Source organism: Liolophura sinensis, chromosome 6 (genome assembly GCF_032854445.1).
Source record: "Liolophura sinensis isolate JHLJ2023 chromosome 6, CUHK_Ljap_v2, whole genome shotgun sequence".
Lineage (NCBI taxonomy): Eukaryota > Metazoa > Mollusca > Polyplacophora > Chitonida > Chitonidae > Liolophura > Liolophura sinensis.
In genome coordinates this window covers 33,562,173-33,706,351 of record NC_088300.1, presented here as the reverse complement: position 1 = coordinate 33,706,351, position 144,179 = coordinate 33,562,173, and the positions used below count along the sequence as shown (strand labels likewise).

Sequence of the window (144,179 nt, the reverse complement as noted above, 5' to 3'; positions counted from 1 at the left end):
GGATATCAGCCTGTTGACGTAACAGATCACTTTGACATTAGTCTGTAAAGTTCTAATACTTCGACAGCCTGTCTCCTACTTTCACTAACACGTCGTGAGATGTTGACAGAAGCTGTTGACAGTGTAGAGTACATCCGTACGACTGGCATCGACAAGATCGGATATCAGCCTGTTGACGTAACAGATCACTTTGACATTAGTCTGTAAAGTTCTAATACTTCGACAGCCTGTCTCCTACTTTCACTAACACGTCGTGAGATGTTGACAGAAGCTGTTGACAGTGTAGAATACATCCGTACGACTGGCATCGACAAGATCGGATATCAGCCTGTTGACGTAACAGATCACTTTGACATTAGTCTGTAAAGTTCTAATACTTCGACAGCCTGTCTCCTACTTTCACTAACACGTCGTGAGATGTTGACAGAAGCTGTTGACAGTGTAGAGTACATCCGTACGACTGGCATCGACACGATCGGATATCAGCCTGTTGACGTAACAGATCACTTTGACATTAGTCTGTAAAGTTCTAATACTTCGACAGCCTGTCTCCTACTTTCACTAACACGTCGTGAGATGTTGACAGAAGCTGTTGACAGTGTAGAATACATCCGTACGACTGGCATCGACAAGATCGGATATCAGCCTGTTGACGTAACAGATCACTTTGACATTAGTCTGTAAAGTTCTAATACTTCGACAGCCTGTCTCCTACTTTCACTAACACGTCGTGAGATGTTGACAGAAGCTGTTGACAGTGTAGAATACATCCGTACGACTGGCATCGACAAGATCGGATATCAGCCTGTTGACGTAACAGATCACTTTGACATTAGTCTGTAAAGTTCTAATACTTCGACAGCCTGTCTCCTACTTTCACTAACACGTCGTGAGATGTTGACAGAAGCTGTTGACAGTGTAGAATACATCCGTACGACTGGCATCGACACGATCGGATATCAGCCTGTTGACGTAACAGATCACTTTGACATTAGTCTGTAAAGTTCTAATACTTCGACAGCCTGTCTCCTACTTTCACTAACACGTCGTGAGATGTTGACAGAAGGTGTTGACAGTGTAGAGTACATCCGTACGACTGGCATCGACACGATCGGATATCAGCCTGTTGACGTAACAGATCACTTTGACATTAGTCTGTAAAGTTCTAATACTTCGACAGCCTGTCTCCTACTTTCACTAACACGTCGTGAGATGTTGACAGAAGCTGTTGACAGTGTAGAGTACATCCGTACGACTGGCATCGACAAGATCGGATATCAGCCTGTTGACGTAACAGATCACTTTGACATTAGTCTGTAAAGTTCTAATACTTCGACAGCCTGTCTCCTACTTTCACTAACACGTCGTGAGATGTTGACAGAAGCTGTTGACAGTGTAGAATACATCCGTACGACTGGCATCGACAAGATCGGATATCAGCCTGTTGACGTAACAGACCACTTTGACATTAGTCTGTAAAGGACCTACTGTGCAGACATAATGTCAATGTATTCTGGATAAGTGGGAATAGCTTGTAAATACACGTTGCAAAGCAGAAAAAAGATTTGTGTTGACAAAATGCGAGCAATTTGTCACAACATAACATAGGTTAAATGTGAATGTAATCTGATTAAAACTAACATTTTCTATGTGAACTCAGAATACCGTTCTTTTATTCTGATCAGATAGTTTGTCATTGTGTTCCTCTCCTGTTTGATCTTTCAATGAATAAAAAAGTTTTGTTTGGATTCGATGCGGCGCTTTTTAACTTTGCAAGCCGTACTGATGTACGTCCTCGCTTCATCTGATTTCGCCGAAGATTAATGATGTACTACGCACCCCCCGCCACAGTTGCCTAGAAAAGAAAGAATCCTTCTGAATCCATGAATATCAGATAACTGTTTGAATAATAAATTCAAGTGAGATTTACACTGTGATATATCTGCTTTCATTGATGAGGCCAGGTTCATGAATGATACACAGATGGAGGATGAAAGATATGTTGCCATAAGTGGGCGAGCCAATAATGTTATGCTGTTCTGTGAAAAAACTGATTTTTCCCCTTCACCTAAATCAGTCGCTAATTAGCGTGCATGCTAAAGTAATCTTCCGGCATCCCCAACTTATTGGAGGTACTGGAGCTATGAAGGCTGGTAAACGATATTTATTGCCTATGGTTTCGTGACATGCATTTTAGATCTATTTATGTAAATAATATATTGTTACTGTACCATTATTTTTGGTATTTTTACTATAAGCCGTCATGTATATTGTTGCCTTGTACGAAGTCACGGTGAAGTCGATGGTAGGTCCTTTACACAGGATTATTGCGACCTTCACTGCAAACCAATTTTCAACAGATAACCTGTTAAATTTATAAGGCTTTCGGAGGAATAGTGGATTTTAAACCAGCAGCAGAGACCTATAACATGCTGTCTGTATTGGAAATCACCACTCAGTCCCAAACAAAAAGAACAGATCTTCCATCACTATGGAATCTGGGTTTGTCGTTAATAGATATACATGTCAACAGTAAGATTTGTCCCTGTCCCAGAAAATTTCAGAAAAGCTGATTAATTTGCTCCTATTTATGTCAGCATGCCAAAGTAAGCTTTAAGACCTGAACACGAGATTTTTTTAAAATGTTGTCAACACATTGCCGTGCAGCTAACTGTACAACTGCTGAAAATACATAAGGGGCGAGTTTTGACATTATTGTCTCCTTTTCTCATGAATATAACAACAATGGCTTCTCTATTTTGGGAGGTTATTTACACGATCAAAATATGCACCTGTACATATGTGTATTAGAATAAAATAAGTTATAAATGCTGAGGGTACCAAGTCGTTGCTTTAAAAACCATTATACCAATATTTTTGCATAAATCGACTTATTCTCATTGAAAAAATCCAACAACACACTGTTCTCTTTTATCAAGTGGAAAATATTATTGCAATTTTACAAACACCTTACAATGTTCAAGCGAGGAGGACAAAACAAACATACTTATGTTTAAGGTGAGACTGAGTAGAAAAGGGCGGCATCGAAGTATGCCCACCCAACATAGTGAACTATGTATTCTAAGATGTCATTTGCTATTTTATAATTAACCGCAGGATGGGAACTATTTCTGTCTCTTTTAATCTCTTTAAATATCAAAGGTTTAAGGAATTCTGATGCTTTGGAGTTAACCAAACATGCATTGTGGTCAAAGGTATTGATGTGCTAACCGGAGAGCCCGCAGTATAACAAACACGGCGAAATGATAGGTCACTAACAAATTGCACGCCTTATAGCTACAGTTATTACAGTTGGCGATGTATTCCAATCTGCTACTTCAACGCTCAAGGCATTAGACAAAATTAACAGTAGTAAGATAGACACATTTAAAACGCAAATATTCCGACTCTACGTATTAACTATAAAGCACATGCGACTTATGTAGTTAACAATTGCTTTGTTCTCCAAAAGGGAATCTGTATAAATATAGACGCTAGACCTTCAAAAGTCTGGTATGACCGGAAGACTGGTTTCATCATGCGCAGGTATCTCTTGAGCAAATGACATCATTTTTTAAATGTCTATACGTATACGGAAAATAGCAGTACTGTTACAGAAAATCATAATATTGTTAGCTATTCCACATGGATGGTAACATCTTGCTCATCATTCTTCTGGATATGATTCATGTCCCTGGCGTGATCAATGAACGCAAATATATCACAGTGTAAATCTCACTTGACTTTATTCTTAAAGCAGTTATCTGGTATTCATGGATTTAATCGGAATTTTTCCTTCATGGGCAACTGTGACCGGGGGATGAATGGCACAACATTCATCATCGATGAGATCACCAGAATACGGCTGAACGAGTTAAAAATTGTTGATGGATTCAAAGAAAGGAAAGTTTGCTTTATTGAGGCAAGAAAAGACACGGAAATGTCTAAATAGAGATTTCTTGATCCAGACAATAAAAAAAGTCTCGAAATTCACTCGTGTGCTAGTAACCACAACAAGAATTCTTGAGTCTGAGACACTTGATGCAAAGATTCGGCTTGTTTAACTTTGGGCAACAAAAAATCCAGAAACAAATGAGCCGGGCACAAGATTCCGCTCATCTGCGGGCAATCTGGATCCTCTGATGTCTTTGTCGTCTATACATCAACCAAACGTAGCAAATGGTAGTTGTGACACAACTTTTTGGGGTCACATGACCTTGAACGTACCATGTGACCGTCTTTCGCCGCTGAAATCTTCAAAAATGGACATCGAATGTTGCTCTTTTGAGGGTAAAAGATATTACGGATCATTTGACACCGGGATCTGAAAACCCGATTTTGGACAACAAATGTTGTCTTTGTGCGCTAGGCTTAAGCGAGATGTGCACTTCTCGGAAAGCCTGTTGTAGAAAAAAGTAGTGGGATTATATGGTGTTGGACCTTCGTTTCTGCTAAAACTGATTTTACTGTTTTTCCTTTTCTTTCGGTGTATGAAGACTACATTATTATAGTATAAGACCTGGCAACGACCAGCTATCCTCTAGACCAACACACTCACGTTTCCGAAAATACCACCCACTAGACAAAGAAATGTTCAACGATACTTGCTTTGATATCATGCTTTCTACAATTTGAAGATAGACGGCATTAGATTACCCTCGGCCTGTAATGTTTTAGGAGTTTTTAATAAACTGTGCCAATAATCTATTTATTTGTTCTATTTACCTGATTGGTATTTTACACCGTGTACATGAATACTTCACTTATTCGACGGCGGCCAGCATTATGGTTGGAGAAAACCGGGCACTCTCACGACCATCCGCGGATGGCTTTCAGACCCATTTCCCAATAATAAGCTAACATGTATATAGGTTAGCAAATATGCGGCGGAAAGAATTCAATCAGACTTGGAACTCAATTAAACAAATGTTCACCAGTTTAGCATGAGTAATCTTTTTTTTTATTTTTTACGTTTTTCTTTAATATCGGACTACTTTTACCACGGTTGTAGAAACGGTGGAAAAGACAAGGAAGACGGAATAATTTAGAATAGCTAAGCGTTTAATCTTAATCTAGAAAGTATGAGCGAGTAATTTATCTTACAGTGTCACCGATTAAACGTCTACCACGGAGAGAAGATAAGGCTGTACTTTGTTATAAGAAAAGGATTGAGGTTTTGGCCGCTTTGCTCAGTAGTAATTTTTTCTTTACCCAGTTTGCAAATCACTGCTTTCGAGCTGATCCATAACCTTAGAAGGCATTTCAAAACACACACAGTGGATGTTCGTTAGTGTATATGGTGCATTGTAGCGAGACATTGTAGCGAAATCTGGAAGCTGATGGTGGGATCACGGAAGATTTCATGACACGGACCCAGGGAGGGATTCTCGAGAGCAGGCTGAAGTAAACGGGAAGCATTGACAACTCACACTGAGGTTTTTTTACACTAAAACATCTGGAAACTGGTTCATTTGATGACTTAGAGCTTGTTGACGTTTTGAAACTTATTTAAATCAAAGTACACTTATATATGGCAGACCTGGTCCGTTAACCCATAGGTTACATAATCACATAGCCTTTCCTTACTTTTGGGGAAGTATCTTTGTCAACTTCGTCACCAAACATATAAATATATAAATGACTATCCTAACTTTTTCCCTATACGACATACCAAAAGGCCGACCTGCCGTGTCTACGTTTTAATGTTTAATCGTCGATATTGAAATTATAGCATTTTGTCTAGAGATGTAGGTAGTGAAACTGCGCAAAAACTTTAAATGTAACCTAAACATACAAAAGCATTTTGACTAGGTGCAAAGTAAAAGTGCAGAAATTTATAGTATACCATCAACCTATAATGTCTGTGCGCTAGAACAATCCAATTCTTCTTCTAGACCTCTCATTCCTAGGCAAATCTCCATTGGAGCGAGTAACACAAAATGCTCCCTGTGCAACCCATGAAACTGCATCACTGGAAGGCCTAGCCAACTGGGTTACCTGCCATGGTATTCTGACTCTTAATTACCAACATAAGTACATTTAATGTCACTGCCTTTGAATGACTTAAGTTTTAAGCCCGTTGGTTACCTCTACCCATAAACCTTTCCATTGGAGCAGTATCGAATAAATAAAAGAATATATTAATCAATTGCAATATGTCAAATTTGACGCCAACTTTGACATCATTTAAAGTTCGCCGAACTAGTTTTGCACTGGACATTTTGCATCTAACTCAAGACTCTTTTACGTATGGTTATTTCACAGGAGTTTAATGTTCAGCAGTATTTCAGTGTCATTACGCCAGTGTCTCAGTAGAACATCATGTTGAAGACAGCTCCTGGTCTAACTAAAGCGACCCGGTGCTGCCTTCTGGTTTTTGCCGAGTGTCAAGTGCAGTAGTACGAATGTTACCGAGTTTCAGTTTCGATGAATGCATCCCAACAACAGGATGAACCGGACACATTTGGGGAAGACATAAACTTACATGGCTCCGTGGCTCAGTTCGTTGGCGTGCTAGCGCAGCGTAATGAACCAGTAGTCTCTCACCAATGCGGTCGCTGTGAGTTCAAGTCCAGCCCATGCTGGCTTTCTCTTCGGCCGTACGTAGGAAGGTCAACCAGCAACTTGCGGATGGTCATGGGTTTTCCCCGGGCTCTGCCCGGTTTCCTCCCACCATAATGCGGGCCGCCGTCATATAAGTGAAATATTCCTGAATGCAGGTGTAAAAACACCAAATCAAATAAACAGAACTCGGCAAAACTTAATACCGGTAACAAAAATACTAAGAAAAGAAACTACTGAGGCTCATTTACAAAGTAAAACTTAAATAAAATATCCAGCCATGAGCTAACATGCGTCCAGTGATCCAATGACAGTGCATCATTGTTCCATTGCATCAAAATATATGTACATGCATGCAGTGGTGGTAGCGTTTTACGCTAAAGACAATATTTTAAAGTTTTTTCGAGTAATTTTTTAACATTGGTAAAATTCTGATAAACAGAGATGGCCCAGATAAACGAAACTTAGGCGTCCATTTCATACACATACATTAGTAGCCTAGTGGGGAAAGGGCCACAAGAGCAAATTGTAATATTAAAATAGCTATTGTCCGACTGTTCTAAACATGTCAGCAGAAAACCATTGGTTCTAGCAATAAAATAACCTCTACGATTGAGATAATCTCCACAGCAAACAGTAACAGATCACAAGTTGTTCACGCTACGGAAGCAGATGTCTAGCTCTTATTATGTACATAAACCTGATTCAGTTCGACAGCATGTCTCCTGCTGTCACTAACACGCCGTGAGATGTTGACAAAAGCTGTTGACAATGTCGTGTTCATCCGCATAACTGGCATTGACAGGAAGCGGTGCTGTTTGTTGATTATCCAAATCAGATATCAGCCTGTTGACATTACAGATCACCTGAACATAGTCTGTATTGGACCTTCTGTGCAGACATTAATTTCAGTGTATTCTGGATAAGTGGGGAAAGTTTCTAAACACATGTAGCAAAGTAGACAAAGAAAGGTGTTGATGAAATGCATACACTGTGCTACACATAACTTACGTGTAGGTTTAATGTTAATGTTATCAAAGCAGCATTTTCTGTGCTGTTTTGAACTCACAATACCTTTCTATTTTTCGACCAGATAGTTTGTCACTGCCTGTCTCACATGTTTCATTATTGAATCAGTAAAAGCAGAGTTACGTTTTGGAATACATACTACATTTTTTGACTTTCCAAGCTATCCAAGCTGATGTGCGCCATCGCTTCTCCTGATTTCGCCGAAAATTAATGATGTGCTACGCAGCCCCCGCCACAGCTAAGTAGAAAGAAAATATCCGTCTGAATGCATAAATTTCAGATGGCTGCTTTGATAACAAAGTCAAGTTTTACTCTTTGATATATATTCCTTCACTGATCACGGGAGCCACATGAATCATATACAAGTGAGGGATGAGCTAAATTTTGCCATCAATTTAGACTAGTCAATAATATTATGCTATCGTGTTATAAAACCTATATTTCTGTACATGCCTCCAGAAAAAATCAAGATTTAAGTCAGTCATTGAAAATAAAGATACATACACATGCGCGATAATCAAAACTTCCGGTTACCATTTGATTATTTGGCTGCTATATTCGCCAGCAAGCCGAAGTAAGCTTTAAGACTGAAACTTTATTTTTAGTGTTGTCAACACATAGTAATGCAGCTAATCGGGTACAACTGCTGCAAATACCCAAGGGGCGATTTTTGAGATTTTTGCATTATTGTTTGATTTTTTTTTCTCATGAACTGTTTCTGAATTGGGGAGGTTATTTACATAATTCTGCAATCAAACTATGCACCTGTACAAATGTGCATTAAAAGGAAGTATTCTGAGATATTAATGTGACATTTGGACAGTCAAAAGTTTGGATGGGTCACGTAATGTTTATCCTAGAGCTTGTACTAATGCCGAGCACAATAATGTTAGTTCTTAACTATAAAATGCTCTTCACAGCAGTGAAGGTTAGATCATTGTCAGATAAGTACATGCTGCAAGTTCAACAGTTAAAAAGCCTACGCTTATTTTAAAACAGTTTGTATTAAGTGTACATTAGACGGCCTCACATAAGTGCTCGTTTGCAGTCAAGGAGAAGAAATTGTCAGAATACACAGCTAAATTTACGTATCTGTATTGTGGGGTATGTATTGTTTAAAACACCACGCACCATTATCTGTTAACAGAAAAACATTGCTCTTGTCCCCAAAACTCGCTGTGCATAGCAAACCCCTTCACATGTGATTTGTTCCACGCAGTGTTTCCCAGAAGACAGCTGAGAAATCTATTGTAACAATGACATTTCAAAATGTCAAAACCCTGCAAATCATTTTAAAGCTTTCTCACTGATTGCCATATTCACACCAAGCATTCTTACTGACGTACGGCGCCTACTTTCTCTAAATAAGATTTTAATTGCGATATAAATACTGAGATACCGGACTCGTTGCCTTAAAAATTATATGGATGGAAACGACTTTTACCTCTTTTAATCTCTTTAAATATCAAAGGTCACAGAAATTCTGATGATTTGGAGTTAACCAAACATGCATTGTGGTCAAAGGTATTGATGTGCTAACCGGAGATCTCGTAGTATAACAAACACGTCGCGATGGCAGGTCAGTAACAAACTGCATTCCTTAAAGCTGCAATCATTATAGTTGGCGATGTACTCCAGTCTGCTACTTCAATGCTCAAAACGTGAGGCAAAATTAACAGTAGTAAAATAGACACATTTGAAACGCAAATATCCCGAATATACATAGTTTAACTATAACGCACATGCGACTAACGCAGTTAACAATTGCTTTGTTCTCCTAAAAAGATGTATACTAGACCTTCAAAAGTCTGGTATGACCGGAAGACTGGTTTAATCATGCGCATGTATCTTCATCTTGAACAAATGCCATTATTTTTTAAATGCCTATACCTATACGGCAAATAGCAGTTCTGTTACAGAAAAGCATAATATTGTTGGCTAGTCCAAACTGATGGCAACATCTTGCCTCTCCTTCGCCTGTTAATGTTTCATGTGCCTGACGTGATCAATGAACGCAAATATACCACAGTGTAAATCTCACCTGACTTTATTCTTAAAGCAGTTATCTGATATTCATGGATTTAATCGGATTGTTTCCTGAAGCAAAGATTCAGCTTCTTTGTGCAACAAAAAATTCATAAACAAATGAGACGGGCGCAGGATTTAGCTCCTCTGCGGGTAATCTGGATCCTCTGAGATCTGTGTCGTCTATACATCAACCAATCAACGTCTATGAAAATGTCATGCGAGTACGTAAAAAATGGAAGTTATGACACAACCTTTTGGGGTCACATGATTTTGAACGTACCATATGACTGTCTTTCGCCGAGCAAATCTTCAAAAATGGACATCAAATGTTGCTCGTTTGCGGAGTAACCTATATCCCTAATCATTTGACACCGGGATCTGAAAATCCGATTTTCGACAACAAATGTTGTCTTTGTGACCTAGGCTTAAGCCAGATGTGCACCTCTCAGAAAGCCTGTTGTAGAAAAAACGCAGTGGGATTATATGGTGCTGCAATTTGGTTCTAAGAAACATTTAACACTCAGAATTACAAAGAAATGTTAAATGGTACTTTCCATTCTTTATCCTTTCTTAACAGCACAAACAAAGGCGTATTGATATTTAAAGTCTCACGCTCAGCAATGTGGTGCGCATAACGTTTACCAAATTTACACGCAGCAGAAAATCCAGATATGTGTCTAGATATCAAGCAAACAGAGTTAAGCATTTGCTACGATGGTTTCTACATTTCGAAGGAAGACATACCCTTGGTGTGTTATGGTTCAGGAGTTTTTAATAACCTCTGCAAATAATCTATTTATTTGATTTATTTGATTGGTGTTTTACGCCATGCTCACATGTATTTCACTTATAAGACGGCGACCAGCATTATGGTGGGAGAAAACCGGGCATACTCCGGGCATAGCCCTAGGGAAACCCAAGATCATCCGGAGATTGCTGTCAGACCTATCTGCTAGTAATAAGCTAATATATATATATAGGTTAGCAAATATCCGGCACAAAGAACTCAAACCGACTTGGAACTCAATTAAACAGATATTCACAAATTCAGCAAGGGAAATCTTGTATTTTTTACATTTTTCTTCCATATTGGACTACCACGGTTTCCACAGTTGTAGATACGGTTGAATAAAAAAAAAAGACTGGGCACATTGAATAATTTAGAACAGCTAGGCGTTTAATCTTAATCTACAAAGTATCAGCGAGTAATTTATCTTACTGTGTCACCAATTAAACGCCTACCACGGAGAGAAGATAAGGTTGTACTATGTAAGGGAAGGATGGAGATTTAAGCCGCTTTGCTCAGGCGTATTTTTTTCCTTTTCCAGATTCCAAATCAACGTTTTCCTAGCTGATCCAGAACCTCAGAGTGCTTGGGAAAAAAGGCACAATGGTGGTTCGTTAGTGTAAATGGTCTCCAAAAGTGAGACGCCGGAGCCAAATTTGACGGTGGGATCACGGAAGATTTCGTGACATGGATTCTGGGAGGGGTGCGACCTTCCCGATACCAGACTGAGGAAAAAACCCTGACCACATACACTAAAAAGAGCCAAACACTGTAGGAACTTCTTTGATAGTTCGAGGTGAAATCAGAACATTCTGTCACTTTGGTAACCAGCAGAGATCTGCGTACGAACGCTGGGCAAAATTATTGTGAATAGATGCAAGACAAAAGTGCAGAATTTATATTACATCACCAACATATAATGTCTGTGCTGTAGAGTTATTCAATTAGTTATTTCTGAGATCTTGCATGAGGACGAACGTCTGGGACCAAGCAATACACATTCCGCATGTGTAACCTATGACACTGCCCCACTGGAACGTCACGCCAACTGGATGCCCTGCCACAATATTCTGACAACTTCGGTGATATCACGTCGGTGTTTCCACAGCCAAAATATTTTTGGTTCTGCCTGACAGAAACATTAAGTCAAACACAGGGTGTAGTCCAATTTTATCAGCGTTTTTGCTAAGTGCAAAGCACAGTAGGACATGTGTTATCGATTTTCAAGTTCCAGGTATGTTGTCGCAGATATGTGAGAATTGTACACATTCAGGGAAGACACAAACGAGCATCTTCTTAAATGTAAAAGTCTTACAGGACATAGATGGTGAAGGGGCAGTGGAAAGTGCATTTATTTATGACGTCACGCATTAACTAAACTGTATTCAAATTTGCTTTTATGCTACCCCAGCACATAGTGACCTTTTGCGGGAGTTGACTTGTGGCTAAATGGTGAGTACATAAGGGTCGAGATGGTTAGCACGCAAGCGCAGCGCAATGACCCAGGAGCCTCTCACTAATGCGGTCTCTGTGAGTTCAAGCCCGGCTCATGCTGGCATCCTCTCCGGCCGAATGTGGAAAGGTGTAACAGTAACCTGCGGATAGTCGTGGGGTTCCCCGGGCTCTGCCCGGTTTCCACCCACCATAATGCTGGCCGCCGTCGTATAAGTGAAATATTCTTGAGTACGACGTAAAACACCAATTTTAAATAAATAAATAAATATCAATAGAGCAATCTCGAATAGGTTTGGCGGGTAGGGATTTTCAGTCGTTGTAAGTTTACCTAGTTTCATTGTGTTATAACATATTACGTGTTTATTTATTTATTTGATTGGTGTTTTATGCCGTACTCAAGAATATTTCACTTATACGACGTCGACCAGCATTATGGTGGGAGGAAACCGGGCACAGCCCGGGGGAAACCCACGACCATCCGTAGGTTGCTGACCGACCTTCCCACGTACGGCCGAAGAGAAAGCCATCATGGGCTGGACTTGAATTCACAGCGACCGCATTGGTGAGAGGCTCCTGGGTCATTACTCTGCGCTAGCGCGCTAACCAACTGAGCCACGTAGGCCCCATATTAGTAGTTGGGAGCCGGCCACAGTTGCAACTTGTAATACATGTATAATGATATCATTCCTTGGTTACATCAGATGTAAAACATTTGAACATAATAACTAAACACGTAAGCAGAAAACTGTCGGGTCCGACTATAAAATAAGCTTGGCGGTTGAGATAAACTCTACATCAAACAGTAACAGATTACAAGTTATTTATACCACGGTAGCAGTGTACCTCTTTTGTACAGAAATCCTACCAGTTCAACAGCCTGTCTCCTGCTGTCACTAACACTCCATGAGATGTTGACAAAAGCTGTTGACAATGTAGTGTAAACGCGCACGATTGGCATCGACAGGAAGCGATACTGTTTGTAGCTTGTCAGGATCAGACATCAGCCTGTTGACATAAGAGATCACGTGGACATGTGCATTGTGTAGCGAACCTATAGGGTACCGACATATTTTCAGTGTATTCCGGATGAATCGAAACAGTTTGTTCATAAACGTTACAGAACAAAAGCACGTTGGTGTTGGTAATGTTTGCAACGCATGACACATAACGTAGAATATACTGATGGAAGGAAAGTAGTTTTCTCCAACCAGTCACCAAAACCCCATATACATGGAGAGCAGGAGAATCTACAAGTTCCATATCCAAGGACCAGTTTGATGCCGATTAACAGCCTTGCTTGTGGTTTACTTATAGCACACGTGGGTCCTGTAAAATGTGCTCTAGTTCTTTATTTTGACGTTAGGTTCGTCTTGTATGGAGTCTTGAGATGAAGTTTTACGGAGACTGAAACCACCAAAAAATGCAGTATGCTGGTCTATTGCTTTTATGTGACACATGTACATAACATTTTACAATAGCCAAACCCTTATCATACAGTTCATCAAGTGCAACTGCACTAGACAACAACACTCATTGGGTAGGAAAAATGTACTAATGACGCTATATAAAGCTTACGAAACTCAGTTCCCTGTAACACAGTATTAAACCAAACATAGTACAAGTTATATGATAATTGGACATCTTCGAAGACACTTCTAAAACACATCTAAAACATATACTAATTTAAACTCCATTGTTACTCAACGTTGAATGGTGGAAATGTACTAAATGAGAGAGGTCCTAAATGGGCTACAGTTTATACATGCACGTACAACTAAGGCAGATTCGATCAAGCGGGTCCAAATGGCTTAGCAAGCCAGGTCGGGAATCACCTTATGAATTATTTGATCGTTACAATGCCCCCCCCCCACCCCCCCCCCCCCCCCCCCTACATGAGGCTCCTTAAACATAAGGTACACGTATGACCTAACATATACGCTATTGTTATTGAGGTATCACATGCAGGTCCTAAATGTATACTGCCTAATTCAGTTCTGGGTATCCCCATTGAAGTGCCACGAGTCTAAAGTAGCCAGATATTCTTAGAAGCCTTAAACGACTTCTTAAAATAGGCCGGTGTGTGACTGACACACGTTCACGCAGACCACGTGTGTTGTTGGTGCTAAAGTACATGTATCACGTCATGTAAGGAATTCCCCCCACCCCCCCTTCCCCGTCTTCCCAGCTTAGACAAAGTGACCTTTTAACAGTGCTGGTGCAACAGTGGAAAGAGAGGAGCATACAAAGACAGAGCAAGAGAGGTATAAGTGTCTCTCAACGGGGATATCAAGCCCTTGTAAGTTGACACAGACTGCTGGCGTAATATAGCTGTTAGCTATTGGAGATGTCTAGCCCATTGTCTGACACGGCCATGAATTGTTAAGTAGTGTTCAGTCCTGTTGACTACTGACCAAAAGTGGCAAAATGCCATTGACAGCAGTGATGTCAGTGTCTTCAGTATTAGACGCCGAGGCGTTTCTGCAACAGTTGGTATAGCGGTCCGAACTGGACACCAAATATGATATCAATCACTTGACAATGTGTAAACGGCTTTGAAAGCACTATATTTATTTAATAAAATTTCGTTTTTCTAATTCACCCAAAAATTCAAGTCTTTCCTTTCGCACAATTTTGATAAGGCGTTATCATAATTTTATTCATTTTACACCTGTCTCAGTATAGCTTAATTAGCTTACACTGAACTATCCTTGACGTTCCATCGATATTGCGATGTGTCTTTTGGAAAATAAAGGTTATTTTATAAATTTTTTACGTGCAAATGAAAACCTGTCATTTCTCATTCCACGATTTTTCCTGCTTTTAACATAACTTAGAAGAGGTAAGTATCTCCACGACGCGGTTTATCAGCTTGATTTTATTCTCTGCTCTCGTCCTCCTGGTTCCTGATATTTACCGCTGGTGTTCACAGGCCTTTTTATGCGGCGTTACATACAGTGAAGAAAGTGTTCCCTTTACTCCAACGAATTTCTGTCTTCCACAAACCCGTGAATCTCACTGTGGTCGTATACTGTATTAGTGAAATATTTGGGGTGAAATACGAATCTATCAGTGAATCCATTCATCAATCGGGATTTAGAAGCAAAGAACAGGTATTGATCCATATTGAACGGAATCTTTGACCCAACATTTATGACTAAATACCTCGTGCACTGCATAATCGATACTCTGTACAACGCATGTGCAACTCCACATTCGCTTGATTTTCATCGCTGCCATCACTAGACAAACTTGACCCTTGCAGCATGTGCGACGCATGCGAACTTGGTTTTGGCTTGGCCTCGCCACTGGTGTCATCTCGCCGACCCCAAATCGTCAGTCTCCGATAAAATTGTTTCAGACTTTCGTTAGAATCATGTTGACTATACGGTAAAGATAAGGAGAATGCATGAGTGTCAAATATAAACAAAGGCTGAGACAGAATACTGAGACAGGATGACAGCACCTCCTGCCTCATAATCTACCAGAGATTCCCATTTCAGATTTCTGTACAAAAGTTTGCTAGAGATGGCGGTAAAGCGAACGTAGAGTAGGGCGCATGCCTGGTAAGGACTATAAGCATAAGCATGTTTCAGTTTTTTCTAAAACTGTTACACTTGTTCTTGTTAACCTTTGACTGGGTCTTGCTTTGTAATTTAAGTCACCCAGAACAGAATACAACAGTAGTTTGCCAGTGAGTATGTGGAAAACTACGGACACAATTCGTCGCGAAAGATAAACTGGAAAAGAAAATGCAGTACTCTTTTCTTTATTTCGGTGACATTCGGAAATGTCTCTTTATCGTCCGACGGTATTTCCCTTCAGGGAATCTCAGATTTGAGTTCAGAGTTGGCAGAGGTTTTATCAACTCCGTGATCGTGAGTGCTGTTGCCTTATTTGCGTATTTAGCAAAGCTGCGCTTCTTCAAATGTCAGGTAAAAGAGCATTTGAATTCGCTGTGGGTAAACACACATATAGGCGATCAATCTCCGACTACGCACTGCTGCATAACTTACATGTCAGAAAAGTTCGTACAAATCCACCGTAATATTTATAAGCTGGTAATCATCAATTTATTTCACATTAAAGAAAGTGTGATAAAACCCGGTTGTCCTAAAAGCTCGTCATTCATTTCTTTCTTGGATGGGGGCCGAATCAAAAATGTCATTTTTTTATCGCTGGGCATTCTACCGTAAATCTGAATTTTAGCCAGATGATTTAAGGAAACTATGCAAATGTTAATCTCCACTAAGTATGCCACAAAATGACAGCTTCATTTACTGATCGTACATGTGTATATGAAGACGTGTTTTCGTCATTATTATTATTATTCAACTGCGACGAACAGCTATGAAGAAAGACGGTGCTGTTTTTAATTCTCGTTGTTAGTGTTGACGCCGATGTTGTTCAGGGTAGTATGGTATTGCGTTTTTTCTTATCAAGGGGGTGCATTTTTGTAATGCGCATGCTTCGGAGATAGTGAAGGCACAATAGACTTTGAATTAGTACTTAGACTCAAAACACAGAATTTCCTTTCAATTTTCCTACTGGGTGTTTCACACTCCTGTTTGGATAGATGAAGCTTTACAAGCTTTCAGTGCTTAGCTATCAGTTCATTTATTTAGTGTCAATTTATCGCAAACCGCAGTGGCATATTTATGAAATAGTTCAAGTTGCCATAGAAAACGCGATATATGGTGCTATATGACGAGATCAGTGCATGTGTATATATGTATGTATGCGTGGGGTTTTACTTCGTCCTCAACAATTTTTGAATCATATAGCGTCGAGGAGCCATTAAGTGTGTAAACACACATACTGTGTCTTCTTGGGGCAGGATTAGTCAATGCCGCCAAAGTGCTACCGCCATGGAAGTGTCTACCGAAGACAGCCACACATTCACTTTATACTGACACCGGGCCAACCAGTCTTGGTCTGAGTGCAGAGTGCCACGCAAGAACTCGTGCTTGATTCCATGCCAGACCCACCGATCTTGAGACGGGCGCTCTAATCATTAGGCCACCAAAGCGGTTAATTATTCCCGTGTGGCTTTTATAACCACCGTACATCTTGATTGTGACATACATGTACATTCAGTGCAGCGACTTCCGCGCGTAAACACTTATCCGGGTGTGGAGTTCCATACCTTTGCATCTGACATATATATTCACCTCGACTAATCCATTATGTAGCATGGCGTCATTCCCTGTCAGTTGACGCAGCCTTACAGTGATTTTGCGGAACACACCACGCAAATCTAATATATACAGTATGAATCATAAGTCATTAAAATTCCGCCAACTTGTAGGGCACAGAATCGTGCATGGCGTGGAAACATAAGCAAGCAGTTGTTTCTGATAGCCCTAAACGGGTTCAGAGGACGGAACGGAATGGAAGGCATTGATCAATCTAAGCAATGTATGCATATCTCTCCTTCAACAACCAACCGAAAAGTGCACTAAAATCTGACCACTGTACTGAAAGTGCATGTTCAAAACTTCCTTTTAAATTATAGAACTTTTTGATGTATAAGCAACTCTATTAAAATTAGACCTCATTGAACTTGTTGAAGGAGCAAGAAGTGTAAAGCACATGCTGAAGTTTATTTCACACAAGGTTTGAACTTTGTCATAGGAACAGTCATGAAGTAAACCCAGAATTTATGCATTGTTACAGCGTCAAAGTAGAAATAAAGACATATAGTACATTATACCTGAAAAGTACGCATTCCATTGTTCTCAGCGTAGGTAAACCTCTTACATACATGCCAATACAGCAAATGATCTACCCACACGGCACAGATTCCTAAGTTGTATGGCGTCTCTTGGACACATTCCAATTCTCCTGCTCAGCGTACCACACGTATTTCAATATTTGATTGTTCGCTTGTTTCATGTTTTCGCTGTACTGACGAACATTTCAGTAACATGACTGAGTTTATGAACAGCAACTAAGTGGTAGAGCAAGAGAGTTAAACCATCGCACATAATGGTGTAACAGAAAAAGTAAAAAGTATGATTGTGCGATCGCATTGGTCAAAGGCAGGTTGACTTTTGAAAATATGATTTGCTTCGGAGTTTTAACGTGTTCGTCGTTAGAATATTATGTCATTTAGTCGTTTGTTAATTTCCTCTTCTGTTAATTGCCTCTTCCCTTAACCCTCTATCTCAAATTAGATTATTACACGGCTTCCATTGATAATCATTTTTCTTAAAGCGAGCCTCAGTGGCTCAGTTGGTAAGCGCGCTAGCTCAGCGTAATGACACAGGAGCTTCTCACCAATGCAGTCGATGGGAGTTCAGCTCATGCTTCCTTTCTCTCTGGCCGTAAGTGGGAAGGTGTGACAGCAACCTGCAGATGATCGTGGGTTTCCACCGGGGTTTACACGGTTTCCTCCCACCATAATGCAGACTGCCGTCGTATAAGTGAAATATTCCTGAGTACGGCGTCAAACACCAATCAAGTAAACAAATTTTTTATTAAAACAATATCAACATAACCTCTCGGACTAACACCTTCACATTGACCCAATAAGATATCCTTCCTTTACAAGAAAACCAAAAATTCACCTGAACTGGAACATTGTTTTAAAAATCCTGCACTAAATCTTTATAATGATTTGAATTTATTGTGACCGTTACTTTCCGAGGATTTGTTTTAACACCCCTCATTGACCAGCTCAATGGTCAAGTTTAAATAACTACGTGTGGAATTCAAAAATATAGTAAATATAATACAAAAATACAGTATTTAAAAACGTTGACATAGATATGCATTCGGTTTATTTCTCTCATATTGTTTATTTCTCTTTTCAAATCAAAAAAAAATCCGATGAAATCTGTTTTTTTTCCAAAATTGTGTTATTTAAAGTAGTTTTCAAAACATAAATATGCTCCAAACTGAACTACAATTAGAAATAGATTCGTCGGTGTAAATGTTCACAAGGTGCATTAAAGGATGAACGGGCGATTCACTAAGGTAATGTTGACACCTCGAACATTCTCGGGTATGTGTCATTGTAAAATACTTTTAAAGAAAAACTCACTAAATAAAATTCTTACAAAGAAAACAGCAAAATTGACCTGATGAATATACAAGAGCCAGTCCCAAGCGAATAAGAAAGATCTTGAGCCATCGCACGGCTTAGCACTTTTAGTGAGGTATTCCCGTTGTCCACAGCAACGCTGTTCATCTTAAAGCATCTCTGTCTTATCAGGACCGGTGCAAGCTCGAGGCTTCCTAAAATTAAGGCTCGATGGTATGGCCAGACACGATGCTTGATATTGAGAGTGCCGTAATAGGTTGGTGATGAATTACCCTCGGAAAATTAGGTTTGGTGACAGTTGGTGCGAAAATTAACAACAAACATGCAGTCCTTATTACCACGGGCTCTATCTGAAATTGGTTGCGGACATGGAAGCGATTGATCTCGTATCGAGTTCGGCCGGCCACAGCTGAGGAAGATTCGATTGACTCCAGTGGTGTCGGGCCATGTCTGCCGGTCTCTAACGACATTGCTTACCCTAAACCTGGACCGGTTCGACCAGCAGAGCCAAGAGAATCGCGAAACTACATCTGCCTTACGAAAAGGGCGATCAATCAATTTAAATAAATACTTAGTTTTCATAGATAATTGTTACGGGTTAATCAAGCCCGGTCAGCTTGGCGCTGAACTGAACAGCCTAGTTCGACCTTGTCAGACCACGGGACTCTCTACGAACGATGATCCCATGCCCCTTGAACCAGGCAGGGCAAGCATTTGAGAATAATAAGTTTATTGCTAAACAATTGCATCGGTGTAATCATGGTACAGCATATGAAAACCGGCTTTGTTAAAATCATTACAAACGTACTACACGGTAGAAAAATATCGAATGATGAGTATATAAGTACCCATAACTCTACTGGATTACTTGACACTACAAATAAAGCCAAATTAATCACCCTGTCTTTTGGACTACATATACATTTATATTAAGAAATTAAAGCAGTTGGAATATTTAAAAATGTTTCCTCACAGAATTAAACATATTTTTCCTTCTGTTACATTCCTATTAATGTATGTACACTTATTTAAAATATCTAGTGTTGAAATATGTTTTCAATGCAATTTCGAGGTAGATGAACTTTTTCCTCTTTATGTGTTAAGTAGAGTGTGTTCTATTCCATAAATGCCCTCGAGCCTTTCTGAGTGTTATACTGCATTACATCGGCTGATATTTTAACAAGAACAATAGAAAAAACAGCTGCTTGCAGCCTTGTAATTGCTATGACGAATCAAATTCTACTTTTGCCTAATGGAAGGGTTGAAACCAAACAATATGGATCGATATGAAGTGTTGTGGTTTACCATCTGAACAAACTATGAGCCAAGTAACAACTGTATTGGGCATTTTACACATGCCACTGCATTTTAACGACTCTTTTAAACCGGAAGGCATTATTTTTCAAATTGGTATCCTAGCGCTAAGAATATCTTAAGAACACTCGAAAGAACCGTATTATCTAACAGAGATCCTTCGCGAACTTTTGTGCTTAATCTGAGCCCGATCTTTCGTGATTTATCCAAGACGCCATGCCACAAGATTTGAATGTCACTTCTTCGTCACCCTTATATCATGCAATTTCCCCCTTTCGCCTTAAGTCCGTAAAAATTGTTTGCAAAAGTCCACCCAAAAGCTTCGAAGTAGAATTCCAATTGTCTCATTTGTGGTCAGGAAGGTATTTTTTGTGGCTAAGGCCTCAAATCAGTTGAGCCAAGACGTTCGGGTGTGAAATCTTTGTCCTTCCTCGTGTAGCCGGCGAGCAGCAAATAGGGGATATCCAGAAAGCCTTTTGTCAGTACGACCGTGAACAAGATGGATTGCCAATTAGTTCCGTTCAGCCAACCCCGTCTTTGTACATTAGCTTCTTCTGAGCATCGTTCTAGGACACGTCACGAGGTAAATGGAAAACTATTAGCCATTTGCCGCGTTATATCATTATAATTAGCTCGAAGCGCACATGTGGTCGCCTATGATTCTTATGTAAAGGATTACTGGATTTCCTCGTTAAAAAAAGACCCATGGCGCATAGGGAAGAATAAATAAGCGGTGATTCTTTCTGGAGAGTTTTGATTGATTGTATCAAATGGCTGTCATTGGGAAACGAATTTAATGAATACTTCCATGTAATGATGGGTGGCTGCAAAAAAAAAAAATAAATAAAAATCCAAAAACAGTTTGCTATAAAATGTCAGCGGAGTTTGTTGGAATCCGGAAAAACTAATGTCCTTGTACACTTGCATAACCGGATTATTAGCCACTGGGAAACTTTCTGCGCGGTGATTAATGTCACCATACTCTCCGGGTTCGGAATGCCACTCGTAATTGATAGAGGATTTAATATGGGAAATTGACATCGATTTAAAGGCTTTAATGATTAGAATCCAACAGAATTGGGCAATTTTTGATGAAAAAGTAGACAAAGTTATCTAATTTGACATAACTTAGAAAAGAGATTCTCTGCAATGCGATAGCTGTTATTATCGATATAAGAACATCAAGCGGGTTGTCTGATCGATGTCATTTGGTACTTGCTTTCAGGTAAAGACTAAATAATGTATTGATCATAAAAACAAATACTGGCATTTTGTTCATAATTATAATTATAGGCCAACAAAATGATACCAACAAACGCGCAAACAAACAGAGTAAGAAAACGAGAATATTTATATCTGTCAAAGGTAACGTCAAAATGACATGAACATATATTTATATATACACATGTACAACGATGGTTAAAATTAATTAGGATACAATCCACCTTTTGAACAATTTGAACAGTGAGTCGCGTACATTACTGACTAGATGTGTTTACGAAGCACACAGGGGAATTCCATGTAGACTCCATAGACGTTCGAGTACAACCTCATATTCACCATAATTCTGTCTCACATTCATTTGTACTAAACATTGAATTGTCTTTTAAAACAATGGACGAATATATGATCATTGTGGGAGACAATGTACATGGGTCGTTGAATGATAAATATCACATCACTTCATAATATTTGTGAACGTATACGTATATCCCTTATAATCTCGAGGAATTTTTTAATATATACAGATTGTTTAAATAAATGGACAAAAATGACACTTCTCCCGTTTGTTCATCAACTCGCACTCTTTCTTTTGGATGTCCCTAGTTATGTGACCTAGAAATGACTTGTTTCTTTGGGCAATGCTCTGCACGCTAAGTTAAACTCCTGACCAGAGTTAAGAATTCGGCATGCTCTTCAAATGGCTCTGTAAAGCTTGTGCTAATTAAGGATGTGATGTGAAAACAAAAACTAGACACACGGAGTGTTATCATACAGCTGAGAACAGGGTCATTATACGCCTGTCCGGAAATGCAGGACATTTCTTCTTGGTTGGAAACTGGATATGCTTTGCCTAAGAAAAACTTTTCTAAAAATCTGTTTTACATGAGCACTCTTAGCGGACCGAAGCTGTTCGAATAGCTCAGGCTACAAAGGGAGATAATACCACCAAATGATAAACAGAAGGCATAACGACATGGCAGTTGCAGAGGCTGCACCAGTAGAAACAGATAACGTCTTCATTGTGTCAAACATAAATACCAAAATTGTGGCAGGTGACAGTAGGTTACAGACCAAAATTAAGCGAAAATGCTCATTGATGCAGAAACAAGTAATTCAAATATACCTCGACAGTTTGATGTTCTTGTCATGTTAAGGCGGATTTCTTTTTGATTAAAAAAAACGTTTGTCCTGACTAGATCGAGTGGTTTGTCCAGAATAGATCAAGTGGTTGTTGTTTAGCTGTTCATTCATTTAAGTCGCCGTTCTCACAAATAAGATAAGATCTTAGGGAAATCGAATCGATAGAGTATGGGCAAGTCTTAAACAAGCCCGGCATTAATTTTACAGCATTGTAAGATGACCGCTTTCAGCCATGGACATTAGGAGAGGCGAGGGTTATCTTTCTTAATATAGCTGTCTTAATGCATAATCTAATGAGAATCAGTGAATATTTATTTTCCTTCTGCCTAGTGATAAACGGAAGATATTAGTTTCTGATCTGTTTAGAACGACAACAGCTGTATCGATATGATTGCAAAGATGAGCCGTTTTTCAGAGGAGAATAATTTGGACCAGACGACTTTTATAAGATGATATCCGTTGACTCCTTCCCTTAATGGTGATTCCTGATAGCTGAAACTCGCTGCAAAGACTAGGACAAATATAGCCTGAAGCCTGACTCACCTTAACACGACTTTGTCCATTAGGACTACACTTTTGACCTTTACCAAAACAACCGTCAGGTGCAAGGTTCATTTACACGTACACCCGAACATCTTGGTGGGCCGCCTGTGTTTTGTCTAAATAAGGAGTCTGGTCTGTATAGTCAGACAGGCTTATGATCAGCTCATTCAAGAAGATGTAGATAGAGCGATAAGATTTTGGCAGCCCTTCTTTCTCAGAAGCACCAAGACATAAATGCAAGGAGCCAGACCGAGGAAAAAAATCAGAAACCCTTCCGTTCATTACAAAACCCCAATAAGGACTGCCGGGTTAGCCTTTTCCTCGATTGTCCCAAAGGTGGTATAATCCCGGCAAGTAAATTAAGCTTCTATGTAAAGCGCTCCTTAAGTCGGTACGTCTCCCGACCGGCGGAAATTCCAGGGCGATGTTCCAAAGAACCCACCGTCATGGTCTGTGGTTCTACGCAGACCTCTGACATACCCCAAGGGCCCCCCTCTAACAGACCTGCACAAGCACTCAACTTCAGAAGATAAGAGAGTGAGAAATTCTGAACCGCTTAAATATTTCCGCAAAGGACTGTGTTTAGAAATGGTATTGCTCCATTGAGGCCTGTTTGTACGCTTTTAGTTGATTACTTCGTCTGATAGTGTTACATAACAATTATGGGCAAGCGTCATTTCCTCTCTGTTTAGTGTAAATGCTATTGATTTTTTGAACGGTGGAATCGTGGGAAAAGATTTTTTGCGTTGATCCCAAACTAAAATGAGCAGAAATTTGAAAAGATAGCAAATTAGGGACAACGGTAAATACCCGGTTTGACTTACACAAACGGTAAGGTTTAGGGGCAGGGTTGGATGTAGGGTACACAAAGAGGAAGGCTTGGAGAAAGGCTACAAAATTGTTAGACCTTACAATACTAAGGTCAGATACATATTGCACAAGCACTGACATTAATGAACTGGAAACACTAAAGAAGGAATTGTAACAATCTCCCGAGTGCGATTGGTAAAATATAGTAAGAAGGAATGTCCGTCAGCTCGTCATAAGCGCATTTAGGTGATGAAAAGCGAATTTCATCTTAAAATTTAATAATTTTACACTCATATGAAGGAATAATTATTTCAGTTGGTGGAACAGTCTTTTAACACAATCTCTCCCGGCACAGTACTATCTGTTTGCATATTGCATACCTCTCGCACGTCGACTATTCTGTCCATCCACATTGTGCATAGATGAGGCGTCCACTACATGCGAATACTGCTTGGGTTCCGAACCGTCAAATGACGTCATTATTATTTTACTAGGAACTCCCGCATCGTTTATAGTCGTTTCTTTCACTTTTTGTTTTAATTGAATATTGTCTATATCTGTTTTGGAAAGTAAGTTTATTGTTTCGAATTCCGATTTGCAATCTTTGACATCTCCTTTGGCCCGGAACTTGATATCGTCTCCCTGCTTGCCTGATGGTTTGTACATCTTTTTTATCTTGTGTCTTTGAAAGTATATTCCAACGAAAATCAATACATTGAGCAACAGCAGAGAGCAGCCAATAGAAATGGTTATGCTTAAAGGCATTGCGTTCGTCTTATCAGAGAACAAGCTAAACGCCGACCTGGATTTGTTCAAACCAGCCACAGAATTATCTGTTGTTTGAGACAGGGAATCTTCGGCAGCCCTGCCACCTTCCACTGTGGCGCCTTTCGGTCTGTCATTTAAAATGGCAGACAGGGTCGCGTTGGTAACGGCCGGTTCCGTTGTTATCGGCATGGTAACCGTGAATGGTAAGATGTCCTCCAGATTCACCAGTCTGTTCGGTTCGTCAAACGTGGACAGGTTGTTGGTGTTCCTCAAGCCATCGTTGTCCGTGTTGGATCCGTCTGGGCGGTGCAGATTGGGAATCAGCTCCAACCACAGCGCGATCTTTCTGCCGCGGTAATGATGCGATACTTTGGGCCTTTTTCCTGTTGGTTAATGAAAAACGAAACAAAATAGGTCATTTGAGGCATTTAGCGAAGAAACAGCATCAGTCAGATGCTGAGCTACTGGTCAATATCCCAGGAATCGGCAGGGTAATTTATATGCAGACTACCCCACGATAGCCGGCGACTGAATGTCATTTAAAAAAGCCATTTCCTTGATTTTATTTTTGCCATCACCAAGCCCTTCCGCTCCGGTGAAGACTCCGTAGTCAGCGACCTGAGAAAAGATGATTCAGCCACCCTTATAGCGGCCTTCTAAATGTTTTTCTGCATATTTGGATTGAATAAATCCTCGATATTTTGGACAGGTAATCGATTTATGCCAGTTGAAGACCGACCCCATTTCCCTGGAGGTAATAAAGCGTGGGTAAATGTGTATATACGATGGAATTACCACCGGTTTTGTGTTATTATTAATAGCTCAGGCTAGTAACATCAGACAGCCTCCTTGTTTTAATAGCGGGACGGTCGTTTGATTATCCGCATTCAAAGATCAAACGTTTTCTTCATCCATACCTTCAAACACGATTTAATTCGAAAAGTGGGATATAATTTCCAGCAATAGTTGTTTTAAGCTTGGGAAGTACTTAATCACAACGATCAAAGTTTACAACATCCTTTAAAATTGAACAACACGAGCAAGTTTCGCTTGCCCAGTGACATAAACGGTATTTTTGTCAGGACAGGCAAAGATGATTTAAACTATTGCATCATTCAAACTATTTCCATCAAATCCAAGTTCTTATCTGTCTGGTGTACACGTCTGGCCATTTAAAAGGCGACTTTTGACCGAAAGTGGCAGCACTCGAATGGCGATGCGATAGATTTTTTTATAAATGTGGACATAACCGAAAGCCAATAAGTAATGAAAGTTATCGGATCGCCCAAGCGACGCTGTTCACCAAATATATGTATCTAATCAGGGGACATAACCCCTTCCAACACTTACCAAAATTAGTTTGGACCGGCTGCGAAATTAAAGCGGACTCACACTGATTTCATGCCGAATTTGAAACATGGTGAATAATCAAACAGAATCAAGATACTTTCTCCCTATATAATATCACAACTATAAGAAATGGCATATCTACCAATATGTATAAACTAGGTTTACAAGAATTATTAACTTTCTTTGTCCGAATCTCATCTTCCAATGTCCTTCTGGCTTTTCCTAGTGACAATAAATTAAGGATATTCATAGTGGTAAAGTGATTGTGCTAAGTCACAAGTGAACTTCACGGTTGTCTGGAGTCGTCTTTATGAAACCAAAACCATAGCCTGGATATTAAATCAGATCAACTTCCGATACATTCAGACGACGCCACTGCCATTGTTCTTGTGCCATTGTGTCAACTTTGTGCTGGTCTAATGGGCATTAGCTCAATGCCATTAGTTCACCATTGTACTTATCTGATGAAATTCCTTACCGCGCTGTTGGTTAGTGTATGGATTTATTAGTTATTCTACAATCAAGCTAAAACCAAGCTGCCGAGTAAATAATTAAGATTCTATTCGCTAAGAATGAAAATCTCTACTGTATTACCAGGTTTTAAACTGTAAATGCGGATCTTCAATCATGGAACTATGGAAAATTCATCAAATTCTTCCTCAGCTCGCATAGGTAAGTGTTCAACATTCACAACAGTACAAAATTGGTTGCTTTCCGCGCTTGTCTCGCGCCCAATTCGAAGAGACACTTCGCCCAGTAAAAACGATCGCAACTAACACCAAGAATTACTGACGACACGAATTTTCTTACCGTGACGTCACAGGTGTCATGTTTGAGGTGGAAATTAAATATTTCGAAGATATGGTCCATACTTAAGTGCAGTGTACGACAAGGTGTGAGGGACAGCCAGGATTTATTTGGCTAACGTGACGTAACCGAATCAGATTCTCCGCTCAGGAAAGGAACATTGTTCAGTCCTCTGGAGACGATCGATGCGATGCTATGTCGGCTTCATCAGTCGACGTATATAGTGGTATGCCCACAAGTAATCGTATTAGCCATTGCTAAAAGGTCCGCCATCGCTTGATGCACATGGCGTAGGGAGGCAGTTATCTCCTCGCTAGTCTCTCATAAATCCATGAGATATGCGCTCTGGGATCTACTGAAGTCTTGTACTTCGTCAGGAAATTATTCTCCTAGGACATTAAGTCATGCATTTTTGTTTTTCAATAAAATGTTAGGGTAGTGGGATTGGTCATTCGTTGTTTCTCAGCCCTACAGTTCTACACCATTCCATCTGTAAGTTACGCGGTTATGTGCAAGCTGCATGTTTGTGGTAAGATGGTCTGTACATGTACAGGGACTTGTGCATGAGTAACTCTGTTTTTGAACGTGTGTATTGTTTTGGAATTTTGTTGGTTTTGGTTGTCATTGTCATTAACAATTTCTTCAACAGACGATAATATGGGGTGCATTTGTCATCCTGACAATTATGCTCTGGAACAACTTATCTATTTGCGTACGCCAGGAATCTTTCTGTCCAAGACGATCTCAAGTTTAAAGAAATGTGGTCAGAATCACAAAGAATCTTCGTCTAAAGTCAGACTTAGTCTCAACTTCCTTGTAGCTGTTGGAGTTAAGTTTAAGACTTGCATTATTATTTTACTACTAAATACGAGATTGCGAATGGAGCATTAACGTATAAGATCAGATCTTATTACCACTAGATAAGAATAAGTATTGAAGTGACATAAACGCAACAGTAACGTCACTCACAATATCACACACTATTAGACATTACTGCCCACAAATATACGCTACAAAGTAATTTATTGATTTATTTATTAGATTGGTGTTTTACGCCGTACTCAAGAATGCTTCACTTACATGACGGCGGCCAGCATTAAGGTGGAAAGAAACCGGGCAGAGCCCTGTTGAAACAATTAGCCATCTGCAGGTTGGTCACACAGCATTGCCCGTTGTGGCTGCAACCGTATATCACGATAATAAGTGGATACCGTGTGATGACTACAAGGTGCCGTGTAGCAACTGTATGTTCCTGACCCCACACTACCACAATATAATGAGCTTTCATGTTGTGTGCAGCCAGTTAAAAATACCTGACGGCATTCTGTCTTGTTACATTTGAGACTGAGTGGCCTTCATAACGATGAAGCGCCTGATATGTAGAACCTTAAAATGCACCCTGGAGAAATCAACAACTGCATACTTTCACCGATTAACGGTTTAAAATTTTTAAGATGAACCATAGTAATATACATATAATATTATGTTAATGAGGATAAATCACATGACAGGTAGGACTTTTAGAAGGTGCCTTCACAGAACATTCCAAAACTTAGCCGTAACGTTTTTAAGATGACAGAACTTTTTGCTGAAGTTCACGAAACTCACCTATGTGTAAGTAATGCTGTGTGCTCGTCTCGAACTTTGGCCAATCGAGACTGACAAAGCGGTTCTTAACTGTTCCCCCGTGGACAGAGCTCTGCGAAGCGGGTAGATTCGGGTCCCTGAAAGAGAGAGACGGGATTAGTGTTGAGAGATGGTATCGCTCAGAACACAAAGGCATTTCCACAGGAAGAAATGAATTGGTTGTAAGCGTATTACGATACCAAGACATAAAGATGACAAGCCGAAGACTGGTTAAGTGGGCTCCGGGTGTAAAACTAGACATTCGTGTCACGTATTTAAAGTGTAACGGTCTACATGCAAAAGACGCCTGTTTGGACATTTATGGATATTGTTTTGTGATATCACACCGCCGTGTCAATAATAATCAGATGTTGGGTCGCTGGGCTGAAGAAGTGGGAATATTTCCTTGCCGACATTGTTTGATGGAAAATCAATTGCAATTTGGGAAATCAGCGCAGTTACCGAAAAAAATATCATCAGTACTAGAAATTTTACTAGTTTTTTACACGTATTCCTTCACCCTACTGTTGCAGTTGTTACTGAAGCATTTGGTCGCACAGGTTTCACTAGCAGTTCGTATGAAACATTTTTTTAATGAGAAGACAATATAGATAACGTCTCAAAATCAACCCGTTGTCTAACACCATGAGTCAAGGTGTACTGCAAGAACTCAACTATGATATTCCTACACTGACTGACATTGCTGTTGTGGATGAATTCTTGTCTCAGATACTAATAAGGTATCTGTTAAACAGGTGATTTCTGTATATCTGATCATACGAAGATTCGAAGACAAGCTGTGGGAGCTGGTAGTGTCTACGGAAATAGTTCATTCATGTTAACACGGTCAGGAAACAAAACGAGACGGGTAGCGGTCTGAAGAGTCGCCGGGTCAGTCAGTTCTCGGTTGGTTTGCTTATAAACATTCTACCTTGGACATGGGTCATTCGCAGAACTAGATGTCTGCGCGTAAGGCAATATCGGCTTTTTGTTTTCATATCATCACTGTTGCAATTTTGCGTTTCCTTTTGTGTATCTTTATACGAGGCCAATCATTTTAATTCCTGCATCAAACGGGTGTAATCAGAGGTACCAGATGACCTTTCGCGAGTGTAAGTTATTCTGACCCAAGTTCCATGTGTAGTCTTCAAATGATACACAACTGAACGAGTTCTTATATTAAATCACAGTAGGCCTCATTTCAGCAGTTCACACAGTTTAGCAACCAAATGTGCAATGATATGCAATCTTTGGGTTCAATTTCAGCTCATGCTGGCTTCCTCTCAGGTCGTACGTGGGAAGGTCTTGTAGCAACCTGCGGATGGCACTATGGTGGGTTTCCACCCGTCATAATGCTGGCCGCAGTGGAACAGAGGAAAAATTATTGAGTGCAGCTTGAAACACCAAGCAATTAAAGCAATCAATCAATCAATACTGGAATGTCGCCAGAAATGTAACATGACAATAAACTGTTACGCTCTCTGTCCTCGCCCTGTATGATCCGTCCCGCTAATGAGCACTGATATGCATCCAATATCTCTATATCTGGCTTATTCACGGAACACAAAGACCTACATGTGCTTTATAACTATTGGTTTAATATTCACTGCACAAAATGGATACAGCATGCCGAATTGTCATAAATCTATCATTGTACTTATTAACAGAATGGTTATCGCCAAAATGATTTGAAGATAATTTGATTGCTTTAGCTTCTTTTTCTACCTCGTTTTAGCAGTAATCCAGTGTCACACTTCTTTGATAAAAGCGTATAGGACTGACATGTCAACAACTATCGAGATTGGGTTATAACTTAAAATTGACAAAAACTACTTCATAAGTTCCAATTTGCACTGACATGTTTAAACAGAAATGCGTAATTTATGTCATAACTCTTTACTGATTACAGCTGCGTGGTCAACTTCAAATCCAACTAAGGTTCAAATGAATTCGGTTTCCCATTTAATGACAACCTTTCGGTTCAAATTAACAATGATAAATTGGACAGAGATCACATTTCCTGATGGCACAAAAGCACTTTCATCATTTGCTTTCACCATATCCTTATGCGTCACAGTGCATCCTGATCTTCTTCATTTTTTCTCTTGAGCAACTTTTTATTTTCATTGCCATAATCGCTTCCTTCATTACACTACTTGTAAACCCTAAAACATCAAAATGAGGAGAGAAAAAGCAAACTCGCACACAATAAGCTCTCTATGCTTGGCGTCCTGCTTGTTCCACGGATGTACCCACTAGGCGACTGGCAGTCCGGAGCCCGTTGACCATTGGGGGCCCCATGAACCTTACCGTCTAGATATCGTTACGCAATTACCCGTTAACTTTCCAATGCCTTAACCATATAATGCGTCATGTTTATTTTGCCATTAACGTCAACTGTGAAGTGTAGGGAAGGAGCTGTCCCCGCTGTCTGTCATGACATCTCCTTTCACCGAGAAAGTCTCTAATTGACCCGAGCGCGTAATTCTTCACGTCAAAATGACGGATCAATGAGCTTCAATGGAACAGTTAAAGGGAGCTCCATTTTTATTACTGATCCTAGTTACTGTGGCAGAAATCCAAATTCAATTTGAAGAGGCTGTACCTCAGGCCAGCGGGTTATCCCCGGCCAATTTGTCCGGGCGTGTTGCTCTAATGCCTGTCTTTAGCACCACTCCTAGGGGATGAAGAGACCTGCTTCTCAAAAGGTACCTCAAAAAGGGGAAAAAAAGAAAAGGATACTGTTTCGTTGAGTTTCATTGCCAGGTGACGACGTGTGGCATTAAGTAAACTTTACAGTACTACAGTTCCATCTACTGAAATATTATTTCCTCAACTCCGCGAGAAGTTTGTTTACGTAACAGCACTCGATTCTGTTGCCTATCGAGCCGCAAATACTTGGCTTGTTTCGGTACTGGACGGACGGACATGCCGTCTAACCGCGAATCAAATCTACATTCGATGGAGTAAAACTTGAAGAAAATCAGAAGAAACATATAATATATTCTGGACATTTAGTTTTTAAAAAAACATGGCAACAAATATCTGTAAGCTTGTATTTAGAAATCACTCATGACATCGCTATTCAGTTTTTTGGATGAGGGCTGGTGAAGGTTGTAATTTTAAAACACAACATTGTTGAGTAAACTGAATTTAATTAAACTAAAATTAAATGAATAAAAATATATTGTGGATGCAAGAACACAAATGATACAAATTACAATTTGTCATGAATAAACAAAAATTATAACTAAATGCATGTTCATTGTATTTACGCGAATTGTTAATGAACATTATACCCTGATTCGGGGTTCTCCCTGGCCGAGAGCATGGTTAGTGTCCTGGCGCGGCACATCAACCCAGGAGCCTCTAACCAATGCGATCGCCGTGAGGTAGTCAAGCTCATGCTGGCTTCCTTTTTCAGTCGTATCAGAGAGGGTCTGTCAACAACCTGCGGATTATGATCGTGGGTTTGCCCCAATCTCGGCCCGTTACCTCAACTATAATGCTGGCCACCGTCGTGTAAGTAAAATACTTTTGAGTATAGTGTAAAACACATATCAAACGAATCATTAAAGAAATAAATATGTATTTATATGATTCACTACTGAGTTTTAGAGCAAAAAAAAAAAAGAGTATACGAGGGAGGGAGTCTTCTACCCCATTAGGTAGATTTGTTTGTTGTTTATTTTTTTCGGCATGAATGTAGCATTGTAGGAGTCATATTATATACGAGAATGTCTCCGCAGATGTAATAGGCTGGTTTGCAGATATGTTTAAGTGCTGCCTCACTGGAATGTAACCCCAAAGCCAATATGCACGACGTTTCCACCCATATCTCATACCGGGAGTAATAATGTATGTTTCTTCACTCGTGGCGAACGGAACATGAAACTAGAAACAGCAAGCAATCTACACCTATGGAATATCACACATTTTATATTTGTCACTTGGTTATGCTCAAAGTTTGCAGTCGTGAAGATGTTAACACACACACAGAATATGTCAACGGTCCACTGGTTCCACACAATGATGATCTATTGCAAGTGGAACTATTACTTACCTTAACATGCAAGAAATAGGTCAACATGGGAATACTGGTGATGTCGCCCATCTCCTATCGCGGGAAACCCGAAAGTGAAGGGAAATTTACGAGCAATTTCCGGTCACTTATCGATGTCTAATGGCGTTTGCTGATTTTCATTTACCGTCGATCAGTCCTATGCATCAATTCCAAAGAAATTAGAAGCGCCCCGTTTTCATTAAAAAGCAGAATTCTACCAAGTGCCAGCAAAGGTCACATTTCGCTGACTTGCCACATGCTACAATTGCGAATCACCGGATCACCAGATGCCACTTACGGCAAATTGGGTACTTTTCTTTAGCAAAGCATGGTATCCGGTTTAATAAATATCAAGTGCAACGATCTTTAGGTTATTATGATTTCAACTTACTTCTAGTTCACATTTTTGATACTTACATGTGCTACATGTAAGCGTGCAATCGAGCCCAGGACAGGAAAATTCATGAGATATTAATTCTAAAGTTATAGAATCTAAAGTTATAATCTAAAAGGTTTGAATTGCTTTTTTTTCTGACAAACTGATTATATATTATTTCGGAAACGCTTTATTAAAATCCACGGATCCTGTCAACCCAGGCCATTGCCATATAACAACCAAGGAAATGTGTAACCAACATTGTCACTTACGAAGTATATCCACCTTTTCTTGGTTGTAACTATGGCATATGAATTTTCTGTGCCTCGGAAAAAGCTTAATCGCCTGTCTTCAACACCTGCGTCAACTCTTGAAGGTTATGCTTTCAGGCGTCTAACTAAGACTGGGTATTTGTGAAAAGATGACAAAACCTTTCTCCGAATGTGTCAGCTGAGGTGACGATCTGTTCTATAAATGTACAAGTAATACTGAGCAAATTGTTTTCATGGAAATTTACCATTCCAATTTACTCTCTGATCGTCATACAAGATTAATAAAAACCCAAGTAAATAAGGCATTGGTTTCGGTTAAGCAGGATGTGTAAATTAAAAAACACGGTATCCTATTCAGTAGAAATGCATAAAGCTTAGAAGGACCCCAGGTCACTGTCCTGCGAATCATGACATTCCCCTGAAGGTAGGTCTACAATACAGTAAACGTTTGCCTGTATTATATTCGTGAAGTTATAAATATTTTACTGCGTGCCGATCTTCAGATACTTCAAAGCAGACGTCTGGTTGAAGCCAGGCCCAGTGCTGTTGTAACACGAGTCTGGTTCAAGACCTTTTTGACAAAGATTCTAGGTAAGTCCTTTGTGCGGCATACGGACGTCTAGACCGCCATCTCCCATATTTCGACGTGGACAATCTAGCTGTATATGGTCTTGGAAATCACTGTGTACGAAATCTGGTCGGTGTCTAGGTACAGGTTAAAGGGTCGGTCATAGGAATATTAAGTGATCCAGTGTTAAAGCGGGTCAACGAGAGCCATACCATTCAATATGTACGGGCTTTGGCTGCCATGCACCCTTTCTCTGGCGTATATTTTACGACCGCAGAGAAATAAGGGAAAGACTTATTATGAGGTAACCCTATATGACCCCAGTGTCGAGCTGAGATTTACCTAAACTAGTCATTGTCCTGTGAGAAAAAGAGTTCAAAGAGATTCAGAACAAAGCACAAAAAGCCAAATTTATGACAAGCCATGAGGAGAGTAAATATTTCACCAACGTTATAACGTTGACATAGTCTGGGGAAAATATCTTTTAAGGTTATGAATATTACCCGAATGAATAAGGTGAAAAAATATAAAAGAGATAATTTAAACATGAAAACTAAGTGAGGTGAAACTGCATTTAACCGTTTATTCTGCTTTTGCTCCCGCTATTGCTGTCTCCTTCAGTCCAAGAGAAAGAGGCGTGTATTAGTTAAAACGACCACGTAAATGTTCTATTACTTTGCTGGAGTTGTGCTTGGGTTTGCGCCAAGAGGCAATCAAATGTACCTAATTCTATTTGAAGCCTCCCATTTCCTCCTCCCCTTCCGCCAACCGTGTCATATAGCAGTTGCCCTGCGAGAGAGAATTCTAAATACCGACAGAATGGATTGGTTTCATCGAATTGGTATAAAAAAAATTAGTCATGCGCATGGTCAGTTAATCATAATACAACATATCACGATTTGGATATTTCAAGGAGTAGTCCAGCAAATCTGAAGAAGATTCTACTCGCCTTTTTCTTCTCTGACAAGACAAGCGGAGGTTGTCAGGCATCCGAGGGAAGGGAAAAAGAACACGCCTCGAGCCCCGGCTTAATCTTTAATTTTGCTCAAAGCATTAACTTGCCGAAATTCCACCATCTGTCCGCTCTAAGTTGGCTTTAGATCGATACAGTTCAATTCCGACGGTAGCCAGCAAAATCTCAGTAATGACCTTGGTCTGCGATTGGAAGATAAACCAATTAGACATACACTGGCATGATTAGCGGCCTGTCAACAAATTCTGCGGTCTCGATCCGTTGCGAGACTTTCCTACGCCGAGATGTGGGAGTGAGCAATGGCCATGGGATTCCGATGCCTTTGTAAGACAGAAACGCCGGGGTCTTCTCCGACAAGAGAGTTTGCACTTCGGATACACCCTGCGTTTGGCCTTTCTGTGGCGATACAATAACCAAAATTACTCCCGGATTCTGCATTCGGATTGCATTTTAAGATGCTCTCCAAGGAAGCTAGCCCACCGTATTGCATCGCATGGACTCGAATATTTAACACAATATCGGCATCACATATTGTGATGTAGAATGACATGTCTGGTTGCCTCCCCCCTGACGTCAGGTGGCGCGAATAGCTTCACATTCGGGGACAGACACAGGATAAATCCTCTACATCAGATCTAGTGTTGGGACTTTATCACTGGCGTCGGTTCATTGGTTCCGATATAGCATTCTACTGTTCTACTAGTGACTCCACAGTGGTGATGTACACCGTAACGTAAAACCTCAGAGTTGTCACGTCACAACAACCCTCCCGTGTGTCATAGTTTCTTGCAAAGCTTCCCAAACTCCAAACGTTTTACTATATGTGTATTCCGTGAATCATGATGTTTCTGCCGTAACTGTAAGAATACACTGAGGAACCAGATTGACAAGTAGATGTGCATATGAATTTGAAATAAATTTCAGCCTCGTCTAGCTGTATGATCTTCATGATTTTCTTTCGAACCAAGTTCTGTTTTGTATGTATGTGTGTATGCTTGGGGCTTAACGTTGCACTTTGATCTGTTTTTTTATGTTTTTTTGCCACATTTATAACTCAACGGAACATGTCCGAGGCAATTTAGTAACTAAAGGAAAACATTAATAATAACAACAACAACGACAAGATACTCACCCCGTTCTGGCAAAGTTAGTCCAGTACGTCATCACTGCTTCACTAAGCATGCGCTCCGATTTACTAAACTCGGACTGAAAGGGAGATAATCCGTCCACAAGTGGCGCTCCGAACACGTATGGTAATTCCTCCCCATGAATGCTGCCAGACCAGTGTGGTATGTTCTCTGCCCTGGACGAGTAACTAAAACTATAGAAATAAGTGTCACTTTTCTTGGAGTGGTACTCGCCAAGTTTCATTAATGGCGCCACATACAGGCCGTCGCTCAGTAGTTCGAGTGTGTTGTCTCTTCTTGACCTGCGCTCCAGTGAGCTCTCCCAATCGGTGTAGTCGTGGTCTAGAATTTCAAATAACCTCTGCTTTTGGTAGGAGAATAAGTTGTGTACAAACGTTCGCATGATCTGTTGTTTTCTGCTCTCAGACATTTTGCCTTCCACGTCGCTTTCTTTCAAGTAGCGGATTGCTTCGTGCTTAGTCACGCCAAAGAGTAAGCTGATAGGCGACTCGTACATTGGATCCGTGAGCAAGTTATCCACTGGTCGGGGAAGAGCGCCGCTTCTCTCGTTTACAGACGGTCCAAAGCACGTGTGGTACTTGGGAGGGGTGGGGACGGAATTCAACAATTCCCAGAGGGTTTTATTTCTAAGGCACATAATCAAAGAAGTAGTGTTGTCCAGCGTGTCTGGACATCCGACGTTAGCGGCCAAATCTAGCGTACATTTCACCGGGTCTGTCGATATTGCCCATGGACTAAGAGCCGAACCACTTTGGACAATAGCTCTTTGGAAAAGACCGCCGTCTGAAATTTTAAAAAGGAAATGTTTTCAATATTAGATATAAAACAGGACATATAACCATGACTGAATTAAATTGAACAGATTTAGTTGAATTATGGGCAGCAAATATAGGAAATGAAACACCCGGCAATGCCGTTGTAAAAACTATTCCCTAATCTCCAAACTGTTATATTTGTTTTTGGAGATTGCGATGTTAGGCCAGAATTACTTTGCCGTATTAATTCATCAAGCACTGAATTTTTTCCTGGTTTTGCAAAGAAATCGTGAATACGAGATCCAGCACAGTCTGTATTGATTCTCCGTGCATAATGGTTTCTCTTTGACCCGCTTGTAGTTTTATTAATAATGTATATAGCCCAAACGTTGCAATCCCCATAGATCCGCATCCAGTTATCATAACAAGCTACGCTGGACAGTAACCAGGGTTGCCTTGTCCCTTGGGTCCGGCTTAACCTCTAAGCTTCTGTCAGTTACACTGGGTATTCCCAATGGGAATGCGCCTTAGTATACATTTAATTAAATAGGCTTTATTTGTCGGTGTTGATGGTATGGCCCTCATAACAAGGCATGCAGTCTGTATAATGTCTCTTGACTCTCTGAAAATTAAAAAAATTAGTATTTAAATAACTGTCACATGAAGGACATACCAGACACTTTGAACATGGTGAAGAATACTGTAATTTCCCATTCTGATTGCACTGCCAAAATTATATATAACAATCATGATGGGGATTCATATAAGCATCGTTACGTGGCTGCCAATAACAGGTGTGACCCTCTTTTGGAAAACTATGTATACAGGGAACGGTGTTATTTAATGGAGTCTCACTTCGCTGGTTATGATCAATTCGAATTAAGCCGACAAAGAGCGTGCGCGAAATAAACCATCATATTTCCGGTAATTTATGGAAATTATAGTAGTAAATAGAAACGGTGGATATGGTTGTGGGGGGTAGACAGTATATAAAATCAATTCGGAGATACCGCGGAGAATTGGTCCCTCTAAGGTAGTTATTCGAGATTTATTACGTGTAACTTTCACAAGGTACGTTTTTAAGGAGGCTGTGTAGTGTAATACGACTAAGAGATTCCGTATCATTCGTGTCTGTCTCCGTACAAAAAAAGAAATGGAATAATCCCTCCATGCCATTCCACAAGCACTATCAGTGTGCATCGATGAATCCATTCCCCAGTATCAACACTTTAGAAAGATTACATGCATACTATCGCCTCTCGTCAAAGTCAAGTTTTCCGCATATGGATTTTTGACACCGACTCAGCTTACCGAGAACGTGTCAACAGCATTTTCCTAAGCCTTCCGATGCGGATTTATGAGAAAATAAGCTGAAAACGAGCCGAGTGTTCGTCGATCTTTGAGAGAGATCTACTCGTCTGAAGAATTACATTAGTATTCAAATCGAAACCCATTTTCAGCAGCTCTGGTTTGCAGAAGGTTGATGTGGGAACCGGAGAGAGCTTGCGGAGTTCGACGTTTGAACGTTTTACACAGACATCTCGGCAAACCCTATTGATCAGCAAGGAAGAACTCGAAACTGTTAAGGGAGAGTTTCGGGAGTATTCGCCAAAGTTCCATCTGCTTATTCCACAACATCGGAGCCAGCCAATGAACTGATATTGACGAAGTGCCATGACGATAAAAAAAAAGTGCGTGAAAGCTTTCGTCTGACCCGTCCAAACCATTTGGTCATTGGCTCAGCGAGATACCTTAAGCATTCATTATTCCAAAACAACCGGGTGGAACAGGTCGACGGTAGTCCTTATAAATAACTCTCTGGTGTCAAGAGTGGCCAATGGAGTTGTTTATTTAATATGGTTCAATCATTGATAACTAGAGTAGTTCTGCTGGCACGAAATTTAGAGAGGTTTTTGGCACGTCCAGGACAAACCAGTGGTATCCGCTTGTTAGTAGGAGTATATATGCTGAAGTAACAACTTCAGACAAAGTCTCATACATTTTGCCGTTGACGTTTCAGCATATCTGAAACATAACCTTGATAATAACACCGAAAGCCCTTTCCGGCCTAAGGTTATTTGGACCTAATGACTGTTGCGCATTCCTGTACCTGTGATGAAGTTTTATAAGCAGACTCATAACCTGCGGATGGTCGTTGATTCCCCCGGGCTTTGCCCATTTTCCTCCCACCATAATGCTGGCCACCGTGGTATAAGTGAAATATTCTTGAGTACGGTGTAAAACACCAATCAAATAAATAAATAAATAAATCATAACGTACGTGTATTGCTCTCGCGTAGCAATAGAGCAACGGTCATTTTCAGCTTGGAACCTACTTCATTATGAATGATTTCTTGTCAGCTGCCACTCATCCAATCAACTAGTGGAGTGTCCTTTATTAATATTGATATATAATTTAACTCCTAAAGTTCTTTTTAGGAAAACTATGAGGTTAAAGAAAAGTTGTCAAAACACTGTTCTTCGAAAACTGGATAGGTAGTAAATCAGACAAAATTTCAAATCACTGTTTAACCTGTTAAGCATATTAATCAATGTGCAAAGTGCCTTTAGAAAACACATATTTCACTGATATAACTATCATCACAGAAGATAAAACCAGTTGTGATTCCACTCCTGCGCTGGAGGCATTGAATAACGGTAAACCACAAATGCATAGTATGTAAAGTCACATGTAGGTTTACATGCTATCTTTGTGTCGCCATGTTCGATGACCTGACAGCCTTTATAGATGTATGGATAAAGTATAGCATGGTGCTGGTGGAACTGTAATTAGCATTGTTAATATGGAGATGGTAGTCCCTGGATTTGAGCTAATTTAGATAATGCGAAAAATGTGTCCTTGTATAGGAGCGTGTCTTGTCAAGGGTTGGGAAAGCAGGGCTAGGGATGATAAGTAGGAATAACCCCCCTGCATTACATGCCCTTATATGGTGGAATCAGCGATAACACACACGTAGGGTCGATGTCAAGTTTAGCTGGCGGATATTGTGTTACGGACTGCCACCTGTTAGGGACAGGCTCTATATGAACATGTAATACTCGCTGAGTCAAACTCTCTTTGGGAGGTTAACATGTAGGCTCTACAAGAAAGGCTCAATAAAAGGCCTGGTCGCACAAGACTATAAATAGTAGCAGACGTTACCGATATAAGTGGGTATTAGGCAGGTGTTTTCCAAGACACCAAAGAGACGAATCGAATGAGACGGTAAGCCGAGAAGTTAACCATCGTCACCAAACCATTCCCGCCGACTATAAAGAATGCCGAAGTAAAGCCATCCATCTTTCAAACATCAATCTTTCTTCTTGCCACATAAGAAACATCCATAAGGTTATGGAGGCTGGACATGATACGTCAAAGACTGAAATTGAAGTATGTGAAATTACTGCGCACCAGTCTAAAATTATCTGGTGTGAAGGCTATCAATTAAACATCGGATAACTGACGTGTTACTGCAGCTTACTTGAGTACATAGCTCTGCAAGAAGGAGAAATATCAAAAGAAAAGGGAAAAAAAAAAGCAAACAAAAAAAAACAAAAACAAAAAAGAATAAAAAGGAAATAAACACACAGACCAACTTTAAGACCAACAGACATTTCTGACATTAAGGACATCAAACATCAAACATTTCAGTCTATGACCAGCGATGCTTAGTCCACACTTCATTAAATGAGAGAAAAAAAACAAAAATAATTGCACGAATGTCTGGTGCGTCAGATGTGCTGACGGTGGACGAAGATCTGTAGGGATGTGTTTGACGTGTATGGTGATCACTTGTCTGAAGGCCATTAAAGCTATAGGTTTCAAGTTTATATCATTCTCTCGAGCAGGCGACAAGTGGTGTGTCATCATGTATCATTTGAAAAGCCATTCATTAAATGACGAGTTCAAAATTTTTGTCGGTCAGTCAACTAGATATAATTGCTCTATCGTGGCAAATAACACAATATGCCATTATGGCGTTATTTTCCAACCAGTAAGTAGTACCTTTTAAAGCTAACAATTCAAAAAAAATTTAATCATTTAAACTTGAAGAGTATAAAACACCTTCCAGGGAAGCAACTTATTTTTAATTTCTGGTTAAACAACGTAAAACCAGCATTTCTTGAACAAATGAAATGGTACAGGACAACAATGTTTTCAACTCCCCTGAATTCGACTGCTAAATGCCTCACATTAGTTGAACAGATTTGTGGTAAACTGATGAGACGTGTCGAAAAATGCAATTGAAACCTTTTTTTTTTGACTGATTGATAACATCCAAAAAGAACAGAATACTAAATTGGCTTGGAACTGTAGCGCCTGAACAGAAAAACATCTTCAAGCCTTCAAGGGTGCATCTTCAGTTTGTCTCCATTCGTTTTGTTTCTTACTCGGTCAAAATATGGCTCACGATGAAACATATAAACAGTAAAACGGCTACATCTCAGCTTTTGGGGGAATTCTTTTTGGTTTGTATTAATCGAAATGTGGTTCATGGTGAAAAATATAGGCACAGTAAAATGGCTATATGTTACGAAATTAAGAAATTAGTGGAGAAAAATTCACCTAAATAAAGGCAACTCTTTTTCACGACGAGGAATAGACTTAGGATGAATGTTACAACACAGCTCGATAAAATCTAATGTGTGACATTTGCTATCGTTCTGGAAAACATTCTGATGTAATTACCCACTTCATTACCTACTAATCCAAGTTAAATGCCTGTTTACAAGAGTGTAAATAGACGAACCATCGATTGTTTTAGGACCAGTACCATTGTCTGCTGCCGTGGTACAATTGGCTCTGTAGCTCGCTTAAATTCTACAACAGACAGTATTCCCCCAAGAGGAAATGCACTTGTCCTACCCTTCTGTTCTGTAAATTGTCTACGGTGATAGACGAGATAACAACGGCAAGCAAGTACAAGCCTCTTGCGACATCTTAATGTACAGAATTATGGAGTATTTTCGTTCCAGTGTCGACTAAAGATTGGAATTGGAAAGACATTGTCTCTACTCTTTTTTGCAACAAACCACCGAGCATGTAATAACGGTGATGGACTTGGAACCCTTGTGTTGAAAACGATTCTATATTAATACACGGGTCGTGATTTACACCGACGGCTAATCCATTTTTTCTATGCAGCGAAACACAAAAAGAAATGACTGCAAAAATGGTTATATTGGAGAACCCAGATCCTTGGAACTGTCACCGGCAGAAAACGGCACTTTGTACGTAAATTGCATTTCGAACAATTACCAACTGTCACACATGTTCTACTCTAACCCGTTAACGTGTCTCTTTTTGAGCTAGAAAGGGTTGGGTGTTTTGTGCCTAAAACTGTTTTTATACGAGGCAATCACGGAGTATATGGTCGTTTGGCGAGCGCGGGCAGACTATTAATCTCTAATCATATTCTAGAAATCAGTTTTGACGATATCTTCGGCCACAAATCACTGGGGCAAAAGGGTGCTGAAACGCAATCCTATCAAATCAGATCGTCGCTTGCGAAGAGGGAGCGCTTTATGGTCTGTGTAAATCTCTGGGTAGCCATTGATATGATAAATACAGGATATAAATTCCATTCTGCTCTACGGTTTTTACACCCCTAATATCTTCCTTAACTGTACTCATTAGGCCTTGGGCTTCTTATGTTGTCACGTGCGTAATCCTCCATAGTAAATCGGATAGGAAACGGTCAATTTGGAAGGAAATTGATTCAAGAAGAATTCAGAGGGGATTCTCGTTTTGTCTTTGTCTAACTCAGTCATCTCACTCTCGACTTTGATGATAAAAGAACGAAATAATCAGCCTTGCTCCAACGTTGTAAAAAAGCAAACAGGAACACGCGAGATAGGCGCCATGAGCATTAAGCTTCCGATGACGGCAAAGGACAGTGCACTTAAAATCTAACGGAACCTGTGGAGAACCATAAATAAAGATTAAGGACAAACAACGACTGCGGTGTAAACACGTCCGTCTATGTGTCAACATTTCCATATGACCTGGACGTGTAGTCATCCTGAAGAGGAAGATTTTCTTACTACGCGTACACGAATGTATAGTGTAGTCTATACCTTTCTCTGACATTTTGTGTTGTAGCCTCTTTAAGCGGGTAGTCGCTCACGATATATATATATATATATATATATATATATATATATATATATATATATATATATATATATATATATATATATATATATATATATATATATATATATATATATTCCAAAAATAATTTGGAAGATAGTTGAGCATTGCGGTATCATTCATCTCTCTCATTTCAAAGCAAACATCATTGTAATGTTGGCAACAAAATATTGAAATCGAAGTTTATACAGATTATGTCCCTCAGATGAAGAAGTTGTTATCATGCAAAGTACAGGACAATTTAGAAAAGAGTTCAAAATGACAGTAGAGGCAGATGTCACCACCTGGCGGAAAACGCTACAACTGTTTCCCGGGCATCACATGCTTCTTTCGCTTGAGTAACTGTATAGAAGGGATGTTAAATGGAATTGCATCAGTTTTTAATGAAATAATGGGTGCAATGGCGGCAGAACTAGAGTAGAATCGCTGGCGTGTACGACATCATTTCTTGGAGGAAAGCATTGTTATTGGTTATTCCAACAATAGCAAGTTGACACAATTCTATCCCTTGCCAATTTAAGATAGACGACACTTTGACATCCACTCAAGTCAAAGTGCGGCATGCACAAGTGTTGTGAGAGGGAGTGCTTCAGTGATAGTTTGGCAGTGGAAATATCAGGGTTGCTGCTCTATTTAGTTACGCGGATGTTCACTTGTTAAATTGAGCACAACTTCTCCGTCTCAGTCATCTCATGCGTGCAGACTGGGTCACTCCTAGTCTCACTCCATCACCAAAACCTTTAGACGTCGTACTTTAGGCAAGATCTCCACACTACATGTTTTATTTGGATATTTTGAGCTCTCTTTGGTGGAGTGCCAATTCCAAACGCAATACTTTTCTTTGTCCGGTACCTCACGGCCATAACATGTTGTGTGTGATCTTACAAGACATGATTTATTGCATGCTCTCCAAGAATTAAAGATGCGTCGCCCAAAGAGATGTTTCTCTCGCTTGGTCTAAATTTAGAATGGCTTCTATCTCGGACGCAGGAGGAAACCCCAGGCTAGATTAGCCCTGTGAAATTATTTCCAGTTGACCTCTTGAGTTCACGATTGACCAGTCAAGCAGGTTCTCTCTCGGACAAAGTGAACAAGTCCGCAAGCGTTTCCTAGAAAATATGCTCGCTTATTGTGCGAGTGCGGCTTTCGTGGCGCCTTTCCTAAAGTGCTCGGTTCCTTTTCACCAGGCGAAGAACTTATGCCATAAGGGATCTATTATAAGACATATCCAAGTGAATCTCGGACAATCAGTGACACGTTAAGACATATCCAAGTGAATCTCGGACAATCAGTGACACGTTAAGACATATCCAAGTGAATCTCGGACAATCAGTGACACGTTAAAACATATCCAAGTGAATCTCGGACAATCAGTGACACGTTAAGACATATCCAAGTGAATCTCGGACAATCAATGACACGTTAAGACATATCCAAGTGAATCTCGGACAATCAGTGACACGTTAATATATATCCAAACTATTGTAAAGCCATGCAAATAGCAAAATCATTCTGTCCTTATCTTTTTCTTTTTTGGAGGGAAGGGATAAATGTGGCTTTGGTTGGCTTATGCAACTTAAATAAGCTTTTCAACTCTTGGACAATGGCATTGCAGGTTCGAATCCAGCTCGAGCGGGATCAGGTGCGCCCTTAAGGCAAGGATTTCGGCAGAGCCCGGCGAATCTTGGTAGTTTATGCCGGTCATACTTATTCCTCTAACCGTTAACCCGACCGTACGTGGTATAATTGCGTAAGTCTTGAGTACGGCACTAGAGAGTAAACAAATCAGGAAATGTCTAATTCTTGAGTACGGCATTAGAGAGTAATCAGGTCAGGAAATGTGTAATTCTTAAGTATGGAATTAGAGAGTAATCAGATCAGGAAAAATGTAGTTTTTGAGCACGGCATTAGAGAGTAATCAGATCAGCAAATGTGTAATTCCGGAGTATGGAATTAGAGAGTAATCAGATCAGGAAAAGTGTAATTTTGGAGTATGGAATAAGAGAGTAATCAGATCAGGAAGTGTAGTTTTTGAGCACGGCATTGGTACTCAGATCAAAAATGTGTAATTTCTGAGAATGGCATTAGAGAAATCTGGTATTAAATTATGAAACAACATCAAATGTAAAATAGGAAAGCCACATTCATTTATATACCATATATCATAGTGACACATCTATTCCTTATTTGTTTCGAAGACTAGAACATGTCACTATGGTCCACATCATAAGAGACACGTACCTCCACAACATTCTCTCGCATGGTGAAGTTTTTCGCAAGATATCACATATTTTTCATTATTCGTGTCTTACTTTTTGTCATACTGGCAAGGCCTTAAGGTTTTATGTTTGGTACTTCCCATGATAGACCTGTTCTTGTAATCGTAAAATTTCATTTATGTCCCTAATCGACCTATTCTACTGCTTAACATACGCAACAAAGCGTTACTTTCCAATATTGCAACTCACATGACATCCAGTTATACTCTATACAGAAAAAGAAGTCCATCGGTACATGCTAAAGTCATAGGCGGCTGTTCGCTTGAAGCGTTTGGAAGCAACGTGATCATAATATCTCCTTATTCGTTTAAGATAGCGGGTCTTTCTTTCTTCCAGGGAAACACTTCAACAATTATTACAGTTCTGATCTCGTCACCCAGCAGATAAATAATCTCATTTTTAATGGTGTGGCTTGAAACTACATTTGTCATACATCAAATCGTCATCAACTTTTCTGTTACCCCTGCTTAAAGTATTCATTTACTTTGCTTACTTGGTATCCCCCTGGAGCAAATGTATTTAATGCAATATCTGGAACCGTTTTCAGTGTATTTTATCATATTTACCAGCTGTGTGGGGAGAAGATGGCTTACCTCTGCCCATTGGAGACAGAAGAAGGTCGCTGACAAGAGCCGCACCGTATCCATGCCCAAATAGGGTAATCTTGTTCGGATGACCACCAAAGCTCTCAATATTCTGCCTGAGCCAATGAAGAGCTGCCGTAAGATCAAGCAGAGCGTAGTTACCCGGAGCGACGCCACTTCCTACGCTGAGAAAACCTGGAATAACATGACAGTTGTATAATGAGAAACGGTAAGGTCTTTGTGATATGAAAAAAGGGAAAAAATGTATTGTTTAGACTATATTTTAAAAACTCAGCCACCAGTACTGAATGCAGTTTATATTCATGAAAAATAAGAAGAAAAGCCCACATAGCACAGTACATTCCTCCGAAGATTATATTGTTAAGTATGGTATTTAGCGCCAGCATTCAGTCAAATCTATTTTGTTGATGTGTTTGTTATGGACAGTTATGTAAACCTACTGAAACGTTAACTATGGCATGAACAAGTAAAGAAGACCGAAGCTTTTTCTAAACCTTTTCAACGATATGATGCTCGCAAATTATTTTCTTGCAGGATCCGCCAACAAAGCCGTTAAAATCAAACAGAGTTGCACTTCCGCATTGTGATACATGTAGTAAACATTTACGTGAACCTAAGCAAGTTCTTTCTATTTCGTTTGGCGGTAGGCATTGAGAGCAGAGTTTCAATAAACCATGACACTTAAGTTTCATATCTTGTGTTGCTGACATGTAAAGATGTTAGTAAGGAAAGCTTGTACGAAGACTCCAGGTATACAGCTTAACCTTGATCGCAAATATATATTCCACAATATGGCATAAATGACCTTGAAATCAACTCAACGACCCGTAAAACATAGAATCTTAATAACGGAATTTTTGATTTCAGGTAAGGCATGTTAAGCAGGTGCAATGTTTTCAACATCCACCTTATAGAGGTATAATACGGGGTTACACTGTATGACTTTTCCCAATGGCCTGTGATAAGAAGATTTGATCTAAGGTCAGATCCGGCACAATGTTATAAAGGACAAGCGCTTTTCAATACAAAGAAGTTGTGCTCTACGTTTGTGATACGACAGAAAGCCATGCTAAAGACCATCGGGATTTTGTTATTAACGTTACTGGATTTCATACAACAAACACAGAAAGATTTTAAGTGAGTTTGCAGGGTAAGCTGTGCGCTGCGTTAAATGTAACTGTTCGGGTAAAAAATGCCACCGAAAATATAATTTGTCTTTTCACATTACATACGGATGTACATGCACAGTGAATTTGTAGATTCCCCGGCTTTCATTGGTTGTGGGGTCTTGATGACAATAAGCCGTCGACGACGCAGTCTAACGCTAAATTCCACCAATGTGGTGTGCATATGTGTCGGTCACGTGTTAGAAAGTGTGTCAGTTACTTATGTTTGACGCCATACTCGAGGTTTCCTCACATTTATGATGGCGCTTAGTTTTATAAGTGGACGAAACCGGGGAGCCTAAGATCAGCATCCTCATAGAGTTTTATAATACTTGTGCGCATTGGGAAGTCGTTTTATCGTCACCTTGGCTGTTGAATACAGCGGCTTAAGAATGTCCACCTCTATCTTGTCAAACTCTATAGTGATAAGAAATGCAAACCATAGCTAAAACCTCAGGTCTTCTGACGTAAGTGTCCTCGATCACTGCTGTAACATTAAAGTGTTAATGGACCGGCAAAGGTGATTCTATCTTTCACCTCGCTTTCATCAAGATTGACAGTCCAAGACTCCAAGACGATCCACACCACTGCTTTCCTGGTAGAACAGACTAACCGAAAATGCTAGCTATTTGCTACCAGTACTTAATGGCTCATAGCCTATTACCTAAAATTATTCCAGGAGGACAATTTCCGAATGATTGGCCAGTTTTCTTTTTTGTTTTCTTTGTCCTTGCTAAGATATTGAGGGCCTTCCTGTAACTAGGGCAAAGTTATATTATTTATATGGACTGCTCTTTCGGGAAATCAACGTAAAAAAGAAGTTCCAGGAACATGACTTTGGTTTTAGAACAATTATAGCTTTGTGTTAAAAATATAAACTTGATCAAAGATTAAGTTTTGGGGATCAAAAAATCTGGGGCACGTGTAGGCGAGGAAGATATCTTATTGGAACTGTCTTTGACAGTGGAATGTTAGAGCATTTCAGGAGTTTTTTCAAAGATACGATTACCTAATTTTAACGGATATAACACTACAACAGTAGAATGGTGCTACAATTTTCCTTTTTGAGCCGACTGGGCTTTATTTATCCCATGAAGCAAACTACGAGAATTGCACGACTTTCGAAATGCACTATACATGAAAATTCTCTACAGAAAATGAATAAATTAAGAGCATCGTTTGTATAAATGCATGTATCGTGTAATGTTAGGTTTCAAACAGATGTACTCTAATATTAGTTCATAGTGGGCTGTCAAAAAGAACTATTCTGTTCATCAGCATGACATTTTGATTTCGTTTGTTATTAGGATGAACGATTATGGCTTAACACCATCGTTTGAGTTATAAGAGAACACAGGCTATAAACACAATGTCGTGGGTTAAAAATATAATTATATATATTTTTATATCAACAGACCGACTATATCATCCTTTGTGAATAGAAACGCCGTAGTAATTTGGCAGTGCATTGTTTCGCGTTTCTAATTATGAATGCTCATACCGTATATTTATTCATATATTTATTTGATTGGTGTTTAACGCCGTACCCAAGAATGTTTCACTTATACGACGGCGACTAGCATTATAGTGGGAGGGAACCGGGCGAAGCCGTGACGAAACCCACGGCCACCCGCAGGTTGCTGACAAACCTTCCCACTTAAGGCCGGAGAGGAAGCCAGCATGACCATACTGTATATTATTGGGTTTTGTTATCATGCTAGGACCATGGGCTGTCATGGATAAAGAATCGTTAATTTTTTTCTCTTAAGGTTAACAAATCTTGAATTTCCTATATTCTTAATTCTTGCAGATTTTGGGTTGGACGGTGTTAAAAGAAATTTTACAAATGGGCATAGAAATAGCGTGTTCTATGGTAAGGCATCAGTAAGGTTTTTTATATGTTGAGTAACTTTAGATATTTATTTACGATGCTCTGTTCTTCTGACTAAACCGGCACCAACGTCTTTTTCGTGAGGAAATCCTCGTTATAGGAAGCAAAATCGTACTCCCAAAGAGCAAAAACAATACAATATTGATGAATTCATCAAGTAATCAGTGTGATACGGTGTGAAAGAGTAAATTAATCCGACTAGTTGAGGGGACATACTCTATCAGTGTAGATTTTCGATGGCTGATCCTGGAATAGCATTAATCATGTCTGTAGTAACCAGCGGGTTGTGATACTCTGTCAGTACTGTAAACGTCTCAACACGCAAACACTGCCATCTGGCTTGTCACCCGTTTGCATGTTCGAACCGTTAACCCATGGCCCGATAGCGGACAGCAAGGCCATCCATACGTGAATTTCTTGCACGACCTTTGTCCAAGCACACCTCTTCAGGCCGAATATATGCGGGATAGACTATATGATGAACGGGAAGCTCTCGCTAAATCAGTAGCGATAAATACACTTATGATGACCGAATTTATCATGAAGAATAGTCTATTCTGCTGGTGAACAATAGGCTAGGGGCTGTATGTTTTATTCATCGCTGTGGCCAGCTGTTTAGGTTTGTCCCGCTTCAGACAGAATGACCCGAGGGCCCGCGACAAAAACCACCGTGAACTGAATTTATTCACAAGATTTTCTGGTCAGTGGTTAAGGCTAAGCCTGCTGTTCCTCATCTGTCGACATGGGACGTCAAGAAGAAGCAATTGGTAAGGCAGCCCTTGAAGCCGTAAATTCCTACATGCCAGCCAGACGGACAGTCTCTAGGTGACAAGAACAATAAGGCTTCATCAACAAACAACACTCAGGATGACATAGATAGATCTTGAACTGATAGACCACAGGATAAATCAGATAACGACATTAATCAGTCTCGTGACGGTTACCAGAACACAAATTCCAATCACAGAAATATCGGATTCACTTTTCTTAAAGACTCGTGATTTAAGTGATCGATGTGTTCTTCCAATACATGTATTTCTATCGCCGAGAAGAAAGACACCTTTAATTCTACGATACCTTAGTATCTGGCATCAACCTTTGTACATTTTAGCCTTCAGAACAATGATTTTTTTAAAACGGCACTACGAGCCAGACACATTTCAAATCTAAATATAAACTGACAGTTCGATTTAATTACACGGCTAGACGTTTTTTAGTTACGAGCCTTCATAACAGTTGGTGAATAGTTTTTCCTTAAATGCGGCGCAGACTCAAGTTTGGCTGGGTGTATTAACTTTGACGTGAACATTGATCATACACAAATAACGCTTACGTCGAAGAAATGGCGTCACAACCAGCGCATCAAAACCTGCCCAAATGACCTCTGGCATTCCTAACAATAAACCCTTTATCCAGTAATGGAGCGAGTTTAGGCAGTAAGAGCCGCTGTCATGGGATTATTCCCCTGTGGAACAAAACACAGCTTGTAAAATCAATATCATTCAGGGCGTGTTAAGGACAAGGCGATTCTCTCAGCGCGGACCATGCCCATGCTAAAAAGCTTTGGTCGTCCGGGTAATCTGCCAAGTCGACGTTGGCAAAATATGCGACCACTTATCTCAGTCAAAGATACTAAAGTTTTTACTGCGGCCAAAAGCCAAGTAATGCGGCTCAGTTATGTGGAAAAATTTCACCATTACCTAATTTCTATAAGAGATGGATACGTATTCATCCCTACACAATTCGAAAAAAACACCATGGTGCGTGGACGTAGACAATGTATAGCTTAGCACCGTTCTTGGCAGCTGCAAATTAAAATGTGATTTTGTTGAAACCACTTTACTCTGTGTTTTATTTTATGTACATGTTTTCCCTCCTTTTCCACATGAAATACATCAACAATCGTCTGGCATAAGTGAAATTAAAAAAGAAAAAAGCAACCAGTACCACAGCTTTTACCAAATAACCGGGTGTCCCTCGTGAGATTTAACAGAAACCCGTTACCTTAAAAGCGCGCATTTTGACAATTCATTTCTCCTAGACTTTCGGTTAACGTTCTATGACAAGATTGTTGCCAAAGTTTAAACCATTTTCTTGCAACGAAATATCAAATATTCATCTATTCCTCTCCTTTATAATTATTATCTAAGACACTGAGTACTTGCACTTATTAACAAAAGCATCGTACTCAAAGCTTTCCATGCAGGAGCGATCAATAAAAGGACAAAGACATTGTCATTTTGACAATCTTGGATAGACGCGTGAAAAAGCAAGGGATTTTCCAGAGCTGCATTGGTCCAGTTCGAGATTAAAATTTGCCTCCAGGCATGTGTTCATCTTTATTGTGTTGATTGATGATTACATTCGTCTAGCAATAGAAGTCGTTCAAACATCAGTGTAAAGAAACGCATATCTACTTTTTTCAGCAGAAATTGAAAATCCTCGTATCTTAGCTATTTATACACCTTTAGTACCCGTTTCATGTTTTCGTCTGCCCTTATCCGATTTTAATGTTCTTATTTGCAACGATTCATCTGTCTTTATATTTCCGTGATTATTTTTCCGTCATACCCAAGAATATTTCTCTCATAAGTTGGCTTTATTATACGGGAGAGAAAACCGGGATGGTTTTGCGTTAAAACCAGAGTATTTGCTTGGCCTCCTATCTGACAAAGTTCCTGAATGTAATGTCACAAGCGAGTGAGAACGAGTGTTGTACGAATATAAACTGAAGCAACAGTTTTTTGATTAAATTCTAAGAAACAAACAATGGCTGTTCCCGAAGACATTGAATAAGTGTATTTGCAAAATGTGTTCTTAATGACTTGCGGAATGAAAAACAAAAACACGTTTTTTTCATTAAGATGCCAGATATTCATTTGTCATAGAACTGTGGGTGTCGTGACGAGCATTCTGTGGCTCTTAATTGGCTCACAAAATAATTCTGCATGAATGATGAATATACCTGTTGAACACGCGTGTTAGAATGAAAAACTTACTCGAATTGTGCCAGTGCAATTTAGTTAGAATCATTAGAATTGGTTAGAATTCCGGATCATAAAAGTGATGGGTTTATTTAATAATACTCACCTAGGACGCCAAGTCGGTAGTTTAGGGTTACAACAATAACGTTCCCATAACTAGCCAAGACGCTTCCATCGTAGGCATTTCCGGTTCCACTTTCAAAAGACTCTCCTTGAATGAAAACCATCACAGCCATGTCCTTGTTGGAACTGGTTTGATTTGTGTCTGAAAAAGTAAAACATATGAATGTCCTGTATTTTTAACTTCGCATAGCAAATTTCCGGAAGGTATATTAACGGAGTTTCTGGTGTGATAAGACATTTTATGAGAGAGAATTCATAATATAGTTTTCATATTTCACCACAGTGTCACGTAGCATAATTTAATTTTATGACATCACTCATGGTCACTGGAAGAGAGGAGGCGGTGGCACTGAGTATGGAAGTACCATGCATACCCAGTTGAACTCGTTTCACCGCCTGACGTGAAGCCACGGAACAGAGAGCGGACGCATGCCCACATAGTGATCAGTCACATTGGTGATCAGTGGGGAAAGCCTTTTTATTTACGTCGAACCATTCGGCAACAGTGATAACCCCGCCGACGTCAAATATCGGTAATAAGGCTTGTCGCCGGTTATACGTTTCATAATATTATCTTCCTGATGGAGACTTTGGCCTGGTCCCACTCTTAACTTCAAACAACTCGAGGTTCCAACGGCCCAACCTATTATACGGCCGTTCAAAGCCCCGTACATATTCACCTGACATTTTGCTGACGAGCCCTACAGTCGTTGTCGCCAGGTGGAACAATCTGTCGGGAACGCGACGCACGTTGAAAGCCCTCGTGTACAAGAGTCAGTACCTAACAACATATAATTCCCATAATGTTTCGACTAGACTCAACGGCGACGAGTCAATTTAGAACAAGGACATCGATTGTTACAGGGGACAATTTTTTCAAAGCCAAATACCTTTCTCATTACAGGCATCAAAGGAAGTTTAACAATGGTTGTATTGTTGATTCTGAGGGTAATGGACAAAGTTTTTTTTAAAATACGCTTTAATTAGCGTAATGGCTTAGAGAAGGCTACTAATCTGCCCTGTCAATAATAAATAGACACACACTCATTCAAACATCGTGATGACATATCATGTATAAACACACTGATATATTTGTACAATGTACCACGTATACAGCCCATGGAGACAACATGTTTCTTCGTTCCATGTGTCTTAATGTCGCAAACAGTTATATTTGAAAAAGTATGCGATTGGTGTTTTACCATGCACTCAGGAATATTTCACTAATACCACGGAGGCCAACATTATGGTCTGAGAAAAGAGGACAAGGCCCTGAGAAACCTACGTTATTCTGCAGGTTGCTGCAGACATTCCGACTGACGAGTCGACTTCAGAGGAATAGACTTTCTTCAGTACAGCAGAGGACTGGACAAACTCACAAGGACCACATTGGCGGGATAACGAAAGTCATCGTAATCATATAACTCACCTGTTTGATGTGTCATCAGTGATGCAGAGATTTGTTATACAGGAAGATCAAAATCTCTACTGTTGCCACGATGGTGCAAGTTATCTCAAGCGATTTTCATGTAAGATTTTCATGCACCCGAACAGCGCTTTGGGAATGATGTCCATATAGCTTATTGTCTGCGATGCTTGCAAGGATAGTGGAAGCCGGGCAAAACTCCGTGCCTAAGGCTGGGATTAAACACACATTGTGATCGACAGGCAAACATTTCATTTATCCACCACCAACAAACACGGGAATAACGTGTTCTTTTGATCCTGTAACCTAATACATCCTTGATTCACAAGCTAATATACGTCCTTAATCAGCAGGGAAACATCCCATAAACTTGTTGAACTATCCTGTGGCAACTTGGAGGCAATACTGTGCATTTCTTACGATATTCTCAAATAACCAATGCATCAGCTTTTAATGGGGACGGAGTGTACGTTTTCTAAGCTGAATGACATGGCAATATTTAATTGATCAAGTACTTAATATTTCCAAATCACATCCTCTGGATATATTCTTCCAAGAAGTTTTTTCTCTGTGGGTAGAATTCTGTACATAAACCTGAGGGACTTTCAATACTGACAATTCGCCTATTCAGCAGACTTTTATACTGAAGTCAATGCGCATGGTGGATCAAATCTGTTGTACTTTGCTAAGAACTATAATCAGATATATGGCTGAGGAAATGAACCAAATGCAGATTACAGCCAACTTATTCGCTTGGAAATGCTACTCACTAAATAGTAAGGAAGTATTTATTTATTTGATTGTTACTTTACGCCGTTCTCAGGAACATTTCACTTATACGACGGCGGGCATCCGCAGGTTGCAGGCAAACCTTCCCACATACGATCAGAGTGGAAGCCAGCATCAAGTGGACTTGAACACACAGCAATCGCATTGGTGAGAGGCTTCTATGTCATGGAGGAAGTAATGAAGTCGGCGATACAGGGCGCTCAAGGATACATTTAACTAATAATGTTACGACAATAATGGGAAAATTTACTTTTATTTCACCTTGAAATCGGCCGTATAAAATTGACGGTATTTGCGAATGGTGGTGTAGAGGTTGAGAAGTTGGAACTTTTGAGTTGGCGGCGTTTATGTCTCGAATTTTTTGAAAGGCTTACAGATACCCGTATCCACTTACTATGCCAGTTACCTTACCTTAAAATATTAGTGCGTACTCCATGGTTTAGTTACGAATGACAAAAATGCGCTGACTAATATTGTTGCTTATATATAAGAGAATGCTATTGGAGGAACTGTCATTTCGTCATTAAAACAATGAGAGATGAGACAGGAATAACAATCTTAGAATCAATGCTAACAATATATTATTAAAGCTCTGGACATTTACTCTTGGTTGGAATTACTTTAGAAAAATGAATGCAAATGAAAATTGTCACGTTTATGATATCACCCGCTTAAAGCCAGTGGGAGAACGTGCTAAGCGTGGTAACCAGCCATTAAAAAACAACACCAATAAAGTTCCCAGTGAGCAGAAAAGAATGAAAGAAAATCCCTTTATGATTCCAAGAGAGAAGAGTCACGATAACGCGTCCTATTTACAGTATTCACATCCTTTGAGATTTGCTGGAATGGAAAACTCTGCCAGTAAATCATCAGTAACGTCAATCGTTCACACGATGCGTGTTTCAGTTTTATTATGCAATGACACAGATTTATTTCGCCTGCAAAGGTGTATGTAATGACAAAGATAATTAATAGTAGATGCAGCTGTTTGCCTTCGTTGCATTCTGGTTGGAGATGTTTAGGGGGTATTTAAGATGGTATAAATACTGAACGCAATGCACAGAAGGCGATTCGATAGCAAGTCACTTGTGCAAATCGCCGTTAAACGATAAACACATCAAACGGCTGAAAATCTGGCGTTCAGTCGAATAGACTGAGAGCCATTTAGATGTGTTCGAGTCTATATCAAATTAACGGGAATAATGGCGGGGCAAATATTGACCCCTGTCTCAACCCAGCAAACCGGAAATGGTTCTGGCAAGGGGAACTAATAGACATAGGGGGAGGACGGCATTTGGCGCGAAGTGTAAACACCACGAACTTTTTGTAATAGATTGTAAGAGGGAAATTCCACGAAACCCTCCAAGAAGCCATGGCAAGGAAATGAACCATCTATCGCTCGTGCTATTTACCAAGCGATGTCGGAACTACGAAATGAACGCAGCCTAAATCCACACCATCAAAATATGAGGTGAGCGGGGAAAAGAGCTGAGGAGCAGGTTAAACATGTTTTCTCTGCCCACCAAAACTTAATTGCTTCTGGCTGTGCGGATCTTCATACGTGTGAAACGGACAAATTTTACCCCGGTCTACCCGTTGTCCGTAATCAAGAGTCCAGCGATAAATCCTAGTTAAGCGCGTCTCGTGAAATTTTTACGTGCCTGATTAAAGACGTTTGGATGCCACAACGTCCTGAGACGCTTGACTTCTACATTCCGGTCGCAACTAGAAACTGCTATTGCGGCCAAATTGCTTTTCCATGTCGCCTGTTAGCACCGATATAGTTCGTGTGCGGACATATTCACGGCTGACATTGATTTTGGCAGGCTTTTCACACATTCCTGCTTATGGCACTGGCTATTGTAAGATGACTTTGTTCCTTCATTTTCTCGTTCTCTGGACATTCAATTTCTTTAACCACGGGAAATAGAACGCGAACAAAGAATAGCACGAATTGCCAGGGCTCCGAATCGAATTATATCGTCAATATTTTAGGATTTATATTAAGCAGCGAGAGTAAATATTACTAATGAAGCTATAGAAATGCGTACAGGGAAGTTAATTTCGGTCCTCCATAACCGTCTGCGGAACGACCCAATTTCACCGTTTTATTTTTAGTCCTAAATGTAATATAGCAAGGGGAGTTAATTAAGAGGTGCAGAACTTTTTCTTTCCATGGACTACCGGGCACTTTTAGATTTGTAGACTGACACATTTGAATGAGGTGGACTAGGCATCCAGCTTTCACGGTACCGTACAGATTATGTAAATGGCAACGATTACGTCGTATTTACTTCTATGGGATCACCAGAGGGATCAAGCCGGTCGTAAAAAAGCATCTCTCAAGGAGGGTTCGGGACAAATGAAATGTCCGCACGGCATCAAAGCCTACGGTACACGTACCTCGGCAGCTAAGCTATTTACCACTTAGCACGTTGGATTTTCACCACATAAATCAGCATTCAGTACGACTAGTAGCCTCTCTGGCATGACCCCATTATACATCCAAATTCGGTATAAATCCTGCGTGTCCAGGCTATGGATTTGACGCTCTCTTCAGTCTGGTATGGAAAGTGCTGTTGTATCTGTACTTGAGTGTTAAATGGAAATAATTATACGTTTCACAAGAACCGGTTCTTCCGCTTACAACGCCAGAAAAGCTCAGTAACATGAAACACGCTAAACTTAGATGAGCTAAGAGATGAAGATGATAGGTGTGATGATGTTTATATCATCAACGTGTATATGACATTTATTATTCGCCTGTGTGGTGGCTGAGCCACGAGTTGGAATCAGTATTTGTGGAAGATAGTTTTATTACAGCGAACTGATAAGACATTGCACGTCTCGACGAGGTATACGGTAATCCATCATGCATGTAATTCGACGCTGTAACAAACGCATTTATTGACGAGAAGCAAAACGTCTCACGTGACGTGTGGTTTATAGCCTATTCCACTCTGGAAGAAGACACACTCAATAGGGCTCACGCACATTTGACAAATCGAAAGGTCTTAAGGGTATGCATTCCGGAAGACGACAGCTGCCTCCTTGGATAGTAATAGAGTTAAGTGTCCCGTTTAGCCCTTGCCGGTCACGATGTATCTATAGGCAGACTAGATGAACGACCAGTGGTCGACAAAACTGCACCCAAATGACAAGCACTTGGTTATAATGGTGCGTTTTTCCAGCACGTATATGAACTTTATTGATATTTATAAGTATGTCGTTGCTGCTGGCCTTTTCGGCTTATGAGCCAAGTATTGGCAAAACATAAACTCATAGAATGAACTGTACCTGATGGCCCTGGACGAAGCATTCATATCGCGTACTACACTTGTTTATTTAAACTCCAAGACCGATGCGAGAGCGTGACAAGGAGAAAATGATTACGACCGTAATTGATCAGGGTAATTAACCATTCATCCTCAGTGTTCACATTGCAGGGATAGAAGAAACAGCAATACCGGTGTAGACTTATCTGGTTCCATCTTAGAGAGACACTCTGTTATCAACCCCCATGTTACTGTTGTCAAAAACAAAAATATCCATACCTGCTCTTATGTGACAATTCTTCAATCCCCGTGTACAATAATACATGCACAGGAGAACAGTGATTAGTCCCAGTGATACACGTACAGAGATTACTGATCTGCCTACAGGCAGACAACAAATGAACTTCGAAATAACAAACCCGGCGCATATAAAGCTGCAGGAAACATCAAAGTAAAGATGAACATCTTGAATTCTTTAGAAAAAATCAACACCAAAGGACCCCATAAAACGTGATCTATATTAAAGACTGTTCCAGTGCCAATTGTTCAGCCATACTTGACAGGATGGGAGTGATTGGAAATTCTGCCTTTGCCATGCTACCATATATGCGCAATGATTACCCATTTGGTATAAGGTAACTTCAGTGGGTTTGTGTGTGTTTTATCGTTTGCCGAAAGAAACACACATAAACATAAAACATTACTAACAAAATTTTAATATACTATTCTGTCGAGACCTTGACCAATATGTCTATACACAAAATGCTTGTGACACTTATATAGTAAGCCCGTATGTGGGAAGGTCTGCCAGCAAGATGGCCTGGGGTTTCTCAAGGCTCTGTCCAGTTTCTTCTCATTATAATGCCGGTCGCCGTCGTATAAGTGAAATATGCTTGAGTACTACGTGAAACACCAATGAAATAAATGAATAAATCGTATTGTAAACGACATCCTCTACCATTTTATCGCCGAAGTTGTCAGTTTATTGAAACAAACCCATGTGTGCTATGTTACTCGATGCGAATACGTATATCCAGATTCTAACTCATTCGTGACCGATCCTTCTGATACCAATCAAATAATAGCGTGCGTCCGAAGTCCCACAATGCCAACTTTGTCAAAAAATGTCAACGAAAGAACATCCTAAAGGGTAACGGCAAAACAGAAGAACATGGAGCTGAGGCGCTGTATTTTGGTCACCTGCGATATCACACTTCGCCTCAGTGCTTTGTGATATTGTGTATCATTTAGGATTATGGCCTCACTATTCGATGTGGGACTAAATGTATGTATGTATACACCATATGGCCAATACATTGCCCCGCACCGCTCCCCATGTCGGTGTTCGGCGCGGTTAAGCTGTATAGAGACTGAGAGTCTTTTCAATCGAAACAATGGCCGGTAATAAACCGTTGCGTTGAAGCTAGAGTCGTATAGGTACCTCTATACCATCAGATCAATATAGAAATCTAAAGGCATTCGACCGGACCTTGGCAATCGAGGAATGCCCAAGACGTGATTGCGACAAAGATTAAGGCAGTTCGACTTTGATTAACAATATGCACTTAGACTCCAAAAGCTTAGACTGGGGTGAATATGGGAGGCTTCCATGGCTTTGTATAGGCAGCCTACAAAGAGGCTTCTATTCAGTAACTTCCCGAGCGAGGATGAGAAGTTCGAAACTTGGGCAAGCGGGAATCGGCGTCAATCAGTGATCATTAACGGCCTAACAATTCCCATCGGTGTTTGGAATCAGACGAGACCAGGACTGGGACCCAGTATTCTTAATTAAAAGGCACAACGACAAATTATTGCCGGCGGTTTGGGTCCTTTTCACCGCAGTGTAGTGTGCGAATTTTAAAGCCTTGCTACCATCACCATTTAGTAGATCTCGCGTGGTTTGCCAGACACGTTAATGAGGTGCCAGCCATAGGGTAGACTCAGAGGGGAGCATGTTTCTGGCGTTTTCAACCTAATTACGCGATAAACAAAATTCTCTTCAAAGTTCTCTAACATCACAGTCGCCCTCTGTGTGCCTCAAAGAAAGGTGTTCAGGACCATTTGACTACAAGCGCTTGTGATCTTTTATATGCAGAATAATGCTTCGAATTTCATACAATTCGAAAGGTAAACGTGAAGTTACTTCGAGCATAATAGCTCTATTCATTCCATGTCTGTGGTATGCAGTTTGTTTTCTAGGGAATCAACATTTACATTGCGGCTTCCCACTGTTTGGTTTACCTTTATACGCCCAATTTATTTCCCCAAAAATGCCCGCACTGATGGTGGCACTATAAGGCGTTAAACTTCAGGGAAGCCGTCAAAAATTTCTCAGAATATGCCGAAATCACTACATGTGAATGAACCGAGCACCAAGGTGTTCCTACACTGATGACTAGACACGTATTTAGATCTCTTACTATATCTGAGACATGGGTTGAGCTTCTTTTATAATGGCACGGAATGGTGACGATGATAATAATATTAATAACAAGTACAAGGCATAAATATGAAGAGATATTTCTTTAAGAGTAATTACGCCTGACATAATTTCTGATCCAAAATCTCCAAAATAAGCATATACTGTTTCAGTCTTGACAACATGGACGTGCAAAATGTGAGAGTGTAGGACAAATCGCGAATTCGCTCAGAAAATGAACTTATTTGCGACGAATGAAGACTATACACAAAGGAAGCTTAATGTATGGTGTCTACTGCATATCAAACAAAAATGGAGATGTGGAGAGAAATCTATAGGTAGTGACATGTATGTAAGACCCCCACGAGTACTCTCTCAACACGTATATATTACAGCGGTAGAGATACTGAGAATCAGTTACTTGACTACAATATTGAGAATCAGTTACTTGATTGCAATACTGAGAATCAGTTACTTGATTGCAATACCGAGAATCAGTTACTTGATTGCGAGAGTCTAGTGTTATTTGTCAGAGTGTAGAATAAAGGCAAAGTGAGTGTACATGTGTGAGTAGAGTACTTGTTATATGCCTCCAGTTATTTGCCACACGCGGCCAGCATTACTTGCAGAATGGCGCACATGTGGTTGTACTGTATATGGAGTACTTTCTTGACCGCCAAAGCGCCGTGTAAATATGTATCTATGTAACAGCCACACAGTTAACCAACATGTGGTGAATTAAGAAGGTCGACCACCTGGGTGTACTTAGACCGCACTCATTAAGCAAACACATGTAGAACTACTGAAGAGACGGCTACCGACTCTCGCTTATTGATGTGCTCCAGACAATCTTATACTCATCAACACACACGACCCTCCTAAATATATCAAAACCCGAGAAGGGTTTATAAAGAAGAAAAGAAGAAAAAATAAGACTTGGTTGAAATGATTTTCCTTCCTCTCAAATCGATCCTACATTGACTCATTAGTCGAGCAAGTGGAAATAGATCGAGTTAACGAGCTTTCCGTTGACGATTAAGCAAATAGTTACGCTTTTTCTACCCAATGCGTTCCGGCTAGTATCAGCCTTTGACACGGAAGCACTTTGTCCAGAGTCTATGTTTTTAGATTGTCATCAGTCATCTCAGAAAAAAAATCACTCTTTATCCAACCATATTGTTGACTTGTGCTGCAACATTAAATCAGCCCGTACGCCAAAACTACGTTTGAACGAGGACTCCTTTTTCTTCCCCTCGATTCCGTGATGCTAACATGCTTATGTAGAGTGGTTCATAATTGATTTCCTCCCGCCAAAGCCATAAATATTTTAACTGTTTACGAGAACAAATTCACTTTCAAACAACTGACAGGGCCGAGAGAGCTACCGCCTTACACAAAAGCATTCTTCTTTGCTGTAACAAGCTTAAAAGTGTCAACGCTGTGCCGTGAAGGAACACTGTATGAAGGAGAGAAAGCGTGCCATTAAGAACTTACGGAAAGCCTCAGACACATATCAGCCTACATAGACCTTAGGCCAACGCGCGGCCCTTCTGAGTATGCGGTCTATACGTGAGTAAAATATACGTAAGTGATAATGGTCTCTCTTTCTCTTTTCAAATGGACGTGAAATGAAGTAAAAGGAAGACCGATGGTCCTGCTTAATGGCACATTACTTTTTCGCTTTGGACTAATTTCTGGGCGTGTGTTTCCAAAGACATATTTCTTTAGATATACTTATTTATTAAAGGGACCTTTAACGCCACGCCCCGGAGTTCTCCACGCGTACATATTTCGTCCTATCTAGCCTACAAACTGGCAGTTTTACTAGTGTTTCTCTTGTGGACAAACTGTGGGGACTATCGCTGCAAAGTTAGTCGTATTTACTAATTGGGAAGATGACTCGACTCGGTCCCTATGGTGTCGTTGGGAGGACCCAAAGCATTTGGGGTTTTTTTTTTTGGTTGAGTAAACAAGGCGAAAGAAACCAACTTATGGTGTTTTAAGACGGTGATCACTCGTATCTACGGCGATTGATGGGTGCAGGACCCAGTTCCCTTGGGGTCGTTCCTACATTAGGCTAATTACATTTGTTATTTGAAATAACGGTAGTTTGCGGTAACGAGAATTGTCCCAGATAGTTGATACCTGTGTAGCCGGGCTTAGCCGTAATTGCCCTAGAACTGCGTGCCTATGGGCGATAGGTCTTATCAAGCTGCCACGCGGACGTACATTGACGGCTTAGAGAAGACAGGATAATTATTGGAGGACTTTCTATTAGTGACCTTACTAATTCCTTTTCATAAGCAGTGACCAACTGCATCTTTCACAGACTTGCTATTAATTATACCCCGGCACTCTTCCCAAGCCGTTAAGACGAAGGCAATGTATCCCGACCCGGGAAAGGGATAAATACAAGATGGAGAGAGTCAAACGTCATGCGATAAACTCGTATGTTGTATAGCAGGCAATGGTCAGTTAACGACTTGGAAAAACGGAACAGCTAGGCCTGACCGGAAGTCGTTAGTCAGTGATGAGAGGTCCGCCACGGGTAAATGGGGCGGCAAAATGAAGGCAGAGAAAATCGACCGTGGATGGAAATCAGCAAGGCTGCCATTTGGTTTACGCTTCCCTTCTCGTCGAGCATCGGTCTTAACGTAAATCTAAATAATTCATGAAAAACTCAGCCCGTTTCGTGTTCTCTGATGTGAATCTATTGTCATAGTTTGTTTGCACGTCTCAACATTTTGGCGTGAAAGTCTGGCAGACGTTAAAAAAACTACAGCATCAATGTTTGCACATTCTTCAATTATTTGTGCTTTGGAAATACGTGGTTCCATTAACGTAAGAGGCAGTAAAGGCGTTATACAGTTTCGGTATGCAAGCAGCTTTCGCAAATCCATCACTTTAGATACATGTAAGTGCACAACTGCCACCGGAAAAAAATGTCATTAAACGGGCGTTGGACATTTTAAATCTTTGCTTTCCTCACCAAATGGAAGCCATCATAGGAATTTTGCTTACTATAAGCCATGACTTATTCTTTTATTCATCTTGCAACGCAGTATACTTAAAGTTATGGGACCTGCCACACTGAGAGGTGGAACAGGAGACGGAGGATAAAGATGAAAGGGGTGATATGGAAATATTTCCCTGACACGACTGCGCATTTTTTCACGCGTTGTTACCGATCCACTCTACGTTACCGTCTCTGCCAATGCGTCGTGAAGACAAAGTGACGTATACAATGCGACAGAACTATGCGTTGTTGCGGTATACACCGATACTTTGGCATCCAGAGCATTTGCATCTCATAGGCGGTATAGCTTTCTGTGCGTAACTGTTCTTGTGCAATATGGCACGTCCGGTCACAGCCCCTACAGGAAAAAGCGTTATCCGATTTCCCAATCTTTGTTGGAATGCCCAGTACCAAACAACGCTCTTTGAAGGCTGACAACGGTTATGTGGGAGTGAGTAGGGAGGAACATAAAAGTTTCTTTCTTTTTAGTACATTTTTCAAGACTTTTTTTTACCTTGAAATGACCCACAGTGAACACCGCTGTGATAGGCAATCCGCATTACTAAACGCTGGCGGGCGGGATCGTTTTCGGCGCGGTAGTGCCACGGCTCGTTGATCCCATGTTACTGGTTTACGTTCCCCGAAATTACCAGCTGTTTCCGTGACTCTTGCTTACAGGTTATCCATCTCAACGATATGGTCCTCGTAGAATAACAGACGAAGGCCGCCCTGCCTTATTCCATATCGCCTTACAGCGGTAAATGACAAGGAATATCGCTGTCTTCACGGTGCTTGTAAACCCCTTGTTTTTCTTGGCTCCGTGTCCCGTCAATTACATCAGATGATCGATGGTTTTCTCGTGCGCCTGTATATCAATCCTGATGCCCCATACATACGTGCCACCATCGCGCGACTCGCGCACGCCATAACAACACAGACACCATCTGCTATACTACTTATAAGGTGCAGAAACTATACACTGGTCAATTTAAATAACACAATTTCAACAATTCTACAATGCTATTTCAGAAGAAGACAGCGATACATCATATAAATCAAAACATATGTATCGCTCGGTTTACGAAAACACGTGGGCGTTGTCACGAATTCGTTCTCTTGAGAAAGGTTACGTGTTATGCAACTAGATTGTAATATTTCCTAAAGCACTATTAGATATATAAATAGTTTTGAAGATTCTTGGATATTATACTCGTATTTAATACAGTGTTGCTGAACTGTACAAGGCTGACGAAACTTCTTGTTGCAAATAATTATACAGAAGCCATTTGGTGTGGCACACTTCAAAACTTTTAACAAGCAACGAAATTAAACATTTAGGACTTTTTTTCTTTACAATCTAACGTTGCACTTGAAAAGGCAATTAGGAAAACATGTTACTGCTAGTTAATTGCTCCCCAAAAAAGTAATCTGCTCCGTATGGGAATGCTCCTATTTCGCCCCTATTTTTCCAGTTAACGTATTACGATTGTCACGGTAGAGTTTTGAAGACAAGAAACCCTTTCCAATTAATCTCTAAAAAAACCCAAGATGACATCTTTCCAATGAAAATTTGCTTAATGTGTTTACTTTTTCTTAGTTTCTAAAATGAGATTTTAGGACGTTCTTTTTGTTTTCTTTGACAGGGCATTAGATTATGCCAAAAACGGATGCAGCTTTGACATCGAAGGAAGCACAAAGTCTCTTCCAACAGGCATTACTTCCGACGCTTTGCACCGTAGTGTGCATGACATGGCTAAACAGTAGCAGCATGGAGTATGATATATCTATGTTTTGTAATGGGGTTGTTTTGGAAGACGTGTCTTGAAACTGTCAGCCCACTGTTTTGCATTTGCTGCTGAAGTCTGACAAATTTATTTGAAAAGAATGGCGGGCATGACACCTTGATTCCCACACTTCAAGTGACGTTCCTAGCTTCCTGTCACAATTTTTTCTCTTTTCCATGAGATTTTTTCCTTCCTGTTCATCAAATTGGCCACATTCTTTCGCTACTCGTCTGACTCGTTAGCCGTGACTAATGGACAGGTGTGGTTACATTCTTCGTGCAAAGTTGATTAAGCATCACAACTGTTCACTCGCATTTGGTGTCGTTTTTTTAAAGTTACTTTAAGGGAAATATGGTGGTAGTCTTCTATTCTAGTTATTTCCCCCCACTAATTCTTCTGAAGAAGTGCCAAACTCCTACCATCCAACAAAAGGTCTTTAATGATGTTTAATACAAAAATATGTAAAAGTAGCTGAGACACATGCAAACCTATCATGAATTTCATCATCTTTTTCTGCGTGAAATGTTTTAATAAAGGCTGCTTATAAATAATCTTATTTGCTATTATATATTGTGCACGTCAAAAATGACATCAGTCGTAAGCAAAATACAGGATTGTCTTTACAGATGGCCCTATTCTGAACTTATTCTACAGATCTCACTGCATTAGATGGACACATAACAAATCGTACAATCGTTCGGTTACACAGTTTCCTAACATGTAATTTTCCTTGTTTAAAGCTTAAGATTTTTTTTTTTTGATTGGTGTTTTACGCCGTTTCACTTATACGACGGCGGCCAGCATTATGGTGGGTGGAAACCGGGCAAAGCCCGGGGGAAACCCAGGACCATCCGCAGGTTGCTGGCAGACCCTTAAGATTTTTCAATTGGGCATGTAGCATTGCTGCGGTCATATCAAGAACGGGTCTCCTTAACATCGGGCCCACCCGGATGGCTGCTTTATAGTGTCCCCTGACTGGAACTACATGCTTTGTTGCAACACAGATACAGCGTAGTTGTATCTGTCGTAATGTTCAACGCCATGTATACAGAAATACCAAGATTGTTGATTTGAAAGTTTTGAAGCTGACCAGACTCGCGATTACACGAGTTTTCAGCAGGATATCTGGTTTTACAGATAAAACTGTATCTTTGAAGTATGTCACAGTTGTTCAACGGGTTTAACGGCTTGCTCTCAAACTTGCTTATCACATAGATTATTTTTAAGGCCAGAGACAATACCACGCTTCGTTTATTTTCACTTTATTATTCTGAAGAGGATTAAGATTAAACTCATCAACAATACTATACATCTCTTCGTTCTGTAGGTAATGTAGCCTTCGAGTGTATAGGCCTACTAACAGGTTCAAAAACAAATAATTATCTCAATGCGGGTTCATGAGCGAAAAAAGGTATAGAATTTCATCGGGCGTCTCGTGCAATTTTAATTAATTTTTTTTAGTTAAGTCGAAGGCTGAGAGCATATTAAGCGAAAGTATACTTCTTTCGTTTACGGAAGTTACTGGTCAGAATTTGTAGGCGTTAATTCTCGTTAAGAGTGGAAGGATATCTACCGATGTATGTATGGCAAGAGAGGTATGTTCGCATTTGATTTTGAGTGCATTTTAGTTTAGTTTGGTGTCACAAACTATTTGAGGAGACGTCCTCAATACTTTAGAATGTGTGTTACTTCACGAGTCTTTCCCTGTAGGTCGATAAGATGATAACATACAGAAAAAGTGGGGTTTCTTTTCATACGATGCTAGTGACAATTTCTACAATCAATTTGAGGCTTTTACACTTTTTAAATAAAAGTCTTGTCTTAGATTTAATAGAGTAATACAGATGTAAAGCGTAAGATCTTGACGCAAAAATGATATATACTTTCACTGTTGAAGCGTTGGCCTATTCTCGTTTACGGTCATGGACCATAAAACTACATTTACATGTACTAGCACAACAAAAATGATGCGATTTATCTGCTTTTTATTTACGGTATAAAATATCGTTTGTGCAAATGACATAGCCTGCGTAGAAGTGTTAATAGTACAGCTTTGAATACAGGCTCTTCAGAACCGCCTATATATATATATATATATATATATATATATATATATATATATATATATATATATATAGCACTTAAAGGCACTTGAACACAAAGCAAAACGGTGTCCTCAGCAAGCTGATGATGAATGAGGATTGCTAGTTCATCTTATATTCCCATCCCCCTTCAGTTTGCTTATCCGCACAGCAAATACATATACAAGTCAACCAAGCCCCTGGGGATTATCCTTACGCAGGCGTACCTCATTATATAGTTACAGCTGAAATACCACGTACAAAATAATTATCCCACCAAGTGACCCTTGAAAACAGGATGCGCTCTCGCTGCAGCGAACAACTCGACTTAGTTAAATAAATTCAGCAGTTGTTTATATTTTGCAGTCTAAATATATATCCGGCATTTGACACTCAGTTACGCGGTTAACACTCAGCCCAGCTGCTCCCGCTCCTAGGGGTTATTTATTAAGCCTCAGCTGGCGAATGCCACATCAGGATGCCTTTCCCTTGTTCGGAACAAGAACAACTAAGTGAATTATGCATGTGCTGATGGGGGCTAGTCGTAATGGCTGCTCAACGTAACGGGCAGTAGGTGCTGTTTTGCGCAACGACAGATGCCATATGTATATACGATTGGCGCTGAACGAAATTCTACTTCTCACTTTCTATGCGCTCCTACAGCAGTACATAAGTCTATTCACTTTAACGTGTCCCCTACTGGTGATTTAACAGTTGTTGATCCCTTTCGCTCAAATTTATTTCCGTTTTTCGCTAAGGAGACGGGTGTGATTGCCACTGCTTTACACCACTACAAAGGCTTGGTTGCCAACTTTTTTGCCAAGTTATATTTGATACACAATAAGAATTTCGACTACGATTACATGGTGATTAGCTTAATAAACAGGGATGTTATTTTATTACATATGCATAGTTGTATTCATCCGATCTTGAGAGTATATGCGCAAGTACATATATATGTATTTGGTTGTTTTTTTATGCCACAGTGTGAGCGGGAATACCGGACAGCGCCACTAAAGAAAAACATTGTCAGTAAACATTTTTACTGAAGTCGTACGAAGGAGAAGGGGGTTTGATCTTGCAACCCCATTGGTCAGTGACAGACTGGCTGTGAGGAGAACAGTGCTTTCGATGTTTGAGACAAGGAGGGCCTCTGCATTGCTTTGCACATGCCAAATCGCTTTCGATCGACGTTCTATTTTCATAGTTTTCCAGGAATCAATCTAGTATGTGCAGAGGCAGAGGAGAAGAGAATTGACAAGTTTTGCGGAACATATCTTTGAGTTGACGTCAAAGTTTTCACCCCATGATTACATATATGTATCTAAAATGAAAGATTTTCATACAAATGCTGATATCAGTGTCCACGTAATTTGGGCAACTGCGGAGTTCAACACATGCAACCTGGAAAACATCAATCGAGGCGAATATGAAAAAAAAAACTTTGTAAGTATAAAAAAGATGTGCTTGTCAAAAATTTCATAGCTCAACTGAATGAGACTTGGCAGCTAATTCACACATTGGTTCTCAAAGCTCTTAAAGAAAGCAACACAACCCGAACAACAATCTATCAAATTCATACAAGTGAATGGCTCCGATGACTTTGACGGGTGCAGATGCACTAGCAGCGATTTTCCCACAGGATATTAATACAGCACTTCCCGAATTGGTCACCCGGCACCACTCCGGATTTATATCTACTGATCAATGTATAACTGATATGCCTTTTGTATAACATGGAATCGATAACATAGTACATCCTGGAAAGATTCGATATATGTAAAGACTACAGTGATCTACTAAATATAAAACAGGCTGAACGCTTATTGTGTAAGTGGGGGAATTACGTGTGTTTCTACATGTAGCCTAACAAAACTAATGTCCATTCAGTTGCCTCCACCCCACCCCTAATCCCAACCCCTAATCCCAAACTCTACCCATTAGTCCCTAAGCCTTAACCTTCCAACCAACCAGACTCCAGCGCAGTAGAACGCTTCAAATGGGGTAAAATACACGTTGTTGGACTGTTTCTTCGTCACTTTGGAACTATTGGAGAAAAAATGTCTCATTAAAATATTGTAATGTTGCCAGATTGCGCAGCAGGCTTGTATATTTCTAATTTAAGTTAACACCAAAGCACTGAGTGGATGATTAAGTTTCAAGTTGTGTAGCACAGGGCAGTGCTGTGAAATACAGCGCAGTAAAATGTAACACACAGTGCAATGCAATGTCCTCATTTTGCGCTGTGGAATTGCTTAAGCTCGCAAAGCTGTCATTCTGCTTCAAGCTTCAATCTAAGTGTCATGTCTGACTCTGAGCGGCATCCAGGCAATATACAGTGGAACAACAAAGGCTAAGTTGAATAGCGCGGTCCAACATACGCACAGGGCTGTGAAGCGCGGGCCAGTCCAATACACCATTATTCTATACAGTACTATGTACAGTGACGAATATAGTAATATCCTTCTCGCTTTTAATAGTTCGTGTAAAGATACATTCCTGTCTTCACACAGAAAGAAAGCAACGAACTGCCAATCAATGCATGGTGCCAACCGTGAATCAATATCCGTGCATAACGTTGTAGTAAGACCTATACGGAGTCAAAACAATGACCTGCTGGGTTTGGTTAAGTCTGCGTAAGAGGTAACTGCATCTAAGGCATGGTACTACAAAACGGGGAAGTAAATTCTCTCGTAAATGGTAGAACCACACTGTACATATTCCTCGGATTCTGCTGCAGGGCATTTGTCTAATAAGATGCTTGTTGTTAATTTGCGTTAATTCTAAACATCAACAGAAACGCGGTGGATCATATTATATCGCACATACACTAAAAAAAATTCATCTGTTAAATTTAACAGAAAGTCTTATCTGAGTGATGAATACCTGGGAAGGCCTTCAGCAACCTGCGGATGGTCGTGGGTTTCCCACGGATTCTGTCCGGTTTCCTCCCACGGTAATGCTGGTCGCCGTGGAAAAAGTGAAATATTCTTGAGAACACCAATCAAATAGATGAATAAATAAATCTCAGTAATGATAGAACATATTCTGCTACACTGAATATAACACAATATTGTGTCATATTCACCCTAACACCCTGTTGGTCTAATAGAATGGTTATATTGAATTAATATAATAGGTGTTTTTTTTTTTACAGAAAAATCTGCCGCAATAGCACAATACATTCTAGCGTAACTCAGATACAGACTTTCTGTTAAAGTTAACAGAATATTTTTTGAGAGCATGGGATCATTTATTACTTTTTTGTTGTAATAGTCTATAAACAACCTTGCTAAAGAAAATGCTACCAGGTGCTTATGTTCCACGAATAGTACATCGTGCCATAATATTTACATATCCCCATTGTTGAATAAATAATGATAACTTGACGCAACTAAGGCGGTGTTTAGACCATACCAAGGCAGCCTTTACTTAAGTTACTAATTCCCCCATGTCCGTTTTGGACTAAGAAATTTGGTGGTTTCACAAGGCCATATGGCTACACGTGCACAAAACGACATTATTGCAGGCACTGTGCGTTGAAAGTGCCTGCAAACATGCATCACGTTTCTTTTCGTCGTGTGTAAACACAGAAGATGATCTTACGCACACAACGTCATTTGATATCATGAGGATAATCGTTCTGGTTTTGTGATACAAAAACACTCTCACGTGCTATCATTCTAAATATATCTCAATTTACACAGCCGTATAATGAAGGGATTTTAATTGTTTGACTTCAGTCAAACGGTCTACTTCTTGCCATGTGGTCAGTGATTGGACAGTCACTGCATCTTTATCTCAATTTGAAGCCATTACGATCACGTGACTTGTCTCATTGGCAAATGGCCTGTATAATGTCATTTTGAGACAGGAAATACAGGAAAGAAGATAGACATAAACATTGACAGGTTAAGTGCATAAATAGATATAAGTTTTTATGTTCAAACTGTAAGCATCTTCGATGTCAACTGTATTTCGGTTTTTATTCAAAAGATGCATATACATTCCATTATAAAATCAAATATCAACAAAATTGAGATTTACTCATGGGTTATCAGCTTCCCAACGCAGGAATTCTAAATTGTTCGAGGAAATAAAGGCGATATGTGATGCGCACATTTGAAGAACAGTTTCGAAAGGCATTAGCAAGTGTTACATGCCAATGTGTCAATAAACATTCGATAGTACAGAAAATCAGCCTAGACAAAATTGTGTAGCGTTATATAAAATATGACCTAACAGTGCTGCTGTTATACTTTGCCTTTCGAGAACTGAATTGGCCCCTGAGTTTGGCTAAAAATTTAAATATAGAATATGAGTCAATACCAGTTTTGGCATATACACTTTCGAACAACTGGGCCCAGGAGCACATTTACAACCCAAACATGCTTAAGATTCCATGTCAAGAGCACTGGTCTACCCAAAAAATCGTTAACAGGAAAATGGGTATTCAAAGAAAGATAGGCTTCATTAGGTTTTACACCATTTAATTTACTATTCGAGTCAACCTTCAAAATCTTGATCGAAACTTGGCAATCACAGAGATCATTTCATGGCAGTCGCTTTACGGTTCAACCGCCATAGCTCAGGGAGAGACGGGGGGATGTGGGATATCAAATTTTGGGCATATAACGTCTGGCTACTTTATGGAGCCGTACAATTGTTTCTCTGTTTGGAGAAAGATGGTTCCTTAAACCAATTTCAATCTTGTCTGTGCCAGAGACAGTCTATGGATGGGAGGAATTTGTAATCCGATTTATAGAGCTCCTATGTGGATAATTTGTAGTATATATATGGCCAGTCCAAGGTAGTGGGCCACATCTCTGTAGACGGAGATAACACCATGTTTTGCACAAGAGTGAGGCGGAGGAACCCCTGATAAGCTTATCTGCGCTCTCTGATGGCTTCTTGGCTATGGTTACTCCAATAATTGGGAAACAAAGTACCTGTGGTGGGTGAATCTAGTTTAACAAGGCTGTGGGGGGATAGAGGCGTGTCAAAAACCCATGGAAACTTAAAAAGTAAAATCGAATTCTAAGTTATAAGGAAAGAAATCCCCCATAACTCTTAAACTAAGATTGAATCTAACATCGGAAATAAAATTGCACAACACAAGGAAAATAAAGGCAACTATGTGTGACTTCGTTTATGTTTGGACGTTTGCAATTGGGTCAGGGGAAACAAGGACGAACATTCTGTATATTGTGAAGGCATTGGTTGCTGTCGGCATTTTGTCATGATTTTGTGTTCAAAAAGATCTTTCTCAAGATGACTGACAGTCGATTATAAATCTCAATACAGCCTGTTTATATCCGATTATTTAGTGAGTGAGGGGAGAGGCAGATTATATTTGCCTGTCCATTATCACAGAAACTGTGAAGTCCCTCTCAGCCAATGTTTCGAAAACAGCAAAAGTTTATCGGGTAATTAGAATCCTGTTGTAAATTTTAGGAATGATTCCGTTGTATCGAAGACAAAGATTTAAACATAAAGTGTTGTCTTCGAGAAATTGTTATAAAACAGACATATAAATTGTGTCGAATTAAGAAAGCTAAATATTCAATGTTAAATTTTGGATGTGACCCTTTTGTGGATGATTTATCCTATGCTTTCGCAATTCCGGGTAAATTGCTACTCGGGGCAACATGAAAGGTAAAGGGAAGAGTCACCCTGCAGAGAAAACCATTACCATCACAGCTTTGTTGCAAATTGGTATATTTTGACTCCTAGGCTGACCGCCTTCAAAGATCCAAACGTCCCCTGCAGGGTGCCAAATTTAAAACGCTATTTCTTTTTAACAGCCAGGCGCCAAGTCGTCGTGACTGGTTGTTCTTTTTTCGCATCCGTTCTTGTAAAAACTTAATAGAGGTGAAAACGGGCAATAGGCGGAGATTAAAGAACAAGTAGACGACATACATGTAAATGCGATTAGATATCATTCGAACCGTCTATAACTTAACCGCCTTAAATCTGGTTGGTTGATTGATTCATTGCTGTGCTACACCCTACTGAAGAATTTTTTGAGTCATACGACGATGTCCAGTATATGGGTGGTAGAAATACGAGTCTCTAAGATAAACCACGGACATTTGGCAAGTTATTGACATTTGGTAACGCGTTCCTGTAACAGAAAGTACTACTAAATCGTTATCTTATAAAGCCCCAAAACGTGATATGAAAGGAAATTTGTCTCCGGTTATTAATTCGTGCGTGGGTTCACGCTACCGTCTCATTTCACAGTCAATATTATGGTTTCCAGTATTTATAAGGGTTCGGATGTTGAAGGATTTCCCACAGTCACTCCAAATCTGCGCGTCAAAGACCGTTGGAATACCATTCTTTGTATATATGTTAAATCATCTCCCTGACAAAAATTGCGTCCCAAAGCTAAGCTAAAAGGAGCCGCCACTGGTTTACCGGTGTTTGGAAATTCTCCGATGGGAACACTTTATTGTGATTTGTATTTTTGTTTTCGTAAATTTTATTGCCGTTTTCAGCTTTTATGTCTCTCACAGAAATCAGCCAATGTTTCCTGGTGGAAGGACACTTCAGATACCTAATCCTGTCATATTCCTAATCCTGACTTGCTAGAACTCCGTCCTGAACGCATCAAATGAGTTACAGCATACAGAGTGTGACCGATGCCCCTTTTAATGCACACAGGGTACACAGTACTCAGTATTCAGTACACGACAATGAGAACAATTCTTTGCACATACTATATGATAAAAAGGATTAAAAAAATATCTAGCCATTAAAGAAGATTTGAAGAAAGGGAAGAAGAATCTAGATGTGTTTGATTTGGAGCCGCATTCTCCCCATGCCGACGTTGGAGAAAATGTGTCGCTTTTAATTGGCAATGGAGGTTAGGCCCTTATATTTGATCTCCATGCACACAAGTGAGCCAGGTAATACAGTAAACCAAGTGTCATGCCCCGTAGATCCCCCATCCACAAGCGAACAGCACATAACGAGCGGCCTCGGGACATTACCCAATGTAAACGAGCAGTCATTTAGCCATTTATGTTCTCCCTGATGCAGCACCCTCGAGATATCTTCCCGTCCATTACCATACATCAGAAACAACGCCTGGTAACTGGCAAGCTCACAGAGAGACAGGCTAGTTCTATTCGAAGAGGGCAACGTTTAGTACATTGGGAGACCAAGTGACTAATGATAGTCTGTTATTTGACAGAAACAACTATCTTTAATGTACATGTAATAGTCAGAGGCCAACGCTTTCTCTGTTTCATGGAGCGTTAAAAGGGTAGCCATGATTCTGTTACCTCACGCAGTTGCGTGTAACAATCATATACAGCCTACTAAACGTATTACTCGTTTACACACGATCGCAAAGCGGCCACCAAGGGGAAAGAAAAGCGTAGTCGGTTTATCTCAATCCCGATGTGTTGAAGGCAAACCGCACTTTCTCTTAATCATTTTCGAAAACCTAATCCTCTCTTACAAATGAATGATCACTGAGTACAGTGTCTCTTGTCGTCACAATGCCCAATGCTTACGGAAAATCCGTTTGAATTTTTATTTTGCTTCAAGAAACAACGTTAAGAGATTACATTCAACTGTATTATAATGAATATTTTAGCCTACATGCAAAGGTGAACTAGGCTAGTACAAAATTTTGTAGTGCTTTTGTAAATATGACGGGAAAAACACGACGAATCGATTCCAATATAAGCTAAAAATTGTTTTCTTGCAATCCATGAGTATATTATACGTTACCAATTCACTCACAAAGGCAGGACAAATCTTGATAGAACACACATTTTAGGCGGAATCAGCCTAGTTATTCATATCGTAGTACTGCAGTCCCTTGGGATATCACGAAGAAAACAGATACCAAACAGCACATCTCCAATAGAAAATAATGGAAGTTTGTCTGCCGATAAAATGTTATCATGAGAAAGTATATTTGCATATCTTTCACTAGGAATGCCATAAAGACATGTGTTATCAAATCTACTATTGCGTTCCCTGTATAGGTCATACTTGTGCCCCTATATGAAGGCATCAGCAGTAGATTTGAATCCGTGTTTACTTGAAGATATAGCTAGGAATGTGATAACCGTGTTTGCCGCACGGAGAGTCATCTATCAGCCCATATAATCTGGTAACGATTCCAACGAAAGCTCTTATCTACTTCATGGATTTACTGACAGTTATATAATGTGCGCTGTGGTGTGAGTGTCATCGCATAGTGTGGTCCAATATGTTTATATATTTGTGCGGTGCGTTAAGATATACACACCGGGCAACTGCTTATTGCCTATCGTCTGCTCTATAATGTGGAAGTCGGTGATAGATAACCCGAGAGTAAAGAAAAACAACGAGGGGTGCAGATTCCTCTTCGATCGCATCTGTCAACAATTACTGTTACACAAACGGGTACGTCGAAAGGAGAAGGTGGTAGAACTAGGAGTGGCTGTCAGCTCGGCCCAAGCTGTTGCCTTCGAGTAAGTGGCTTCACCCATAAACATTTCCTAACCAATTTTCACGATCCATTCCCCAGACCCTTTGATGTTGCCGCGTTTTTTTTTTTGTTTTTTTTTTTACATGATGTCCTGGGCCATAATCCAGTGAAAGACTCTCGATAAATTCCCCTTTGGTCCTTGTGCATGAATTCAGCTGCGCGTTTATATCGTCAAAGGGCACCGTGATACGAATTTTATTGTAAGTTTTTTCCGAAGGTTCTTTATGGGCGCATGACGTTCTAGATTGTCTGCATAAAGATCTTGGTCCAAGATGAGGAACCGTTATGTTTTAGCGAATCTACAGATCTGCAGGCCTACATACATGATGAGATCGATGTTGACGGTACGGTCGGGCACATATGATCGGTTTCAATCAATGTTCACTGAGTACAGTCCGGGGGGCAGGGCGAGATATACAATAAGTGTTGTCATATACAACAACTGGGTGCAACGGAAATTTTCCCATTCAATGCATTGGACGTCATGATCAGTGATAAGCGAAACGGCAACAATACGATCAAATGATTCAAACGTCTGGATGTGACACACAGTAAACAATGGCCTATTTCTCATGATTGACTCACATTGCCGAACACAATAAATTCGCATCCGGATGGATTTTCTCTTCTTCATAGTCGGACGCTATCCTAATTACTGAGGCATAAAGTGTTTCTCCGATTCCACTTGAACACATAGTCTGACGTTGACTAGATAGCTGTGTCTGATGACAGTGGCGTGCAGAAAGAAATCTAGCTGGGCTTTCACACGCTGTCATCCGCAGATACAAGAGATTCTGTCGTCTAAACTTCAAACATCTGGAACAAATACCATTGTTTCTGGCACTAAAGACCACTTTCGCCAGTCATGTTTCCATCCGTATAAGCAGAAGGTTTTATAGATCGCGCAATATCATATAATGATATATCGCTAGATTGACTGGAATTACATGTATTGCCCACCTCTCCGACGTGATATATTTGATCCAGATTTTCAAGTACCGTATGCCTAAGAGACGTAAACCCCATATCAGGCTAAAGGATTTTATTTGTCCTTCGGGCTATAGTTGGAATAATTACAGACAGATGGTTGTTGATTTATCCTTAAAGTTTATGAAACCCCAGAGCATATGTGGCGTGCCTAAGGTGTTGTTTTATTAATGGTTCATACTTTTAAAACGCAAATGTTTTAACATGATATATGGTAAATGTTGTAAATTGAGAGTGCTAGCATCTTAAAACGTTGCGCATCGCAATGATTGGTTACATGCCTTTTTAACATTTATAAAGAAAAAAGTATGAAGGTATGGAAAAATAATACCAAAAAGTGATAATTTGGTACTGACAGTTATTGATTAGAACACACTGTCTTAGCATTCTGTGAACTTTTAAATACTTACGTTTAAAACTTTGAAGTATTATCCCTTTTTCTACCTCTTCCTGAATATTGGATTTAACATCATTATACTTAATACACTGCATTTCAGTTTTATAAGTGAAAATATAAATACTCGCTAACCATGTTATTTCAGTTTACATCTTTGTGGTACTTTCAGACCTATATATCTCTGGTAATCTTTCCTAGTATTGTATTTATACTTAGAGCTCAAAGCTCGGGTAATTCATTTCGGGACAATTTTGCGTGCACTTATTGAAAGTTCGATGGAGAGCTAGCCGGGGAGTCCATTCACGGCTGACTTGGCTTAACCCCAACTGCCAGTATAACCTGCACTTCTTGTGAGAGGGTTTTTAACTGAGTTCCATTTGGGGCTTGGCAATAAACTGAACTGTAAAGAAGCTTATGTATGGGACACGTAGAAGGACACAAGAGACTAATTCAAAACCACGAAATTATCCTCCCTCTCCAATGGGACGAACGGTCACTCTAGATTCGTTCAAATCCCCACCACCAAGAGCCGAACAAAAAGGTCAGTGGTCGATGTTTCTATTCGACTTTTGGGCTACGGTCCGAACTACAATACAGTTAAAGGGCTGACGACTGATAAACATCCCAGACAGAAGTAACCTTTGGTTAGTGTTGTACACTAATACAAAGTGACTCTTGTTTCGAAGGATCAGCTTATTTCACGTGTGTCTGTGAAGCGCACATTTACAGAACACCGAGCAAGTGGAACATCAGCGCATTTAACATCCTTTTACTTCCTTGTCCGCAATATATATTCCAAGATACTTTTGAAACGTGAAACTTTTTTCGCACAGTTTTTATCTACCGTTTAAGACGAGAATAGCAAAGGGCTTTTTCTTAGTCCTTGGTTGTGGACAATAGAGCAATTTGCACTGTGGTACATGTAACACTTGCGTGTGTGAATGACAATTTTCTTCTTCATCCCTTCTTTTCACAAAGAAAGCCCTAATGAAAACAGGCACTACCCAATTTTATTTCAGTCCTGTAAAGATAGAATTTGACCTAACACATAGCTTCTTCAGACAAAATGTTACTAACTACATATACTGGTTCACTGATGACAGAGATGAGTATCGTTTAAGCCTATCTATTGAAACTTATTGGGCACACGTCCAGGAAGCACACACCAGACTGCTATATTTTTAATTTTTTATTTTAATGATTATTTGTTCAGATAAGATCAATTTTCCCTCCTTGGAACTTTAGATCTCTCATTTAAAGAGATATGTGGAAGTAGCGCTCTGGACTATAAGGTTGGCAGTGTGATGTACACATGTTGACGATATAATCCTGGTTGTTTGCTTTATTTGTATCCCGGGCACCACAAGCTTACACACTAGTCTAGACAAGTAAACCGGAATCGGCATACAACAGCGGGAAATTAAACAAGAGAGACACTTCAGATAGTCTCATCAACTCCCGAATAGCGTGACGGATCGAGTAGAAATTAGACTGCTCTTGGCAAAAGGGATCGTTTATCCCTTGTCTGTTGAGTTATCAGTCTGCCTGTCTGTCCGTATATCTGGTCGTCGGCACGCATGCTTGATCTAGCTAAGTCAGTTAAAACTTTATGGACAGACTCTTTTATAGATAAACCCAACGCCTTACACATTTTTGGCTTCCACAGTTGGATGTGAGGTTACATCGATTTACGCAGCGCCCGTGGCAAAACAGTTAAGTCATTCCAGACATAGGCGTCGATGCCGATCGAGGCAAAGGAATATTGTTTGTAGTTAAGTCATTTACCTAAATTGTTACAGCCGTAATACCCCGGAAGTTGATATTGAATCCCTACCGGGTAATTTGCATTTCATCAGGCGTGTGGTAACGCTACACGACAGAGCCATCCATCATGGCGGGGGAAAATTCCTACACTGACGAATCGATGCACAAACGAATGTGGAAATGGCGGAGAGAGATTGACGGAGCATCATACAAAACCGATCTTGTTTTATTTAGGTTTTTTCCTAGACACCCACTTTTCTAGCTTCCTCCCCAAGCCACTACTCCCCGCCCACTCAATCAAGTCAGTTTAAATAATGAATATTCATATTCAATTATCACCCATACAGAGTATTGCTAACTCGAGATAAACTGGGCGAAATCTATTAAATTATGACCCACGCTGAATACCTTTACAGTCCCTCTTTACAAGGGCTTCTTCGCCTGCAGCGACCGAGTCATTTGTAATGAAAATCGCAGCATCAAGGTATTAGCATCCAGGTTGCGCGAAGGGTTTTATAGGGTCAAGACAGCTTTGTGTCTCAGCAGTTATCGTGAAGTAATTTCAACCGCAGGGCAACAAATTTCAACACCGCGACGACGGAAATTACAATCATTTATTTTGATATATTTTTATGAGACGTCGAGTTTTGTGTGGCGACAACCTGGTAGGACATACGGTTATCTGAAGAGGGAACACGGATTTGCCGGTACATGCTTGAGCATCTCTTGACCTTCAGAAAGCCGCGCTCCAGGCGGTCAGTTGACGTCTTTCACGTTCTTCTGCGGCGCGATGGTGCAAATGAAAGTGCCGGTTAGCAATTCCTGGGCTTTATTGACTGTCCAGTCCTACGTTTTCTGGAATTACACACTCTTTGATTACCGGAGACAGCGATTTACCGAACGCTAAAATGTTATGAACATGAAAGAAGTTTACATTATAATGGAGTAACTAAATTTGAGTTCTGAGCTGTTTTATACCGCGGATGTTGTTTAAAAATCATTAAAACGGAGAGTGTTAAAATTGATGAAAAGGGTGTTACACCTACTACATTCGACAGACATGCATTACGGTGACGCACAGAAGCTGTCGTGATCTGGTTACAAAAAAAAGTTTAATGCTAGCTACATAAAGCAAGGAAATTCAAGGCAAGGCAAGGCTAGCTACATAAAGCAAGGAAATTCAATTCCTCAGAATTGAGAAAGTCAAAAACACTATCCTTAGATAGGGACAACAAGAACATCGTCATCCGGGATATTAGCGGTGACGATTTTTTTTAGGAGCGCGGAAACTATTTTGTCTAGTGCGTGTGCTATTCAGAATGCTATGATGTGTAAATAAATCTCATTAAATTAGCCACTCTTTCCAAATAGCCAGTTAGTTTCACGTTCAGAGAAATGCATGTATAATCCAATTTGGTCCTAATCTTAATTTACACAGCAACGTGTTTTTAAGGAGCTTGGTTGGCACTTAATCTGGTTGTTCATTACACAAGTCGTGTTTCGAACGAGTCTCGTCGTAAGCAGGACGGCTGCACACATATTTATTTGATTTATTTCATCAGTGTTCTTCGCAATACTCACTTATACGACATTGGTGAAAGGTACCTATGTCATTGCGCCGCGCGGCCATGGAGGCCCAACTCTGCATACAAAAGCATTGTTATTAGAAGAAGGGAAGACTAAGTGTATATATATATATATATATATATATATATATATATATATATATATATATATATATATATATATATAAATATATTATTCTAATAATATATATATATATATATATATATATATATATATATATATATATATATATATATATATATATATATATATATATATACACGCATGCAAAGTATCCCACATAAAGTTTAAAAAGCATATATTTTAATATTTGGGACATTGCTGAACCAAGATATCGACAATCAAAGTAAGAAAAATCGAGCACGTGGAGACATCCGAGAGCACTGCCATGCTATCAATTTTAACCAATCGGGTGCGAGTTATTTCTATAACCCAAGGTCACACGTTTCTTCTGTCATCACGCGATCTGTGTCTTGCATTTTAGCCGTAAGGCCATGCAGTACCAGTGAGGCGACATCGCAGAACACTGTGACTGGGCTCGATTAGATTTGTTTCCACCCCTTTCCGAAAAGAAAATTATTATGTGTTGTCTTTTATTTTGTAACCGGACATTACAGGCAATCTCCGTGTACTCGCACGGGTTTACGGTGAACGCAGACAGGAGGGAAGTCGGAATCACCCAACTTCATGTCTTAAGTTAATGCTTAATATTTGCGGACACTCCAAAAGGTTTAGAAACGTATATGTTCAAAAATACACCATCGGTGTTAAAACACTAATACAAAGTCGATATACCCATAATAGCGAATTCCATGCGAATGACTTATTTGCTGAAAGTAGCGGAACAGTAATATAGGTCTAGATCTTCTTTAACGACCCATTTAACCTTGTTAGAGGATATTTGACCTCCTCCAAACCACACGAGACTATATATGTTATATTTATAGTCCTGTGTGACCAATTCTGTTCAGTTATAGGCATGGATATACCTCGATGAATCCATTGGGGTCGATAAATTAAAAAAAAATGTATCGCGCTAAAGCAATTTCACCATAAAGTCAAATCTGATAAACACCTAACCTATATATTTTTGTTGACACTAAATTTAGTAATTTATACTTATGCGATTGCATCTTTGTTCTTTTATGACATATCATATCCGTTGCAAATCGCAATATCTTTGCAGGTCAAGGCGGATCAGGACAATGGCATAGACTCCAGGCAGGCACGATTTACGATTCCTGGACGAAACCAGTTTATGGTGTAATCCTTACTGACACGGGAAATATGTTAGAATGAAGTCTGGGTTTATTGTCTACCGTTGACAAATGTGAGGAGGAATCAGAGTTCAGCAGGATCTATACATAATATCCTCAGAAATCCTTGTCTTAGAAATCCGATCCCTATTGCATTCCTCGATCTGGGTAACATTCCAATAATGGTAAAAACAGAATTTGCTCAGTTGTGAATATTGGGTGACTGTGATTATAACCTAAATAGTTTACAGTGTACAGAAATTTTCGTAACATGCCCGAGAACAGATGTTGTGTTTGTCTATATTTGTTTTTTTTTTTTGTTGTTTTTTTTTGGTATTAACCATGCCAAGCAAGTTATATACACGAAACCTCATGGGGTGCTGTATTGTGTCTTTCACGAACATATGGCAACTATGCTCGCAAATATAAATAAAACTAATTGTCTACCATACACATACACAAGGTGTGTGCCAATGCTACAAATTGCTCCATTAAATTTGCACGTTCCCATTAATGTGTACCATTATTGTGCATTTTAAACGTGTATAAGATTGTGTACACATATCGCTTGCATCCCACACATAACATTACACCATTTTTAGAACATAAATAAATTGCGCACGAAAGGTAACTCACAAACGTAACAAGGTCTACGCTTTTGTGTACTGGAGGTACACAAAAAATATTTACATCTGTCTTACACACTGAAGTGTACATACATAAAAGTGCAGATATTTATTTTCGTTACACTGTGTGCACCTGTTATAGAAAAAGTACTAAAGCGGACCAATAGGAAGGTCGATCCCTTGTCCCTATTAATCGTTGTCTTCAGAATGATTTGTGTTATATGCCCTAGCGCTTTTTTCTTGTAACCTTACTGAATTATAGCATCTCAGACAAAAATCCCTGCCGTCCACTCAGTGCCAGTATATACTGACAACGGGCGGACCAATTTTAAAATCTCATGGGTATCGCGTTGAAGTGGTTACATGACTGGACCATGCTCCCTGTTGAATCACAGACTCCTCTGCTGACAAGACAGGCGCAACAACTATAGCGACTATAGAATTTACCTGAGCTTGGCGACTTGCTCTCTTTACACACGTTATACCCAGCGAGTACACGTTTATGTAATGTAGACTGGAACAGATTTTGCCATTGTGGTGAACCCTATTTATCCAATCAAGGTGGCACTTGTGTACGTGGAATCCTGATTTAATATCCCAATCTTGATCAGGCCACTTGTAGAACTTGATTGATTAACTAATTAATAGACTCATGTATTTATTGATCATTTCATCACGTTAAGGCGGCCTATAACATGTCACACAATGGCTTAGTTCGTGCTTGTCTCGTAACCAAGTCGACAAAAAAAACCCTAAGGATTGTTAGGTCTGCAAATACAAACTAAAGATGAAAATCAGTATGCATGTTACTAATATGGAAACAGCGGCGAAAATAAATGATATTTTAAAAAGTTACATTTAGAGCCTGCAGGCTGTTTTGAGAAAATAGAAATTCTCATCCCTTGGGAAATATATTCTCACATATGACTGGTAGTAGTGTAGGCCCCGTGTATTTCCCCGAAGATTAGACCTTTTCCAAGAGAAAACGCTTTGTTAAGAAAGGGCAATGTTATTCTTCACAACACTGATGGCAACTTGAATAGCTCGGCAGCAAGTTTTTGTGTTTGTCGCAGCGCTTTGCATCAATAATGGATCTGTTATGATATTATTAGCTGTTTGCTGGGATTTTAAGTGTGTCGAGCAAAGCTCCTTTCTTCATCAGTTGATGCCCAGAGAAATAGGACGAGCTCAAAGCTGCAAATATGGTTCTCTAAGTGCTTTGATTTCTTCTGGAGAAATGCCTGCAGCACATACATCTGCTCGGTAAACAAAGAGCACGTCGATTCTAGTTTTTCTTTCTGTATAAATAAAATATTGGACTCCGTTACCTGTATGCCCAGCTATTCATTATGTAATAAGTGTCAGTTGCTTGGATGGCTGGTATCGCCTCTTATACCAATAGGCTTTTAACCGATGAAGTCACGTGCTAGAATAAAATAAGTGGTTGTGGCTTGTTCTAGCTACTTTTTCCTAATAAACACATAAACCTAACAGCCGATGTAAATTAGGTGAAACTTTTTAACCTTTGATATAATGTTGCATAATACTCGGTCCAGTTAAATAAAACAAATAATGATTGAATTGGTCAGAGCATATATAGACAGTAGTGTCCATAATGGTTATGTTGTATACCGGTGTGACGACTGGGAACAGTATTCTGCACGTTGAATGAATATGAATGATGCCCACTTGTGTTTAGTTTCCATAACTATGTTATCCTATGTAACACTAGATCTCAATTACATCGCAATAAATTTCCGTTCTCTGCATGGTTTACTGTAGCTAATTGATATAAACCAAAGAAAGACAAACGTTTATTGTGAGACGAGATAAATTAAAGAGGCAACCCTATATCGAGATGCATGTGATTTGAGTTAAAGCAGATAACTCTCGCCGCCAGCCGTGTAAAGTGACAAAAGCCATCAACCGAGTTGCGAACAACGGATTTATTGGCTGCTTTCCTGGACATAGACTGACCTAAAGATTCAACACTTACTCGCCTTGTTCCATAAACCTTCAACTGGTTGCCACGAGAGGGTCAAATGGAACCATTCTTCCAAATACTAATCATACGCAAAACATTCTGTAAATGGGCAAAATCACCATTTTGCGCAAAAAGAGTTGTGAGGCAAAGCACAAGAACTGACTGGCTTTGTGACTGCCTAATATATGTGTATATAAATGTATTTGTTTCTGTGAAACGGTGTTGTGAAACAGCAATTTCTGCTCGCTTTGTGTTATCATCATGCAGTCATATTAATAGTATAACGAGTCTTTCGCTGTATGCATTCCACCTGAAATTTGAGTATAAATATACATAGAGCTTTTGATAGCCAATATCTTCTTCTCCGCCTTTATCTTACACGGCAGCAGATTATACCCTGTGCTTCACCATAGCGTGATATTATTCCTTGCCCTAGAAGTACAACTACTCTTACATTTTCTCCGCTGTGCTCTGTTGCGATGACATATACTGTACAATTTCTATTGCAGGCCGTTTGGTTGCCGTTTGCCTTTGACTTATTCCTTATGTCACATTGGGCACTCAAAGTTTATGCAATGTCGTCTGGTCTATTGGTATACGACGCAGTCTCCGGTAGAAAGTAATCGAATAATCCCTGGTAAGTTCCACAAGCATCAGGGCTTTTGCATAATCGTCCGAAGACATTTCATTTTGCTAATGGCCATCTGAACGCCAAGCAAATATCATTAATACTTTACAATCGGAACGTGTTATATCAGCAGAAATGACACAGAAATGTAATAAAGTCGTCGTAACTCGCTGACTTGAAATTCTCCACTCATCTTCTCTCTGGCGGACGGAATACACCAGCCGCGAACAACGAGCTCAAGGCCAAGCCTCCCAGCTTCTATCAAGACTACAATATTTCCGATAGCACTTGTCTAACTGAATTATAATTTCCATCGGTTTGAGTACACGGGATCCAAATCTAATAAACCCCATTCACTAATATGTTTTTCTTAAGATAATGTGTTTTGCGTAAGCTTTTCTCCTTTCATATTTCACCATAATGCACGAGTTACCTCGAGGGCACGTCTTGAGGGACTGAGCCTTTGGAAAGATAAACCACTGTGTGATAGTGTGCCATTAATAGCATAAGTAACAAGCGCATAGCGGCATAAGTTGGCACAGCATTATATGTTCTAACTGCATTATTCTTACAGTTACATAATTCCGTTACAGTATTATACTTGAAACTACACAGCCATGTCGTCCACGCACGAATTCGCTAAGGCTATTACTCGACACACCTTGAGACAGTTTTTCCACGGCAAGAAACATAAACAGTAATGTTTTAATATTTCCCCCGCTGGATACAACATTAGGATATTAAACTATGATTTAATCATGTAACGCCCGGATGTAGATGACTACTTGATGTTTTATAATTTGATCAACTATTAATTTCCATCATTTCTTTTCCCCCTGTCAATGTCCTTTAGCTACGTTTGGGCAAGTAAAGGGTTTGTGTTATATGATTTCCTCGCAGTTTTAAAATATCTCCATATCGACACAATTACGAGAGAGCATGTTCTGTTGGAAATGACAAGTACCTCTAAATAGGCATGACTTTTTATATATACAATACTCACATTTTCACTCATGAAGAAAGACGTCAATATGGAGTATACGGTGTTCATATGTTTAAACGCATATATATATATATATATATATATATATATATATATATATATATATATATATATATATATATATATATGGGGGCTATCATACTTAAGGGATTTTTTTATGGAATTTGACAATTATATTTTCGTCCCGATACGTGAAAACTCTATTCCGCCTATCAACTTGTATAGGACAAATGCCTGGATCGAGACATAAAATTGCCGCTATAAACCTGGTGGAGGATTGCTGCGGAATTCAAATATAAATGGTTGAGGGACTTCCGGTGAACAGGATGGCGGCCTTTTGCCATCGAGTGAAAGGATTCTTGGCGGGTGTTCGTCTTCTTCGGAGCATACTGAGACCGAAGTGTACGGGTCATTTCTCTTGGGTAACAAGGCTCTTTGCTTACCTCCCCACTCCCCGGCCGTCTCAAGACAATCATTATTTACGGTAAGTTTACGGCAGCAAAAGGCAAAAATAAGTGAATTTGACCAGACAAAGGTTAATTGAAAGCGTTCTTTATCCCTATTGATTTTTCTGCACTTTTCCAAAAATGGCAAAGGATCATTAATTTTTATCACACAAAGGTTATTTTGAACTAGTCGAATTACCTTGCTTCAAAAGACCTCGGCTGGTCCACCCGAAATACAAGTACTTAAGTACTTTTTCAGTTGGATAAGCGCAGATGATAGCGGATTTTATAACGGAAAACAAGTGTGTCATTCCCAAATCAATTTCTCGTGGAGATGAGGTCCTCGAGCACGGTTTCTCACAAATTCAAATATGATAACTGTCAAAGGAAGCAACGGTTTTGCCTTATTCCGTTTTATAATTTTTTTGTTACTTTAATTCCTTTTTTATCGCGAAAGAAAAATAATTTCTAACGGCAAAATCTAGATTAGTATCTGTAAAAAGATCGGAAGATCGCCAAATGCTGCCCATAAATATCTCAAATGTATCGACTGATCATAAATAAATGATGCACTTGACTCAAGGCGCCATATAAAGATTTAAGGCGCTTTTGAAGTTAGAATTTCTAAGATGTTGTGTACACGTATACTATGATATACGCAGGGTTCTTGCAGGACCTAACCGCTCTACATGTCCATAATATGTATAAAAACACTCATCCACAAATCAAAGCATGCGTTACACAGTTCGTGCTTAAGTAAAAAATAAGTATATACATTAATAAATCACATGATGATATTTAACGTTTACATATACAAAAGGACACGTAGATGTATATCGAAAAAAAAAGCTTTTAATATTTAGACCTGTTTTTTTCACCTTAATATTACAGAACTACTGTTACGCAGGAATTATTATAACGTATGCATTAGGCATATTTGTTTGTGTCTCTATACATGTGGTGTACGTTATTCTCTGACAAATTAATGCGTAGCTATACCTGGCTACACCTTATCGGGTCATATCAAAGATTTTAAAAATGGTACTTGTTGCTGCATCGTTTGGCACTCAGCACTAAGAGGTTAGAGCCGGGAAAACAGGTTGGCCCGGTGTCAGTATAACGTTACTGAGTGAAGTGAAATGCCTGGTGTCTCTGGTAAGATGCTTCAGTGGCTGCAGCACTTTGGCGGCATGGACTCGCCCTGCCACAAGAAGACACTTAGAGAACACATTACATATTCAATTTTTCGGATAATGTGTCTCGGTTCTGGCATGAATATTACGAATCCTAACGAGAAAATGTAAACATGAACAAGATTTCATCTCATAACTTTGTTGTTGAAACGGTCGAGAATGCTTTGCCAGCTTCATGTACACGCTTTCTTATTATTATTTAGTCAGTAAAAATTTCAAGCTTTTTTGTTTGCTTCATCACAAAACTCATCGTTTTTTATATATACTCCTTCTAGTAAAGGATTACTTTGCCGCATTCTCGGTTTGGGGACCAATACTGCCAAAACTGCCGGCATAAAAAATCTGCCAGAATAAATATTCGTACCTTGATTGCTTAGAAGACAGCCGCTGAGACAAGTTTGTAATGTTCATCCCAAAAATGACAAGAAATTTGCAAAGATCGACTTAACTTGTCCGAGTTTAGCCGGGCCTAAAGTCTGCTTTATGTCGTCAAGCCAGGAAAAAATGAAGGAAACCAAACGCTTCAATTTGGGAGAGAAAATGTGTCAGCAGAATTCAATAAACGAGTTAGCTGGGCTTAGACGACTGCCGGCTTCTCGGAATACAAATCGGCCCCAGTGATTATGTAAAAGTGGTTTGTATGCTCCTGTGGCGTTTTCGTGGGGGATACGGGCTCAGTTCAAATCAGTTAATGGAGCTATGGAGCGGGCCATGGAGAATATAAGATCGTCCCGTGTCCTGTTCTGCACCCAAAATCCAGCTCCTTAGTTATCTGGTAACACAGGGCTGAGATGGAATAGTTTGAACCAACAACGTGTCGAAACATTCTCCGGGAAGGCCGAAGCAAACATCGCTCGGCATGGACACCGATAAAAAGTCCATTTCCTTGTTGCCAGTGAAACAGTTACCCTGTCCAAACGAGTTCTCACAAACCTCTTAAATTACCCTCGTCGTTTGTGGAGGAGATACATGTATCCACAGTGGAGCAAAATGAACACACAGAGCTCTTCGATCGTTGAGCTTACGAGTTGAATGCAATCAACTAAAAGGCTCTTTTCTGCGTGGACTATCCCCTCGCGCCTTAGCTTCGAGAGGCGCTTCCTTCTATCCCCAACAGGCCACTGCGACACGATTTGTGTATCACAACGCACGGGGCTATCTCACAAAGACAAAGCAACGGTCGCGATAACAGGCACAAGTCGATGGGTCGGTCGAATGGCGCAAAATTACAGCTAATTAAAAGTCATTTAGCGTTTCGTCCCTAATCGGCATGGCGCAGAGCTAATTTAAGGCCACGACGGACGATGGAGACGAGATCTCTACGCGTGACCGCGTCATTGGTGCCGAGCAGTTCAGGCCGGTGTTTATAAATACCACCGCCGCGGAGACAATGCGACAAGACAGCAGAAAAAAGCCATTGCCGACCGACGTCCTTTCAGTCTTCAGGAACAATGGCACATGGACAATGGAAAGCGAGCCCAGAAATAAAAGCCATGTTGGTTTGAGTAAAACAGACAGCTCGGCCCTGTGACCCAACGTACTGCCTGCCCAGACCAGCACAATGATAATCAATCCAAAACTGGGATTCTGTCGTGACAAAGACGGTCTAAAGCAATGTCAATCGAGCCGGTGCGTCTGTTCTCTGCGTCCGTTAAGTCAAGTCAGTCAGGCAGTAAACGAAACTACTACTCAGTGTATGCGAACAATTAATTTATGGTGTTCCCTTTTATAGTCATTATAAATCGCGAAGATTTCACGTGCCTAGGCTTAAAAAGAAAGTGAACGATCGCATCCGTAGACAAAGTAGTTGGAGCTGAAGCCGCACCCGCGCCCTCAGTAATCAATTTGCGCACAGTCCTTAGCCAGTTATTGTATCCATATCCATGTAAGCTCCAAGTCGGGACCTCTTAACTGCCCTCTTAATGTATAACCTCTGTCTCCTATTGAGCTGTCCTTAATATGCAAATTTTTTTTCTAGACAAGGACAACCTTTGCAATACATGTAACTTAGGCTTGAAGATCTGCATCCACTTTAACGTAGAATCGCTCATCTGTATTTTTTTTTCCATTTACTGCACCAAGACTGTTTGACCAAGTCTAGAAGATAACATACACAACAGCGCCAGACAGAAACTGCAGGCCTAAAATTCGCGTTGTGACTCCTCTATCTGGGTACTGCTAGTAACCCTACCCTATAATATATAATAATCCATATATACAATGGCCAGGATTTTCAGTACCACTGAGGCGCGTTTTGGTGTTAAACTCAAATCCAGTCTGATGGAAATTGTTCATATATAAATGGTGCGAAGTACAACCAACATATAAGATTGCATAAAAGCTCACCCGACCCTTGAGTTGCAAAGTCGGTGTCATCTGGCGCACCATGATAGTGGGCGTGCGACAATGTTTTAACTGTGTAGTTCGTACACGTAATTGTAATTTTCTAGTTTCCACCTTGATTTGCATTAAGTAACACTTAGAGTTACATAGGCGCTGTACACGTGTTAGCTATTGTATCAATAGCGCGCTGAGCGAAATGTACTTACGATGGTATAGCTACATGGTTTGAACTTTACTGTATACTGGCACGTTGCCAAATATGACTGGACGAGCAGACGACACGATATCATGAAGAGAAACAGAACAGAATGTAACAATTGAACAAATAAGGGTGTGTTCATATGATAACGGTATAATTTGTCATGCTGTTTCAGACTGAATAGATAGCAAATAAAATGTTAACCAATTGAAATTATTACATGTCTCATAATGACGTCACACCATGAAAACTCGGTAGACAGTGTTTGACTGACTTTTTTGTGAGCACACATACAGCTTCTAGTACGGCTGCATTATGCTTAGATTGACAAAAGAGTATGTCTGAGATCAAGTACAGAGGACACCACATGTTCGAGACATAAAACAATTTCAATTTTACATTTTATTGTATTTCTTTTTTTTTTTTGTTTTGTTTTGTGCCGGCTGCAGTTAATTGGAAGTTTACACCTTGACGGCTGATATTGTACTTCGTGCCATCAATTAACCGGGTTTCTTTACAGGGTGCAATAAATGTAAAGGCATATATGCTTGAATAAAAATATCGCACCTGGCATAGATGCCCATCCAATTTATTCTGTGTATAATGGATATGTTGCTATCAATTACATTATATTCAGTTCTTTCGTAAGAGGTTTAAACCTTTAGCGATTAGTGGTTACTGTAGTATAAGTTAAGTAGCAGTATTCTCAGTCCCTTGATAAGAGTCTAAAATCGTGTTTCGGTCGGAGAATAATGCCGTACAAGTAAAGTAACATTACAGCCGCTCTGTCCAGTGTATATTTTTGATACTACATATTGCTAAATGACCCTACTGGGCGAGAGTACTAGTGCTCATACCAACACCAGAAATAGGGCTACACGTAATTACCTCTTGCATGTACATGCACACGTCTGTCTGGCTAGATATGTATATATGTATTCTTAGAGTTTTACGTCGTACTTAACAATTGACGATCAGGAGTCATTTGGTGTAAATACATATACAGTGTGATTTTTTTTTAGTAGCACGAATTCATTCCTCTAGCGGAGTGATATTTCAAGTCGATTACAATGAACTAAGTTGGTCCCCGCTGTCTCAGAACATTTTCATTAAAATTTTCACATACGCTACCGTTCTGTCGCAGACTCGTATATACAGCTGGATTCAGATTGTTAAAGGATTTTGCAGTCCCAACAAAGCATACGAATCACAACACACTGAGAAGGTTAATGCTGTTACCTTTCTAACGATACATGTAACTACCACTTCAGAATTCTCGCAAATGATGGTGATACGAGGGTTGGTGGTGAGTAGGAAAGTAGTCAAATTCCAATAAACGAGATCGTTATGTTTAAGAACACGTCTAGGTCATAAACGCTTAAACCAGATGTTACACTAGGCAGGCCTGTGATTGTGTATATCTATGAGCAGTTGAGCATCACGGTATACATAGCATCTGAGCCTGAGTGTGCAGTTGTACTTCTTATTGAACAAAACTAATCAATATTATATTATCGTTACCCGGCCATTTACAGTTAAAAGAATACATGCACAGGCAAGCGAAGAGAGCATTAACCAAGAAAAGTGTGTTGACGAGCTACCGTAAGTACGGAATTGATGCAAGCAGATCTCTGGAGACCGTTAGGTTGCTTGGGGAATGGTGGGGGGAAGGTTCGCTCCCTGGTTTCCTTAAACATCTGTCCTTGTCGCTGATGCGTCATGTCGACAGCCTAATGAAGTGGCCAACTATAAGCCCTTTTTCGAGCTTCGCGTCCGTATCCATTCTTAGGGGCTCAAAGTCATCTATTACCACCAGAAAACATTCACACAAACCTCTTGGATGACGAGTGCAAATGAAGACTCTCACGAAAGCACAGCTTGGGTGTGCTGATCGCGCGGTCTAAGGGTCGTCTAGGATCCAGTAGACATCGATTATCACAAGCTTCCGAGCAGTTATCATTTCTATAGCCCAGTGTTTAAGTTTGCTCGGCTTCTGTTTACTCTCTAGGGATTTACTGAATATCGCTAACAGTTACTCTGCTCATAGCCTCTTTATTCATGCGCATATTTGTCGGACTGAAACTTTCGACCGGGGCGACTTTTATATTTGAACGGATAATCAGAAAATCGAACTGTTGATAATTAACAAACACCAGACTCCGGCAATGTTAGGTAATTGCTCTATATATGCCAGTCGGACCTGAATGAAGCTTGATTACAAAAAAAATTCAGGTATTATGGCATTTGGCACATAAGATAAGATCAAAGTGCGATACCACTTCGGCTTAAAAAGAATTGGTTTTGCTTGCTTTAGGCCGAGACAATTGTAGTTAACAATATAGTTATCGGATGTAGCTGTGGGAATGGCATCGAACATCAAAGACGGGGTAATTCAGTGACAGAGTCGCACTATGAATTTAAGCAAACGCTAAGGCCATGGACAGTAAAATTCACTGATTAGGTGCTGAAATCTGTTTATATCTTCAGAATCATAACGCCGTTGCTATCCCTTCAGATCTTGTTAGCAGGTTACATATCTGGGAACACTCTTTGGTGGGCTTTGCGTTGCCAGTGCTCCGGCCTGCGTCTAAGCGATGCCCACTCATGCAGTTTAGAACCAGTAACAGGGTGTATGAGGGCTTTTAAACCGAGGAGCCAATTCACATATTTGCTGACTTGCTTATAATGATTTTTTCTTGTTTTTTCGCCTCTTGCCCCAACAAGTTCGGAGATAGATGGGCTTTGATAAGAGTGCCGTGTAATTTTTCCTCTTGCCCAGTACAGATAAAGTCGACCCCCAACATAGCGGGAGACGAATCACTCTCCCATACATCATTTCTGATAAGCCCAGTCACTCGACGTTCTTCCCTTAACTGAAAGCAGCATATATGTGTTCTTTCCATCAGCCCAAGAGCTAGCCTTGACTACCCTTGACATCAAACGCCAGGCGGAATAATTGCAGATCAATAGCCCACGGAGTAATATAACAGGGGTAGTGAGGCTAAAATCTGTAGCTATCCGAGTACAAATTATAATAGGCCTACGGCGGAGGGGGAAACGGGGAGTGATTGATATGAAAACTAAACCTACCTGGTGTGGGAACGTAAAGATTGAGTGTGAGACAATCCTCTGTTTGTTCTCTCACGAACGGTGTCAGTCGGGCCAGTTGTTCAGCGACCACCTGAGGATACTTTTTCTTTAGCTCCGCATCCTCCACTATCTTCTGCGGGCACACCGGCCTGTGTTTTAACGCCACCCTTACCCCTTTCCACTTTTCCGTCGGACTCGTCGGTGGCATGAATCTTAAACTACCCTTCAATAAAGAAGCGTATTGTAATCCAAAATAAGCCTCGACCGGCCGAAGGTGACGGTTGGGAAACTCCACCAGTCGTCCTCGGACGCGACCATACTTCGTGTCAGCCGGTGTCGCACTCAGCTGTTTCATGAACACCCTACTATCCACAGTTTGAAGACAAAAACTGCAACACAAAATCCCGAATTTCAGTAACGTCCCAACGCCGATACCTGCTGGAGTAAGCGTATAGGGCCTTGTCGTCCAGCCCATGTCGGTGTAATCTGGTAATCAGTTGACGGTTGACGCTTTTCCTGTGTAATCAAGACAATCTCATTGTAGTTTACAACAAAGCTAGCTCTCTTCGCAATTGCCTCCTCACAAATTGCAGGCTATTGTTATGGCAATTTTGCAACACCTCTCCGTATTTCTCAGACTTCCAAAGGTTCCATGGTTCTCGCCACAAATCGAGCGAATCTAGCAAAGCACAGTTGACTTCTTCTGTTTTTGATTCCAGGAGTCAGCCAGATAGCCTGGTCGGTGGGAAGCTTATGGAAGCAGCACTTAAAACAGCGGGCCAGGTAAATAGCCAAAGAGAATCTCAGCGTGAAAATGCGCCTTGAACGTCCCGACAATCCTCCCCAGTGCGTGAGTGTGTAACTAGTACTACTTGCCGGGGCCCGATCCTCCGTTTGGCGTTCAATACAGCCCTCTCGCTGGTATATGGCTATACAGGATGGAGACAGCTTTTACCCCGCTGTTTCTCCGTGCCTATAGTCTCGCAATGACAGTCCTATTGATAACAACACTAGACATCCAATATATCATTGCGCATGCGGCAAGCTTTCGGATCGACCACGCTGCTCAATCTAGTCGCCCACCGTAACATCCAAACGTCGGTCGAGTTCGAGGTGGGTTAGGAAAGATCGGCTGAAGAGCACAGAGACTTTCCTTTGGCCACTGTGTCTTGACAACTCTCCGGGCCGGGTATAATTACTGAAGTGAATTGTCGGTAGTAATACACGCTAAAGGGGTGAAAGGCTTATATTCGGCCAGGCGAATTTTTTTCCCCCAGTTCGCAGAACTGACAGTTGGATGTCTCTAGTGCTTGAATGGCTCGCAATTAATGATGGTCACAATGAGAATTTTTTTCATCTTCCAGTCTTGCTACATAGGCAGTATTCCTATTGTGTAATTGCTGGATATTGATCAAATATCGCTCATGTTCTACACGTCGTAGACACAATCGTCCTCCCTTATGGCAGTTTGAAAGCGAGTGGCGCATCAACTTGGCATGTGTCCGCCGTTTATGACTGATGACGACCGAGTCCGGAACCCTCTGACGGGGCTACGGTTTTTACTGTTACGGATTCAATAGGCTAATGTCGTTACGTAACAATTCAAATGCATGTAATGAGGTAATCTCCTGTGTGGTTTGTATGACAATAAATCCCCTGTTTCCGATAGTTTCAGCACACACCCCAAGGCTCTCCTGAGGTTTTAAGTGGACAGAAAATGATACAAATTACATATGACACGCATTTCTTGATCGCGGACGTCAACGAAGGCCGCATGGGCTTGTTTCGTCAAAACCGTCCCAACGAGCGAATAGTATTCTGTAGAGATGGCAATAATACAATCGTTGCAATCAACTTATCTTGCCAGCCTTGCTCTTATATTATGGGGAATTCGATCATAATCTACCCACAGAATTGGGAGATCGTCGATTTCCAAGCGGAGCTTATTAGAGGTCTGTTTGTTGACGTAGTCCCAAGGCGAGAATATATAGATGAAGATTTGTTTATAGCTTGTAGCTCGTTGAAAACATCCCAGAACAAACCATGCTGTAGTTCCTTAGATCGCTGTGTTATCTGTGAGGTGGTGGAAGAATTTTTATCGTTTTACCAGAGACCACTGAGGCAGATTTTGTGTAAAAAAAAGTCAACAATCTTAGGTCTCGGAAATGGGCTAGACAGTCTCAATGGAACATCTACAACAACAAGCCGGGAACAGTTGAAGATATTCCTCGTAAACATACAGCCTTCCATAAACACTAATTCATCATAAGTAGACGTTTTGCAAATTGAGAAATGGGTAATCTTTGGTCCCTCGACGTCCTTCACGCTTGCGCATGGCTATGCCTTGCATCTAGTTACTTAACCTAGATCCAGGGTCATTATGCTCCCATCAATCGCAAATTAGACCAGCTGTTTGATTCTCTATCATTGCGACGGCTGGTCCACTGAGTAAAACCCCTGTTTACAATATATCGATAAATCTATAATTCTGTATCGTATTATTTTCCTCAGCTAATTGAGCAGTTATTCTCAGCTGACTGGCAGATGCTGAACCACTCAACGAACATAGAAACCGAGCTCTCAAATCTCCTCCGATGCTTTATCATATATTCTCGAGGATTCCAAGGAAAATCATGTAACTAAAAGCATTGTCATCGATGACATAACTTTAACATGGCGCCACGCCAGTGACCGTTGAAAGCAATCAACTCGGATTGTTCTCGCAATGGTTCATGACATGCCGAAGAATTAATATATTAATTAATATATTAATAATATTAATATATTTGCTGTTTGCAAATGGGGTCGTATGTAATGTGTTATTTTATTACGAACCAGTGAGACTGACAAACCCACTAACAATTAAATCATACATGTTGCTTATATATATTAATAGCATTACGTTTTATGTGTATCTTAATTCGTATTACTAAACTGTCTCAGGAATTGTCTCGTTGCGTGACAAAAACAAAAAAAAAAACAAGAAAAAAAAAAAAACACAAAATAAGGAATTGGTACAGACGCCGTTTGTCACAAATCTGATCCCCACCTGATCATTTACACACTATTTACTGACGAAGTGATTGATGACTATCCCGACTAATTTACTGTTTGGCGTACGTGGAAAGGTCTTCCAGCAACCTGAGGATGGTCCTGGGTTTCCTCCGGGCTCTACTGGCCGCCGTCGTATATGTGAAATTTTCTTGAGTACGGCGTAAAACGCCAATCAAATAATTAAATTTAAAAAAAAAATTTTACTGTTTGGCTTGAAAGATTGACTGACTGACTGATTGAGTGAATAATCTATTGAATTCTTGAATGGCTGGTCCTCTAATGGACTGGTTGGGCAATTAAGTCTTCATTGATTTGCCTTGTTAACATGTTGATAATGGAGACGGTCAACTGCATTTATTCCCTTAATTATTTATTTCCATAAAAAAAACCATTCAACAAATGAACTTAATTCTTTCCGCAGGGTCAGTTTGCTCCCATCTTTCGGATGTTATCGACGTGTTCGCTCACAAATATGTGAATTTTTTGTTCCATAATCACATTTCAAAAATTTCAATATAAGTCCGTATAATTTAAAGGATACCCCACGTTATAATACCTAATAACACAGGAAGGCATATGAGCAAGTTGTGCTTCAGAGCCAGACAATTTATAGCGCGGAATATTTATAAATTACAATAAATGCCACTTATACAGTCTCTCCTTCATAGAAAGTTTTCTACATCTTACCTCCAAGGCTGTCGTTTTTTTTTGTCCGTGGTCTTTATTTTTTTGTTTTTCGAAAATGACAATCAAGGTAAATGCTTGTGCTTTCCTTTATCATTCATTACATTATGAAAAGTACAATATACATGTAAGTATTAGAGTATAAATGTAAGTTTTACAGTACGCATGTATATATTACAGTATGAATGTAGGTATTATATCATACATGTAGGTTTTACGGTGTGAATGTAGGTATTACAGTACGCATGTATATATTACAGTATGAATGTAGGTATTATATTATACATGTAGGTATTACCGTATGAATGTAAGAATTACAGTTTACATGAAAATATTACAGCATGAATGTTGCTAAACAATGTGAACTAAAAGAGTTAATCATGAAATCAATTTTGACAACGCCAATAGGGATTCAGTTAAGAGATGGATATTTCTCGCCAACAAATTCCAGACGACCAAGGAAAAGAAAACAAATCAAGGAATACGGTATTTTATGAGACATTATACACACGTCAAAACTTGGGCAACTTTTGAAATCTTAATTAACTCCAATTAGATGCATTTTATTCTGGTGTTTGCCTCCCAATGACAGAACAACCATAATTCGACAGTCGCCTTAAGAAAGATTTTAACTTCACATGTTTGTATCTAACCAGAATGCAACACGCATGGTTAATCAGTGAAGACACCCCTCACCCCACCCTTACCTAACAAAAGAAGTGCATACGGATACGGATTTCCAGCAGACTTGCAGTCATTTCGTATGGACCCATATAGACAGGTGCTGTCCTTAATCACGCTCCAGAAGTGCTTACTTATGTATAGTCAGCATTAGAGCCAGCTGTGGAGTAATTGCAGTGGGCTTAATAAGGTGTACTATTCATATTCACTGAAGAGAGAGCACATGGCTGTTTGCGCAGTGGAGGAAAGAAAAAAAAACTATACAAGCGGTGTCTGGCAAAAACAGTTTTATCAGCAATCACATGTGGTGAAATTAAAACTTGATTTTGTGAAGAGCTAGGATGTATTTCATGCAATATCTGTCGCAAGCAAACACGTTGATATATTCCGAAAAGGCCCTAATTAGCGAAGCGCTCTGGTAAAGATAACCGATCTTGAGCTGCGGGAGAAACCATTCCATCCATTTGCCCAGCAAATTAGAGGGGAAATATTGAATTTATTAAGGATCTGTAAGCCAGTTAATTATAGTAATTGAGGGGAACAAACAACTTATTACACATGACTTACTAACAGTATACGGTGTTTCGCCTTTCAACGCTCCCCTCGATATGTTGGTTTTAATACCGCGGAGCGTGCTCAATTCTCTTGACCCATAAACGATGCCATATGTCCGCTGTAGAGTAATAGGAAAACACAGGCCTCTGGTGATTTCAGCTACAGTTCTGTTTGACTTCGTCAGTGTGTGTATAACTAGCTACTACACTCAAACAGCTGTGTGGTTTAATTTGTCTGCTTGTCGTCACAGTTGCTGATTTTAGTTAATCGAGAGGGGTTATACTAGTTGAAATCAGACATAAACGTTACCCGCTGGCCTCAACAATAAGGAAACCTTAGAAACGACTAGCAACAAGTCTTTTTACATCTACAAGAATCGACACGTTTTTGTGGAAGAATATTTGTCTATATACAGCCATCAATGAACTGCATTAATGACACCATCTGTATGTACATATCTTCACTCTTTGAACATACATGGGTGTTAAAAGGCCAATACTACAGTTTGGGTAAAAAAGTTAGTATTTTCTTGTGAGCATTCTCCCCACATTTTGAAGACATTTCTTTACTTTAAAATAGGCATGTATAACTTTACATACTGTTGTAATCTCAAAGTACATGTACGCGATCCTTGCTTGTCATAGAGTAATTTAGGTTAAAGCCATGCTTTACAGCAACAAAGATGCAGTTATGCATGTAATCTTATGAGTGTGTATCCCGCTAAGCTGTTACTTGGAAGACTTCATCTCAGATACAACTGGGACCCTGGATACGTATTCCAATAGCCTCACGGAGACATTATGGCACGCTTCTAGTAATCGCCGTTGCTGAGAAGATCAGCGTCGTTCGTTTCGTTTTATACAAGTAAACTGTTGTGGAAGTTAAAAACACGAGTAAGTCTGAGTAAGTGTAAGATACGAGGGTTCACAGGTCAGCGGCGCACGTTGAGGGGATGCCATTAGGAAAGGAGATAGCGATTACTGGATTGATATTAACAAGTAAGGTTTAATAGGTGCAGCTGATATAACAGTAAAAAGGGTGCGCCAGTATCAAGAGTGCGCAAGCTGGGTGAGCATGGTGGACTACTCTCACCATTGGCTGCCGCAACCACATGTACAGTGGGCAAGTGTGAAAACAGTGCGTGCACTCGCAGAAGGAAAACGGCAAATCTAAATTGCAACATTTGTTGTTTCTCGTGTATCCCAGCTTAGAAGTCACCATCGTTAAAATGATAACGTGTTAGACTAAATCTGTGTGAAAAATAAATCAAGATTTAACTAGCTAAAATCAATAAACGTTTAAAGATTTGATGGCCTTTATAAAAAAAATTGATGCATGTACTTAGCACAAAGCTGGATAAAGTAAAATTAATCAATTAGTGGAGACTTAACAAGAATGCAAAAAATGATTTTAATTTAAATTTCTGGCCACTAAAACGAATGACGTGACCTGGTGTGATCCCAACATGATCCTATTATGCATGGCATTGCAGCTCTGGCCCATTGTCACTAATCTCTGTAATACATGTACGTTTAAATCTGACTTAAGTCTTCTTGCACTAAACATATTTATTTACTTTACGAGTGTTTATTTTAATGTGTAAAATTGTGAAATTAAGGCTCTCAGGAGAAAAAGCAGAAAATTGAAAATTAGCACTTAAATTCAATTTTAAGCAAGGAATTACACCATTGAGTAAAGAGTGAGTCTGACTTATGTTTTAAATACATGTAGCCTAATTTACTTGGGGTTGAGATATATTTAACAGCAATTGTGACATAAGTGAAGGATTGGTCACTGGCACATAGATTCACATCACATACGTATGGCAAACTTGATAACTTCTACACACAAACACTTTTGTGATTGTTGTTTTAAAGCATGTATACTCAAGAATTGTTCTACCTTACGATGGATGCGCGGAGCAAACCACAGTAGCCGGCGTAAACCACCGACCTTTGGTCATTTACTGACGCACTCTACTTCCCAAGTGTTACATGCAGATATCCACTCTATATTGGAGGAACACAAGGCGTCCGCAGCCAACGTTAGACTGCGCCAAGGCCCCGTGCACAAACACCGGGCGGCGGTATCCGCAACTTTCCTGTGCAAGGCCAGGATTAAACGCACGTCCTTGAGATTTAATGAGAAGCGCCTTCATCACTCGGCCAGCTTTGGGTGTGAGCGTTTGTATTTGAGGGGATAATTAGCGAGACCCTCCTCCTCAGAACTCTGTGATCTCCTCTTTTACCCACATTCTCCTTAAAGTTAAGTATGCACGGTTGAAGTGACTGGTCAATAAGGCAGTAAATTGTGGCCCAGATTAGACATGCATATTGCATGCTCTGTCGCCTTCGCTCAACCTTGACTTCTCGACAAACTTAACCCTCCTGTCTAACCGTCTTCACACAGTTCCTGGTGATACACGACAACCTACACCCAAAACACGCAGGCCTTACCAGTACGGTCATTCGTATACTTACATAGGGAATCTTCCAGCGTAAGGATTGTGTTTTCACGATAACGTAATCCATATTGGGTACTAACTAAATGTCACAGCTCCATAGACAACAATCATTTTCACGGAAACTTTTCTTCACATGTGCAATTATGGAATTCGGTTTGGGCTGAATTTTTAAACTATCTAAAGAAATTCGGTAATTTTGTTGATATGAAAGTTTTGGGTTTAATGGAACACTCACACCCTGAATTATCAGGATGCAATTTGTATTGAAAAGAAAACGGTCCGATATTTACATGCAAAACAATATTCATAAAACCGTTACAAGATTATACATGCATTAGCATGCAAATTAAGAAGCATTAACACGTTTGATTAAAAAATTAGAAAGCACAAACAGAATGAATGAAAAAATTAGGAAGCATTAAGATAATTCATAAAATCTCTTTATCAATTTTTATCGAAAAGTATCATCTGATTGGGTTGCATTAATGTACAAATTAGTTTGCTAATTGCAGAGGCATTTTGCAAGTGTTGTTTGAAATAGATATATGACTGTGGGTAAATTTTTTCCGGGATATGGGCTATGATGACAAAAACTTGGGGCGATGAGAAAATCAGCCTAAAATTATGCGGCTCAAAATTCTCACCTCCTCGAAAAATAGAAATTCTTCTTATAAACCCGACATATTTACCTCCAACGTTTAGAGAATTACAGCATTGAAGTCAGGAAAGAACCGACACGTGTGCTATGTGGTTCCGTTGAGCACTGCTTAAGTGCAGTTGATTCATAAACGTCAGAAATGATTGATGGAAAATATGTGACAATCACTTAGTTCCAATGAGGCTTCAAGCAGCACATAACAGCTGTGGTGCATTAATGAATACAGTCAGTTTATGACTTAAACGCCTTTCATATTATTATGAGGCTGTTATAATTAAGCCTAATTTCCAAGTATGCTAATCGTTTAGTTCTCTTAGAATGTTTTATATTAATTAATTTAGATAACATTTCATAACAGCGATAAATTTGACGCTGGCAGTGGTTTCTCGACGAAAAGAACACACATAGTCCGCTTTTCACACTAAGGGGTTGGGAAAACGATTTAACGATTGATTTTTTTTCGATACTCGATTCTGCATTTCTTTTTGTCCTCAGCAACACAGGGGAACAGAGGTTCCTCTTTCCATAGCCAGATATCGAGATAAGGTAGAAAAATCATATTGAGGAATGCTTCAACTTTCAGTAAATCTTTGATTTATTTACCACCACCCCCATCCCCCGTCCACCGTTTTCATAACATTAAAATAATCAAGCCATCCTAACATAGTTTACTAAGAAACACCACGATAACTGACAGAGCTAACCACTTGCACAGTTTATTCATTAAAGAAGCTTTAGCTATCAAACATATAATACACCAGAATCAAATCATGGCATCAAAGCTTCTAAAGAATTGTATATTTTTAAATAATTTTACAGATTTGTAAACAATATATACATATATATTTATATATGTATGTCTAGTTGCTTTCACCCATACCTATTGTTTTATTTATATTGTTACTTTCTGCATGATTGTACCCCAACACTCCCCCCCCCCCTTCCTTTTTAACTCTGGCTTCCACCATGCGTTCTACTTTCCTCAATATTGCATGCATTACCTCTTCATACCAGCTTAATATTATGTAATTCACGCTTAAACACCCCTGACTTTCAGCTAACTTGTCATGCCTTGTTTTGTCTTCATACTATACTTGCATGCATTGTACACCTAGGCAGCTACATGTATATAAGCCTATGCATTCTTTACTGTACATATTTCCTGATGATGCCACAAATATAGTGACCGAAATATAGATTAATAATGTGACTTCAATAATCGGGTGTACTTTTTTCTATTTTATGCAGAATTGCTCTGTGAAATCACTGGATTAGGGATAAGACACGCACGAGATATTACTCATTTGTGGAAACTTAACGAAGTATTGATTGAGGCACTAAATCATTATATTTTCATAGTTAGCACTTATATGACATTTCCAACATGAAAAGCAAAAAGATTATGGCTAACAACTGAATATATTTTATTGTTTTTACGCTTTTTAAATCTCTTTAGTTAACTGAATCGCCCAACCATGGCATAAGCATCCAAACCACGTGGATAACATTCCTGATATTTCAAAATGTCACGCTATATTAATATTTTTTGCACAGCAGCATTTGTGACGCAGATCAAACTTTTTGAAACATTAACTCTTTGAAAGTTTTATGTGCCAAGATCTTCTTAGGTGAAATTTCCTTCAAAAGTACTCTCTTTTCGAGTGTAATTCTGAAAATGTCGCGAGCGTATGGCCTCTGGCCAATCAGTGATCAGAGTGAAACTTATTAGTGATAAGAAGGTAGTGTTTATGAAAGGGAGATAATTCATTTAAGACGACCGGCTTTCCGGACACATGTAGAATCCGCCTGTTGTAATTGGCAAACCTTTGTGGACTTGAGAAGTGTCAACTCCAGACCGAGCAAAGCAACTAAAGTGCTTATTAGCCCAACTCGACAATGTGCTGGACGCGAAGTGATGGAGTCTGCTAAGCTAATTACGCCCAAACCAGCGATATCCCTCCCCTTATGCACAGCAATCCTACTGGCCGTGCTCTGAACTCTAGACGAGAAATCCCCCTTAAGCCGACCAACAAAAGGTTACTGCTTTCCCGTCCATTTAACCAAGGTAAACCACTCCAAGAGTCAGCCAGGGATGCTCGCTGGAGTGTTGGCAAACTCTCTGCAGTTTGGCCACTTCATGATTTGGGCAAACGTCCAATCAAATGTTCCAATCAGAACAACCAATGCTTATAGGGTAAATACGTGAAAAAAAAGATCCCAGACCAATGCAACGTAAAGCAGATAGGTTGTCAGTGGTTCTGAAACTTGGCTTTTGTGATAGGAAAACAGTCATGTAACCATGAGTTTGGAAGAAACCTGTGAAGACCACATCTATAAATCAGATAAGGAAATAAAGTTTATCGTTGCCTATGAAGGTTAATCGATGGATGCATAATGATTGGATTGCACAAAAACCAAAAACAGTTGACGACCCAAAAAATTGTCGCCTCTAGCAAGTTTAACTGCTTTCAAGTAGCCTTAGACAAATCTTAATCTTGATCTTAATCGTATATGTTTGTCTCATTATGAAAAAAGAAAGTAATGTACTACTTCGGGAATCTTTCTTTTTGTAATAAAGTGTGGAACGATTCTGTGGTCTGGCATGTACACTTGAAGCAGAGGCAAAATAAACAGATCAATACGATATGCATATTAATGCTGGGATTTGACTTTCTGATCCCGGATATCATATAACATCACCGGTGATAGACCCCAGTGCCAGATTAAGCCGTCTTAGCTGCCCCGTGCCTTTGTCGTAGTAGTGAACCCGCCAGCTCTTTTGTCCGCTCATCTGGATCTCAGTTGAATCTTGCTGTACAGTAAAATCCGGGTGAACTGCACACGACATCAGTGACCATGTGTATTTCATAAAGCAAAAGTTCGATCAAAAATCGATCCAGCTTGGCTGAATGTCGATTAATAGATATCGTATGACACACTGATTAGCATCATAGACATGAGCAGATTGCCTCTTTTGGAGGAGTCCGGTATTCTTTTCTGTGTAGAGAAAAACTTACAGCGGATCGCATAAAAAACATCTGTGCTCAAATGTATTAGAGATATATTCGAAGCCGGCTAATGTAGTTTAATCTGGAATTGTAATCAGAAGCTAACCCGATAAACTGGATGGCGTAAAGCCAAAACTGCGGTCGTATTTAAGTTGAGACACGTCTCGTGGCTCGCCCTATCTAGCATTATTGCGGAATGATACAATTACCCTGACGAATTACCATACCGCCTGCCAATTACCCCAAGATAAATCATTGCGCGTGGTGCCAGATACGTTCCGTGGTCAAGGAAGTTGTTATGTATGGGCTCGCTGAACTGTAAGACAATTAGGTCTGTTGGGTTTGAGCGTAACAGGAGAAATTACTCCAACTGCTAGTTTCCCTTACTTAAACTGGATAATTCGCTTGTCATTATTCGGTCTTAATTTTTCTGCCGACGCTCCATTCGTGCCGGCTTTTTATTGACAATGCTTCTAATGTTCACCACGAACATTTCCCTGCACTGCACAGCGATCGGCCCATTACTCGGAGAATCAACATGTGTTTGGTTCGATGACGGGCAAGTAAAGCTGACACAATGCTGACCCGTGTCATCTAAACTAACACAGCCCACCACACTATAAAGGCTGAACAGGTTTAATTATGTCAATGCCGCATTTCTATAGAAATTCATCCCAGCACCCATCCCGATCGAATTTAATAGCGATCAGTCCGGAATGCAATTTATGCATTGTTGCCGTTCTGTGAGCCATTAATGGTACCAATTACTGACTGAGCAAATCATAGGCTTTGTGAAACGTGTGTTGCCGTGGCGGTTTTGTTTAGAGCCCCTGACATAATACAATTCAAAAAAAGACTACATGATATCAATAAAAAATCCGTTTATTTAATTATTTATTTATTTATTTGATTTTTATTTCACGCAGTACTCCAGACACGTTTAGACACACAATGGAGAGTATGGATTAGACGACCGCGCCTTGCCAGTCACCTTAAAAAACCTGCTATATATATATATATATATATATATATATATATATATATATATATATATATATATATATATATATGCTCGTATATATATGCATATATATATATATATATGCTCGTATATATATGCATATATATATATATATATGCTCGTATATATATGCATATATATATATATATATATATATATATATATATATATATATATATATATATGCTCGTATATATATATATATATATATATATATATATATATATATATATATATATATATATATATATATATATATATATATATATATATATATATATATATATATTGTATACACAGGCCTACTATTTAATAGTATGAGGTATGCTGACCTCCTCGCCAGCCGTGGGAGGGTCCACTAACAACCGTAGGATTTTGGTGGGTTTCCCGAGGGTTTGCTCCCACCATTATGCTGATCGCCGTCGTACAAGTGAATATAGAAAACGGTGTAAAACACCAATCAAATAAAATAATAATACTATAAGGCTTTCACTGATGGAGCCTCTCTGGACCGCGCGGTGACTCGAAGGTCTCTCACTATGCACGGTGGTAGCTGCGGGTTCACATCCAGCTCATTTTGACTTCCTCTCCGGCCGCACGTGTATGGGTTAATACAAAATCAGATGTTAAAACAAAATAGGATGTTGAAACAAAACAGGGTTTTGAAAGAAAATAGGGTGTGAAAACAAAATAAGATGTTAAAACTTTGACTGACGGACCGAGAGGCCAATCGACCCACACAAATACAGTGCTTAGTTTGTTGTGGCTTATAACTACGAGAAATTCTCCATAAACGCATTTGATAGCACCGGTATGATTCCTCCACTATATAAGAAATACATTCTGTAGCTGAAGATATTACGAGTATTGCTTCACCACGTTTTCAGTGTACTTAAGCCGAGTCATTATCTCCGACTAAATTAATTAGTAATCGAACGTTACAAATCTGAACTGTTTATTTTATCTAATCTGATTCTACTGATTACTTTTTTTGCTAGAAAATCTTCTGATTTCTTTTTGCCCTCCTGAAAATTAACTTGTGATAAAACTTGGCATGTTGGCAAATGAAGCAAATGTTGGATCGTGAAATCTAAGTGAATTTAGCTGAGAAGGGGCGGGAAGGGGAACGAGACTGTGTGAGATACCATAATAACTGCAGCGTTTGTATATTCGCAGTTTATCTGCAGAAGAAGCATATGGCTTAGGTCCGATAGTAATTTATCTTGTGCCATGTCCATATATGCGTCCATGGCCCTGATTGATAAGATTAGCAAAAGCAACGCACTGACCATACCTAACTCAGGTGTGCATGTAATAGTGGGTCACACCTAGATTTGAACTCTTATATCCTCATCCAAAATCCGCCATTATGCCAAGTTGAGCTCAAAGAAAAGGACCTCTTGTAACGAGATGGGAAATCGTTCTTCCGTCGCTCAGGTCGATTACAAACCTGCTCACAGTGACAGATCGTCCGCGAAATGACGCTAAGGGCTGCTGTCACAAAGCGGCGTACGACATTTTTTCATCCTACATTCTGTACGTCGTTATTAACGTACCATTGTCCTGTATGTGCGATGTCCATCTTTGTGAAAGTGGCCCCTGGGCGTTCGCGATATGCTGTTATGTAACTATTGTGGCCGTTGGAACAGGCCAAGCTAAGCCATTTGTTGCTAACCATCAGCCTACTGTATGCCGTTAAAGGCATATGATAATATCCTTTTCTGTCTATTGTTGGTATTTGACGTTTTGTTTTACCGTGAATACATGACAGTGTCTTTAATATACTCTTATTACGAAGCTAAACTGATTGACAGGTGCCCCCATTCTCAATATAATTACAGGAATTGAACTCGCCACAACATTTTCATGACATGCATGTTACCACTGTACCAATTAGGACAATGTGCCAGAAACCATAAAATATGATAGTGAACTTCCAAATTATTTCATTTTTTCCACTTATAAAAATGTGATTGCGAGAACTAACGCGATACTCCGTTATAGTTTACTACTGCCTAACTAGAAACAAAAAAGGGTTGAAAAGACTTTGATTCACGTAATCATATTTTCATTATGAAGGGAATTCCCTCGATAAAACGCCTTAAATTGACAAAATCTGCTTTTGACCATACTTTTTGCCTTCTGATGAAACAGAAAGTGTAAATCACATCACTCCAATTTTTCACACACATGTTCTTCAGTAATTGTCTTTGGCATCCAAGTAAGTTTTAATGTTTTTCTGCATGAAAAAATACACCCTACTGCTGCACCTAAGTGGGACGGTTTCCTCTCTAGTTGCAAGAGGCCCTTTCCACTATAGCTTCATGTATTACTAGTAAAGCCACCGAAAAGCTTCTCCTTGCGCTATTTAAGGCTACTATATCATATGACGAGAATGTGATTGTCAGCAAGTGTTACAGTCAGTTACTGAAAGGCCAACACACTTAAATCAAGAAATGACGCAGTGTTGGTTTTCCTCTTTACAGTTTATTGACAATTATCTCTGTCAGCACATGGTTTCTTCATAGGACAGAAAATAAAGCGAGAAAACATTCATTGACTTAATATTTTCTTTTTTTCACAGCCATTATCAGGAATTTTGCACTTACACGATGGCGGTCGGGTTCATGGGTGGAGGAAACCGGAGGGTAAACCATTGACATTATATTGATTTAATTATTTATTTGATTGGTATTTTACAAATCTTACACCTTACATTTGCCACATGTGATTTACATGCAGTTAACACTATATTTATTTCATTTATTTATTTCATTGGTGTTTTACAGCGTACTCAAGAATATTTCACTTATACGACGACGGCCAGCATTATGCTGGGAGGAAACCAGGCAGAACCCAGAGGAAATCCACAACCATCCACAGGTTGGTGGCAGACCTTCTCACTTATGGCCGGAGAGACAGCCAGCATGAGCTGGACTTGAACTCACAGCGACCGCATTGGTGAGAGGCTCCTGGGTCATTACGCTGCGCTAGCGCGCTAACCAACTGAGCCATGGCCTCAAAACGTATTTGCTGGTCTTACTAACCATCATGGAACTTGGAGAATGCAACGAAACAGTGTGTACCGTGTTTCAAAGGGCTTGATATAGGTTTTGCTTTGGGCTGTTTGATGGTAGAGGTGATGTTGAATCAAAGGGTTACAGTGAGACCAATTATCGTGTTTAATGTGGAAAATAGAATGGACTAGATCTAAAACTAATCTTGTACATCAGATGCAGAGCAGTTCATGCACACGAGACAACTCTTTGGTGCTCTTCAAAGTTACATTTGTAGGTTTTTAATTTCATGAAAATCTGATACCGAGCCATGCTGCTGTCATTAACGGTTGACGAGTTCAACGTTTGTGAGTACTGGTATCATGTTTAAACTTTAAACAAAGTCAAATGCTTCATTTCCTTTCACCAACCTTTACTGTTTTTCACATGTCATGAAGATAAATTTTATCCCTACCGAGTGTTCTAAAAGTTTAACCGCTTGGTACAAAAAAACTGCCGTCCATGTGCAGTAAGCGATCGCTAGCCTGGCTTTTTTCCCACGGCAACAAACAATAGTAGTCCGGTATGCAGTTGTACTCTTTCATTGGATAAGCTTGTCAATGAAAGTTCAGGTGGCCAATCAAAAGTTTGGGTTATCTATATAAACCGTGAAAAATGGAAATTAATATCACTGTTGTTATATAACTGACACGGGCAAATGATGGGGCAAATTTATTATATCATATAGATGTGCCTTTCATGTGGAACAACTACAGATCCGATGTACATGTAAATTCGAGCTGTGTCTGATTGGTCAACAAACCCATCCGCTTGCAGCATTATCCCGCATGTGCGGACTTCAAGTCGACACGTTCCTCTGGTGTGCCAAAAAGGTTGAACACCGATTGAAGAAGTCAGAAGAAGCCTACCACTATTAATGCGTTTCGTTTGACTTGACCCGGAAAAGTGAAAAGAAAGCACACCGAAGGCAAATGCAATAAAACAAAATAAACCCTCAGTGGTGACCCGGTCCCTGAAAGAAACGCGTCAGTCAATGTCAGAGCCACTGGCGACAAGTGCATATCCTGACGAAAATTTCTGGGACGCCTTTCTCAGAGTAGTTCTTACCACGTGACATGAACCATGTGATTGACTGATTCATTGATGGGTTGTTGTTTAAAGCCATTCTCAACACTTTTTGTTGTTGATACAATTTGACTGTGAGGTTTACAGGAGGAGGAAAACTTTGAACCCTCTATAAACCATCGACTTTTGGCAAGTAAATGACGTACATTCCCACATTCAAAGTACATTGTACATAATTACAGGCATATATAGAATGGACATACATCAATAGTCATTCATTCTAATGACGTTCGTGGGTGTTTCGCCTCACATTATATTCTTCAAATATATAATGTTCAGTAAATGTTGATTATAAACTAAGATGTTGTAGCAAACCTCTACGAGGCACGCACATGAATACATATGTTCAGCTCAATACCTCAAGTGCTGAAGTCGTGAATTTTGTTACTTTTTGTAATTACTATACGCACAGGGCATGAGGGAAGGAACATCCCACCCGTATCATTGTGCTCTACATGTATGGAAAAGCCTGAATTCAATATATGCCGCACTTTCTAGGACATCACCCCTAACGATTGCTTTAAGAGTGCTTCATTCGACGCCGTAGTATGACATAAGCTACGTCTACACTATGTACATATCATCTAATAACTAAAAAAATTGTTTGATTTGTATATTTACAACCTCTTTTTCGATGAATTACTTGTGCCTACTTTGTTTACATAATCGCTTCATCACACTCTTTATTTAATAAATTCATAACATGTTTTAAGTGAACATGATCTGTTGACGCAGTGTCATTACAGATCGATAATAGCGCTACTCTTTGTTCAGAATAACATTAACCGTGACCACAATGCTGGCACAAAAAAAAGCAAAAGCAAAGGCTCTGTTGTTGACGTTTCGCAACTGGATATCATGATAGCATCTATCACAAAGTAGGCCATGTTACTTATCACGTAAGTGTAGAAATCTCCCTTTTACGATAACGACTAAGAAGACATACGTAACTTTTGCATATAGATAGAGTTATTGCGCAAAGAAAATCACACCTAAGCCGTCTTCGTCGGCAGATGGATAAGAGGTGTATTTAGGTAGCATGTTATCGTCGGTATTGCAAACTGTCTGATTTGCATTCCCGATGTTAACCTTATAATATCCACAGGCGTTGAAATCGGCAAGCCTGCGCTCCTGGCTGGCCCGACATTGGACTACCGTAGCCGATGGGATTTTATGGGCAAAAAGGAAAACGTTATCAGCAACTCGTAAAGACATTAAGGCGGAAACTGTATCGCCCACAAATTCATCTAATTTGCATTTGGTTCACCAAAAAAAAAAAAAAGCACACTACATCCAAATGCAAATGTCACCTCGGCCCATCTACAACGTAAGAAATGCAGGAGGTATAAAGTTAAGATTCGATTAGACTCTGATCGTGAAGATGCCCTTTAGTGTTGTTTGCAATGTACAGCCTATGCGCTGTAGAATTATTCAAGACTTCCATAGCCTGTCCATATGTTTCTAGATCGACTTGTTATGGTGTATCTGCACTTTATACAGACATCCGATAAGTGAGTCATAAAGGCATAAAGCCAAGGCGTATAAAGTCTATACGCATACAGAGATGCGACAACTATGGAATTGCTAATTAAGATCTTGACAAAAATTATGTGTCAACAGGCCTTTCACCAACTAACTTTAAGTTTCATGACATAACACAAAACACATTTTTTTTTCACTTCGTGACCTTCGGATCGATGTCCGAGGTCTGGGTTCAATTCTAGCATTAGACAGCGAATTTGCAGATTGCCTCGATCTCAGTGTTCGTGGGATCTTTGTGACAATAAACCGTAGTGCAGTTTTCGTAGTCTTCTTTCAAGACCATTTGTACTCCACCAGTACGGCGTCCAAATCTGCACACATGGGAACATTCCTAGGGAACTTGCCAATTGTTAGTGGTTTGCCCCGGGCTCTTAATATCCCGCACCCATATAATTGACCGTCATCTTAAGAATGTAAAACAACAATCTACAAATCACTCCAAAGGTCACCGAATTTATGTAATACAACAAATAATATAAACATTTGGTAAATTAGTACGTCAATCAGCCATTCATGCAGTGTTTTGAATGCTGGAAACTTCTGACACTTTATTGATCAGTTTATGCAAAAATTTGATTTAGGCACATACAGGTATATTTACTCTGGTAAAAAGGAGTACTTACAAGCTATCAGAAAACAATAATCAATTACCTCAATGAACGAGTGGTATAAAATTCAGAAAAGATCACCTTTCAAGTATGTTTGAACAGCTTATAACGTTTCATGGAGATATTACAAAAAATATCTGTTTAATCAAAACAAGAGAAAATCGATGAGAGTGTTATTCGAGAGAAGAGCGTGGATAGAGTGGATAAACATGGTCTTTTATGGTTAATATCAGCTTTGCGGGAAAGAAAACCCCCAACGAAGACCGCTGTGCGGGATGCGTATGACGGATGAGGGGGTAAAGTATTAAAATTTCACTCATTCTTTATCTCTTCAGATTCTCGCAAAGAATGATAGGAACATAAAAAATGCCAAGTAAAGAATGGAAAGCAAACATGCCATAGATTCGATCACAATTTTGTTGGAAAAAGGCATCGCAAACAAACAAATGGTTTTTTTTAGAAGGGATGTCGGTGTTGCTGCGATGCTCGTTTTTAGATTGACCAATGCGGCTTTACGTTTCTCTTAAAAATGTTTTAAAATCTCAGTTATCTAGTTCTATCCCTAAATGGGCCAAGACTGAACGACTGAACTCTTGACACACTGACTGGTTGACGGATGAGTTGTTATAGACTATACCAATATATTCTGATTACTTTGCAGTCAGTTAGTCGATCGATTAATTTCCATTGTGTGTTAGATTTGGAAATTGATCGTCAGTTTTTTTAATTGGTGAATATTTTGGTTCGATTGGTTCATTGGAATCGATTCTTTGTTGTATGAACACGTTTATGGCTATTTACTCGTATACATACTCTACTAAGGATGTGCTAATGAACGATAGCGGAAATCTATAGATAGAAGCAAAAAAAGACTATAGTTTTAAAGTCAGTCGAGTTATAAGTCCGTTTACAGGCTGAATGAATAAATAGCTCTCTTAATTGCTTGGGTGAAAGAGATACCTTGTTAACTCCAGTATATATTAAATTGTTAAAATGAAATGAATATTTTGACTACAGTCTTATGTAGTCACTTTTTTTTGCATATGAAGTGCATCTGATGCTCCAAGGCTAATTACACGCGGCGATCTGCAACTTCTGTTAAAATTGACATACATGTGATACCCATTTTATGTGTGTGTGTGTGTATGTATGTGGCGGGGGGTGGGGGGGTGGGGGGGGCGCAATTTAGATGTATTTGTTGTGACATATATTAAAATAAATTTTATGTCACAATCACATTTCAAATTTTGACTTGAGTGAAATTGTCTCCTGTATTCCTACATCTTACTGTACATGTACAATTTTATAAACATGCCCACAAATCACAGGAGTACACTTGATGTTAATTGGTTTGCTGCTCAAAATTTGATGCTATGTACTTGACAAAAGACCTAAAAACGAAACACGTGGGAACAGTATTGTTTGGAATACGGTACATACCGTTTTCGTCTTTTTTTTTTTTCAAAAAGGCTGTCTGGGTGGTATTGGTTTAAGTATAGTGGAACAGAAATTGTTGTGGAAGTGTATGGGGTTTCCTTTTAGTGCCAGGAAGGCTGTGACTGTAACCCACATGCAGCGCCGCTTTGCGCTGAAGTAATGAATACCAGAGTGTGGGACAAAGTGACAGGGAGTTAGACTAGGATGCGTCTCTCGGCCTTGGGTCAACGGTGGAAAAAAAGACTTATCTATTATTCAGACTAGCCACAAAGTAATCAGGAAAATTGCCGACAAATGCAATTAAAAGAAACAAATCACTCTGTAAAGTAACCATTTGCCAGAGACGGATGGTTTCCTCGACCCTAGACCGGTTACATCTCTTCATAGTCAGTGAAAAGGATTCCATTGGCAATGGAATGGATAAAACAAGCTTTCTACGCGGGTTCCTAATCCATGACTGCCGTCATGGCATAGGCGTTGCGGAGTAAATCAGTCAGTGAATATATACTTTAAAACCCGGCAGAAGAAGAACTTCAGATTATAAATAATGATATAATTAACACTCACGTCAGTCTTATATAAGATGGAAATTAAAGAGGATGCGGTCTGGTTGATAAGCTTTGCCGGATCTCGTGCAAGTAGTGGGTATCCAGACAAACGTAGTTTTCGCCAAAACTGAATTTCGATGGATAACGTTATACAGCTATACAGAGGCAGTCGTCAATGACTCAGTTTACAAGAATTCAATAAAGGCTCACAACGAACCTCGTGTCGACTCCAGCGCAATTTGATCACGTGTACAGATGTGCCGATTCGACGGGTTATTACACTAGTGAAACGAATATTCTCAGTGATGCCAAATGCAAGGTAAAAACGAAGAATGAATGAATGGTTTTGATTTTACGCCCCATGAGCAATATCATAGATATTGAAGATAAGAACTTGGTTATCCAGGTGAGAACGGAAACAACAAATGACTTTCAACAATACTGTGGAGGGCATCTCCACTGTAAGGAGTATGGCATCAGTGCATGAATGATGCAGGTTTTAACGTCTCTTTGGCAATTTTTCAGATATATCGAGGCGAGGAGACGTTAGAAGCAAGAGCCCATTTTAACAAAAAGATGACGTAACAGTCCATCAAGCGTATTTTACGTGGTGACGTATTTCAGGCGAAGAAAATTGCTTTCAGTGCAAGTAATATACAGTAGGCTCCTAACGGAGATACATGCGATTCCTTCTTCCATTGGTATTTATTAAAAATCTCGTTTGACCCTCTGGTATATCACATATATTTTTACCAGAAGACACAAATACGTTGTTTTGCAAACATATTGTCATTCTGTAAAGAATTGATTATTTTATTCTCATTAATATTTTTATTCCTGGCCCGTGTGTGCTACCACAGCATCACCTTGATGGTCAGCTTAAGCTTTGGCGTATTCTATATTGTAGCAAGTAAAATTTACGAAGATTTATCTTTCGATACTTAAACAACTGGAGAGAAATAAAGATAGTGTCATAGCTCTACCAACAGAGCTACTAATACAGAATGATGTATTCTATGACGATAAAGCAAACGGACGGCCTTGTTTTCATGTACTGCCGTAGTTGTTGTTGTTGGGAATGATGTTCTTGATGCAGAGGGATGTATGTTTTAAATACACCTGCTTCGTTGCTTATAAGCGCACAGAAGAGTATTTCTTCATTTTGGGGGTGAAGGCTGGGGTTTTTTTTTTTTGGGGGGGGGGGGGGGGATTTTAGCAAATTGTCATTCCGTAAACATTCCGTTGTGTCATATGGAAGAGAATGGGTTATTATAATGCCATTATCGTTACGAGGTCTGTTTTGCGACATGAAAACATTTCTTTGAAATGGAAAGCCGCTTGATGGTCATAAATACGTTTGACGACATGAAGGTACATTCAACAATATATTGTTCTCTTCAGTCTGTAACTGATGGTCTATATACTATTCGTGACGCCATTCTACTTTATCCTCATACTTAAAACAAACCGTATTGAACTTTGGTTCCTTTCTTAACTTTTCAATACCATAAAAGTGTAATGCAGCTTTTTAGTAATCTGGTTACAGTGCTGGTGTAATGGTTTTGCTGAGAGCCGGAAATACTGGCTAACTCCTCATCAGGATGTCCCTCATTTTCCTGGGTTGTTAGATTAACCTATCCTGTACAAACATCAAACAATGCCTTAGAGAATGATTTGCAAGTCGAATTAGTATAAGAGCACTCCGTTCAATAGCCAACTAGACAAACAACCGCCCACGGTGTTTAATTGACCATCTTCCTTATGAGACATGCAATGGATATAGGAAAATAATTTCCAAAGACCTTATCTGAATGAGCTTTATAACGTGTATACATTTCCCGCATTATTTGATTTTGTCATGAGTCATAACCGAATGTCTATCATTAACACTTAAACGTTAAATTTAGCCACGCCCAAGACTAGGAAGGCCAGCATTATGACGGGAGGAAACGAGGCAGAGTCTGGGGAAAACCCACGACCACTCGTAGGCTGCTTGCAGACCTTGCCACTTGCGGCCAGAGCGGATGCCAACATGAGCTGGATTTGAACTCACACCGACCGCATTGGTGAGAGACTCCTGGGTCATTGCGACGTGCTGTGTGCTAGCCCCTGCGGCCCCGGAGCCCCAGACTCCCACCACTATAAACCACCATATCAAGGTACATATCAGGGTATCACACCAATCATTTAAATATGTTTCTGTTTGGTAACTTACTAGAATCGTAAAGGGCTCAGTTGGTTAGCGCGCTAGCGCAGTGCAATGGCCCAGAAGTCTCTCACCAATGCAGCTCATGCTGGCTTCCTCTCCGGTCGTACGTGGGAAGGTTTTCCAGCAACCTGCGGATGGGCGTGGGTTTTCTCTGGCTCTGCCCGGTTTCCACCCACCATAATGCTATAAGTGAAGTATTCTTTAGTACGGCTTAAAACACCAATCAAATAAATAAATAAATAGAATCGTAAAGTTACTTTTCACTGACACAAATTTACGTTCTAAACCATCAGTTTTATGTTCTTAACAGTGAAAGTCATAGTTCTATTACAGTTTTTCTGTTTAAACGAATTCATTTACAACGCAAGGGGTTTAAGGACTCTGTAGGTTGATAGACATGCTTGTGATCAGATAAATAATACGCTACGTTATCTTTAAATCACATAAATGGTTGTTCGTTTTTAATTGTCTAAACTTTACGATGGCGTATTGTATTTACATTGATTTAAAGTTTTCATTGTGTTCGTTTTTCACAGCACGTCTTCGGGTAGCCGAGAGCTCTACAATCTTTTAGCGACCTAGTTTTGGACAGGAACTGGAACTCTTCGATGAAATGGAAAACACAAAATATGTCCGAGTTTATGAAGGGCGGTATAACAGAGAGGAATACTTCCTTGTCCTTTCCCTGTAGCGGAGTACTAAAATGTGCCTTGTGCTCGTCGCATGGTCAGTTGTAGGCCACATTGCCACCGTATACGAATGTTTTTCATTACGACCCGACATACGTCACTTCGTACAGGGCGCTGAATTTACGACCTGTCGATGGCGTTGATCTTTCTTGAGAAACGGTGATGTCGTAAATTTCATGACTTAAGACGAGGGGAAATACCGTTAAAAACAGTTCCTTTGTAATTCTATAAAGATACAGAGGCAATCCATAGCAACTGTTCACCTTTAACCCAATTTTGAGCAGTTCTTGGATAAGCTCTAATTTTATTCCCTGCATTATTTTCCTCAAGGGGTTTCGATGGTCTTTTTGCAGATCAATGAATCAGTGTTAAAAGTATACGGATTGCCATTTTGTACAATTTAGCAAAGATTACGTGAACATTTCTCTCAACAAGATGTCGTTGTTTGAAGAAGAATGTAAATCAGTTTTACTTAAATAATGAATTTGGAATGTTTGAACAATCCAGCGGGTTAGGAGCAAAGTCAGATTTATTACCGTTAGGTCACGATGGCTAATCCCAATGCACAGGAGAAATCTAGGCACAAATGTCGCGTCTTAATGCTTAAACGTTGCAGCTGTTTTCGTGAATTCAATTTTATGGTTGATGTATATTTGAACAGGTTGACTAAACCAGTATGTACACTTACATGTAAGAAAAAGTGCACTGCAGTATTATAGCTCGTGTTCCTATAATCATTATAGACTGGGTGGCCATTGAAGCGCTCTTAGACAACACAATACTTATAGGAAATATATGAGAAATACTGTTTCGTTTCTGCCGTGTCCACCGCTTGAACCTCAAGGACAGAAGTCCTATGCACCCGTACAGAGTTGGTTGCTTTGTCAAGTAGATTCAGCATATACAAATTCCACGGGGTTCTATCGTCACATTTCTTACCGCGTGTAGCCATTTTCCTAGCATCCTACGAGGATGCATGTTCGTCTTTAAACAGAATCGTGTACATCAGTTGGAGTAAGCATATCGAGAACAACATAAGGAGAGAGTGGCATACTTCTTAGTATCAATGTGCATCTGGCGTCTTTCATTACTTTCATCTTCATGTGTTCGAAATATTCGACTATAGCATTTTTCTTCAGTCTATGTTCTGGCTAAACTGATTGATGGTCTGATTTGCACCGGCCTGCTTAAAAGTGAGTTTCGAGTTTGAACTCCTTTGTTGTTAAAGGTAAAACAGTCCTACTATATCACGTGATTTGTTAGTCAAACATGTTAGTCAACCTTTGTTAACATTGATTTTATCAGTCTCCTGTCTCCTCCAGGAACCTCACAAACGCTGAGCTCCTCTTTGCTCTCCATCGTTCGTCTGCTTCCAACAGCTTTTTGTGAAATGTTCTTTTGTAAAATGCCCATGTTATAGTAAAAGTGATCAAAAATGGTTGCTTACCATTATTCACAGGTCACATGCCACCATATATAATTTTTACCACTAGCGATAAAAGAGTTCAGACTCGAAACTCTCCTGTTTGGTTCCAAGCAGTACAATGCGGTCTGTTACATTCAAAATCGGCATGGTACAGATTTTTTTTTGCATACAAGTCAGTTTTTAATTCCCCTGTCGGTGCTAGTACCTTACTGCTAATACTTACTGTCTCTATGGCATTTAGTTCTCAATGCCTTCCCTGCAGCCCGTCTGTGTGACCGTTCTTCATAGCGAATGTATCAGGCAACATGGGAGATAACTGTGTCTGGATGGCTACTGCTGATAAATGCAGCGAGTTTCTGTTGGCAAATTGCCAGGAGGCAAAAACGACTGTATTGCCACGGCCTGTCGCAGAGTAACCAGTTATTCAGTATAATGATAGAATTAAGCTGACAAATCACCGTATCAAGTGACTGTAACATCAAGACTGATAACAGGGCTGGCTGGGAACCATCCACGAAAAATGCAGTGGTTGTTGGCCAATGCTCTCCGGCATGACGGCGTGTCCAGATTAAAAACCAACTCGTAATCGTGCGTACATAAAAATAAGCCAAAATCCCTCTATGCTCCATCGATCCGGGAATTCATTTCCTGGCCGTTTTATTAACGTAAAAGGCACCAGGTAAATCGATTTCTATTTTGAAATCACTCACTGTTGAGACGACACCTTACAGATCAGGGTTAAATAGATAAGACAGGGAGCGTATTCCACAGCTAATTGCCGGGTGAGAGGGAAGGGAAATACAGGGCGCCAGGCACGACCCAGATCAGCTTCTGATATAGGCCTAGTAGCCCGAAGCACAATAACATCTATAGAAGATTAGCATTCAGCAATTCCAACCCACCACTTAAGACTATAAACGCTCCACTAGTTGAAAATGGAGATAAACATTTTGTCTCACGGTGCTGCTTTTCGCAAACTTAAAAGCATTTAAAACATGGCGTTCTAAGGACTGATTACGTATTATTCTGTCTGGTTTTCTTGGTGTTTTTTTCATCTTCCAGACCATTTCCATTTACGTCAGGACGAGCACAAATCTACACAATGGCTTCAGACGTGCAATGATGCTCGCACTCGAGCGTTTGTTACATGTATCCCGTGTCTTAAATGGCCGTATCTTCTACTTGTCCCAATTCTTTAATGTTTAAGTGCTGCCTAATTAAAATATTTTGTAAGAGGCATTTTCATTACAATCCAATCGTATTTTACCTAACCTGACAACGAAGCGGCCCGACATTACCGGTTTGCCATACTGCAGGTCGTTAATGAACAAAATGAACCGGAAGGTACACTTAATAAAAATAAGTGAAACTTTACCGATATTAGCAATAGCTCAGCACGAATCCTTTGTCGCAAATGTTTACAAAATATAACAATGTTGCGCCCTGAGTGATGCATTGCTTGATACAGGGTTGGTATCTTTTTATTTATTCGCTGTCAAGAGGGTTACTGGCCGTGTGTTTGTTGTGTTAGATGTTAGATTGGATCGCGACACAGTACATGATTTGTTTACTGGTTTCATTCATTCGTCTTTCCAACATCATTCACAACTGCTGACTCTTTGTTTGAATCCGTCTTAATTTCGCACTACATGTACGTTCCTACTTCTTTGGTGGTTTGTGTTAAACGTTTTACTTTTTATACTTACTTAGTTGTTAACTGGTGGTATAGATAGACCAGATTTCACGACCAGATACAGGTCAATATCAGACAGTGATGTACACTATTATTTGACTTTCCTTTACTATTCATTCAACATTTTCAGCATGCGAAAGCCTGCACGACTGGATATTCTCTCTAAACAGACTATGAAAAGAATATATATTATGTTGTATGTTGTACCAGATTAAATGGGGAAAAAATCATCGTTCATTGTTATTTCAGTTAGAAGGAGTAACAGGACTCCAGGTTGCATGTGTAAATTCACAATGTATCTTGTAACAAACAACGATGTTACGGTTATGCAGTTTATGGCAGCAATATAAAATCCCAATATCAACAGGCTGCTGACTAATTTACACCCAGGTGTAAAAAGAATTCCTCCTGCTGGGTAAATCCAGGAATGCAACGAACAGCCTTTGTGAGATCGTTAAGCCCGCTGGTGCAGAATGAAGCCCACTTTATCTGAATTTTTTGTATGTCGTCTTTTACGTCAAATAAAAACATGGATGAGATCTCTCGACTGACGACTGGCCGGATGCAAGCAGCTCTTAGAAAGACGTTTTTAATACATCTGGGTTAAGTTGTTTTAAATTTGCCTTGGTTGAAAGGGAAGATGGGTTTCTGTACTCGATGTGTTGTCGTGACTGTCCAAGGCGTCTAAATCATTTTTTATCCCGCTAAATTGACACAGGAAGCTCTAGGAACACTGTCAGGATGTGTCCCGTAAAAAGGTCAGTGGGAATCCCCCGACTTGGGCAGAAAGACTTTGAAGACGAACAACATGTGAGGTTAGCAATCGCCTGATTAATTCCATTTCGCTTCAGCCTGGACGGTTCTTGAAACTCGGCCGAAGATAATTCGGTGGAATTTGTTTGTCCTGCCCGTGACTTTGACAACTACCTTCCAGCAAGAAAGGCCCATTTCGACATAAACGATCTTGGGCAAGTCGGATTGGCCGAGATTGCATTTCCCTCGAGTCGCTCAACGCAAACTGGTCTGTTATCCTAAGGGTATGAAACCGACTTCGTTCGTGGACATTACGAAACGGTTCTCGACTCTGAGATTCACTGGACCCACTATTGAGTATAAATTCACTTATATTATGTCAGTCTTAGATGAATACATGTCTAACTTACAGACATACAGCTATACTAAACAAGCTCGGTGAACTAGGTGCAAGATTCCAACACAGCATTCGCCACCATATTCGCCAGAATGCAGCTAAACATTTGGTGAATTACCAAGTAAGGTGGATTACTTGACACCCAACTGCACAGGCCTTTGTATCCGCATATTCTTTATTAGAGTTAGGAGGACATACACTTCTAGTTTGCATAGAAAACAATGTACAATTCTGCTTGACTGATCCAATACTCTCAGATTGATTTTGTTTATATAAGGCTTTTGTAAAAACCCATTTGTTCAAAACTGTATCAGAAAATAAATGCTACGTTTACATTAGTCTTTATTAAGCTTCCAGTGGAAGCATGGGTATTTCTGCTGAGGGTAAGTCTCGTCAGTTATGGGTGATCTCGTTTTTGCGGGATTAGTCAGCAATTTTTACGAGATTTGGGCCCTCGCTAGCTGAGCCTGTTAAAAGGAAGGTTGGGTGCGACTGTCATGCATTCCCTTGGCCAATAATTTCGCTTGTTTGAATCCAGGTTTCGATGTTTCGAGTATAACTCTCTTTAGCATATGGTATCGTTGGTTCGTGATATTCACGACGTTCTATACAACTGTCTGTCAGATACAGAATCCTTTGTTCCTACAGAACAAAGTGTGTTGGTCTTGCAAACTGTGATACTGATGACTGGGATATATCTGAAGAATCCTGATCACCGCATTAAACAACAGTAACATGATGACCATGTAATGCATAGGCAATAGGACAGAATTAGCATGTCTCCACTGAATCTGGAATGTTGTTGGTTAAGTGGTATTCCAGCAAAGAACAAATTATAGCTTGCATGGGTGGATATTATTTATCGTTATCTATGGTTACAACTTGTCATACACTCTACCGCCTAATGAAGACACACGTTGTGCTAGTACAGAACCATTTTGATACAAAGCCGACCATCAGTAAACTAGAGTGGGTAACAGCATCAACCTGCATATAGTGATCATGGACTTATGTGAGCTGCTATACGGAGGAATGTTTGCGAGAATATCTTGACAGTAAAACACGATGTAAAATACAAATATATATTACTAGTACACCGAGAACAAATATATGTATGTTTGTTTTTCTATTCATTGGAGGCATGAAGGGTTTTTTTCTGTTCACACCAAGAAATATAATTATTACTGTTGCTCGACTCCCTGCAAGAGTATAGGGGCTCCCAGCTGAGTGTATTTCCAGGTCAAAAAAAGGACAGAAGAGATGTCCGCTCCGTAGCTGGTTGCTTAGACAGGGGATGACAGAAGATCGGTCCAGATATCAGCCATTTAACTGTGTTTCGCCCTGGTTGCCATCAGCTTTACATCTAACGAGCGGTAATTGGGCATTGTTGGGTTTGCTTTTGCCCCACTAACGTTTCGGCTGCCGCCACTTAACTCTCGCTATAGAGCTAAAAGCGAAAAGGTCATGTAGGATTCTTGACTGTGGCTTTGGATATAGGGCAGATCTAGCTTAGGACATGTGACTCGCATAGCTTTTTTGTGTTTTTAAGCTAGACGTAAACAATAACATCGCCTTAGGGGCCATTCTTCGGTCCGGATTTGCATGTTTTTGGAAGATTTTTGTGATATTTTGCAAATACATAAGATCGGAAATTCTTCAGTCTGCAAACCGACAGCTCAACGTCTTAGCTAACGGAAGCTTTTATCCCATAATGTTGCAGTAAGAATTACAGCTTTCTCTGGCTGCGATGGGCTATATGCAAGTACATGTACTTCTGATAGCAGTTCTTGAGTGCGGTGTTAAATGCCAGTCCAATAAATTAATAAAATGAAATATGATAAAAATTTCTTCTATGCAACTTACTTTTGACGAGTGATCCCAGATTTGGAGTTATTTGTATATCGAACTGATTTATTTTAAACTCAAAATCGAATTTAGGCAAAATTTATCAGAGAATTTATTTGTATCTTTGTTATAACGCATTTTAAGTGAATTATAAAGGTTTCCAACCTAGAAAGAAAGGAAACCTCCAAATCTCAGTCGTATTACTCTGCAGTATACTTATTTATCCCTTGCATACTTTCTTTCCGGCTTTATTTTATGTGATACTTGCGCGTAAACGCACATATGTATACGTATATATGTGGGTTCATTTCATGATAAATTCAGCCTAAGGGCAGTTCACTTTGTACAGCAATTGGCGTGATGGTCAGCTTTACAGTGTAAATGGACTAGACAGAGCTAAGTGAGCGTCATCATTGACTAACTTGCTGTCAGGGCTCACGTAGATACTGTCTCTTGTGCCACGGCTTTGGCTAGAGCGAAACGAGATTACCGGGAAATCGATTTCACCCTCATTAATCCTGCACAAACAGGACTGATGTAAAACACCCGGATTAACTAGAATCGGAAACCTTTAATTAAGGTGTTATTTCGTAGCCCTTTTATTCCAGCCCCTGTCTGCCTTATTATTCAACACGCTGACAAAGCTTACATCGACCATGGTACCATTGCTCACAGCTCTCCCCTAGTCTGTGAGGAATGCGTTTATAGTAGGCCTAACTGTATTCATTGTATCGATATTGTGTGAACGTGTCAGTTGTGTAAATCTTATGGCCGATAAATCGACATTTAAGTGTACTAACACATGGCACTTAACGTTTAAGTAAATGTAACCATATTCATCAGTAAACACTTTCATTTAATATGCTCTCTGCTTAAAAAAATCTCCCTGTATGCTACATTACATTCAAATGGATGTTACATAAACCTGTGTTGTGGTTTTCGCACGATTGTACACATTGCCCAATTTCAGCTATAAGAGGTTAAGTACTGAACAATATTACTCCTCAGTTATATTTGCTATGTTTGATTTGTCAAACGCGTCCCCATCAGAACTGGGCAGATCTCCGATAGATAATACTGAGCTATGAAAATCTAAAAGGTTGCCCTGGTGCCAGATTAACATGACCCTTACAGATCTAGGTTTCACAGTATAGCTTTCAATTACGTTCCGCTTGTTAATCAATCCTGTACAATTCTCTCTGCACTTCTGACGAGGGCGTGGATTTGGTGCGTGAAATGTTCTAATTAACTCCGTCAAGCAGGCTACAAATTCTCATCGTTTCGTCAAATGGTAAACTAAGTATCCAAATCACAGTCCACGTGGTTAATCCAAAAAGTAACACTAAAATTCAAATTCACAAAGACAAATTTCATTAAGTAAATTAGCATCACAAATTCTGAATTTGAACGGAAGATGGTTACCTGAAAGGAAAAGTAGTCAGCAGTTTTCAATGATGTCCGAAGGACACGCGGCAAATCCAGTACGTATTCCATGTTCAAACACTAAAACGTCAGTATTGGAAGGTAACGGCACTCTATGACCTTCATGGAAGTGAAGCACACTTTTCATGTACCTTGCCAAATTTTAAAATAAAGTCCATATTGCTGTACATGTTTTAGTCTCAATGAACAGGAATAAATTTTATTTATTTTATTTATTTGACTGGTGTTTTATGCCGTATTCAAGAAAATTTCACTTATACGACTTTTCACTCGGCCTAACTTCTAATTTGTAGAACAGATCAAAACAAGCCAATCAGTTCTTTGTATGGGAAAGCCCACGTGGCAACAAACCTATGAATTAAACAACGATCAGCTACTTCACATGAGACGATGGAAGATCGGCAAAGGCGCCACAGGGGTATGAATAAAGATCAATAGATCCTTGGTGAAAACTGTTTATAAGGCGAATGTTGTGAGAATAGTATTGGGATGACAGTAAGCAGTTTATTACCCCACTATGTATTTCTTGAACAAAACGTTTGGTCAAGCATTGCAGTCAAACGCTAAAATGATGCGCGTTTCCGAGACAAATCCTGTTTCAAAAGTGTAAACAGAATGCAAATAGGCAAAATCCCAGCTGAATTATTCTAGACTCGATTCATACCTAAGACTTTAATACCGGTAATAAACCCCGAGGCATCCAACCGGAATGGAAAAAAGCCGAGAACTGGTAGGCTTAGCGTCATTGTAATGCGATTGAATGGATGGGATGTTTGGCATTGTGTTCTGTAGTGAAACGGCAATAATGATGTTAAAAAAAATAGTTCAAAGTCATTTACAAACTATACCTTGACTGATTAAGAGCTGTTTGCCATATTTGTTCAAAAGTAAACTTCAGATATTGGCGTACAAGAATAACTGATAAACATAAAAACCAGAATAACTGAAAATCTTAAAAAATGGAGGTTAAATTTCAACACCGCACGTCCTCATCGTTTCCAGTGGATCAAACAACTGATTCATGGATTTAACGTAGGACAAAACTTTGTCTTTTCAAATGACTTCAGTTGCATCCGTGTTATTGGTTTCTATCGGATTTTCTGTAACTTTAAGATTATCCCACCATCGCACGTCTTAAGCCAGCTATAAACCTGGAATTGTCGTCCCCTAAGGACATCTCTGCAACCATTGTATAGGTTACTCCATGACTCAGGTAGAATATTAATGTGGATGAATCCAAGATTCTAGTACAAGCGGATTACGGGCGGCCTTAAAATCTGCATCATCCTAAAACGGAGGACTCCACTTTATAGGCTTCTCAAGGTGACATTTTTGTGTTGTGCAGGAGAAAGCCTTGACTCTAATAAGGTGGCACAGGACTAGAGTTTGTTACGATTATGAGATCCAGGACTAGGGCTTTGTGTGTGCAATGCATGAAATGACTTCTGCATGCGATACAAAAACAATAACATGAGCTCTTCAAAGCCTAATTCTTTCTCAGGGTTTCGACCCTTTGAAGAGTGGTATGGAGACATAACCAGTGCAGTTTATCAAGGTTGTATTGAACATTTTTAATGTTATAACCTGAAAACATGAGCCGAATCTGCCCCCCCCCCCCCCCCCAATGCAGAATAATCTTGCCGTTGAACGCCACAAACCTGTAAACTCGATATGTGTATCATTCATTTGCTTCGGGCCATTCTGATATTTATTTATTTTTTTGTTTCATTGGTGTTTTACGCCGTACTCAAGAATATTTCACTCATACGACGGCGGCCAGCATTATGGTGGGTGGAAACCGGGCAGAGCCCGGGGAAACCCACGACCATCCGCAGGTTGCTGGAAGACCTTCCACATACGGCCGGAGAGGAAGCCAGCATGAGTTGGACTTGAACTCACAGCCACCGCAGCCATGCTGATAGGTATTTGTTGTTTTGATTCAGGGTTAAATTTAATGACGTATAAAAATACATTGTCACAAGATTTCACAATGTCACGTTAACAATGCATTGATATCATTTTTATTTTTAGGATAATGCGACCTTTGATTCGTAAAGTAATTCGCTTACACTCATTCAGCATAAGAGATGTGTTGAACGTAGACAAGCACAGCAGCTCTAGCGTTAGATTACGACAGATTGAGTCTCAAATTCGTGGCATCGGTATGTGAAAAGTTCCCAGATCAATAAGAAATATAGATATCCCATTCACGCTTAAATCACAACAATACAGCCTCACTTAAACTAATACAAACTCAAAAAATGCAGATCTTTATTTTGTCACAAATAATGTTTGATAACAACGGGTTATAATAAAAGAATACTTGTACATGTATGAATTCACAGTATGTTGGTACCTCAGTCTAATTTCTGTTTATTCCTGGATTTGTAAAGAAGCGTAAAGATTAAATAGATAGTTATTGGCTGTATAGATATTTAGTCCACTAATGTGGCTGTGGTGGGCTACTGGACATGTTTGTACACAGACGAGATATGTATAAAATATTAAGGACTATTCCGCACGATAAATGGATATCTACCATCCCACACAATATTGTAATCAACTATTACAATCTATGTAAAATGAAGAAAGGTTTGTCGCATTTTTAAAAACAAAAATTAGTCAGGTTTATGTTGGACTTGAAATTAACAATTTCAAATAACAGGAAGGAAACCTAAACTCCTGATTACAGACTCATTTCCTCCGAGTATATGAAAAAATTATCACTGGCTAACGCCAAATACATTGACCGACTGCTGTATTGACACACAAATTGCTGGAAACTGATACAGTGAACTGTTCATATGGTTTGAAACATCTGTCTGGCAGCGCTAGGTCATCCTTACCTTAACAAATAATGATGAGGCTCATCTTTTACCGCAATATTGATTGTTGTCATCGGACCTAGACAAATACTATAGTTCACAGATGAGGCGGAACAATCAGTGATGCAATAGAATGGATCATACAGTTTACCATAAAAAAGACAGACCTGGCAGTTGGGGGGTCTGTTCATGGTCTTTCGAAAGAGAACAAACTGGTTCGGTTGTACCTGTAGCCAATGGATGTCCATATTCAGATTACTATTTTGCGCACTTAGGCAATTTGGAAGGAAATTGTCGCGGCAGCAGCTATATGTAGTTCAACCGACCCGACATATTTTGATGACTTTACCTCTTTGGTTTGTATATATGGTCAGCAGATTAAGCTTGTCGCAAGTCGTGTATTTCATCGCGTGTATTAATTTATTTGCTCATTATGGAATATTTTTCAGTGTGTAGAATTTTTTTAACGTTTTGTCAGTGACCATTGGTTCGGCTAAGTGCAGAGATTCTATAATTTGTGGAGGAAATTGCTGAATTCTCCTTAAGGTATGGAAACTGGCGTGTTTCGATATGTCATTAATTTTGGGTACAATCGTTATCATTATAGATTATCTCAGCAAAACTCGAATGTGTTTACAGGCAAAAATAAGTGCTTGCAAGTTCAGTACAAGCCTGTGATCAATTACTAACGTTTGAGTTCTGGAATTTACATATCAGAGTATAATAATATTGATTGGGACATTTTGCCTCTCTGCATAATTATAATGGAGACGGCAGGGGAAAGATAATTACCAACAACGGAATGAAATGCGTATGTTATTGAGAGGATTCTTGTGAAAACAAGCAATTTAACACCATCGACTTATTCATGTTGGCAATAATCAAGTCAAAAGAATCTTGATTTTGCTGTGGATTCTTCAGAGCAGTGGTATGACATCTAAATCACAACATTCCCACTTCGATGAATACAAAAAAAGCGTCAGAGGTCTTAGAAATAACCATCCCACATCTCAAGATGTCTTCTTACAAAGGTATAAAGAAAGTTATGGATTCATCTGTAATTTCGTGCAGCACAGAGACAAACATGCCTGATTTAAGAGAAGCTGCTGTAGAAAGCTGTTGTCTCATCAATCGATATTTACTAATGAGACTATATAAAGATAGGACACTTGCTGTTAGTCCGAAGTGAGACAAACAAAATTCGCTGCCAGACTGGGAACTGTCTACGCCTTGAGTTAAACCCCAATTGTTGCATAAATCAAAACAAGTGAATTAGTCTTTTGTTTGTAATAGCCCACGTGAAAACAAGCGTATGTAATAAACGACGTTCATCCACTTTATTTGGGAGACAAAGGAAATCGACGAACGTGCCACTGATGTAGAAATATGGGTCTTAAGGTGTTATTTTTGTACTGTCCAAGAGAAAACGCAGATGCCAATAGATTTCTGTGCAAACTGTGTGATTTTGTAAGGCACCTTCTTTCCTACCCTAGTGGAATGATTTCTTCTTTGGTTTACGGAAGGTGGCGTAGGACTTTGGGCCAAACGGGATATACAAATAACATTTCGTAAAAGAGAAACATCTCACGGAACTTAATCTGTGTTCAGATTACCCAATATTCCCTAGGACTTCTCAGAATCAAAATTCAATTTTCAGTCTGCGGCTAAGGTTTATTGGGTTTACAAGATCCAGGTCTAGGACTTGGTGTCTGCACCGCATGAAATGACTTCTGCGCGCGATATACAAGTAACCAAAAGTAATGTCATGAGGTCTTCAAACTAACTCTTTTCTAGAGTTATGACCCTTTGAAGAGTGGCATGGAGACATAATCAGTTGAGTTGAATGAGCTTGTATTGAACATGACAAAGTTATAGTCTGAGAATATGAACCCAATCTACCCCCAAGGTACGAGACTAGAATAATCTTGTCTTGGAACGCGTCAAACCGGTAAAATCGATTTGTTAAGCGTTATTTTTCCCCATTCAGGTGCGACCAGGTTGTACTGTTTGGTGGTGGCTGTTTTCAACGCTGTTAGGTTTGACTTAATGACGTATACACAATACATTGTCACCGAGAATTTACACGTTAAGAATGCATTGATATCATCTTACTTCTAAGGATTACGCCATCTTCGATGTCGAACGTAATTATCTTAATGTGATCTGCGGTAAATTAAACCTACACTCATCAATGTTCTACCTGAGTGATGTGTGAACGTAAACAAGAATAGTAGAGTTAAGCATTAAAGATAGTTAATATTTACACAGGACCATTGATATGGCGGTATGGTAGTCTACTCTACCTGTTTGTATACAGGCGAGTTATGTTTAAACGATTAGGGTCTATTCTGAACCGGATAAGGTATTGTAATCAATTATCATTTGACTAATACAATCACTGTTAAATGAAGGAAGACCAGTCGCATTTTGAAAAAAATGGGACAGGGTTGTGTGAGAATTGAAAACTGAAATATCAGGATGAAGGTGTACTTCTCATTGTGGAGAATTTTCTTTGAGTGTACTGCCAGTGGCTATTGTTTCGACTAAAGAACAGAGATTTTTAATTTGTGAACAAAATTGCAGATTTCTCCCTGAGGAATGGAAACTGGTGTGTTTCGATGTGTCATTATTTTTGGATACAATCGGTATCATTATGGATTGTCTTTGTTTACAGGCAAAAATAAGTGCTTGGTTGAGTTCAGTACAAACCTGGGATCAATTACTAACGTCTAGGTTCTGGAATGTACACATCCGAGGATAATAATACTGATTGGGACGTTTTGCCTCTCTGAAAAATTGTAATGGAGATGGCATTAGAAAGATAATTACCATACCAGTATGAAATGCTCACGCCATCGAGAGGGTTCTTGTGAAAACAGGCAAATTAAAACCAGCGGCTAATCCATGTTTGCAATAATAAATTCAAAACAATTTTGACTTTGCTCTGGATCTTTGAGAGCACTGGCATGACGCTTTATTGCTGAACGTAGATACTTACATCTTCAAAATACCTTCATTTTTGAAACTTCACCGTGTTATATATTGAGATCGCAGAAATTACCCCCACTTAACAGGAACACTCTACTTATAAAAGTATAATGTGAATTATGGATACATTTGCAGTTTTGTTCAGCGCAATGAGCCATATAAATCTAATGTATGGTTAAAACTGTTTTTCTGTGTGTGGGGTGATTCGTTTTTTTTTTTTTTTTGTTTTGTTTTTTTGTTTTTTTTGTTTTGTTTTGCTCTTCAGATTGTGATCAAATTGAAGAAAACGCTTTAAAATGCAGACACAGCCATTACGGTTGTGGTCAAATTGGAGAAAACGGCGTAAAATGCAGACTCAGCAATTACAGTTGTGGTCAAATTGGAGAAAACGGCGTAAAATGCAGACACATTGGACCAAAATATATCTGTTTGGGCCTACCTTTACGCGGTGAATAGAACTTTTCGGTCTCGTCACCGCGAGGTTTCCTGTGTCAATTCATATATAGCTCTGCCCCACTAAAACATGATGTAAATACAGCCAAAACGGTGACATATATTTATAGATTAAAACTTTTTGGTCACAGAAATGGTCCCTAAGACCAGGTATTTTGCTGTGCTAGAATACATGTAAATATCCGCAAACATCAATTCACAGTCATAATTTTGGAGAATTTCACCGCGCAAGTTTCTACTTTGCAGGATTGCCAGAACCCACTATAAAAATGGTATTGCACACACGTGTTGAAGCTTCGAAACATCACGATGTGTTTCTTGCGAACTACTTTGAGACGCCTATGCAAATCAGCGGTAACTACACCTCGTATGTGTCTCATCTGTACATGTATCATGCAGACACTATTGTCTGTTTCTTTTAACCAGTCGCCTCTATTCAGCTACCCGTAAAATCAGTCATACTGGCTACCAAAATTGCCTTTCGTCAGCCACTCGTGATAACATAAGCTCTAAACATGGATATGTTGGAAGACCATATTCTTGCACAGATAATGAAGTTAGAATACCTTTCGTAATTCATAATGTTAAACTCCATTTCGACGACAAGAACTCATTGTTCGGAAATTCTGTTATTAAAAAACAACGTAAACTATTCGCTGAGACAGTGGCCCAGACTGTGATATTGTTATAAGTTTATTCTGTGTTAGTTTCGTAGAAGACAAACACCTCACAGGACCTAATCTATATCCAGGTTACCCGATATTCCCTGGGACGTCTCAAAAAAAAAATTGAATTTTCTGTCTGCGGTTAAGGTTTATTGGGTTTACGAGACTAGTACTTTGTGCCTGCACCGCATAAAATGAATTCTGCATGCGCTACACAAGTGACAAAAAATAATATCATAGGTCTTCAAAGAATAAATCTTTCCCCTAGTTACGACCCCCTTTGAAGAGTGGTATGGAGACATAATCAGTGGAGTTGACGAAGCATGTATTTAACATTACAATGTTATAGTCCCCAGACATCAGCCGATTCTACCCCCAAAAGGTACGACAATTGAATAATCTTACAGTGGGACGCCACAAACCTATAAACTCCATTAGTTTAATTCAGATTTTACCGGGCCATGTTGTTAGGTACCGTAGATGTTGTTTTGAACACTAATAGGTTAAACTTAATGACGTATAAAATACGTTGTCTCAAAATTTTACACGTCATGCTAAGAATGCATTGATATCATCTTTATTTTTAGGCTAATTGCGATCTTCTTTGGTCTGTTGTTAAATTGAATCTACACACATTAATAATCAGCCTGAGAGATGTGTGAATGTAGATACGGATAGTAGAGTTGCGTTAGAGTACGACAGATCAAGTTTCAAGGTCGTGGTAAGTGAAAAGTTCCCAGATCGATAAGAACTATAAGTATCTAGGTCGAGCTTTAATTACAAAAACGCAAGCTCAGTTAAGATCTATACAAATTCAAAAATGCAGTTCTTAAGTTGACACAAATACAGCTTGATGATAAGTAATAACACATGTATGAATTTATAGAAAGTTGGTACCTCAGGATATCAGCAAATTCCCTCTTTTGTTCAATGATTTATAAAGATTATTGATACAAATAGTGGCTGCCACAGGTCACTGATGTGGCTGTGGTGGGACATTGTACACGTTTGTATACTGTCGATTATACAAATACTAAAGTCTATTCTGCACCATAAATGGATAGCTACCACCGCACAAGGTATTGTATTCAACGAACGTTCGATACAATCACTGTGAAATGAAGGAAACTCAGTCGCAGTTAAAAATAAAACGGGACTGGCATGTGTAAGGGTAAGTATTTACAGATATCAAGATAAAAACTTAGCTCCGCTGATTACAGATTCATTTCCGCTCTCCATGTAAAAAAGTACAACTGATAAACGCAAAAACATTGGCATCGAACAACAGTTGTATTGAACAGACAAATTGTGTGAAATTGATATAGTGAACGGTTTACACGGTTTTGAAACACTTATCTGGCAGCCCTAGATCATCTTTACCTCAACAAAAAAATGGTGGGGCTCATCCATTTACTGCAGCATTAATAGTTGTCATCGAACCTAGACAAATACTAGTTCACAGCTGACGCAGCACAATCACTTGTGGAACTAAATGGATCAGACAGTCTGCCATAAAAACAGAGAGGCCTGATTCCTTGGCCCTGTAAAATGTCTTTCTAAAGGAAGCACTGGTTTGGTTACACGTGTATTCGATGAATGATCACATTCAGATTACTATTTTGCGCATTTAAGCAATTTGGAGAGAAATTGTCGCGGCAACAGCTACGTACTGGGCCGTAGGTGTGAAGATCTTCCGGCAACCTGCGGGTGGTCATGGGTTTTCCCCGGGCTATGCCTGGTCGTCGTATGGAGTACAGTGTAAAACAGCAATCAGACAGATAAAGTTCGGTAGTTTAACTGACCCTATATATTTCGACGCCTTTACATCTTTGCTTTGTCGAATGGTCACCAGATTTAAGTTTGTCGCCCTTTGTGTGTTTCATGGCGTATTAATTCATATGCTCTTTACAGGAAGATTTCTCACTGCGTAGAACTTTCTTGAGCGTAATGACAGTGGTCATTGTTTCTGACAATGTACATAGACTTTTAATTTGTGGAAGAGGTTGCTAACTACTGGGCACAATCGTTATCATTATAGATTATCTCAGCAAAACTCGAATGTGTTTACAGGCAAAAATAAGTGCTTGCAAGTTCAGTACAAGCCTGTGATCAATTACTAACATTTGAGTTCTGGAATTTACATATCAGAGTATAATAATATTGATTAGGACATTTGGCCTCTCTGCATAATTATAATGGAGACGGCAGGGGAAAGATAATTACCACAACGGAATGAAATGCGTATGTTATTGAGAGGATTCTTGTGAACACAAGCAATTTAACACCATCGACTTATTCATGTTGGCAATAATCAAGTCAAAGTTTTAATTTTGGCTTGGATCTTTGGGGAGCATTGGTATGACGTTTAAAGTACAACATTCTCACAAGATTCTCGAATGCAGATTACATCTTTAAAAAATCTTCACTTTTGAAACTGCACATTATTAAATACATTAAGATTGCAGAAAATACCGTCACTCAACTGAAACACTCTACTTATTAAAGTGTAATAGCAATTATGCAGATACATTTGAATCTTTGTGCAGCACAAACCATTTTATGGTGAAAACATTATTTTACCTTTATTTGATTCAAATGAAAGTTTCTTTGCTCTTCAGAATGTGGTCCAGCTGGAGAAGAACGGAGTAAAATGCAGACAGGGTCATCATGTTTGTCTTGCAAAAAAATAGTAACGCTAAAGCAAAACATTTCTGTCTGCGCCGAGTTTTCTGGTAATATGACGACGGTGTTTCCTGTGTCACAGTTAACACTGCGCTGCATGATGCACTGGAACGCGATGCCAAAAGCACAAGGCGCCAAAGTATAGTATACCTGTCCTGGCTTCCACCAAATCGGGGTACTTCATAGACTGCATGGTTTGCTAGATGTGATCAAATGCATTAGGGTGACTGTGTGGAGCGGCTCCCGCGCAAGCCTTCCAAGATGGACTTCCAAATAAAAAAATAACCTGTATGCTTTTAAATTATTATATGCAGATCAACTACAATCATCATGTAACTGTATACATGTCTTTTATATTGAGTATCAATAAAAATATTTACATCTTAGCATTGTTTTCAGAAGGACACTGATGAAGACTGCTAACAGTAGGTATTTTTGTGACAGGGTGAATGTTTATTCTTTGCGTAGTTGTCAAACCCCAGAATTAAAATACCCTTACAGATACCAAGAACGATATTGAAGCCTCCAGATTCCTGTGAAAATCAGCGGTTATTGCGCTTCACGGTATAAATGTCATTAGGGTAGAATACCTTGCGGACACTAGTTAATAACACAGTGTTGATAGGGCATGGCGTTTTTTTTCTTGTTTTTTTTTCTCTATTTGGTCAAATGTACCTTGTCCTGTTAAAGGCTGTGTGCTATATTGGTTTTAAAGTGAACATAAGATAAGGATATAACGCAACAATTGATAAACTTTAAAAGGGTTATAACTGGCAATGGCGAAGTTAAAAGAGGGAAAATTGCATCACATGTCCAATAGGGGATGAAAAACTGCTACGTTTCTTTTGAAATCTGTGGGTTATCGCATCTGCAGGGCGAAACGTTGCCTGTTCAAGTAATTTCATTCCGTTTCTCAAGCATTAATGGCTGTCACAGGATTTTTCTAACATTAGAATTATCGCACTATTGCACCCCATAATCTAGCAGTAAAACGGGACTTTTTCGTAATCTGTGGACTTCTAATCCTGGTCAATACATCAGGTAAAATATTTATGAGAGCAGATTTAATTTATCTCCAGGTCATAGCACAAAGATTACATTCGACCTCAAACATCACATCACCTTTGAAAAAAATGATCCCACCGCATATTTAAGGTGACATATGTAAAGACAAAGTGAAAGCGCCCTATGGCATTTTGGTTTATATCTTCCTTTCGTTTGCGGTGGTATAATGCGTACTTTTTTCTTACAGAACGCGGCATAAAACGCTGAATCAAACGGAATAACCAAATTTGCTTGAGAGTTTCCTCGAAGCGAGGCATCTTACAGAATACATTCTGGTCCAGGTTATCCGATATTCCCTAGGACTTTTTAAAAAGAAAATTGAATTTTCAGTCCCTGGCTAAGGTTATTCGGTTTTATCCCGGTCAACGGCATTACATCTGCACCGTATGAAATGACCTCTGCATGCCACGCACGAGTGATAAAAAATAGCCTTCAAAACATTAATCTTCTCCAGAGTTACGGGCCTTTGAAGAGTGCTATAAAGACATGATCAGAAGAGCTGGTGAAGCTTGTATTGGACATTAAAGTGTTACAATATTAGAATATGAGCCCAATCTACCTCTTAAGTACTAGACTGGAATAATCTTGTCGTGGAAAGCGGCAAAGTCTGTTGAATCGAATTGTTAATCTTTTTTTCTGTTTTTTTTTTCTTGTATTATTCAGGTATAACCAAGTAGTCGACCGTTTGATTAATAAAGGGCTGGACTCAGTAAGTGAGTGCTTGGGGTTTAACGTCGTACTCAACAATTTTTCAGTCATATGACGACGAAGGAATCCTTAGGGTGCATGTACATGTAATGTGCCTCCTTGTTGCAGGACGGATTTCCACCGCTCTTTTATTTAGTGCCGCTTCACTGAGACGACTTACCGAACGCAAGTAAGGCGCCCCGCCCGAGCGGGCCATTATACTGATACGGGTCAACCAGTAGTTGCACTATCCCCTTCATGCTGGAAGTTACAACTTCCTCTTTCTTAGGTGTGACTCGATCAAGGATTGATCCTGGATCTACCGGTCCTGAAGCGGACGCTCTACCAACTGTGCTATCCGGGCCGGTGACTCAGTAAGTGTGATTACGGATATGCAACGAGGGAATTCATGTGCGAGTTGATATTTACTGTTATTAAACCCATTTCTCATTATATACGTGAATTTGATCTCCCAAAATAGCTTGAATTTAATTACATTAAGATTCGTTTGATTCTCGCTGACATATACGCCTGCTGGGTTGTCGAGGAAGACGGCTGACCTTGGGCCATAGTGATTGACAGTTGACTTCCACTTTTGCCGGCCGAGGCTGTATCAGACTATCAATGTGGTTAAGATGGACTTACCGTACATGCATGTGTACAGATGACATATGTATAAACTATTAATGTGAGTTCCTGTCCTGAATTATTGGAATTAACAATTGTTTGTTGATTAACAAATGAAGAAAGGTCAATTGTATTTTCATAAAAATTGTGGGGTTGGGGGAGTGGTGTGTGAAACATGGAATTAGCATTTCCAAACATCAGCAAGAAAGCCTAGTACCCTCTATAACACATTTTAGTCTCCGCTCTGCGTGTGAAAAACTGTGAATAAAAACCCATGTCATTGCAGCACAAGTATGCTGAGCGCAGAACTACGTACACGTATATGTAAATAGTGACCGTATTCCGGATTGTTGTCATCAAAACCAACTTAAATTTGCTTTTAATGTTAGACCTCACTGGTAGATCTCAAAGGACGATCGAGTTTCCCATAACAAGAGAGACTCTGTTGGAGTGCAATATAAATTATCTTAAATGTTACTTATTTAGGCAATTTGACTCCAATATGTCCCTGCAGAAATAGACATTTCAATGATCCAAGATAAGTCCACGGTTATACATTCTTGCTTTGAATATGTGGTTATCAGATGAAGCCTGTTGCCATTCGTGTATTTAAACACGCATTGATTTGGTGGTACTTTCTAAATTGTTGTACATCTTTTTCGAGTTTTGTTGTTTCGTCTTTAGAGCGATATTTCTCGTTTTGTTGGAATCCGGTGATCAATGGTTTCGCAAGAATACAGAGATTATATTTTTGTAGAGAGAATTTCTGGATGAGTAACTCAATATAGATTCTTTCAACGAGTCATGAATGTCATGTACAATTATTACAATGCAGTAAAATAAGCATAGCTTCGAACAGATCCCTTTGAAAACAAGCAATTCAAAACGACCGATTAATTCATGTTGGTAATAATCAACCCAGATCTATTTCATTTTCGCAGTAGATCTTGGAAGATTGATTATGGCTTCCAAACATAAAAGCCAATCAATGCAGATAAACATCCAATAAACCGCTATCAGGATTAGTAGACTTAAGCTGTTATGTACTAAGATTTAAGAAATAACTCTCTGTCTGCTCCAACCAATATATGAACGGAACTATGACAAAAGTTGTAAAAGAAATTTGCAACTTATGTCCAACACAAAGTGACATATGAATTTGAGCTTGTAAACGGATTCACTCACACTGCGCCCACCACAGTTTTGGAGGTGGAAAGAAGCAGAAGAGCTTCCAACATGTTTCTCATAGTTTATACATTGGTATATACGGTATGACGGGAAAGAAAAAAAATTCACTGGACAGCTAAGCGTCTTAATTTTACACTGTATGCACGTGCTTGCTTTGATGACATTCGCTGGTTGCTCTAATGCTCCGCAGATATCTACATTACGATATAAGCAGCGAAGAAAGTTAATCCAGTGTAGAAAGTAACAGGAAATTCTTGCGACGTGTATACGTGTTTTGGGTATTTAGGTTGTTTGCCCTCTGATATATCTAAACTCATGACATGCTCCGTTCACGAAATGTTTGTTATAATTCACTTCATGACTAATTTTGAAAACTGTGCACAAAGGAATTGTAATATGAAATATATAGTAAGATTTAAATTCAGCAACTAGTTCAATATTTACATATTGCCACAGCTAAATGTACGAATTCTCCGACTAAAAAGAATTTCTGTCATGAGATTCGTGCTCTCTGATATTCTCCTAACTTGTAGAATTGATTAAGAATAATTTTTAAAATTCATGCAACCAGATCACCATGAAAAACTTTAATGGGCTGGCCCTTAGCCCAAGCCTACCCCTGCACAAAATGTTTTCAAAATCAAAGGTGTCGGCAGACGTCGGCAAAACATTGCCTCCCTGGAAGAGGAAATAAATAACCAAACAAATGAACAGGTTAAATAGTCAATATGTGCAAGAATTTAGGTAAGACACACTGCATAAATATACATGGTGGAACTGTTGCCTGCCTTCAGAACAAATGCCATTAAAAAGAAATCCACTAAAACTGTGACGTATTGGTCGCAAGTTCAATTAGTCACGTTCGTTTGGCCATTGTTTGATTCCCGTTGCTTGCAAATTTATGAGAAGAAATGACGATTAGAGTAGACTGATCGCTGACAGGTTATCAACAGATTGACAGATAAGAGCTTTGTGTCGTAATTATGCTCTTGAAACCTGCATAGATCAGGTTTTGTCGCTGGGAAATAATTGGTGGTTAAGTGTGTTCAGGAGGTATCAAACAACAATGGAGTCACAAATGCACCCTTTCAAATTACCTAACATAAACGCAGGCCAGATATGTAGGGAGACATGATGGAATACAAATAACATCATACTATCGTTATGTAACAAATTAAAGCGTACAAAGAACACGCAACGACTAGGCGATAACTCAACTATTGACCACGACTAGACGTATCTAGTCCCAGTCCTATCGCCGAAGTTTATTGGCCGAGGGTTACGTGAGACGAAATATTAGATGTGAGTCCGTTATAATGGTTGAAGGTTTATCTTCAGGTGCTTGAGAAACACGGGCAATATAGTAGGTGCTTACTCTACCATTATCCCCCGGGCTCTGCCCGGTTTCCTGCCACTATGATGCTTGCCGCCGTCGTATAAGTGAAATATTTTTGAGCACGGCGTAAAACACGAATCAAATAAATAAATAACAGGTAATCTACCATTTGTGACTGTAATTCTAGTTTGATCTGTTTTTAGATAGCTTCTTTAACTTGGCTGATTGATTGGGTAATTGATGGGCGGATTAACATTCTCATATGGCGCTTGCTACAACACAGGGTCATTTAGTATCAGTGGGGCGAATAAAGACAAAAACAAGTCAGCATACAGAGCATGTACAGTGTCGATAACCTTGCTTTTTCAACGAATGGTGTCGTATGTGGGAAGGTCTTGCAGAAACCTGCTGAAGGTCGTGGGTTTCCCCCGGACTCCACAATAATGCTGGCCGCCGTTGTATAAGCGAAATATTTTTGATTGCGGCGTAAAATACCAATCAAATAAACAATAAATCAATCAATCGAAGAATGGTAACCACACTACTACTTCAAGGAGAAGAGAACTACGCGGTGCCCTAACTTCTAGCCTGTATTATTACATTTATTGTGAACTGGTTGTTCACGTTAATATAACCAAGACAGATTTGATACATTCTCACAAAACACCTTTATTCTCGTTCACAGACTTTTTACTAGTTTTTCTTTAAATGTTAATGATAACTTAATTTGAAATGTTCTGCATAGTTCTTCATTTTTCTCCATTTTTCTAAATGTATCTTGTGTTTACATTCGATAGCAACTGAAAGGGTATCAATGTCCCATATAAGACAAGTGCTATGCACCAAATGCGACGGCAAACTGAGGCCATTCAATCGTGATTGCCAACACAAAACACAGGCGAATATTTCCCCAAACATCTTCACATGGGAAAAATATCACTAGCGAGCAGGAAGAACGTAATGTGAGATAACATGGACCAGACCAGCGACATTAGTGTTATATCTGGCGTCTGGTCACTTATCTGTCCAAACACCAAACCCCGGAGAGTGTGTATACGCGTAGAGGAATCTTACACTATTTCGGGCACTCACGCCATGCCCTGCTTCCCCTATTCTACCACAGGATAAAGTTCGCATTTCGCCCCGACTATTGTGATGCCTGATGATAAAATGGAAGGGTCCGTGACAGCTTGTAGATTACCAAATACTGGCGCAACCCCGCACGTAACGGCGGAATGTTATCACCGTGAGAAGCCAGACAGCAGGGAAATGGCAGGGTTAAGTGAGTAGGGTGTTGGAGTGTGTAAGGCCAGTGTCAGGAGTGATGACTCGGTAATCGCCCAGATTGATCCGGTATTTAAGGGGTGTGAACTTCCAATTTCCATCGATATCCAGCCGAAATCCTCTAGCTAAGATCTACACCCAATAGTTATGTAACGTTATCAGAAGAAATGAAAGCCAACCATTATGCCAATTTAGTGAGCATTGAAGACTTATCAATAGCTGATTTAAAGTTGGAGTCAAACATAGCATATGTTACATACTTAAACGCTTCCAATGCCACGTGCTGAATACAAGCTTCAATCAAGCATTTGTATACCAAACGAAGTCAATGAAGGGACATTCCCAGTTTATAATTGGGAGGGCTATTTCCAGAACATCTTAAAACATTCGTTCTAAAAGAAGTATGTAAGACGTGCCAAAATGATCAGTTAATAAAGCTTCTAACAAGTAAAAGGAAGCCATTATTGTCCAGTGATACAAGGATGGCCGTCGATATAGTTAATGTAGGCTTGTCATCAAATTCAGTTTCCCGTACGTGGGAAGGTCTGTCAGCAACCTGCGGATGGTCGTGGGTTTCCCCCGGGTTCTGCCCGGTTTCCACCCACCATAATGCTGACCGCCGTCGTATAAGTGAAATATTCTTGAGTACGGCGTAAAACAACAATCAAAAAAAAAAATTCAGTTTCGAACTCTTGCGTGAATGATTTCCAGGTCAAATACAAATACAGGTATCTTAGTGCTGCCATGATTGCAACTTTTCATACAAGCACCATGCTAATGTAATATATAATATGCTTAAACCCCACTAGCCCAGGTAAAGCGATATTAGATATAATTAAACACTACAACATAAAGAGTTAAGCCAGAGCGCCGATGACAGTGTGATAGCTGGCAAATGGTCATACGTAACCCGTAATTCAACCTCTTGTCAATTTAACTCAGTCCGAGCTTTATTCTGACTGTTCATGTAAATGTACATAAATACATGTAGTCAAAAACTCACATGCTGCCTGGAACCATGGCTGAAGCTGAATTAGGTAATAAGAAAGAGTAAAACCAGGGCAGCGACGACAGTGTGGTAGGCGGCGAGTGGTCACATGATGCACGCCTTTGGTACACTGTACGTGTAAGTGTGTTGCTGGATTATATTACGCCTCGGTCAAATAAATTGCGTGGTGGCTGACTTGTATCCTGGCGGTATATAGCTTTTAAGCTAGTGGTTCCTTCTAACAAGTCACACAAGGCCTACGATTGCTTAACATGTTGCAAGTATTTTTATTGTTTATTACTTGATTTATGTGTTACACCGTATTCGAGAATACATAAGAGCCCGGGAAAAACCCACGAACATCCGCAGGTTCCTGGCAGACCTTCCCACGTACGGCCGAAGAGGGAACCAGCATGAGTTGAAATTGAGTAAGAGGCCGCTGAGTCAGCGTGCTAACCCCCGTGCTACCGATGCCCCCAGTGTTGCAAGTAACATCTAATCTATAAAAAAAAACTTAGTAAGAAAGCAGACAAATAATCCATCAACGTGTTTGTTGGCTATATGCCCAAGTAAAGAGACATCCCAGAAACTGTCTTTTGGTCTTTTTTTATTGATCCACATCTTTCATTTGTTTTTATAGTAGTGTTCTAAAAGCTATCTCCATTTATCCGTATCACACTCCATGCAGTTGTTGTAAGTGAAAAGCTTATAGATCTAAGTTACTGACTAGAAACATTAGGCAACTTTTTTGCCTCGAAACACGTTGCCTTAGTGCTAGGCCAAGGTCGAACATTTCCTCAGATTCACGGAAAGCGTTGATAATGGGCTTACGTCAATGGTTTACTTGGGTGAAGACCTAACAAATACAGTGAAGTGGAAGTATGTATAGGCTTTATTGAAATTAATAATAAAAATACCTGACACCAATAGATCACCGCTTTGCTGAAGTGACATACAAATCTACTGAAGCTATGAACAGAGAACCGTATTTCCCCAACTCTCATAAGGCAAGGCTTAAGTAAACAGGTTTTTTTTCTACGAACATGCCGGACAAAGTGCGTACAGCAGAATCCGACCATCTCGCAAGGTCGGAAACAGATCAGGTATAAGTTTTATTGTGATATGCTGAGAATATTTGTTCTTTAGATTTGGGTTTGTGATATAAAACTCCGACCTCTGTCACCGCGGACCTACTGATGCAGGCGTAGAAACTGTGTTCAAAAGCTTGTGTCACAATAATAAATGCCATTTCTACTAATACATTTGTGTAACAAAGTGTTTGCTGGATACTGTTCGCATGATATGTATATTATATTATATTATATTATATTATTCATATCAATAGTAAACGGTGTAGATAAAAAGGGATAATGTACAGCGTTTTAGATTATATTTTCATCCCAAACTCGTATTGTTATGTGCACCTCTTTTTTCCTTTCACTTTTGTGTGCACCACTCGGCCGGAGAATTGAGCACACATTCCTGGTGAAGATGCGAGTATTCTACTCCGTAATTCTTTTACAAGCACAGACTTTCAGAGGATCGGGCGATGGTAATTTTAACCCTATTGCTCATTGCATTGTTGGTAGAACATGTTTATGTGACTGATCTGTCGTGGTGAATCTCTCGGAAAGAACTTGTCGACCCAGACGAGTATCGACCTTTCTCGGTCCCTTTAGAGACGAGACACTAAGATCTAAGTCCAGAATTGCCACAAGACTACAAAACGTCTACCAACGAAGACCTTGCAAAGCCTTCGTTCTGTTGTAGACAAGGCGTTGAAGAGCCTGGTGACATTATAGGAATGGTTGACCACATGGTCAAGGACTCTCACATGGTCAGCTTCTCTTCAATCTCGACAAGATGATTTTTTGCAAGATTAAGGCACAGTATTGTACTGACCATGGTGCAGTGTTATGATAATAGCTTTATCCGTGAAAGGTTGAGCAGAATCTCTTTGTCGAGACTGACCAGATGGACGACTCTCTATTCAGAAAACGCCTGCGTTGTTCGGATAAAGTACACTTGCCTGCTTTGATGAATACCACATTGCCGGTAATACTGTATCCATTATCAGTTTTGCAGATAATCAGTGGACGCGGTTTTAAAGCAATGGCTTTGTCTTAAATAATCCAATGTGACTGACTTGAAAGTAATTATGATTATTAGCCTTGAAGGTTTGAGTGTAGAGGATCTTGCACAGAATTGAGACAATTCTTCTGTCTGGTGTAAAGCGCTTTGTGTGGGAAGTTGTCTGTCTAATGTCATGCTTTGTATCGTAGCCCGTAACAAAGATATATCGGTTGTCTCTAGTGAAAAAACCCTTGATATCACTGTGCCAATAAGTGACGTTAATTGTATATTTATCCCGACGTTTATTGCATTAAGCTGTCTAGGGCTATTCCCAGAACAAGATATGAATCCCCTATTTAATGTAAGTTTTCCATCAAAAAGTTCTCAGTGAAGGTGCCTAGTGACAAGGAAGGTGCCCGAATGTCATTGCCTAGATATGTTACGAACGTGAGAGCGATTTACCACAACACTTTGATTTATAAGCGGGAAGATAATCTTTCATCCATCATGCTCTTATTATCTTGTGAAAAGTGAACCTCTGATGTTGACGTATTGTTATTTTTCTGGCAATTTTTGATTTTGATATCTATTCAATTTAAACCTATTGTTTGTGGCTTGACCCATTGTTTGTGACTTGACCCATGGTTTTTGCTTAACCGACTGTTTCGTTAATTAAAAATGAACAGGAAAACACGGTGTGGATTTCTATGATGTTCGTTTTCAATTGGGTTTAAAATATACATTACTTGGGGATCGATGGGACTCGTTTCACTTTCACTTACTAGTCCAACTCACATTTTATGGTTAATATCAAGATTGTGAGAAAATCCAGTTGAGGAGAGAATATTCCCCTTGGATCTGTACTTTAGAACAAATATTCGTACGCCAGCCGTCACCCAAAATAGACCTTGGCAAAAAACCAAATAACTAAAACAAGAATATCAGTTTTTTCTATTGTCAAGGAAGCAGTCGATAAAGTCTAAATGTACATGTAAATCAGATTCACACATCACACATCGCACCCTGTTGACTTTCTGTGCAAAGAAGCCATGTCACTTTAACTGCCACTTTATTTACATTTTTTGAATCGATGCACATATTTCCATTTGTGTTAAGAGACCCTAATCAGCGTGGTAAAAAGTATCTCCAGTGTACTACATGACAGAGATAGTACTTTGTGTAAGTCGAAAGACTCTAACTACCTCAGCCACGTCAGCAACGTCGGCAACGAACTAAAACTACGAGACTACATCTTCTCAACATAACGCATTGCCATATTGCTCAACTAAAATCGAACATGTCCGTAATGATCTTGAAGTGCATAGACAATAGACGTGCATCTCGGGTGATTTTTTCCCATCCTCAAATCCTAAAATGTGTTAACCGGCCAATAGAAACGTCCAAAAAGAGATACAATTCTTTCATAGATGATATTGATTTCCTGCAAAATATAACACAGGCTCAGAAATAATAATGAATGAATAGTTTTCAAATAAAAAATATATCGACACAAAAATTGATATGTGATGAATTTTCGTTATTCTCCATGTTTGGACCAATATTTATTCAGCTCCTGTCCAATGAATGCGCTCTTAAAACCGATGAGAATACAATCTGAAAGTAAAATTGTTGTGGGAAATTTCAAACTCTTTTAATCACAAACATTTTCCGCTTTTCCAAGAACCCATGTAGAACCAATATCCTGCGTGGAAGATCTAATATGAGCATTTGTTTGTTAAAGTGTTAAAAAACTTTTCAGCCCTGAACATATAACAACCGCGTGTCTGTAATTTTAAACTGCATATATACACACGTACTCATTACAAGGATGTACTT

At 39.7% G+C, this 144,179-nt stretch overlaps 1 protein-coding gene across 1 annotated transcript; it reads right to left on the bottom strand.

The window, feature by feature from the left end:
- Positions 1–23,397: 23,397 nt before the first annotated feature.
- On the bottom strand, positions 23,398–93,100 carry LOC135467115 (neuroligin-4, X-linked-like). The gene is made up of 6 exons (XM_064744876.1): positions 92,626–93,100; positions 51,825–51,983; positions 45,666–45,851; positions 35,869–36,667; positions 28,467–28,582; positions 23,398–25,084 (listed from the first exon to the last, which is right to left on the bottom strand). Exons 1-6 carry the CDS (start codon positions 93,098–93,100, stop codon positions 24,291–24,293), a joined length of 2,529 nt encoding a protein of 842 aa, XP_064600946.1. The 3' UTR covers positions 23,398–24,290.
- Between the last annotated feature and the right edge of the window lie 51,079 nt (positions 93,101–144,179).

What these genes read in the sequence shown, in the direction of transcription:
- LOC135467115 (XM_064744876.1), bottom strand. Translation starts at nt 93,100, where the DNA reads ATGGGCTGGACGACAAGGCCCTATACGCTTACTCCAGCAGGTATCGGC. An exon ending in CTACCGACTTGGCGTCCTAG is followed by an intron (nt 45,852 to 51,824) that starts GTGAGTATTATT and finishes ATGTTATTCCAG; the next exon opens with GTTTTCTCAGCGTAGGAAGT. An exon ending in ACAGCATTACTTACACATAG is followed by an intron (nt 25,085 to 28,466) that starts GTGAGTTTCGTG and finishes ATTAACCAACAG; the next exon opens with GAAAAAGGCCCAAAGTATCG.